Genomic DNA, 144,179 nt, shown 5'->3' with positions numbered 1-144,179 from the left:
TTCCTGAGTCTTTTTTTCCCCCCAAATTCTCAAAATTTTAATGTCATGTGATTTCCAATAGAAATTCGTCAACGTTGTGCTGACAAAGCAGAGTAAGACTCTAACTTCCTCTCACTTTCTGCAACACTACACATATGATGACATTTCAGAGGAAATAAGCATGTGTGTGTGTGTGTGTGTGTGTTTTTTGCAGGGCTTGCTTTGGCATGTGGCCATTTCTCCACTGCGTTACATCTCTGTGTTAATCAGGACGATCCGTCTTCTGTGGCCTTCTCCAAGTAAGTGTGCGTTTTCACCGTGACTTTCATTAAGACACACCGATCAGTGCCATATTCCAGAAATGACGTCTTACGTAAAGCATGCACAGAATAACTTATTTTGCCTTTCGTTTGTCTTCATGTTGCTGATATTTAATTAAAAGAGATAAATTAATATTATTTACATCATGGAAAAGTCACACACTTAATGCAAGACTCTTATTTCAGAAATCTGGAGCTTAGGGTTCAAGTGATACGGGATTTCTGGCACTGATACCAATAAAAAACAAGAAAGTCCCATTCCTTAACTAAAAAAAAAAAGACTACAACATGTTTCTTTCAGAGTGAAATGTCATGAAATATTATGAATAGTACAAATATAGTCAAGCAGGCCTAAATATATATATGAAAAAAAACAAACATTTTGAACTACACACTCACTGGCCACTTTATTAGGAACACCCATCCATCCACCTGCTGTTCTGTTTGATGCAGTTCTTGAATCAGCTGATCCCTCGAGAGCAGCACAATGCACAGATCATGCAGATACAAATCAAGAGCTTCGGTTAATGTTCACAGTGTTCAAACATCAGAATGGGAAAAATTGTGATCTCAAAGTGTGACTTTCTTTCACTGTGGCATGGGTGTTGGTTTGAGCCAGATGGACTGTTGTTGTTTTTTTTAAATTAATATTTCAGAAGCTGCTGATCTCCTGGGGTTTTCACACACAAGTCTCTAGAGTTTACACAGAATGGCGCGAAAAACAAAAAACATTGAGTGAGTGAGCGACAATTCTGTGGGTGGAAACAAATGCCGTGTTGATAAGAGAGGTCAGAGGAAAATGGCCAGATTGGTTCAAGCTTTTTTGCCAGGAAGGATATAGTAACTCATATAATCACTCTTTACAACCGTGGTGAGCAGGAAAGTATCTCAGCATGCAACAGAAAACAGAAGAACACATTGGGTTCCACTCCTGCAGCCAAGAACAGGGGTCTTACAATCAAGAACAAGTTCCTCTTAAAGTGGGAACTTGTGGCCGGTGAGAGTGTGTGTGTGTGTGTGTGTATATGGTATATATAACTATTCATCTGTAAACGCACATTTATTAGTTATGTGGTTTCAAGGTATAGCGTACTTAATGCATCTGATCCATCTTCATCACTCATATGTAGCATATAGAGAATTTTAATATAACCATGAAATACAACCCCGATTCCAAAAAAGTTGGGACAAAGTACAAATTGTAAATAAAAATGGAATGCAATGATGTGGAAGTTTCAAAATTCCATATTTTATTCAGAATAGAACATAGATGACATATCAAATGTTTAAACTGAGAAAATGTATCATTTAAAGAGAAAAATTAGGTGATTTTAAATTTCATGACAACAACACATCTCAAAAAAGTTGGGACAAGGCCATGTTTACCACTGTGAGACATCCCCTTTTCTCTTTACAACAGTCTGTAAACGTCTGGGGACTGAGGAGACAAGTTGCTCAAGTTTAGGGATAGGAATGTTAACCCATTCTTGTCTAATGTAGGATTCTAGTTGCTCAACTGTCTTAGGTCTTTTTTGTCGTATCTTCCGTTTTATGATGCGCCAAATGTTTTCTATGGGTGAAAGATCTGGACTGCAGGCTGGCCAGTTCAGTACCCGGACCCTTCTTCTACGCAGCCATGATGCTGTAATTGATGCAGTATGTGGTTTGGCATTGTCATGTTGGAAAATGCAAGGTCTTCCCTGAAAGAGACGTCGTCTGGATGGGAGCATATGTTGCTCTAGAACCTGGATATACCTTTCAGCATTGATGGTGTCTTTCCAGATGTGTAAGCTGCCCATGCCACACGCACTAATGCAACCCCATACCATCAGAGATGCAGGCTTCTGAACTGAGCGCTGATAACAACTCGGGTCGTCCTTCTCCTCTTTAGTCCGAATGACACGGCGTCCCTGATTTCCATAAAGAACTTCAAATTTTGATTCGTCTGACCACAGAACAGTTTTCCACTTTGCCACAGTCCATTTTAAATGAACCTTGGCCCAGAGAAGACGTCTGCACTTCTGGATCATGTTTCGATACGGCTTCTTCTTTGAACTATAGAGTTTTAGCTGGCAACGGCGGATGGTACGGTGAATTGTGTTCACAGATGATGTTCTCTGGAAATATTCCTGAGCCCATTTTGTGATTTCCAATACAGAAGCATGCCTGTATGTGATGCAGTGCCATCTAAGGGCCCGAAGATCACGGGCACCCAGTATGGTTTTCCGGCCTTGACCCTTACGCACAGAGATTCTTCCAGATTCTCTGAATCTTTTGATGATATTATGCACTGTAGATGATGATATGTTCAAACTCTTTGCAATTTTACACTGTCGAACTCCTTTCTGATATTGCTCCACTATTTGTCGGTGCAGAATTAGGGGGATTGGTGATCCTCTTCCCATCTTTACTTCTGAGAGCCGCTGCCACTCCAAGATGCTCTTTTTATACCCAGTCATGTTAATGACCTATTGCCAATTAACCTAATGAGTTGCAATTTGGTCCTCCAGCTGTTCCTTTTTTGTACCTTTAACTTTTCCAGCCTCTTATTGCCCCGTCCCAACTTTTTTGAGATGTGTTGCTGTCATGAAATTTCAAATGAGCCAATATTTGGCATGAAATTTCAAAATGTCTCCCTTTCGACATTTGATATGTTGTCTATGTTCTATTGTGAAAACAATATCAGGTTTTGAGATTTGTAAATTATTGCATTCCGTTTTTATTTACAATTTGTACTTTGTCCCAACTTTTTTGGAATCAGGGTTGTACTTTAGGATACTTTAATTTATTCATTTATTCCTATACGAGCTCTACAAACTGAAACTGACTTTATTTAAAATCGCTGACATCTGTTTGACACGCCTTTGCTGTTGCTACTCAGCTCGACTCTGCTTGGATCAGCTGATTGTTGTGATAAACACGTTGCCAACAGATGAGTCGCAGTGCCCCCTCTGGTGGGCAAACTATGCAATGACAACACTCATAACATGGTTAAAGGATCCATCTTCCATCTCTCTGTTCCTTTTAAAATGTCATTTACACCAATCAGCCGTAACATTATGACTACTAACCAGTGAAGTGAATAATGTTGATTGTCTCACTACTGAAAACATTAATTCTGGCTAAAACAGAAAGATGTCAGCATTAACATTTTCAGCAGTTTGTGCTCCAGTAGCTCTTCTGTTCTTTTCCATTGGACCATATGTGCTAGCCTTCGTGCCCTGTGCGAATCAATGAGCCTTCGACACCCATGGCCCTGTCTCCGGTTCAACGGTTGTCCTTCGGATCCTTGGACCACTTTTGTTCGGTACTAACCACTGCATACTGGGAACACCCCACAAGATGTGCCATTTTGGAGATGTTCAGACCCAGTCAACTCGCCATCACAATTTGGCCTTTGTCAAAGTCACTCAGATCCTTACGCTTGCCCATTTTTCCTGCTTCCAACACATCAACTTCGACAACTGACTGTTCTCTTGCTGCCGAATATATCCCACCCCTTGACAGGTGCCACTGTAATGAGATAACCGATGTTATTCACTTTTTCACCTGTCAGTGATCATTATGTTATGGCTGATTGGTGTATCAGCTGTTATAAATGCTGATACTGATTTATCAGCAGGTAGATCATATTGGCTGATAATACAGTGGCATGCAAAAGTTTGGGCACCCTTGCTGAAAATGTCTGTTACTGTGAATAGTTAAGTGAGCAGAAGATGAACTGATCACCAAAACGCGTAAGGGTAAAGATGACACATTTCTTTAATGTTTTCTGCAAGATTACATTTTTATTTCCATCATTTACAGGCGTAAAATGCCAAAAAATGAAAAGGACCTGAAGGAAAGGTATGGGCACCTGACGTGGTCAGTACTTAGTAACACCCCCTTTGGCAAGTATCACAGCTTGTAAGCGCTTTTTGTTGCCAGCTAATAATCTTTCAGTTCTTACCTGGGGGATTTTCACACATTCATCCTTGCAAAAGGCTTCCAGTTCTACAAGTTTCTTGGGCTGTCTTGAATGCACTGCTCTTTTGAGATCTATCCACAGATTTTCAATGATGTTTAGGTCAGGGGACTGTGAGGGCCAGGGCAAAACCTTCAGCTTGGGCCTCTTGAGGTATTCCATTGTAGATTTTGAGGTGTGTTTTGGATCATCGTCTTATTATAGGACCCGTCCTCTTTTTAACTTCAACTTTTTTACAGATGGTGTGATGTTTGCTTCCAGAGTTTACTGGTATTTATTCCAATCCATGCTTCCCTCGACCAATAAAATGTGCCCTGTGCCACTGGCTGCAACACAACCCCAAAGCATGATCGATCCACACCCATGCTTCAGAGTCAGAGAGGTGTTCTTTTCCTGGAATTTGGCACCATTTTTTCTCCAAACATACCTTTGCACATTGTGGCCAAAAAGTTCTATTTTGATTTCATCAGTCCACAGGACTTGTTTCCAAAATGCATCAGGCTTATTTAGATGTTCATTTGCAAACTTCAGATGCTGAATTTTGTGGCTAGGACGCAGGAAAGGTTTTCTTCTGATGATTCTCCCATGAAGGTCATATTTGTTCAGGTGTTGCTGCATAGTAGAACAGTGCACCACCACTCCAGGGTCTGCTCAATCTTTCTGAAGGTCTTTTGCAGTCAAACAGGGGTTTTTATTTGCCTTTCTAGCAATCAAATGAGCAGTTCTTTCAGAAAGTTTTCTTCATCTTCCAGACCTCACCTTGATCTCCACTGTTTCTGTTAACTGCCATTTCTTAATAACATTATAATCTGAGGAAACAGCTACCTGAAAACACTTTGCTATGTTCTTGTAGCCTTCTCCTGCTTTGTGAGCATCAATTATTTTATTATTCAGAATGCGACGGACAAATTTGAGAAGTCGGAGAATTTATACAGCTTTGAAATCTGCATCATCTGACCTTTCCTAGCGAAGAATTTGAACAAGCCACAGCTCAATAAGCTAATTAAGGTCTGGAAGCTTGGTAAAAGTTACCTGAGAACTCAAATGTATTGGGGTGCCCAAACTTTCGCATGGTGTTCCTTTTCTTTTTTCACTCTCCAGGTGTACAAAACAACAATAATACAAAAATCTTGCATAAAACGCTGAAAAGAAATGTGTCGTCTTTACCTTTATGCCTTTTGGTGATCAGTTCATCTTCTGCTCACTTAACTATTCACAGTAACAGACATTTTCAGTAAGGGTGCCCAAACTTTTGCATGCCACTGTATCTCCAAGCTGATTTATGGGTTCAGTCCTAAATACTATGGGAGTTTGGTGGAATGTGGACGATTTTTTATTTTTATTTTTTTAAAGAAAAGTGCTGCTGATGATATTTTTCTTGGTCACAGCGGAGCTTTAAAATTAAAATGTGTTGTTGCCATGTCGTGTTGATAATGCATTATAAAACAATGTTAGTGTCTCCAAAACCTGTCCCATAAAATCATGCAGTTCCAGTGAACGAGTTTATTCTTTGTTTGTTTGCATGTCACTCTATATTAAACTCTCTATCTCTCTCTTTTTTAACTGCCTCAGGATTTCTCTCAAGCTGTCAGATATAATGGATGCAGTGAAAGTAAGGACAAAGTCAATGGAACTGGAAAAATCATCATTCACAAATTATTGTGCTGGATTGTATTTTATATACAGTTGTGGTCAGAAGTTTACATCCAGCAACATGAATGTCATCTTGGATATGAACGTCATGGCAATATTTGGGCTTTCAGTCATTTCTTTGAACTGTTCTTTTTCTGTGGCAGAATGATTGTACAGCATACATCTTTAATTAAAAAAAAAAAACCCACTAGAATTTGGTGCACAAGTTTTAATTTTATTTGGTTTTTCTGAAATCAACACAGGGTCAAAATGAAACATCTCTCATCTCATTATCTCTAGCCGCTTTATCCTTCTACAGGGTCGCAGGCAAGCTGGAGCCTATCCCAGCTGACTACGGGCGAAATGCGGGGTACACCCTGGACAAGTCGCCAGGTCATCACAGGGCTGACACATAGACAACCATTCACACCTACGGTCAATTTAGAGTCACCAGTTAACCTAACCTGCATGTCTTTGGACTGTGGGGGAAACCGGAGCACCCGGAGGAAACCCACGCGGGCACGGGGAGAACATGCAAACTCCACACAGAAAGGCCCTCGCCGGCCCCGGGGCTCGAACCCAGGACCTTCTTGCTGTGAGGCGACAGCGCTAACCACTACACCACCGTGCCGCCCCAAAATGAAACATACAGGGTCAAAAATATACATACAACACACCTAATGTTTGGGTAAAATGTCTCTTCGGAAGATTCACCTTGACCAAACATTTTTTGTTTACCATGAACAAGCTTCTGGCAGAATTCTGGTTGGATATTTTATGACTCTTCATGGTAGAATTGGTAGAGTTCAATTAAATTTGTTGTTTTTATTCTTGGCATGGACTCGACTTATAAGTATGGTCCATATATTTTCAACAGGGTTGAAGTCAGGACTTGTTTTAAGCTTAATATTAGCCTGCTTTATCCTCCACAACCAGCTCTGATGCGTGTTTGGGTTCATTGTCCTGTTGTAACTCCCAAGTCATGATCAATATTCTGATGGTTTATGCTAAAGAATTCTGAGGTCATCCTCCTTCTTCATTATTCCATCCACTTTGTGCAATGAACCAGTTCCACTGGCAGTAAAACAGCCCCAGAGCATGATGAGCCTACCACCACCACCAGCTGGCACAATGTCCCTGTCAGGACTTGGGACTATCTGGGCCTCTAGAGGCCGCTACTTTACCCTTGTCTTGTTATGTTTATTTTGACAGCTAGAGGCCGCTATGGTTTCTGTGTTTTGTGTTTGTTTTTGACAGCCATGTGCTCCTTTGTTTTCATGTGCCTTTTTGCCCCATCTGTTCTTTATTTTCTGCCCCGCCTAGTTTCTTAATTACCTTGGGTATTTATACTTCCTCAGTTTGGTCTCTAGCTACTGAGTCTTTGTTCTGTTTATGGCTAGTCACCTCTGTTCCATGTACCTTTGCCTGTGTGTTTGTGTTTTTGGGATTTTGCTTTCTTGGGACTTTTTGGGACTGTTCATTTGCCATTTTGTATCTTCTGAGCGTTGGGATTTTTGCCTCTTCTTTTCTCATTTTGGATTCCTGGACTTTGAACTTTTGGATGTTTTTGTTTTTCCTTGTATCTCCTGTAAGTTTGGATTTTACTTTTGTGGATTTTTTTTTTTTTTTGGACTTCTCTGAGCGTTGGCAATAAACTTTTTTTTTTTTTTTTTTTTTTTTGTACTCTACTTTCGTCCCACTCCTCTGCACTTGAGTCATTCCCCTGGTGGCCTAGTGGGGGTTTGCTGGATTACCACACCAACAACCCGGGTTTGATTCCCAGCAAACCTAACAGTCCCTCTGTACATGGTGGTCATTGTGGCCAAACAACTCAATCTTTGTCTCATCTGACCACACAGCTATCCTCCAGAAGGCTTTTTTTTCTTTGTCCGTGTGGTCAGATTCAAACTTTAGTTAAGCTTGAAGGTGTCAGTTTTGGAGCAGGGGGTTATTTCTTGAATAGCAGCCTCTTAGTCCATGGTGATCTGAACTGTAGACAGTAATCCATCAGCTTCCAGTTCATGGCAGGGCTGTCCCATGGTGGTTCCCAGGTTGTTCCTGACCATCCAAACCAATTTCCTTTCAGCTAAGGGTGACAGTTTAGGTTTTCTTGAAGCAAAGTGACTACACTTCACAATAACTTGGATACAATTGTTTGAACTGATCCTGGAATTTGCAGTTGTTTAGAAATGGCTCCAAGAGACATTCTGGAGTTGTGTATATCTGCGATCCTCTTTCTCAGATCTGCACTGAGCTCCTTGGACCTTCCCATTTTACTGTGTGTTGGTGAGTCCAATGAATGCTGTAAACAAACCCTTTTTATGAAGGTACAGAGAAGCTACCAGCTGTAGTCAATCATGATCAATAACAGGAAGTTAATAGACCTCGGCCTTGGCAAGATAAGAGACATTTTGGAAGTTTCAGCACTTCTGAATTAATAATCTAAGTGAGTGCATGTAAAGTTTTGACCCTGTATGTATAATTTTAACCCTGTGTTGATTTCAGGAAACCCAAAGAAAATTAACTTGTGCACCAAATTCTCGTGGTTTTTTTTTTTTTTATTAAAGATGTCTGCTGTACAATCATTCTGCCACAGAAAAAGAACAGTTCAAAGAAATTACTGAAAGCTCAAATATTGCCATGACATTCATATCCAAGATGACGTTCATGTCACTGTATGTAAACTTCTGACCATAACTGTATTTATATATGTATATTTTTAATTTATTTTGTTTCCAGGGAAATCTTGACAAAATGTCTGAGAATGACGTGTACACCTTGGGGTTGGGTTTGGATCTCGAGTCTCGCTACCAGGAGGCAAAAAGAGTGTGTGTCCATCAACAAATATAATACATATTTTGTCCACATTCACTGGATATGAGCAGTCGCGTGCTCTGATTGGCTACTCTACTACAAGGCTATCAGCTCATATACCGTCAGTAGAGAAAAACAAAACAGCAGAGCGTGTTGCTGAACCAACTGAGGATGAAATAAAAATTCTACTTGAAAATAATCCTCCCCAAAATACAAAAAAAGCAGCAAAATATGGAATAAAAGTATTTGATGGTAAGAACCTATCTTTTTTTATTTTTCAAGAATTATTATAATTATATTTTTCACAAATTGCTCCTGTCATTTTGCTGGTTTGTTTACATTCTAGGCAGAAATGATTTTGTCAGATGTTTTATATAAAGTTTTTATTTATCGAATTTGCAAAAAATAAAAATGCTCTGTTTCTCAAAATCCAGTGAATGTGGATTGAATAAAACAGTTATTCCACTCAATCTCGTCATACATGGCTTATAGACAACTCTGTGCTACGCACCTCCTCGGCTATCAGCTCATGTACGACTTAGTTTCATGGAATAACTGTCATTTATATGTTTTATGTTGTGCGTCCACTATACGTCAATGATCTGTTACTATAGAAACCATCACTTTTAATATAAATCTGTTATAGAAAATGAATGAACACTTGTCGACCAATCAGAATGGAGAATTCAACAGCACTGTGCTCTCAGTGTTATCGACTAACCGTTCATGTAATACCATTTCAAGAGTGTTAGATTTGAAATTCTGAGAGATTTTGTGTTAGAGGTGTGCGATTTGGCAGCGTGTGAGAATTAAATGGTTTGCTAATTTTTTTTTCCCTCTTGTTTTCGCAGGAGATGTTGTTCAGAAGAACCTGTAAACTAGTGGAACTGGAAATCATCATGAAGAACGTGGAAAAAGCCAAACCCAATAAGAAAGCAGTTGTGAGTATAACAAACCGTACAATCTAGAAACATCTGTACACGTTATAAATGCCTGGATGTATATGCATAATATGGAAATCTGAAAACTCCCACATGACCTCCTGGAATCCGAAACAGCTAGCAGGCTCGCTAACTGCGAGTGAACTAGCTCATGTTTGTTTCAGGTGAACACAAGGTCTTAAATTTTGAATTAACATCCGGTAAACATGTTAAAAGATAATTTTACCAAAATTGTGCATTGCAAACATTACATAATAGCTGAACAAAGTAGCACATTGTCATGCAACTTGATTCTTTGCTAATTTGCATGTCTTACATCAGGGGTTTTCAAAGTGTGGGAGAGTCAGCCCCCCCCCCAGAGAGCAAATAAACAACAGCGCCCCCCCCACAATTTTTGTTGTTGCTATACTTAATGTTCCATTCGTATTTAAAAAAAAAATGGTTGTTGTACACAGTTTTATTTTTTTTTTTACACATTTTAAACATCTGTGCTTTTTCTTTTTAAAACATCTTGTTTTACACATTTTAAACATCTCATAGCATCGTTAGCTAGCACCTCTTGGCAGACAACACACTGTGGCAGTGGAGCATCTTCAGATCCAGTCCATGAAAATCCAAACTTTAAATAATCGTGGTCATACTTCCTTCTTTTTTCAGTCCCCCCAGGATTCCGCGGGCCTTTTTTGTGATTGTTGCGGGCTAAAATGTCTGATGTTGCGGGGTTTTTCCAAAAAATTGTGATGAAAGTTGCAGTGTTTTTTAGGTTTTTGTTGCGATTACATTGCGGGAGGAAGTGAAAGTTGCGAGAAATTGTTGCGATTTTCTCTTTTTGTGATTAAAATTGAGTGATATGTTAAATATTCAGTTATTACCGAAAAACTATTGATTAAAAAAAACAAAGGCACTGAGAAATGGTCCTATAAACAACTTTACCAATATAAAAGATTACCAGGACTACAAAAATGCAGAAAAATAGGCTTTACTTCTCCAAATGCACCTGTTGGTTCAAAAGTTAAAGTGCAGAGAACCTCACAGCACAACATGAAGTTACCTTAAAATATAATATAAATGCCTCAGCTTTCATGTAAGAAAAAAAAAACTATTAATACTAGTACTGTGTGCAGGCAGTCTCTCCTGAAGACTAAATTAAACAATAATTATAAACTAATAAAATAAATGGCTCAGGCTTCATAGAAGAAAAAAAACAATTTGAACAGAATCTCACAGTATGATGCTGAAGCTGCCTAAACAATGGAAAATAAAATACCATTTTGGCAAAAATGTTGGCATCCATTAATTTCTCGTATTAAGTAAAAAATAATGTAAAGTGCACACAGTCCTTCACTGTAAACATAACACACTTTCAGTAACAGAATTTAAGCCTATATAAACACTGACTCGCACATCATGCAATGTTGCCAGATAGTGCTGACGTTTTCCAGTCCAAAATATGTTCAAAACCCGCCAAAATGCACTTAAAACCGCCCAATCTGGCAACACTGCGCACATGCTGTTTCTCTTGAACGTATACACGGAAGTGAAGGCCTCTGCATGCTCTTGCGACAAGGCTTTCGCAGATAGCTTTTCGCAGACAGTTGTAATTTATCGTTGAGCGGGGAGAAATAGGCACGCGATGTTATTCACCGCCACAACGCAAGGGGGCGCGAAGTCGCGAAATCGCTAGGAGTAGTTGGTGGGTGTGGTTAGTGGAGTGTTTATCCTCCGGTTACTTATAATGACTAGAACTGGAGTCGTATAGATGTACGTACTTCCTCACTTCCTCGATCAACCGCTCTTCGTGCTGCTCCATCTTCGCTCGTGTTTTTAAAAATGGCGGTCGTGAAAACAAACCAAACCAGGAAAGTAGGGAAGCGGAAGTGCGTGTACAGCGGATGTAGAGTGGACCAATCAGAGCCCTCTTGTCTGCGACGCTGTCTGAGAGGCTGTCTGCGGTGGTCACAATTTTTGGGAGGTGCGCGCAGAGCGTCTGCGAAGGGGGGGGGCGTCGCAGACGCCATCTGCAACGCCATCTGCGAGGACTGGGTTGTCAGCATAAATTGGCCTTAAGGCGGAAGGTAGTTTGTCGACGTCACCTCAAGACGACGCCAACGATTGGTCAAATTTGCGGGAAGGTTGCGGTGATTGGATATAATTGCAACACCGCCCTGAATTCGCGGGGATTGGTTGAATTTGCATTGAAGTTGCAAATCGCAACATCGCAAAATCCTGGAGGGTCTGTTTTTTTGCTTGGCCCAGACTCTGTCTCCTCACTCACTGTAGCTTTAGGTACTAAAAATCGATCCATTTTGTCTCTGGCAAAGGCTAGCTGAAGTTCGCTAAATGTCTGCAATAGTAACTTATTCTGGTTTATGTTTCCTCACATTGCGCCCCCCCTGAAGAACTCTGGCGCCCCCCAGGGGAGGCGCGCCCCACACTTTGAAAAGCCCTGTCTTACATGATGGGTTGAAATTTGTTCAGCTTATCTGAAAATCTGAATTTACATTACTGGTTTTATTGGTAACATGACAAACTGGATTTTTTGTCTTACACTACCGTTCAAAAGTTTGGGGTCACTTTGAAATGTCCTTATTTTTGAAAGAAAAGCACTGTTCTTTTCAATGAAGATCACTTTAAACTAATCAGAAATCCACTCTATACATTGCTAATGTGGTAAATGACTATTCTAGCTGCAAATGTCTGGTTTTTGGTGCAATATCTCCATAGGTGTATAGAGGCCCATTTCCAGCAACTCTCACTCCAGTGTTCTAATGGTACAATGTGTTTGCTCATTGCCTCAGAAGGCTAATGGATGATTAGAAAACCCTTGTACAATCATGTTAGCACAGCTGAAAACAGTTTAAATGGCCAGAAAAATGTCTTGACTATATTTTCTATTCGTTTTACAACTTATGGTGGTAAATAAAAGTGTGACTTTTCATGGAAAACACAAAATTGTCTGGGTGACCCCAAACTTTTGAACGGTAGTGTATTAACTTTGAGAGAGAGAGCCTGGCGAGAGAGCGACAGTTTATAGCTGCAAACAAATAAAATTATAAACTAATAAAACATTATTTGGTGTTCTTTAATAAATAAAATATAGCAGTTGTTGGCAAACTGCTGTGGTATAAAATGAATAAAAATGCCTCAGGTTGTGCTGTTACAGGTAGCTAGCTAACTTAGCTAAATATTTGAGCCCATTTTTCTACGTCACAAAATGTAAATGTATTCAAAATACAGTGCTGTGCAAAAGTCTTAGGCACGTGTAAAGAAATGCTGTTGACCAAAAATGGCTTAAAAATAATGAAACGAAATGTTTCAACATTAAAAAAATACTATAAACAGTAATCAGTAAGCCATCATAAATGAAACAAAGTCAATATTTGGTGTGAGACTTCCCTTTAGGGGGCGGCACGGTGGTGTAGTGGTTAGCGCTGTCGCCTCACAGCAAGAAGGTCCGGGTTCGAGCCCCGTGACCGGCGAGGGCCTTTCTGTGCGGAGTTTGCATGTTCTCCCCGTGTCCGCGTGGGTTTCCTCCGGGTGCTCCGGTTTCCCCCACAGTCCAAAGACATGCAGGTTAGGTTAACTGGTGACTCTAAATTGACCGTAGGTGTGAATGTGAGTGTGAATGGTTGTCTGTGTCTATGTGTCAGCCCTGTGATGACCTGGCGACTTGTCCAGGGTGTACCCCACCTTTCACCCGTAGTCAGCTGGGATAGGCTCCAGCTTGCCTGCGACCCTGTAGAGCAGGATAAAGCAGCTAGAGATAATGAGATGAGATGAGACTTCCCTTTACTTTAAAAAATAAAATAAAAATAGTAGTCTCAGGTCCAGTGAGTGCACTTTTATGTGGAAATGAGCTGTAGGTTTTACTGAGCATCTTACAGAACCAGCCACAGTTCTTCTGGACACTTTGACTGTCGCACTCGCTTCTTCATTTTGCACCAAAACATTTGCACCAGTAGCCTTCATTATGTTTTCTTTTTTAACCCATTGACGCCGGATGCTGCGTCGCGCAACATTGCCCCTAGCGCCGGTTGTTGCATAACGCAACATTGCCCCAAATGCTGGTTGTTGCATAACACAGCATTGTTGATTTGTCATTATTTTCAAGACGCATGCCAGATTTTTTTTTTTTATAAAAATGTGTTAGTGTTAATGCTGAATGAGCATGATGCAATAAAAGCAGAGAATTTTATCTTTTAAATGCAACTTATTTCATGTCTTTATGTGCTTCAGAGGCTGAGATATTGAATTTTTCATAGGCGTTTTCAATTAATTATTTTTATTTCAGAAAACCCTCAGGCAGATGGGGACCTTTTCTAAAAACTGGCTTAGGCATTTGCAGACGTTTTTTTGCAGGCGTTTCAGGCGTCAATGGGTTAATCTGAAAAGTGCTCTCTTATGGAATATACCTCTCAGATACAAACAAATTTAATATTGTGCTGGAAAAAAGCGAACATTTGGAACTCTAAAATGTTTTTGTAATGTTTTGACTCGATAATGTAGAAGTCATAAAATAGAAATCTATAACAAAGTTTGTATGGAAAAGAAAAAGGGGGCCAAAGACTTTTGCACAGTACTGTATGTCAACAAACAAGTGGTTTTTCCCCCCCTAAACACCAAATTATAGAATTGAAACCAGTCGTCTAAGAGGAGTTATACGTTTAGACACATAAAAACAGGGTATGTTAATGTTTTCTGTGTGATATTATAGATGGACGGAATTCAAAAAATGACGCAGAAAGAGTTTAATCTCATCTCGTCAGTGGCGAAGGAAGAGGTAAGGAATTAATTTTGCCATCTAGATCTTTTGTTTTGCGTTTTATTCTTCACTGAATTGTTCTATGAGCACATAAATTAAAGCAAATCAGATAAAATCATCCCTTTCTTTACTTTTATATCATATTAATCACGATTACAGACAAGAATTTCAATAAGTTTCTGGGCTTTTTGTTTTCATTCAGTTTCCCAACAAACAACTAAATTCAACAAATCAGAAAGAGAATGTCAACCTTCCTCCTTATTGACTTTATATCGCTATGTTTAAAACAAATGCATGTCCCAGTGCTCTAACTACAGTGCAAGCTACTTGTTCATAATCCCACCACCTGCTGCACTACACACATCAGACCGAGACACAATCAGACTGTCTGTAGGACGGTTTTTATACGATAATGAAAATATACGCATATACTGTCCGTAACTCTCCATCTTACCTCTTGGTTAAACATAGCAAGAGAATATAAAGACGCTAAACTGACTCGAATATCTGTTACGCCAATTTGGTCAGCGATGTCCTGATGTTTTTGACAAGGTCGCAAATATGATGCGCTACATAAACTTATACTTTCAACATCAGGAGTTCAACCTCTGCCCTTCGACTCTTATTCTAAGTCAATCTGGGGTAAGTGTGAGCAGTTATGTAGTGATTTCTATTATACAGAAATGAGTGTTTTACTGGGAAATCTGGGCGGCCAACTCTCACGCAATGAGCGTGAGACACACGCATTTGATTGTCTTCACACGCTCACACGCCATACCTCCAATTTCTCACGCTAGAAAAAAAATCTAGTTTATCTATCTAATCTAGGCTACCCATTGCGTCGCGCCAACCACTTCCGATTGATCAATTACGCCTTACGCACGGCTAAACAGGCAGAGAGGTGTTCCCTTCTGTACACACTCCCCTATGGTAGGTGGCGCATCTAATGATGCTGCACTCGCCAGAAGTTGGATAATTGCCTACTGTCAGTTTAGAGGAAGAGGAGAGAGAAGAAGGTATCCGAGTTGAAGACGGGTGTCTCAGACAGGTTTGTACATATGCACGTTACTGGCGTAATTATGAACTTATATAAAGTTTCTTAATCGCTTTAGCCTATAAGTGTTGTGAGAATATTTAATGCCATATCGAGAGCTGTGTACTAGGCATGCTAAATCATTATAGGCCTACTGCCGTGCCACAGCCTCTATCTTCCCCAACAAGCAGCACGGGAGAGCACCTCCTTAGCACACGTTTATTAAGGTGCATTTTTAGTTTGTTTACTGTATGTTATCATACTTTATGACTTTATTTGAAGCCATACTGGAAATGTTGTAAAATAAAGCAAGTAAGAGATAATATTACAAATGCAAGAAGAGCCATTAGCCACCATGCCTATTGTTTATTTACAGGGTATTTATTTTTAATTATTTATGATGTATGTAATTGCTCAGTTAAAGTAAATAAAGCATGGTCACCTGTAATATCAAAGAACTTGAACTTGCGAATAATTAAAAAAAAAAGACAGAGAACAATATACTGAGGAGACAGGGTTTCAAGGAGGGCAAGACAGGTAGAGAATATTTGTCAGATAACAGGCCCTGACGAATGCTCTATTACTAATAAGAAACATAGATAAGAAATAAATTAATAAGAAATATATTAATATAGCTTATTTAAGTATGACCAAAATTTTTAAGTCCAACTTTGTGTGCACATTCCCACCTATGGCCAAGGTTCAGCTTTTTGTGTTTCAATACTGTTCAAACTTAATCATGTTAATGTTTCTTGTAGCACATGCACATTTTGCTTACTGTTTAAGCATTTTATTTGTTCTTTTGCTGTTGATATTTTTCCCCATGCCAATCTTCTGCTGAACCCAGTGGTGGGGAAAGCCCTTAAATGCATAATGAATAGTCAGTGAGGGACAATCTTATTTTTTGCAACAGTTATTAAAAACTTAACATTTAGTTTCAATTCAGAAGGTGTTTAGGCTTAGCTGATGAAATATTTTCAAACTTGAACTTGCCTTTAAATCTGAAACACAGGTCTATAGGGCTACAGGAACATTGGCAGTCATCTGTAGTTTTCTAGTGTGGGGGCTTTTAAGCCAAAACTTGGTGCTTTTGTTGGCCACAAGCTGAAGGCCTGGCAAGTCAGGGTGTGTAAGAATGTAGGTATGGCACAGCAGGCCACTCCAAAAATCCACCAGAATGCAGGAACATCTACTAAATCCAAAATATCAAACCCCCCCCCCCCCCCCATTGCCCATCTCCAGCTGGACGACCCACAAACAAAACACCAGAATGCAGGGGGACAAGTGAATATCAAACTGAACACAAAATTCCCACTTACCGCATGGTGTGTGGAAAAATTTTGCCGTCGACCCCCCCCCCCCCCCCAAAAAAAAAAAAAATCTCACTCCAAGGAATTTCGAAAAGTTGGCAGCCCTGGGGAAATACACCACTCGTATTCTTCATCCGAGCTTCATCTGGGACATGGAGAACCAAAACCGTGACACAAATCTCTATATGTCACTCATGAGGAAATCCATGAATTGTTTGGTAAATTTGGGGACTTTTTGTTTGTGAATGTGTCGATATAATAAAAAGAAAATCACATGTTGGCTTGAAGATATGAAGTTTATCTTGTCGTGTTGGAAAACTCACATTTTTCATACAAAATACATCACGGATCTGAGTGACATATTTTAAATAATATTGGCTGGCGTTGAGTGGTCAATCAGATACATTCCATTCAGCTAGCATGATTACTGAAGGAGTCAAAGATGAGTAGCTGAATGAAATATATCTGATATACCATGAAAAATCCCAGCCAATATTATTATTATTATTATTATACATACACATTCCTTTCGGGTGTTCAACGCATCTTTCTCTTTCAAAATTCTCTCAAAATCTTCCGTATTTAACGAATCAAACCTGGCGGCCATGTTTGCTTACAAATTGTCAGTCACTTGCTAGCTTGGAAGTTTTACATGTAATATGTATCACATCAGCTCCGATGTGTGACGTCATGTTGTCTTGACAACCATACAATATCGTAAACCATATTCAACGCTCATTCTCCGTTAGGTAGAGTGACGTAATACATATAGGATAAGCGATATGCGAACAATATTGCATGCTATCAAACCAAATGAATGAAAATCGCTAGAAGGGAATAGAACACATTTTTATTCCATCGAAAAAGTGTCCTGTATGTATAATAATTCCTGATATTTCACTCTGATGACATCACTCCCAGTGTTTTCCCTCTGACTAGATGCACGTTGTCAAAATGTTGAACCAGTTCAAAATTAAAATTCTTTAGATTAACTTGTATATATATATTTTTGTGGATGTGTCCATATACAGTTGTGGTTAGAAGTTTACATACAGTGACATGAATGTCATCTTGGATATGAATGTCATGGCAATATTTGGGCTTTCAGTCATTTCTTTGAACTGATCTTTTTCTGTGGCAGAATGATTGTACAGCATACATCTTTAATAAAAAAAAAAAAAACCCACTAGAATTTGGTGAACAAGTTTAAATTTTCTTTGAGTTTTCTGAAATCAACACAGGGTCAAAATTATACATACAGGGTCAAAAATATACATACAACACACCTAATATTTGGGTAAAATGTCTCTTCGGAAGATTCACCTTGACCAAACATTTTTGTTTACCATGAACAAGTTTCTGTCAGAATTCTGGTTGGATATTTCACGACTCTTCATGGTAGAATTGATAGAGTTCAATTAAATTTGTTGCTTTTATTCTTGGCATGGACTCGACTTATAAGTATGGTCCATATATTTTCAATAGGGTTGAAGTCAGGACTTGTTTTAAGCTTAATGTTCGCCTGCTATATCCTCCACAACCAGCTCTGATGCGTGTTTGGGTTCACTGTCCCTTTGTAACTCCCAATTCGTGTTCAAGATTCTGATGGTTTATGCTAAAGAATTTTGAAGTAGTCTTCCTTCTTCATTATTCCATCCACTTTGTGCAATGAACCAGTTCCACTGGCAGTAAAACAGCCCCAGAGCATGATGAGCCTACCACCACCACCAGCTGGTACAATGTCCCTCTGTACATGGTGGTCATTGTGGCCAAACAACTCAATCTTTGTCTCATCGGACCATACAGCTTTCCTCCAGAAGGCTTTTTTTTTGTCCACGTGGCCAGCTTCAAACCTTAGTTAAGCTTGAAGGTGTCAATTTTGGAGCAGGTGGTTATTTCTTGGACAGCAGCCTCTTAGTCCATGGTGGTCTGAACTGTAGACAGTGATCCATCAGCTTCCAGTTCATGGCAGGGCTGTGCCATGGTGGTTCCCAGGTTGTTCCTGACCATCCAAACAAATTTCTTTTCTGCTGAGGGTGACAGTTTGCGTTTTCTTCAAGCAAAGTGGCTTGGCAAAGTGACTACACTTCACAATAACTTGGATACAATTGTTTGAACTGATCTTGGAACTTGCAGTTGTTTAGAAATGGCTCCAAGAGATGTTCCGGAGTTGTGTATATCTGCGATCCTCTTTCCCAGATCTGCACTAAGCTCCTTGGACTTTACCATTTTACTGTGTGTTGGTCAATCCAGTGAGTGCTGTAAACAAGCCCTTTTTATGAAGGCACAGAGAAGCTACCAGCTGTAGTCAATCATGATCAACAACAGGAAGTTAAGAGACCTCGGCCGTGGCAAGATAAGAGACATTTTGGAAGTTTCAGCACCTCTGAATTAATAATCTAAGTGAGCGTATGTAAAGTTTTGACCCTGTATGTATAATTTTGTCCCTGTGCTTATTTCAGAAAACCCAAAGAAAATGAAAACTTGTGCACCAAATTCTAGTGTTTTTTATTTATTATTAAAGCTGTATGCTGTACAATCATTCTGCCACAGAAAAAGAACAGTTCAAAGAAATTACTGAAAGCCCGAATATTGCCATGACATTCATGTCACTGTATGTACATTTCCGACCGCATCTGTGAAATAAAGCACGTTACACGGTGGCGTGAAGATATTTAAGTTTATCTTCTCATGTTGAAAAATATTTTCACTTGTTTGCTTTGCTCACTCGTGATATATACATTCATCACTAGAATATAAACTTCAAATCTTTGCACCACCATGTAATATCCTCTATATATTTATCGAAATGATTCTTCGATCTCATTTTGTTTTAGATCGAATGGTACCATAAAGCTCGTGTGGCTGTGTTGCGAGACTTTCTGGTCCGCTGGTGTGAGAAGCAGCTGGACACAGCCAGGGAATCCGCCGCTCTCTTCTCTCAGCACCTGGAGGCTTGTAAAGGACTTTCTGTCTAATACGACATCTCTAAAACATTTACTGTGCTCTGATGAACATGTACAAGTCTGATAGAAATGCTTTTCCTACAGAATTGGGGAATCATTTGTCTGGGATATAACTGACTGAAGTATAGCTTTATGATTTGAAACAAGTGATTAATACTAAAAATAAGAAAAAAACATTTTGAACGATGTATGTATACTGTAGAATTACTTTAATTATTAGGTCTATATTCATTACTATTCATCTGGAAATGTGCACATTTATTGGTTGTGTGTTAAATTTAATCCATCTTCATCACTCAAATCTAGCATATATGAAATGCTAATATAACTCTGAAAGACTTCAGCATTCTTTGTTTGTTTATTTATCGGAATTGTACGAAAATTATTTCAGTTATAACTAAAAAACTTATATGCCATTAATTTACAAATTAATTCAAAATTGACTTTATTTAAAATAATGCCATCGCAACTCTGCTTGGGTCAGCTGATTGTTGTGACATTACACCAGAGTGCCCTCTGGTGGACAAGCTACGCAACGACAACACTCATAACATGCAACCGTTTTCCGTTTTTGCATTTTTTTAAAATTTGTCATTTATCACTAGCCTAGTAAACTAGACCCACCCGCCTAGCGGCCAAAAATATTTTTGCCTAGCGAGTGGTCTAGCCTCGCACCATATAAACAAAAACACCCCGGGCATCAAATTGTGCCCGCCAATCACAACGCAAGGTTTTTGTTTGGATTCTTTGGGCGGGCTTTTGCAGGAGTGACGACAAAGCTGCGCGACGCTGGAGAAAGCGCAGCAGGAAAGATGGCTACGGCTAGTGAACAGCGCGCGTTTGACTCCGCTTTGGAATCAGTTTTAGAAGAATTAGACTTGGAGTTTTCATTGAAACATGAGCAGGAAGAGGCTCTCCGCTCATTCCTTTTCAAGAAGGACGTTTTCGCTGTTTTGCCGACCAGCTATGGCAAAAGTCTGATCTACCAGCTGGCTCCGCTCGTAGCCAAAAGGATGGGGCTAGTTTGTGCAGTACGAAGAATTAATAACCAGCTTTGAAACATTACTTTTTGATTGTTTCTTATTTTCCCGTTATTTTAAATTTAAGGGAAATTATTTCACCAAACACCACTAAATAAAAACTCTCAAAAACAGTTTAAGCAAACCCTTGAAAAACACTTGGAAAAAAAATGAGTGCATGTGGTACAGACTCCAAACTTGTGGTCATTATCTCCAAACTTCTTAATGTCTAGAACCTGTTTATTAATTAATACGCATTTTGAAAAATTATTTATTTCAAGGCCTCCCCCACTGCTTTCTGTCGCTCTGACTACGTCACAGTCACTGTTGCGCTGATTGGTCAGAGCGTTGGCCTATACGCACAGAGACAGTTTGAAAGACAGCGGGTTGTTCCTCCTACACCCTTTGGAAATGTCTACGGATCGAGGCCAGACTAAATATTCACATTTAGTCTGGCTTGCCAGGCTAATTTATCACCACAGTCGTTATAATTGGTGATGCACGTTTATCAGCAATGAGATCATATTGGGCAATAATATCGGTACTCTGATTTATTTATCCATCCATCAGGCCCTACATCACACCACCCTGCTGTTGGTTGTTTTCCCATAATCCCCCAAGTGTTTTATTTAATAGAAATTCCCCTAAAAATGTCACCTTCTGATAGGAAAATGATCTGTCGTAGGGTTCCACAAGAGGGAAAACCAAAGAAGACTTTATAATATATATAAATACAGACTCTGTCTGGCAACGAAGCATAAATTTATTTATTGCAGACATGTTCTATCTGATTAGACAATCTGAGCCTTACTACAGCATACACACACACACACACACACTTCAACACTCTCATGGCTCTGCTTTGGCAGTTAAAGTCCTGGATACTAAGGTGAGTGATGTTATAGGGGGACTAATACACACCGAAGTGCTGCTGGTTTTAATAATTACATGGAAACAGATTAACATACATTTAAACAGCTTGTTCAGACAGATTTGGTGTCTTAAAATGTTAGTTAAGCCATTTTAGTTTTGGTTAAATGTTAAAAAAAGATGGTATTTTATATTAAACATAATACATTGATAAAACAAAATGATTAAGTAGGATTTTTATGGGCAGTAGCAACAACAGTAACGTAACACACACCCAGAACAGCACAACGACACACACACACACACACATCAAATTAATCCAAGTTTTTTGAAGCCTTTTTTTTTTTTTTGGCAAGAATCAGACTCCAGAGATATACTGAAACACATCTGAAACATCTTTCAGGATTTTACAGTCAACAGACAAACAGTAAATTGCTTAAAGTTGATTAACAATGAGTATAACACAGCAAGAACAAATTATCCTTTCGACCTCCATGTGACATTGACGCATTGACGCCATGTTGATGTTTGCCGCAGGGTTTACACAGCTAATGTGACTTTCAAGCTTTTTTTTTTTCCCCCAGCACTTAAATCTGAATAATTTTTCAGTATAGTGCAATGGAAAAAAGAAAAATCAACTTTTACAGAAGAATTGAAATGTTTTTTTTTAAAGTGTGTGTGGGGGAGGGGATAAAACATCATACTTTATATCATTGTCCTTTTTTTTTTTTTGCGTTTATATATTTTTTAAAATATCTGTATTTTAAACCACTACAGCATTGTAAAATTCCTGATTCTGATTGGTCCGAAGATGGATGTTACTACAGCAACAGCTCATTCGCAAGAGCTTGAACGGCAGACGTAATAATCCACATGATCTAAGATTAATAATAAACAGGAAGTCGTTGGTATGGTGATTGTTTTCTGTAAAGAGATGTTAGGTTTGTTTAATGTTTAGAGAAAGAGTCTCCAGTGTAAAGCTGTAACTTTTCTGACATCTTCAGGACGGAGGACTTTACGCGTTGCGGTTTCTCGGTAACATGACGAACTTTTTTTTTCGTCTTTATGAAAAAAGAAAGGGGGAGGGGCTGGGTGAAGGAACAACCGTTTATAGCTGCTATAATGTAAGTAATAACAGGAACTAATCTGTCTTTAATGGGTGCTCCAGAACATTAAATTTAACTATAAATAGGTAACGATTATGATGCGTAATTTGATAAAAGATACAGAATTGTAATCATTGGCAGATTGCTGTAGTATAAGAGGAATAAAAACACTTCACGCTGAGCTATGAGGAAAATAATCAACTTCTGTGCGGTAACAGTGATTCCTTGTCGTTGATTATTTTCCTGTAACAGCATTTCATTCATTGCTGAAATCAGTAAAATCAAAATAAAGCACACTTCAAACATCGTATTCAGACGTTATATTAGTAATCAAGCCTTGATCTGTACACACCCTGATGTACAACATCACACATGCTCCTTATGCGATTCTGCCTTCAAGTCCTCTTCGGAAGATCTGCGTAGGAGTTCGGAGGTCATGATTATGCCATGGTGTGTTTTCAAGTGGTGTGGGTTGGGAAGAAAATGGATGGCGTGAGAATCCTTTTTTTTTGTATCATCAGGAAAAAGATCTTTATTTTAACTTGGTGAAAGCAAATGAGGAGTTGAGCAGTTAAAGTTTGTTAATGAGATAATTCTAATTCAGAAAAGTCACGGCTCGTTGGGAAATAATAATAATAATAATAATGTTTTATTGATAAAGCGCCTTTCTCAAACCCAAGGTCGCTTTACATCAAGGTAATAGAACATTCCTTCAGTGACATGCACCAACTTAAAGAATCAGAAGAATCACAGTTCCTAATCCAAGTTCTCCAGGTGCAATCACAACATCGTGGTGGCGTTTGAGCACGCTCACTTTGCAATTACGTTTCCGACAGGACTTGAAGGCAACGTTATAATCAATCAGTCATTCATTGATCATTAAGTGGCTTGACATTCATGTAAAACAAAAGGTGACACCAGTTTTCATCCTGCAACCAGGTCACACCTGTTCCTCTATTACTATAAGTAAAATATGTATAGATATATATATATGTGCTCCACTGATCTGTTATTACACTATATACACAGAAATTTTACTAAAAATAAATCAATACACAGTTACACTTTGAGATCATTGGCTTAAAAATAGAAACTCATATTCTGTGTATATCTACATAAAGTGCGACTACAAATCAAGATCTGTTTTGTTGAGGTGAAAATTATTCATCAGACCTGAAAATTCGAACACAACTCGACGCTGAACTCTCCCTTTTTTATATAATACAAGTAAATATCAGACATGGGAAGGGCCACGCCTATAAAGGAGGAGGGGCCAAATGGGTTTAAGGTTTGTAAGGTTTCAGCAAAGTCTGTGACCCTGTCATGTGCTCAAATATGAAGCTTGAGAAGAGTCTGCTTTGATAATCTAATGGCTTAATCTGCACCATATTTGTAAAAAATCATGGATTCGTTCATGACAGGGTTGATCTGAGCTTTAAAGGGTAAAAAAAAAGCAAACAAGAAAAAAAACAGAGAGGCTAGAGTCTAAAAATATCCTGTACACATCAAGAAAGGGCACTCCATGATTTTTTTTTTTAAATTGTCTATCCAGAGCATCTGTAGACATGAATTTTGACACAGAAAAGTTGTTCATGAAGATAAAACACACTTCTAGTGGAAGTTCAAGTGCAGCAATACGATACAATCCAATGTATTCCATTTACATTGACCTCCACTGGAAGTGAGTTTGGCGCTAATTTTGTTCTTGTTTCCTCAGTAAAAGGAAATGTGTCCATACTCGTCTATAATAATCACACACTTGCACATATGCCACAGACACAGTGGAATGAGATTAGGTTGAAAGATGTTGGCGTGCTCCTTTAAATGGCTTTTAAAAACTTGGCTTGTGTGGCGTCTGATCTCTAAACCCTGAGGACTTTCTCTCAGTCTTTCATCAGTGCTTTAACAGATATAACAGTGTTTTAAGAGGCGTCTGGATGGAGGAAAAAGACATCAGTACCACCTCCTTAAAGGAAAACTCCACCCTGGAAGACTTGCATATCGATATTTAGAATTAACACATGATCCTTTAATAACGTCGCAGATTTATTCTGTAATGCAATTCAGAGTTTAAACACTTTGGTTAACGGTTTCCAATGTTCCCCATACTACCTGCTAGTGTTGTAGTCAAGACCACTTAAACCAAGACCAAGACAAGACCAAAACTTTGAGGAGTTGAGATCAAGTCAAGACCAAGACCAGGACTTTGAGGGGTTGAGATCAAATCAAGACCAAGACTTTGAGGGGTTGAGCTCAAGTCAAGACCAAGACTTTGAGGGGTTGAGCTCAAGTCAAGACCAAGACTTTGAGGGGTTGAGCTCAAGTCAAGACCAAGACTTTGAAGGGTTGAGATCAATCAAGACCAAGACTTTGAAGGGTTGAGATCAATCAAGACAAGACCAAGACTTTGAGGGTTTGAGATCAAGTCAAGACTAAGACCAGGACTTTGAGGGTCTGAGATCAAATCAAGACCAAAGACTTTGAGGGGTTGAGCTCAAGTCAAGACCAGGACTTTGAGGGGTTGAGCTCAAGTCAAGACCAAGACTTTGAAGGGTTGAGATCAATCAAGACAAGACCAAGACTTTGAGGGGTTGAGATCAAGTCAAGACCAAGACCAGGACTTTGAGGGGTTGAGCTCAAGTCAAGACCAAGACTTTGAAGGGTTGAGATCAATCAAGACAAAACCAAGACTTTGAGGGGTTGAGCTCAAGTCAAGACCAAGACTTTGAAGGGTTGAGATCAATCAAGACAAGACCAAGACTTTGAGAGGTTGAGATCAAGTCAAGACAAGACCAAGATTTTGTGGGGTTGAGATCAAGTTAAGATCAAGACTTTGACGGGTTAAGATCAAGTCAAGATCAAGACAGGGTGAGACCGAGTCAAGACCAGGACCAGAACAGTGGGTGTGAAGAGGGGAAGGGTGACAACCATTAACAGGAATAAAAATTTCAGTTTAGCAAATGAGTCACATTATTGGCCGCATTTGAAGCAGGAAATTTTACATCCAATCACAGTAACGATGTTAACAAATAAATCAGACAATATACAGGTGATTTAGTGAAATCCATACAGTTGTGGTCTTGACCAGTCTTGAAATAAAATCCTGAGTCCTCTATGTCCAAGACTGAGACAAGTCTGAGTAAAAATGCGGTCCGAGTCCGAGTAAAAAGATGAGACTGAGACCTTCACAAAGTGGTCTCGAGACCAAGACCAGTCTTGAGTATTACAACAATACTACTACCTGCTGTAGTACTCACGGGTGCAGTAGGATTTACCCCTTGCTTCAGCTCTAACTAAAGACTTTCTTAGCTCCTCATCTGCAATCTCTGCTCAAACAGTTCAGCTTTCAAAGCTTCAACTTTCCTGCCTTCACACTTGTCGTCTCGTAGAAGGCTAACTATTTGAGACGAGTCTCTGGTGTCCCTGCATTGCATTCTAGGACTTTCAGCATTCCAGCATTTTTGAACCAACCTCTACACTAGATATCTACGCTGCATTGCTCACATGGAAAATGGCGAGTGAGGAAAAAAAAAAATGTTGGTCTTTTGTTTTTAGGAGCTAACAGCGAAACCTGACTCACTTATGTATATCTGAGATTGTTGAGTCGTGTTTCTCTTATTAAACCTCATTTTAACTAGCAGATGTGACATCAGTGCGGTACACAGTTGCTAATTTCTGACAGGAATAACAACAGAAAATACAGCACCAACCAACAAATTAGCACCAGGATTGCTAAACATTTCAATATAAACGTTTAATGTGATTTCAGGGTGGAGTTTGCCTTTAAGGAAGTTGTATTCTTAATATCAGCAAAGCTAATGTTGACATTTAACCCATTCCTACCATGGTGGCCAACAACTGACCCTGACACCTTGAATGGAGGTTACCAGAATTTGGACGTATAAAAATTAAACCTCAGGGGTGTCGCGGCTCAGGTGGCTAAGGCGCCATACCATAAATCCGGGGACCCGGGTTCGATTCCGACCCGAGGTCATTTCCTGATCCCTCCCTGTCTCTCTCTCTCTCCCCCACTCATTTCCTGTCCTGTCGCTACACTGTCCTATCCAATAAAGGTGAAAAAAAGCCCAAAAAATATCTTTAAAAAAAATTAAACCTCATCATTTTTACTTGCATTTTTAAGTTTAAAAGAAAAGGTGTGAAGTGGGATATGAACACCGTGTATCTTTTTCGCCCAAACCCTTACACCAAGATAGCTAAAGACAAGAACGGTGTTATTGGAGTACTAGATGTGCGCACACAGTGGAAACTGCTGCTTTTTTGTATACATTTTATTTTTTTATTCTTACTCTTTCCTCAGAACCTTTTAAATTATTAAGTTATTATTCATTATTGTCTTTTATTGCTCGTTTTCACTGCTGTCCAACATAAAGCATTCACTCAAAACAGAGGCTTTTTATTCAGTGCGCTTATCATACTGTATTATTCTACTAGAATTAAAGGAATAGTCCAGTGTTTTACAACTGAATGTCTATCCAAACATCGTCCAGTGGATATGTTACTCTGTACATACTAAAAAAATTCCTGAAAGTCTAAGGGCAGATGTTGAATTCTTTAGAACTGCGTTACATTTTGATCCAGTTATAGTTGGGATGAGTTTGTGGCTTTGCTGGAGTTCAACATCTGTCCTTGGACTTCCATTCTAAGTGAGTTTGGAGTGAACAGGTTTTCCCTGTGCAGGAAACGTGAAGGAATTCTCATCTGGCGCAGTCACACACGACAGATCACAACCTGTCCAAACATTTATATCGACCTTTGTGACGCTCCAGCCCAGTAGGTGGTGATAGTATTTCATAAACTGTTAAGCCAAACACCATAGACATATAAACATAGACGCCGCCTTCTGCGTAGAATCATATGTCATCCTCGCCGCCATATTGGATGTGGCAAAGTGGAGATTCTTCAACCGGCTCTGGTATAGCGTCTAGACAGTAGCCGAGAATAAAGATGCCTCATTCATGTGCTGCGTTTAACTGTACCAACAGGTTTAGCGTCCAAACGAGATCACATGGGATTACCTTTCACAGGTGAGACTGGAAAAATACTTTTCATTGTATTTGGTCATTATAACGTAATTTTACGAACAGATTTTTCTGACTTTGTGGCTAATATGAAGTCTCGCGCATAATAGCCGCTCGGTGAAACCTGTCTCCAAACAATGAAGTATTTCTTTCGTAACTACGCTGATTGTTGTTAGTTGCTTAGCTAACTTTTCACATACTATGTAGGTTTCCCAAAAATAAAGCCATGAAAAAGCAGTGGGAGACAGCTGTGCGACGGGAAGGGTTTTCTGCTACTCCGTCATCCATGCTCTGCAGTGAACACTTCAGAACGGAGGATTCGGACAGAACAGGTCAGACAGTCAGGATCAGAGAGGGAGCTGTTCCTTCAGTTTCCCAACTCATCTCCACCGGGTAGGTGTAGAGTTATAAGCAGTGAGAATTAGATAATACAGTGCCACACTATGATGAACGTTTTTGAACGTATGATGAATGTTTTTAACCTTTCTGAATGTGAAGGAATCAGTGATGTATTTTGTTTTGGTATGACGTTAGAACCTGGCTGAACTCAGTTTGGCGGTCATTCAGCTCACTTTATTCAACGAGAGTAGGTCTGTGTGGTGGCTCAATAAATAAAACAGTAAATTTTTATTTTCATTCACTATTTCCATCATTTATCATATTCAGTCTTGTAGGTTGGTTATTGTGGCCTCAGGTTTTGGTAGCTTGCTACGGTATGCTGACTGATTAGCTTACCTGAGCTATCTATCGCGTATCTGTCGCTAGTTTGCAGTGTACAGGGTATTTCGCACACTATTTATAACCATCACATTAAAAGTTATACATGTTGTTTTGATGCCTGTATGTTTCCCAAATATATACGTGTGTGTCTTAATGGGTGAATAAAAGGCATCGAGTTAAATATTATTGTAGAAAGGGGCTTTATGAAGTTCAGTCCATTTACTTGCATTGGGTTACGGGGAAGATTTGCCACATCCAATATGGCGGACACTCTGACGTATCCCAGCAACGGGGCCACCAGCTCAATGCGGCGTCTATGTTTATATGTCTATGGCCAAACACCACATGAATAACAATAGCTGGGTTTCCATTGCAGTTTTATGCAAAATAAAAGCAATTTTAAAAAAATTGGACAAAACACGACTGAGAATGGTCCGAGTTTCTACCGAGTGATGTTATATGATTTTTCCGCTCCTCATGCGAGTGTAGATATTTGAGATTTTTTTTTTAGTTTGCAATTTTAAATTGCACATTAAGCAAGTTAATGGAAACCTGCCGAATAAGAGCTGTGTATTGAGCGTGTAAGGAGAAATTTCACCAACATGGTGAAAACAAACGCAAGGAGTCATACAGTACAAGTCAAAAGTTTGGACACACCTGATTCTAATTCAGTGTTTTTTCTTTATTTTTATTACTTAAAAGTCACTTCATGTCTTAAAGTAATGATGGATGCTGTTTCTATTTACTTAGTTGAGCACGGTGGTGTAGTGGTTAGCGCTGTCGCCTCACAGCAAGAAGGTCCTGGGTTCGAGCCCCGGGGCCGGCGAAGGCCTTTCTGTGCGGAGTTTGCATGTTCTCCCCGTGTCCGCGTGGGTTTCGTCCGGGTGCTCCGGTTTCCCCCACAGTCCAAAGACATGCAGGTTAGGTTAACTGGTGACTCTAAATTGAGCGTAGGTGTGAATGTGAGTGTGAATGGTTGTCTGTGTCTATGTGTCAGCCCTGTGATGACCTGGCGACTTGTCCAGGGTGTACCCCGCCTTTCGCCCGTAGTCAGCTGGGATAGGCTCCAGCTTGCCTGCGACCCTGTAGAAGGATAAAGCGGCTAGAGATAATGAGATGAGATATATATATGGATGGATGGATTATTACAGTTGTGGATGGAACAGGGCTATTTGCTGTATTTTTGGACCGTGAGTTAGCCGAGTGGTGAGCGTGTCCACCTCTCAACCGGGAAATCGCGAGTTCTACTTGTAGTTGGGTTATACCAAAGACCATCATAAAAATGGTACTTCCTGCCATATGGTGAGGAACGCTGCGATACAGATGTGAGCAGAGAGTCAAACCCTTGCAGTTACCAGAGGACCAGCCCCCCCACTGTAACCCTAGCTAGTATATAATAGACGAGAGGCCAAGGGCTATTGAAATGAAGATCGGCGCCATCCACTGCACTTTAAGGACCTGGTTAGTACTAAGACTGCTTAGGAAAACCAGGTTTCGGCACAGGAGGGACTTTGGCTTGACTTTATTTTTATTATTTACTGTTTGATCTCAAACGCATTAAGAAAGTAAGAAACTCGTCCACTAATTACCTTTTGACAAGACACAGCTGTTAATTGAAAAGCATTCCAGGTGACTACCTCATGAAGCTGGCTATGATAATGCCAATTGTCGTCAATGTAAACGCTGGATACTTAAAAGAATCGAAAATATGAAACGCGTTCTGTTTAACACTGTTTTCTGTTTAATGCATATGTTTCCATATGCTACATCATCACTTTAATGTCTTCAGTATTGTTCTAGAAAATACAGGAAAAAAACAAACAAACTATGAATGAGTAGAGTAGGGGTGTACAAACTTTTGACCGGTGTGTGGACTGATGCTGAGTCATTCCTAGGAACAAAATCACAAAGAAAATATCTATATACATCTAAACAGTGTCTGAAAACACCGGAATATCCCTTTACTCGCTTTTAACGCTGACTCTGAAACTTGTCTGGACAACGTGGATCACAGACACTTTCTGACCTCAAAAAAATAAAATAAAATAAAAAATAAATCACTCACTCAAATTCTTACATCTTCAAGACCTGTTACTCTTATTACTGAGGTTATTAATATTTTCAGCGACGCACATACAGTATAAAGGAGTAATGGTTTGCATTTAAAATCGTTACGCCTAAAATAAAACCGAGGCTTTGGGTGCAGTGACTGTGACGTTATAGACAGCGTTAAAGTGTCTCATGGCTATAAGGAGGATTAATGGTGGATTAATGGTACTGGATGGAGTGTGTATCTTTGACGAATTCACAGGTCCTGTGTGGCTCTTCACTGGCAATCCTGTAGACAGAAGATATCACACACACACACACACACACACACACATATATATATATATGAAAGAAGAAAAAGCACAACTGAGTGTCCAGTGAGTTAATATTTCTTCCTAGTACAAGCTAGTGAATTTCTGAATAGTTACAGCTAATTACAGAGTGAATAAAATATCCATCTTGATGCTAGCGCCTGAGTTTTCTAGCGAGCTAAGCTATGAAAATAACAAAATTATCAAGCAGCCAGCCTCGGATTTAATCATTACCTCGTCCGCAATGGAGTAATCATGGCAAGGTATTGTAATCAGTGCGGTTTGTTTGTGCGTCTGTCTGTTAACAATCGAGCGTCTAGACGGTTGCACCGATTGACTGACTTAAAATTTTCAGGGTAGTTGGCAACGGTCCGTAGATTACCTGATTAAATTTTGGGGGTAATCGGGTCAAGGTCACCGGAAAGGTCAACCTTTCGGTCAAAATAACATTTTCCATTATAACTCAAAACCGGTTGCCGATAGACAAAATGTTTATTATTATGAGCATATAGGAACTCCCATATGGCCTTTCATTTAGCACCATGATCTTTGACCTTGAGTGACCTTGAAAGGTCAAACTCAAGGTCATGGATTTTCAGAGGGCTGTAACTTGAAAACGGTTGATGGTAGACAGATGTTTACCATTATCAACTTATAGGACGTGCCATATGGGCTTTCATTTGGCACCATGACCTTTGACCTTGAATGACTTTGAAATGTCAAACTCAAGGTCATGGATTTTCATGCGACTATAACCTGACAGCTGATGATTGAGAAATATTACCATTATCAACATATAGGTATAAAATAAGTGCTGCCGGGCGAGGTTTGTTTTGCCTGGCAATACTTGCTTACAGTATTTCTTTGTTTAAATCTTTTTTGATTGCTGATTGTGGTCATATCTTCTTTCTTCTTTGCTAACATTACATTAAATTAGCATTTTTCGATGTATTGAGGTTTTTTTTCACCCACGTGACCAAGTCATGTGATGCATCGTTAGGCTGCCATTTTGGACGTCACGGCTCGAATCGGTTTGAATGCGAGGAAGGCGACAAACGAAAAACATAAAAGAAAAAGGAGCGAGATGCAGAAAACACCTTCACTATCCAGCGACGTAGGGCATTTACAGGGCGAGCAGAAGGAGAGGTATTTGCAAAAATTGAGGTTAGCAGGCTTAGAGAACGATGTTTACCTGCTTCCACCAGGATTGTTCACTGACGTACGGAAGTACACGAAGCCCTCGTCTTTACCTGACTTCGGCCCACGTGATCTGTATACCTATGTCGTTAAAAACCCATCACCATACACAGGTATTGATCTGAAAGCGTATAAGAGTTTGGATGCCTACAAATATTTTGTGTCAGGCTGGGTAACATGCCTACATCAGCGGGTCGTCCCTGGAGCCGGTGGTCGCCATCTTATTACAGCTAAGGTTTGTTCACATTTTCATTTACTTTCGGTCCTCAGGATAAACAAAATGTTATTAAATGCCATTGAAATAACTTCTTAGTCTGTTGAGACATGGCCCGTTATAAATTTGCTGTTACCAGGCAATGACCAAGAACTGTATTATTAGGGTCCGTGTCTGTGTTGTAGCAGTGTACTAGCAGCTAGCTGTTAGCACTAGCTAATGTCAACAACATAGTAGCTAGTATGTTACTGTAGCAATGTTTACGTTCAGTCATTTGGATGACTGTTAAAACCTTTCAGTCTCAAGTTTTTCCTTTACTGTATTTACTAGTTTACTGTAATTATGATCCGGCAGCTATTTACACCGGATCCAGTGTAAATAGCTGCTGGAGCGCGCTCCGGCTTGCTCCCCCTCAAATTAAGCAGCGCGCTCCGGCTTGCTCCCCCTCAAATTAAGCAGCACGCTCCGGCTTGCTCCCGGAGTGCTCCGGTCGAGGTTCCGGAGCGCGCTCCGGCTTGCTCCCCCTCAAATTAAGCAGCGCGCTCCGGCTTGCTCCCCCTCAAATTAAGCAGCATGCTCCGGCTTGCTCCCGGAGTGCTCCGGCCGAGGTTCCGGAGCGCGCTCCGGCTTGCTCCCCCTCAAATTAAGCAGCGCGCTCCGGCTTGCTCCTGGAGTGCGCTGCTTAATTTGAGGGGGAGCAAGCCGGAGCGCGCTCCGGCAGCTATTTACACTGGATCCGGTGTAAATAGCTGCCGGATCATAATTACAGTAAACTAGTAAATCCAGTAAAGGAAAAACTTGAGACTGAAAGGTTTTAACAGTCATCCAAATGACTGAACGTAAACATTGCTACAGTGGGGGCGTCGTGGCTCAGGTGGTTAAGGCGCCATACCATGAATGCGGGCGACCCGGGTTCGATTCCGGCCCGAGGTCATTTCCCGATCCCTTCCCGTCTCTCTCTCCCGCTCATTTCCTGTCTCTACGCTGTCCTATCCAATAAAGGTGCAAAAAGCCCAAAAAAATATCTTTAAAAAAAAAAACAAAAAAACATTGCTACAGTAACATACTAGCTACTATGTTGTTGACATTAGCTAGCTTGACCTTCAAAATGGCGGACACCGGGGCGTCACGTGACCCTGTGACGTCAGGTGAAATACCTCAATAGACACTTTACAGTACTTTAACGCTATTGTCGTAAGGCTGCTTTCATATTCAGTGGAGTTTTTTTTCCAATAAAAAGTGCTGGTCAGAGTGGTTTGTGTTGAAATGAAGAAAATAATAATAAATTAAAAAAAAAACCTGGCTCACATCACAGTGCTCTGACCATCTGAACTCATATCAACTCATTAGCTAGCCTAGCTGTCTAGATTTGATTTATTATTCTGCGTAATGCAGAAAAAAAATAAAGTTTGGTGATGAGGAGGTTCTTTGTCTTTGCTATTAAAAATAAATATAATACCAGTCAAAAGTTTGGACACTAATTTACTTTTTTTTTCTTTACTTTTATTATTTTCTACACTGTAGAATAATGCTGAAGGCATCAAAACTATGAAATAACACAAGTGGAATTATGTAGTAAACAAAGTGTAAACAAAGCAAAATGATTTATAATTATAAGATTCAACAACGTGGCAACGTTTTGCTTTGATGCACACTCTTGGTATTCTCTCAACCAGCTTCATGAGGTTGTCACCTGGAATGGGTTTCCAACAGTGTTGAAAGAGTTCTCATATACAGGATATTGAGCACTTCTTCCCTGCTTTTCCTTCATTCTGTGGTCCAATTCATCCCAAATCATCTCACTCGGGTTTAGATTGAGTGATTGTTGAGGCCAAGCCATCTGATGCAGCGCTCGTTCACACTCCTTCTTGGTTAAATCGCCCTTACAGAGCCTGAAGGTGTGTTTTGGGTTCATTGTTCTGTTGAAAAACAAATGATGGTTCCACTAAGCGTGAACCAGATGGGATGCCATGTCGCTGCAGAATGCTGTTGTAGTGATGCTGGTTAAGGTTGCCTTCAAATTTGAATAAATTTCTAACAGTGTCACCAACAAAGCACCTCCACACCATCACACCTCCTTCTCCACACTTCATGGTGTGAACCACACATGAAGATACCATCCATTCTCCTTTTCTCTATCTCACAAAGACATGGTGGTTGGAACCAAAAATCTAAAATTTGGACTCATCAGTAGTAGTAATAATAAGTTCAACTTGTATAGCACCTTTCTCACACCCCAGGTTGCTTTACAATTACAAAAAACAAAAAACAAAAGTCCACCAAAAGAGGGTCAGGATGTAATTCCAGTGGTGTAGCTGCATGAAGGTATGTCCCGCACAGCCACCGCAAGGCCACCAGGCAACATCGCTTGGAACACTGCGTCAAGCACAGAAGCACCACTACACAGAGCACTGGACAACCCCGATGCTAAAAAGAGCAATGAGCTCATTGCGGTCCATAGTGAGGAGCACAGGCATCACCCATGGCAGCCCAAGGCCTGAACGGAACTGACGCCCAAAACTGGGGCCAGAGCTACGCCACAACCAGTGGAAAACAACAACAAAAAAACATTCAAACAAAGAACAAACATCAAATCATACAATCACAAAAAGAAAAAAAAACAAAGGGAAAGATAGATAGATCGCTCGCTCGCTCCACTGAGAAGTAGCAGTCAAAATGCGCACAACGTACTCTCAACCGGAAACGGAAAAGTACAGATTTCCACTGGTCTAATGTTCATTCCTTGTGTTTCTTTTTAGCCCAAGCAATTATCTTATTATTATTATTATTAGTGTCTCTCAGTAGCAGTTTCTTTGCAGCAATTGCACCATGAAGGCCTGATTCACGCAGTCTCTTCTAAACAGTTGATGTTGAGATGTGTCTGCAACTTTAACTTTATGAAGCATTCATGCAGACTCGAATCTGAGTTGATGACTCTAATGAACTTATCCTCTGCAGCACAGGTAAGTCTTGGTCTTCCTTTTCTGGGATGGTCCTCTTTCATCATAGTGTTTGATGGAAGAACTTGAAGATACATTCAGAGTTCTTGTGGGTGGTAAAAGAGAGCAACTGGACTTGCTTGAAGATTCTTGAAGACGTTTCACCTCTCATCCGAAAGGCTTCTTCAGTTCTGTCTGACTAGTAGGGAGTATCAGGTATTTATCCTCTCATGGATGAAAAGCTCATCTAAGGTGTCGTTGATTCTCCATTTTCTCAGCATTCCATTGATCACCTTAACGGGCAATCCATTGATCACCCTAACGACTCTCGAGACCGTTCACACCCAGCCCCCAGTGACCCACATCAACAGGATGACTCAATGACACCTTAGGGCCTCTGCATGCTCTTGCGACAAGACTTTCGCAGATAGCTTTTCGCAGACAGTTGTAATTTATCGTTGAGTGGGGAGTAATAGGTGTGCGTGATGTTATTCACTGCCACAACGCAAGGGGGCGCGAAGTCGCGAAATCGCTAGGAGTAGTTGGTGGGTGTGGTTAGTGGAGTGTTTATCCTCCGGTTACTTATAATGACTAGAACTGGAGTCGTATAGATGTACGTACTTCCTCACTTCCTCGATCAACCGCTCTTCGTGCTGCTCCATCTTCGCTCATGTTTTTAAAAATGGCGGTCGTGAAAACAAACCAAACCGGGAAAGTAGGGAAGCGGAAGTGTGTGTACAGCGGATGTAGAGTGGACCAATCAGAGCCCTCTTGTCTGCGAGGCTTCTGCGGTGGTCACAATTTTTGGGAGGTGTGCGCAGAGCGTCTGCGAAGGTGGGGGGGCTATGCAGACGCCATCTGCGAGGACTGCGTTGTCAGCATAAATTGGCCTTTAGATGAGCTTTTCATCCATGAGAGGATAAATACCTGATACTCCCTACTAGTCAGACAGAACTGAAGAAGCCTTTCGGATGAGAGGTGAAACATCTTCAAGAATCTTCAAGCAAGTCTAGTTGCTCTCTTTTACCACCCACACTTACTATGACCTGGATGACTGAGAATCTTCACAGACATATTCAAAGTTCTTCCAATTTTCCAGGTTGGCTGACCTTCATGTCTTAAAGTAAAGATTACTACAGTTGTGGAATAAAGCTATTTACTGTTTGATTATCTCACACACATTTAGAAGGCAAGAAATTCCACTAATTAACCTTCAACGAGGCATACTTGTTAATTGAAAAGCATTCCAGGTGCCGGCCTCATGAAGCTGGTTAAGATATATTTGATTTCAACACATCATGAATCTCAATCACTAACAAAGCCAATGTATTATTTTTTATTAGCTCTCCTGTCATGCCAGCACTTCTTAAAAGTGGACACTTCTTGTAGGATTACAAATAAAACACTCGCTAAGGTGGAAAAAAAGTGTCAAAGCAGCCTTAGTCATGCCACTGCATTACAGGCTCAACACTATTTGATATCCAAATATCCATACGTTATAGATTTTAAGGACAGACTCTAAGTGCTAAGCTAGCTAGTTTATTAGCTTAGCCAAAGTAAGTTGTGGTTGTTTTGCTACCTTTTTGAGCCCTGTTGGACGGGGTGTGTCTTTGTGATTGGAGCTAAGAGACTTCCAGACTGTAGTTTTCGACATTTCATCTGAGATGTTGATGTCAGAGGGGTCAGTCCTACACGAGGAGAGGAGACAAGAGGAGAGGTTCAAGTTTAGAAATTGAGATCTTATTGAAAACTAAGCATGTTTTGGATAAATCATGGTTACTGTGGTGTGTCTGTCGTCATGACTAATAATACAGCTGACTGGACAGTTGGTGTTACTTGGGGTCTGGTGTTTTAGGAGACTGCAGTAGCTTGCTGTTCTCCATCGGGATTCGTACTGTATTTTTATCCTCTCCTCTGTCTAAGTCATCAACCAGCATCTCCTGTGTCTCCTGCTACACACAGACATGCACGCTCTCACTCTTCAAATCTCTGTATCAATAGCAGAACAGTTTGGATATTGTTTTGCCGGATGCTTGAAATCGTCGTTGGCACTACCTCCTCTGCCTTTTTAGATGCATCATCAAGTTTCTTCTTTTTGCTCTCAGGCATGAGGTCATCGAGGTAACTCAGCTCCCGTTTGCTGAAGCAGAAATCCAGCAGTTTACGGATGAAGACCAGCGCCAGCACCTGGTGATGCACAACACCATAATCAGTTTCTATGTTCCCTCATAACTGACCACAATTATATACATATACAACAGCCATAAATCACCCTCATAATCATCCTCAGTATAGCACATTTTATAAAAAGGTTCAAGTAAACTTAATGACACATTAGTTATTTTATGACTTAATAATTCAAATATTAAAAACTACATAATTGGATTTAAAAGTACATGCATTTTCAAATCAGTAATTAAAAAAAAGACATTGTAGAATAAACTGATTATTTAATCATGGAATTTGGTCACTATTTTTAGAGGATTTATTTATAACTAGCAGGTTTTGCAAAATTCTGGGTTGCCCCCAGACTTCCATGTTAAATTTGGTGAAGATCCATCAAGAAATTGTGATGTTAACCCAAGACAAACAAAAATCCAAACATCCACCACCCAGGGGCCCACCGGGGACCCCCTGGGGCCCAAATATGGAATTTCTGAGTTCTGCCAAATTGTAGCTACCTCGTGTACCTACATGCCAAGTTTAGTGAAGGTCTGTCGAGAGTTTGTGTTGATAAATGTAACATGAAAGGCATTGAGGGAGGGTGTGGGTGGATGGATGTTGTGCCCCCCAGGGACCTCCCTGGGGCTTGTACATGAATTTGGTTTATATCTGCAAAATTCCGGGTCATCCCCGGACCTACTTGCCAAATTTGGTGAAAATCCATTGAGAAATGGCGATGTTAGCTCAAGACAGACAGACAAACAAACTTTGCCGCTTATTATATAGATAATTATTATTTACAATTCAAAATAATGAATTTGAAGATGTTTTCAATTGGTTTAAATGTGGTGTACATTTGTATATTTTGTTTAAAAGTAGACTAACAAAATATACCCCATTAAATTTCATTATTTAAAAACTATTTGAACGTTAAAAATATTTATGTATTCAAAGACAAAAACTCCTGTGATCTGCTTTATCACCTCTCAAAATTACCCACTTCCTTAATGAGCTAAATGACCTCCATGCTTTATGTAATCTGAACTCATAATATCTCTCACACTGTTCTCTGTCTGAGGCTGAATGCACTGAAATACTACACCTTACTTCAAAGTAAGATGTATTGTTTAAAGTAATTTTAAGTAAGTTCGCTCTAAAATCCCTTCCGCATGCACATGCATATTGTTTTGGAACGTACCATCATAGGGAATACGATAGCCGCGGGGGACGTCTTGATGACCCACAGCAGGACGAGACAGGTGAGCTGTGTGATGGTGAAAAGGTGAACTTTCCTCAGAGGAACATGTCGAAGGTAGATGAAATCCGGCTGATGTTTTGCTGGCATGCCAAACAGCTTCAAACGGTCGAAGAACTGAAACGAAGACAGAGAAAGAGAACTGGGTCAGGAAATAAGTTAATGAGCCTGGAGATACGGTTTAGATAAATTAGTGAGAAGGCGATTTTCAGTACATTAACTGCCAAAGTAGAACAAGGAGAGTGTAAGTAAGGAGTGTTTGCGTGTGTGACTTGATGTGGACTGTGAAAGATGAACATTCCTACCTGAATTCCTTTGAGAGAGGAAGCTCCCATATAGAGGAACACTCCATACAGCACTGGCATGGGGATGAACTGAGGAAACGGAAGAGACATGATCGCTACTGAAGATGGAACCATATGCAAAATTCAGTATGTAATTTTTCAGTAAATTGCTGTTATTCATTTAAAAAGGGTTTGGAAAATTTATCTTTTCCGGGTTTTGCCGTCTTTGTAGCAGACATCTCTGGGGGGGTTGCCTGGGATGCTTGTGAAAACATTTATCTACGTGTTGCTTTAGTTTAGATGGCCAAAATGGTTTGGAGTCAGTTACCATGGTTTTAATCTTTTAAGATCTTTCAGGAAGTTATGTCTCTTTGGGCTTTTCCTGTAGTATTGGTAAAAAAGAGGGAAGGGTACACCTGATTCTGTGTTGACTACGGTATGCTGAATATCAAAAACACACCTTGATGGCTACCCTGTGCAGCAGGTGCAGGAGCTTCTCGAGGCACAGCATGGAGCCACTATATTCAGCACCTTTGATCTAATGAGTAGCTACAGGTAGTATAACTGAAGCCAAATAGCGGTCAAAGAACAGCTTTTGCCACTTCTTGAGTGCTATCTGAATTTACACTTCTGCCGTTTGGATTGCAAAATGCCACCTTCACTTTCTAAAAGCTACCAGAGGTTCTAGTCCTTGCAGATCTCAAAATAAAGAGTTGCTTCTCTGATGCATTTGCATGAGGAATCCTGAGAGAAGTGCAGCTACTATACATCTGAAAAAGAATTATTGGTTGCTGGGTGGACTGCTGAGAAAAGGTGGGTTTATTTAGAGGGACCCTTTCTGAAGGTGTATGCTGAAGGCGTATCCTCTTTTTGTGGTCCACAATAAAGTGAAAATGCAATGTTCTACTGAACACACACTCATACAGTCCATATAAACCAACTGAAAGCTTCCTGGCCTCTCTTTAAGCCACAGTCACACTCCAACTGTCGCTGACCTTTGTCTGGTGAGACATCAGGAATATTCAAGAAGCAGACTTTGTTTTGGAACCACTCAAGAAAAGAGACAAGCTCAAATCAACTTCACATATAAGAATGGTTGGTTTAAGTTCAGTCCCCAAAAACCACATAGACATATTTTACAGGTAGTTATTCCATCTTCCTATCAACAGGCCCTTTTACATTATTCCCATAACAGTTTCTTTAGGTCATCTGCATAGAATGAAGATCTTACTATCATTTTTGGACATCATGTACTGGCCAAACATAAAGAAGGATGTGTGGGTAAGGCATGTGATTAATGCTAGAAATAGAAGTCCAGAATCAGAAAGCCATCAGGTCTATCGCAATCCACTCTCAAGGCTGATTTATACTTGTGTGTAGGCTCTATGCAGAACCTAAGCTTTAGCCTATGCAAGTGGCCTATACCGTTGTGAGCCTTTGGTATATTTGCGTTGATCTGCAATTACATGTCTAAAACAGTAGTTGGAGGTGAGGTTTATATGGCATTGTGTTGAGTTTCTTTGTGTACTTCAAACAATGACAACTGAAACGGAGCAGATCATGTTGGAGTTGGAGCTAATAAATGTTCAACAGTTACTTTTACTGGAATTACTGCAAAGCAAAAAAAAAAAAAAAAAGGAGAGATGATGTCATAGGGGATGGTGTGTATGACCTCTCCTCAATTTGGCCATGTTCGTTCAACTCAATTCGAAAATGACAGAGAAGGAAGAGTAGCTGGAAATGCATAGGAGGAAATGATGCTACCAAGTGGATCAATCACATTTATTGTGGTCTGCATTGCCACACGTCAGATTACACCATAGGCTAGGGCATAGGGTATGCAGTTACGCTGTTCCTACCTTGTATCTATGGCATAGATTCACACAAAAATATAAACGGGTCTTAAGCCCGGCGCACACTGGTGATTTTCCGTCACTTGGTTGTGCAACTTTTTGACGCAGACAAGAAATTGCTTCGTGTGCAGATATTTGCGACGGTGACTTTTTGTTGCTTGTGACAGATTGCAGGTATCAAACATGCTTGATATTCTGTGACAAAAAGCCACCAGTCGCTGACTTGTTGCAGAGATATCGCTGCGTGTGCGTGGCTTTGTGATAATGAAGCGATCACCTCCAAAGGCTAAGCCAATCCCCGCCCAAGAAGTAGTCGCGTGATTTCCATGTGACTTGCATCCCCCTCCCCAAATCACCCACTGGTCACAGATAACACGCATACGCAGCTACTCAAGAGGGAAAACTTGCGTCCAAAAATCGCAATACGCTTGCGACGAGAAGTCGCCCATGTGCGCCGGGCTTTAAGCTGTACGAACAGGTTACATGTTCGATGTTCACCTTTCAGCTGCAGGTTCTTGACAAAATGAACATCTGTACTTATTGGGGTTTGCCTGCATACCTTGACTCAAGCTGTGGAGACAAGTTTCTATCATCTTGTGCACACAGTCTGAAGACAATGGAGTGTAATGCCACAACCTTAACAACATGTACCATCCAAAAAACAACCTCACAGAATTGATTAACCAACCTCTCCAAACCAGGATGACCGATAAACATCAGTGAATCTGGAATCAATGGATATCCATTGGCAAGAACTGTTTTAAAACAGCCCTTCATAAATACCCTTTGTAAGGAAGCCTAAAAGATTTTTTGGAGTAATTCTTGGCCATCCTCCACATCCAGACCATGATGTATGCCAGGTGATTCAGGGACAGAATGATCTCATCCAGCAGGTCTGGGAAAACATAAAGATGCAAGAAAAAGCAGACCAAATACTACAACCAAATAAAAAACAACCAGAGCTAGTTCACTGCCAAGCTAGCCGAATGGTGGATGGGGCCAAGTAAAGTGGTCGAGTGATGGAGCTGGGTTACCTGTTACATTGCTTTTTGGGATTAAAGTTTTAGTGGCTTTTCAAAAATAAAAAAAAGGTCTCTGTTCAGATGTAAGAACACTTGGTATTGGTGGTAAGACTATTATTCAGCTCTGCCTTTATGCAGTGCAAGATTAATTCTGAAATTGGTGTGGAATGTTTACACTGATTTATGTATTGTTTATTTGCTTAGACAAAAAGATCATCAGATAGCATCACGAACTTTGGACAGCTGTTCAAATGGAAATTGTGTGGAGTGTTGGGATTATTTGAGCACCTGAGGAAAATGTTTACAGGCTTTAAATCTAATTAACCAATCCTAATTAAAAGGATTAACTTCCAACAAAGTGGAGTGTTCTGCCAAGGCACAAATCTTCAAACATGTTAAGACCCACCTAAGTTTGCAAGACAGAGGAACTCTGGAGGAACTTAAGGCATAGACATACTGGTTTCATATACTTTCGCAAAAGAGAGGTTCCAACATTATATGCAAGTATAACAACATCAATATGGACACCATTGTGACCAGCAACACCCAGTTCCCCCATAAACCAAATGGCTGCTCTCCAGAGGCATGCAAAATGTGAGCCTGAACATTGTTGTGCTATTTTCTCACTCGAACACACAAGTGACGTGTAAACTCTACATAAGTCTGTTGAAATCACACAACTTCTATATTTCAAAACAGTAATGTCATGATTGTGCATGTGACCTGTAGTTTAAGAAAAATTTTTTCTTTCTTTCAGTATGATATCCAAGGATAACCAGGAAAAGATGCTGTTTATTCACTCTCTCATTGTCTCATCACATATTTTTATCGAGCTGTCTTGTAATTATGGCTTGTCCAACATTGTCTGTTCTCATCCCCCATGCTTTATTGATACTATTTTGCATTCAGTCATTACTTTTCCAGCTAAAAATGAAAGATGGACATGCTAGTAGATCATACATGTACATCTACTGAAATGTTCATGATGTACCTGTAAAGCACCAGTCATAAACACCGAGCAGCCCATGAGCAGGAAGATGAGCAGGCCGGTTAGTCTCTGCTCTCTGATGCCCAGGAATCGGGGCTGTTCTCCAGGGGCGGAGCTTTCTGACTCCAGTTTTAGACTGTTGACGTGGGAGATTGACAGTACGGTCGCCGCTACGAACCACGGCAAGCCCATTACTGAGCACACAGCCAGCATCACCCCCACCATCAGCAGGTCCAAGTGATAGCCACAACCCTTCTACAGAGCAAGAGGAACACACACACACACATATATACACATATAACAGGTGGCGCCACTGTCTTGACAACTTTTATACATACCAATCTGGGGAACATCCCGTATGAGTTTGATCACTCCTGTAGGAGGAGTAATGATTTTCATGAGATTGCATGTGACTTCTGTCGGCTCATCCATGGCAGGTGGCGCCACCTGGTGAACAACTCTTGTTGGAATATGTCTTTAGAGTCTTCTGGGTGAGGTTCAATAAAAACGTCCCAGCAGTTGATGAAGAGTAGCGTTTAACGTGACAAGTCACCCAAAAATTTCAGACACCCATAAAATCGTAAATATGACAGGTGGCGCCACCATCTTAACAACTTTTACACACTCCCACTTGGAGAACACTGTATGTGAGTTTGATTGAAATCAAATTAATCCTGTAGGAGGAGTAGCGATTTTTGGAAATTGTGGACGGATGACGACGACGGATGGTTGACAGATGGACGACACGTGATCAAATAAGCTCCTCCAGCCTGTCCTACAGCTGGATGAGGTAACCAGCTGTGAGCGCAAAGAAAATCTGTAATTGCGAAACCAAATTACCAATATTTTTTGTCAGATTTGGCTACGAAAAACATTTGTGCACAACTTTCCTACATTACTGATTAACGAGGTGCATTATTTTCCCAACTTCAAGTGAATGTACGCGATATAAATTGCCTCACATCAATACAAATAAGGAACCCATACAAATGCTAACTATGTACAGATGACTGAAATATTTTTCCAAGAACAAATAAAAACAAGCAACTCAGCTGTGCTGAGTAAATTTCTCGATATAAACTCTTTGTGCTAAAAGCTACACAAGAAGACAGACAACGCGCGCACACACATACACAGAACATCTCACCTTCAGTTTGTGTTCTTTGCGGTTGATGATGACGGCTGTGATTTGCTGGTCCATGAAGATGAGGATGGTGCAGAGCATGGATGGTATTGCTGCTGCCAGGACCGTCCACCACGGGTTCCGACCAATCGGGTTAATCAGCCAGCCACGGTCATCCCGTGTAGGCTAGAACAAAATCACCCGCGATGCATTTAGCAATAAAATGAGATATGAGATGAAATACCTTCCAAGCGGCCACTATGTGCAAGCAAACATGATGAAGTGCCTTCGAGGATATAGTGTGTCTTTCCAGAGGAGAATATGAGAGAATATACGCTGCCCTATCATTTGACCTTCTCGCGGAGAATATACAGTATGATTCACTGCCCTAGAAGGTGTCCTTCCAGTAGGGGATATGATATCCACTGCCCAATGCAGATCCTCGAGGGTGTGGAAACAGGAAGAAGTGCCCATCCAATGGGGAATACGTTATGCACTGCCCTATAGTCTGCCCTTCTAATGGACAATATACAAACAATGCATTGGCCTAAAGGATGCCCTTCTAGAGGAGAATACATGGTCCAATGGATTTCCTTTAAGTGCAAGGAAATATGATGAAATTCTCTACTAGGTGCCATTCCAGTGGAGGAAGTGAGATGCACTACCACATAGGCTTCCCTACATGCAAGAAAATAAGACAAAATGCCCTCTAGGTACTTCACATGTAAGAAAACCATGAATTAAAGCAAGACAGCCTTTTGATTTCATAAAATCGGTGAGATTTCGTTCCTTCTGAAATGTGGTCATTGTGATGTACATTTATTTCTGTAATATCTAAAAAATATCAGGCCATTCTGTGGCTGGGAAGTTATTTAATTTGAGGGGATTAAAGCAAATGTGCATGAAATCGCTCGCTTCACGCAGTCAAGCAGACAGAAGAAGTCTGTGTGCGCATGCGCAGGTTGACCTCCTTCTTCTTCTTTTGGGTTTTACGGCAGCTGGCATCCACAGTGTCGCATTGCTGCCATCTACAGGTTTACCTTTGAGCGTGCACTGACAGTTCCATCATTCTGTCGCTAAACGAACAGCTGATCACACCGAGGTGCTCGCTGAGCGCCGATATTTATTAGTTTGGTCCTGCGTTTCCTTTCCTTCGTATAGAACATAACGTCTTTTTTCCTTGCTTTCTTTCCGTTACCGTAGTCGGTCTTTCACGTTTCATTCGCACACTCACGTCCTCCATTTTTCTCTCCTGTTTCAAATTTGTATCCCACAATGCCTTGCGCGAACGGGGAAAGCCCACCACATGATACATGACGTAGTATCTTGAATTGGGTCAAGCCAAGTTTATTTGTATAGCACTTTTAACAATAAACATGTGTTTTTCCATGTTACTGGGCATGAAAAAATCATATATAATACTGATATTCCTCTTAGGGGTAACTTCAGGGGTCAGGTAGAGGTCATTGACCTTTGAAATTTGAAGTTTCTATGCATGACATTCTAGACGGGTGTATCTTAGGATCTAAATGTGATAGAAATGTGAAGTTAATGTGTATTTCCTTGTTTCTGACCATGAGAAACCCATTTTTAATACTGGTATTACTCTTACAGGTCATCTCTGGGGTCAGCTAGAGGTCACTGACCTCCAGCATAATGCATATCTATGGACGAAATTAGAAACGGGTGTATCTTAGGTTCTAAATGTGATAGAAATGTAAACTAAATGTGTATTTCCATGTTTCTGGCCATGATAAACTAATTTCTAATACTGATATCATTTTTATAAGTCACCTTTGAGGTCAGCTAGAGGTCACTGACCTCCACGATAATGCATTTCTAAGCATGAAATTAGAAACAATCTATCTTTGGATTAAAATGTGAAATACTGTAAATGTAAAGTAAATATATGATTCCATGTTTCTGGACATGACACAACTCATTTCTGATAAGTAAAACATCTCCAGTGGTCACAAACTATGTCAGAAGCTGAACACAGTTGCCCCATTTCCATTGATAATTTCAAAGTGAGTAATGTTTTGGAGCATTTGCTCTCATTTGCACTAGAGTTGAAGAATACAGTATATTGTAGTTTAATTTTCAGTCATTTTAATGTTGGACATTGATAGGGCAATTCTAAATTCACCGGAATAACTATGTCAGTCTAGCAGAGGTAGAGATTCAACGGAATTTTCATGTTCATGTTTTGTGTGTAGCCCATTATTTTCCCGCGGTTCAGAGTGGGGCAAGATCACTGGAAAACATCCCCCCTACACAAGATGCTTTGAGGCAACACATAAAAAGAGCAATGTACCAGGCTAATATATGGAACCTTGCTTTGGTTTCTCAACCATGTTTGCCCAGTCCATCAGACTGGGGATGGATTGACACCGATGCTGGATGGCAGCCACTTTGGACAACACTCCCTGAAGCTTCACAGGCTTGCTATGAACTTGTACACTGTGGTTGCAAAAAGGGTTGTACTGGGCACTGTAGATGTAAAAAGGCAGCCTTAAAGTGCACAGCACTGTGCACATGCTCTGGTGACTGCAGCGACTAAATCAGTGTTCTGTAGTTACAATTTGTAGGCCAACATTGTAATCCCCAAAGGTCAAGGCCCTTAGAATAAATGTAGATACTATAAGTGATTTTAAAATGTTCTTTATGGAACCTGTTCAACTGTTTACACTGCATTTAGAGTTTTGATTGTAGTTCAAGTTTTTGATTAGTTAAAGTTTATAATTTCTGACAAGTTGAAGTATATTTCTGTCATGTTCATATTCATATGGAATTGTTTCTTACAATCCAAAACACATGAGATTTTTATATAGATTTATCAAAATGTGGGATGTTTCCCAACCTTGCCTGTTCTCCATGATGTTGACCTCTCAGAATGATATCAGTATCAAAAATGGGTTTCTCATGTACAGAATCATAGAAATACAAATTTAGTTTACATTTCTATCACATTTAGAACCTGAGGTACACCTGTTTCTAATTTTATGCATAGAAATGCATTATGCTGGAGGTCAGTGACCTCTAGCTGACCCCAGAGATGACCTGTAAGAGTAATATCAGTATCAAAAATGGGTTTCTCATGGTCAGAAACAAGGAAATACACATTAACTTCACATTTCTATCACATTTAGATCCTAAGATACACCCGTCTAGAATTTCATGCATAGAAACTTCAAATTTCAAAGGTCAATGACCTCTACCTGACCCCTGAAGTTACACCTAAGAGGAATATCAGTATTATATGTGATTTTTTCATGTCCAGGCACATGGAAAAACACATTTATTTTACATTTACATCACATTTATATGTTAAGATACAGCCTTTTCTAATTTCATGCATAGAAATGTGATATCATGGAGGTCAATGACCTCTAGCTGACCCCAGAGGTCAAACTGAGAATGCCTCCACGTCTCAAATTAAAGCTTATGCCTTCAAGAACAAACCCTGAAAGTTTCATGCTTTTTTCATTTTGTGCACAATTGTTATGCTTAACAGGCCCACTAAAATAATTGGATGTCGGGGAAAATTTTTTTATGACCTACACTTGAAAAATCTGAAAGGCAGTCTAGCTTTAATGCCCTGCAGGTTCCCTTTTTGTCTGCTGTTAATACAGTCATCTTTCAGATTAGTAGAAATTGATCTAGAAGTTCTGGTCCCGTTTTTTTCTTTACCTTGAATTTGCTTGGCACTTGTAGCTTCTGAGATGGAACTCCGATGGCGAAGTCAATCAGCACCATGAGAACAATCGTCAGGAAGACGGCAAAATCACTGATCATAGACCGCACCTTTGAAAAGAAAAGTACATGACCCCAATGATATTTTTGCACACACGTGTATGTGTGTATCAAGTTAAAATGAAAGCAGGTTTTACCCGTGTCGGAAAATATCTGCTGGTCTTGAACTGCTTGAGGAAGGTGGACAGGAAGAAGGTGGAGAAAAACAAAATAGACGACCAGAAGAGAACATCGGGAGTGTAGGGGCCGTGATGACCACAAGCTGTCCCGACAAACTGGCCGTTCAGATCTAAACACTCCTACACACAGACACGCACTTTAGCAGATGAAGAAATTGGGACGAAGATGAGACAGTTCTTTTCTCACACTGATAACAGTGGGCGATCAGAACAAGTAAAGTATAACACACTCAGTGTCGTATTATAGGAAAATAATCAGTAACAGGGTGGTGTGGAAAAGTTGATCCCAAAGTGTTTTATTTGGCTTATTAACTGCCCTGCCCAAAAAAAAAAAAAAAGAAGTTGCACGCACTAATATTTGATCGCTCCACCTTTAACTTTGATTACAGCATGCATTCACCGTGGCATTGTTTCGATAAACTTATGCAATGTCTCAACATTTATTTCAGTCCACAGTTGTGTTAATTTTTCACCGAGCTCTTGTGCTGACGACGGAAGAGTCGAACTACTGTGTAAAGTCTTCTCCAGCACATCCCAAAGATTCTCAGTGGAGTTAAGGTCAGGACTCTGTGGTGTGTGAAAATTATTTCTCATGTTTCCTGAATGGGCGGAGTAGTGGTTAGCGCCGTCGCCTCACAGCAAGAAGGTCCGGGTTCGAGCCCCATGGCCAGCGAGGGCCTTTCTGTGTGGAGTTTGCATGTTCTCCCCGTGTCCGCGTGGGTTTCCTCCGGGTGCTCCGGTTTCCCCCAGAGTCCAAAGACATGCAGGTTAGGTTAACTGGTGACTCTAAATTGAGCGTAGGTGTGAATGTGAGTGTGAATGGTTGTCTGTGTCTATGTGTCAGCCCTGTGATGACCTGGCGACTTGTCCAGGGTGTACCCCGCCTTTCACCCGTAGTCAGCTGGGATAGGCTCCAGCTTGCCTGCGACCCTGTAGAAGGATAAAGCGGCTGGAGATAATGAGATGAGATGTTTCCTGAACCACTTTTTCACAACCTGAGCCCTAATTTTATTCCCGTACCATCAAGAAAGAAAAAAAAAATCCATTGATGTGATGATAATCTGGTCATTCTCTTTTTCTATCAGTCAGAACATCTTGTTGACATTCTATTATGCATTCATTGAAAGTGTTTTAGCTTTTTCTATATGCTGTTGGTATTACTCCATTACTGTACAGGATAGGAACTGCCTGCATAATATTGTCAAGGTGTGTTCTAAGATTATTGGATTTCCTGCTTGCCACCTGAATACTGTGTACGAGCAGCAGACTAGCGGCCTGGCTTGTCGAATTCTTAAGGACTCGACTCATGCTTTGTTCCCGGCGTTTGAGCAGCTGCCATCTGGTCGCAGGTTCCGCTGTCTGGCCTGTAAGACCCAGAGGAGGAGAGCAACCTTTGTTCCAAGTGTTATTCTCCTCCTGAACTCTAAGAAGTCTAAGACAGTTACAATAACTTGCAACCCCGATTCCAAAAAAGTTGGGACAAAGTACAAATTGTAAATAAAAACGGAATGCAATAATTTACAAATCTCAAAAACTGATAATGTATTCACAATAGAACATAGACAACATATCAAATGTCTTAAGTGAGACATTTTGAAATTTCATGCCAAATATTGGCTCATTTGTAATTTCAGGACAGCAACACATCTCAAAAAAGTTGGAACAGGGGCAATAAGAGGCTGGAAAAGTTAAAGGTACAAAAAAGGAACAGCTGGAGGACCAAACTGCAACTCATTAGGTCATTTGGCAATAGGTCATTAACATGACTGGGTATAAAAAGAGCATCTTGGAGTGGCAGCGGCTCTCAAAAGTAAAGATGGGAAGAGGATCACCAATCCCCCTAATTCTGCGCCGACAAATAGTGGAGCAATATCAGAAAGGAGTTCGACAGTGTAAAATTGCAAAGAGTTTGAACATATCATCATCTACAGTGCATAATATCATCAAAAGATTCAGAGAATCTGGAAGAATCTCTGTGCGTAAGGGTCAAGGCCGGAAAACCATACTGGGTGCCCGTGATCTTCGGGCCCTTAGACGGCACTGCATCACATACAGGCATGCTTCTGTATTGGAAATCACAAAATGGGCTCAGGAATATTTCCAGAGAACATTATCTGTGAACACAATTCACCGTGCCATCCGCCGTTGCCAGCTAAAACTCTATAGTTCAAAGAAGACGCCGTATCTAAACATGATCCAGAAGCGCAGACGTCTTCTCTGGGCCAAGGCTCATTTAAAATGGACTGTGGCAAAGTGGAAAACTGTTTTGTGGTCAGACGAATCAAAATTTGAAGTTCTTTATGGAAATCAGGGACGCTGTGTCATTCGAACTAAAGAGGAGAAGGACGCTGAGCGCTGTTATCAGCGCTCAGTTCAGAAGCCTGCATCTCTGATGGTATGGGGTTGCATTAGTGCGTGTGGCATGGGCAGCTTACACATCTGGAAAGACACCATCAGTGCTGAAAGGTATATCCAGGTTCTAGAGCAACATATGCTCCCATCCAGACGACGTCTCTTTCAGGGAAGACCTTGCATTTTCCAACATGACAATGCCAAACCACATACTGCATCAATTACAGCATCATGGCTGCGTAGAAGAAGGGTCCGGGTACTGAACTGGCCAGCCTGCAGTCCAGATCTTTCACCCATAGAAAACATTTGGCGCATCATAAAACGGAAGATACGACAAAAAAGCCCTAAGACAGTTGAGCAACTAGAATCCTACATTAGACAAGAACGGGTTAACATTCCTATCCCTAAACTTGAGCAACTTGTCTCCTCAGTCCCCAGACGTTTACAGACTGTTGTAAAGAGAAAAGGGGATGTCTCACAGTGGGAAACATGGCCTTGTCCCAACTTTTTTGAGATGTGTTGTTGTCATGAAATTTAAAATCACCTCATTTTTCTCTTTAAATGATACATTTTCTCAGTTTAAACATTTGATATGTCATCTATGTTCTATTCTGAATAAAATATGGAATTTTGAAACTTCCACATCATTGCATTCCGTTTTTATTTACAATTTGTACTTTGTCCCAACTTTTTTGGAATCGGGGTTGTATATCTTCTGTACAATACTCTAGTGCAATATCACATGTCCTGATGTGCAATATTACAATATCACCTTGTCACTTTAACTACAATGTCACTCTAATCATATTGTCATTTTAATTTTATCCACGCTTCATTTTATTTATTTGCCATATTTTATCTGCTGCCTTTTTTTTTTTTAAACTTTGTTACTGGCAACAGGCCTGCCATTGTACATTGTACATAATACGATGTTTTTTTTCCCCCACTCATTTTTGTGATTTTATTCTTTTTGTGATTTTATTTTCTTGCTCTTTTTTTTTTTAATGTACCGCTCTTCGCCCTTCTAATTGCCCTTCGGGGATAAATAAAGTTTTGTCTGATCTGATCAGTACATTCAAGTCGTCAGCTGACTTCATTTTATTGCCCCATAATGCTGCTGAGCCTCGATCTGACCCACTGAAGCAACCCCAGATCATCACACTGCATCCAGAGGTTTGCTCAGTGGCCACTATCTATGATGGGTGCATCGCTTCATGAGCTCCCCTAACACACCCATCTCTCAGGAACAGGGTCAATCTGGACTCATCAGACCACATGACCTTTTCCTATTGCTCCAGAGTCCAATCTTTATGCTCCCTAGCGAATTGAAGCCTTTTCTCCTGATTAATTTTACTAACAAGTGGCTTTCTTATGGACACACAGCTGTTTAGTCTCAATCCTGTGAGATCTCATCACATTGTGAGTGTGGAAATGCTCTTAATTTCAATATTAAACATAGCCGTGAGTTCTAATGTCAGGTTTTTTGTTTTATGATTTGACTTCACCAAGCATTTACAGTGGTGCTTGAAAGTTTGTGAACCCTTTAGAATTTTCTGTATTTCTGCATAAATGTGACCTAAAACATCATCAGATTTTCACACAAGTCCTAAAAGTTGATAAAGAGAACCCAGTTAAACAAATGAGACAAAAATATTATACCTGGTCATTTATTGATTGAGGAAAATGATCCAATATTACATATCTATGACTGGCAAAAGTATGTGAACCTTTGCTTTCAGTATCTGGTGTGACCCCCTTGTGCAGCAATAACTGCAACTAAATGTTTCCAGTAACTGTTGATCAGTCCTGCACACCAGCTTGGAGGAATTTTAGCCCATTCCTCCGTAAAAGAACAGCTTCAACTCTGGGATGTTAGTAAGTTTCCTTAGATTAACTGCTTGCTTCAGGTCCCTCCACAACATTTCGATTGGATTAAGGTCAGGACTTTGACTTGGCCATTCCAAAACATTAACTTTATTCTTCTTTAACCATTCTTTGTTAGAACGACTTGTGTGCTTAGGGTCGTTGTCTTGCTGCATGACCCACCTTCTCTTGAGATTCAGTTCATGGACAGATGTCCTGACATTTTCCTTTAGAATTTGCTGGTATAATTCAGAATTCATTGTTCCATCAATGATGGCAAGCCGTCCTGGCCCAGATGCAGCAAAACAGGCCCAAACCATGATACTACCACCGCCATGTTTCACAGATGGGATAAGGTTCTTATGCTGGAATGCAGTGTTTTCCTTTCTCCAAACATAACGCTTCTCATTTAAACCAGAAAGTTCTATTTTGGTCTCATCTGTCCACAAAACATTTTTCCAATAGCCTTCTGGTTTGTCTACATGATCTTTAGCAAACTGCAGATGAGCAGCAATGTTCTTTTTGGAGAGCAGTGGCTTTCTCCTTGCAACCCTGCCATGCACACCATTGTTGTTCAGTGTTCTCCAGATGGTGGACTCATGAACATTAACATTAGCTAATGTGAGAGAGGCCTTCGGTTGCTTAGAAGTTACCCTGGGGTCCTTTTTGACCTCACCGACTATTACACACCTTGCTCTTGGAGTGATCTTTGTTGGTCGACCACTCCTGGGGAGGGTAACAATGGTCTTGAATTTCCTCCATTTGTACACAATCTGTCTGACTGTGGATTGGTGGAGTCCAAACTCTTTAGAGATGGTTTTGTAACCTTTTCCAGCCTGATGAGCATCAACAACACCTTTTCTGAGGTCCTCAGAAATCTCCTTTGTTCGTGCTATGATACACTTCCACAAACATGTGTTGTGTAGATCAGACTTTGATAGATCCCTGTTCTTTAAATAAAACAGGGTGCCCACTCACACCTGATTGTCATCCCATTGATTTGAAAACACCTGACTCTAATTTCACCTTCAAATTAACTGCTAATCCTAGAGGTTCACATACTTTTGCCACTCACAGATATGTAATATTGGATCATTTTCCTCAATAAATAAATGACCAAGTATAATATTTTTGTCTGATTTGTTTAACTGGGTTCTCTTTATCTACTTTTAGGACTTGTGTGAAAATCTGATGATGTTTTAGGTCACATTTATGCAGAAATCTAGTAAATTCTAAAGGGTTCACAAACTTTCAAGCACCACTGTAAGTGATCTCTGATCATGGTCAGTCAGGATCTTTTTCCAACCACATTTCTTCCGTGAAGCTGATGGTTCATCACGATCCTTCCAGGTGTTAATAATGCACTGGACAGATCTTAACCCAATTCCAGTCATTTCAGCTCAAATCTCCTTAGTTGTTTTCTTTGCTTGATGCAGGACAATAATTTGACCTTCTCAAACACAGTAACATCTTTTCCATGAGCACAGGATACAGCTTCGGATATGTTTGTGTAAGAAATGAGAAGCTACTCACTGCATCAGTTCAGGTTAAAAGAATTGTTGCCAGCTAGAACATATTAATCACTGCACTAATTATCCAATCAAAGGCTCTTATGTACTGTATTTGCTTATTTCAGTCCAAATGGTGACTTTTTTTTTTTTTTTTTGTCCGGGCGGTGTACTACAGCAGTTTGTCAATGGTTAATTTTTGTGTTTGTTAAAGAATGACAACATCATACTTTTTATCCATTTGTAGTTCCATGTAATGTTGAAGAACGTCTGCAAAACAAATTAGTTCCTCTTATAATGTTTATAGCGTAATATCAGCTCTAAACAGTCGTTCCCTCACCAGCCTCTCATGTTTTTTCTCTCGTTTGAAGTTAATAAGAGAAAAAAAGCAGCTTGTCTTGTTAGAGAAAAACCACAAAATCGTCGTAAATTCGTCAATCCTGAAAACTTTCCCATGTCAGAAATATAGTATTATCTATCAATTATTCGTCTCAGTTATTATTCACCGATATTCACTTCACCTTCAGTGAATAATTGTTTTAGTATAAATACACAGGTTATTATTTAAAATAAAAAAAATTGTATCAAAAATTATTAATTTCAAACTTCAAAAGCGGCATACAAATGTACTGTAATAACGGTGCGGCGCAGACTTGTCACTTATCTACGCCGAGTCACATAAAATACTTTGTTTTGAAATTGATAAAATAAACCACAACTCCACCTTCCCTTTGAATAGTTTTAGACCAAACGTCGTAGCATCTTTAGTGCTTTTAGGAACAGCATTTTCCTTCATCATTTGTGATTCTTCCTCACTTACGGTGACGAAGCGATCGGCCGCCATTTTGCCGAGTCGCTCGAGGTGATTATCGAGAAATAGTCCGAATTTCTCAACTAATCAGCGCACGCAATTTTCTATAATCACCTGCATCTCATCTCTTATCCTGTTCTACAGGGTCGCAGGCAAGCTGGAGCCTATCCCAGCTGACTACGGGCGAAAGGCGGGGTACACCCTGGACAAGTCGCCAGGTCATCACAGGGCTGACACATAGACACAGACAACCATTCACACTCACATTCACACCTACGGTCAATTTAGAGTCACCAGTTAACCTAACCTGCATGTCTTTGGACTGTGGGGGAAACCGGAGCACCCGGAGGAAACCCACGCGGACACGGGGAGAACATGCAAACTCCGCACAGAAAGGCCCTCGCCGGCCACGGGGCTCGAACCCGGACCTTCTTGCTGTGAGGCGACAGCGCTAACCACTACACCACCGTGCCACCCTGTCCAAGCTGCTGTTACAGAAAATTATTCAACGATTTTCTGACCAATCAGAATCCAGTATTCAGCAGCACTGTGATATGAATGAATATCTCCGGTAATCACTAAAGCCTAGGTCACAACCAGACGTACGATTTTTTGGCCGTGCGATTTTTGGCGTTTCCCTAAATCGCTGCGTTTTTTTTGTTCGTGGAGAAAGACGCACGCTGGCCGTAAGTTTGTCTTGCAACCTGAAAAAAACGTAAGCACCCGTAGAGTTTGTTTGACATGACAAAGGACCTCTGCGACCGGTCTACGGCTCGAAAATCAGCACGTCATACGCGCGCCCTCCGTGCGTTTCTTGCGTTTTTTGCACGTAGACCGGCCGTAGGAGCACGTACGGCCGGTTGTGACCTAGGCTTAATGAATAATTACTGGGTAATTTCTGTTTTGTATTTTCAGGAAGTTTTTGAATTTGTTTTGTAGTTCATGCAGATGAACTTGACGTGAAATTAAACTTCACTGAAAGTAAACTGCTTTTTCAGCAACAAATTGAGTTTATTGTACAGCGTGTTTGGTTATTGGAAAAAAAAGTCAGCACATCTTTTTGTATTTGGATCATTTGTTCCTTTCAGCCTTTGACTATAAACACACTCACTAATTTGAACTTGCGATAAAAAGAGAATATTATTGACCATGCAATGTCAGTGATTAAAAAAAACCTTGCTCAATTACTATAACTGTACATGATGTCAAAGGGACATTAATTGTGCACATGCTGACGTTGCCTACACTGTGTGTACTCTGAGTGTTGGAAGTAGCTTTACCTTCACAGTGAGGTTGCTCCACGGCACTTCAGATGCTGTGATGTTCCTTTCGCTCCACAGCTTCAGAGTTTTATTACTGGGGTTGTCAGGCACTGCACATTTACAGCTGAGAATACACAACACAAGACAGTGTACAGATACAGCAGTGTGTGACACGTTTATCATCATGAGGTGTTCGTGAACAAAAATAACATTTGCAGGCGTTTGCGAATTTTAAACTTCCCACATATACGCCTAGATATTATGTTGAAATATATTTTCCCAAGTGAAAAGTCAAGTCTTGTGGTCGTTTATACTTTAGAAGTTAAATTCTTACATTAGCTCAGAGTTCACAAGTTGCAACACAAGATTTTACTCTTGCAACCCATCAAAGTTTAGCTAGCTGACAATGCTATCTATACATGTATATGAAGGATGAAACAGATACTGGATATGCTAGCTAGCTAAATCGTTAGCATGGCAAGTGTGTTGTAGGAGAAGTCATTCGTGTGAGATCATCTGAGCTAGCTCACAACCGAAGCTCATGATTTAGCTAGCTAGCACTTCATAATTAGCAGCTGGGGAAGCTGATACAGTAAAGTGTGCGCGCATGTGCGTGCATGCTCACTAGGCCAGTGTGAGTTTATCCAGGTCATTGTGTGAGTTGACAGGATAGAGTTCTCCCAGATGTATAAGTTTCTCTAAAGCCTCGTAGATGAAGATGAGGCAGATGAGGGCAGCGAAGGCTTCTTCTGTGAAGCGTGTGATGTAGCAGACCAGAGAGCTAGCATCCGTCGCAACCAGGATAAAACACAGGAAGGCCGTCCACAGGCCGATACAGGTGCGCAGAGACAGGTACGACAGATCATAATCTCTACAAACAGACAGACAGAGAGAGAGAGCAAAGCCACTCATTTCATTATTTCAGGAAAAACTAATGTCAAAGTTGAGCTTAGCATTAATTTATTCGTTATGTTTCTTCTATATCGTAAATATATCCATCCACTCATCTATCCACTGAACTATCCATCATCCAAACAGCCATCCATCCATTCCATCTATCTGTCTGTCCACACACATTTTTATCCATCCATCCACTTCTTGTCCATCCATCCAGCCACCCATTCCATCCACTCACCTTTTCATCCATCCCTCCATCCATCCAGCAACCATCCAGCCAGCCATTCCATCCACCTATCTATCCATCCATCCATCCATCCATCCATCCATCAGTTCACTTACTTATCTATCCATCTATCCATCCACTCATTCCATCCAACCACCTGTCCATCCAGTCAGTCATTCCATCCACTTACCTATCCATCCATCAATTCATCCAATTCCTCATTCATCCAGCCATTCCATCCACCCATCCATCCATCAGTTCATCCACTTCCACATCCATTCATCCATCCAGCTATTCCATCCATCAGTTCATCCACTTGCTCATCCATCCAGCCAGCCATTCCATCCACTTACCTATTCATCTATCCACCCATTCCATCTATCCATCCATCAGTCCAACCACCTATCCACCCATCCAATTACCTCTCCATCCATCAATCCTTCCAACCACCCAAAATCCATCCACCCACTTGTCCATCCATCTACCCACTCATTCACCAATCTATTATCCAGCCACCTATCCACTGATCATCTACTCCGATTTAATCTAAAAATCTCATTTTAATCAAATTCTTTACATTTTATATTATGACTCATTATGGCACTCTTGGTAAAGATGGGTAAAGACAAAGTTATGAAAAATGCCTTTGTCTTTAATTAGATTAATCTCACAGTGAATATATAAAAGAAATCCAACTTTTAACTGATGAACATTTAAAGACAATAAAAATCTTTATCAAAATTTTAACAATAAAAAACACCACGCCACAAATATAGATACCTCTACAGTTAGTACTTTGTTCAACTTCCTTTGCTGTAACCCACCGATATCATTTGTATATTTTATATAACAGCAACTGAAAGATTTCTTTATACATTTTTGTGACTTTTCTGTAAACAAAACGTTATGGTATAATATAGAACAGTGTAATGATATACAGTGCTGCCTAGTAGTATTGGCACCCTTGAAGTTTTTGTACTTAAAGTTAAGCATCTCCTGAACAAAAGTGATGTAGTGATGCAGAATTTTTCTACAGATAGCTCGTGGTTAATATAAAAGAGCAAAGTATCAACAAAATAAAAAAAAATAAACAATTAGAGTGAAAAAAAATGAAAAAGGTAACTCTTGCTGTATCACTAGTATTGGCACCCTTTGCTGTTAGTCCTAAAACCTAACCTAACTAAACCTAATTTGACTCACCTATGGTAAATTACAAATGGAAATCACCTGTGAAGACCTGTCTGTGCCCATGTGACATGAAATGGCCAATGAATGATGAGATTTGTGTTCTGAAAAACCAACTGTTTCACTCAGTCCCTTTTTCACAATGGTGAAGACAAAAGAGCTGTCTGAAGAAACAAGAAATGCAGTTGTTGACAAACACAAGCGCTCCAAAGGATATAAAGCCATCTCCAAAGAGCTTGGTATCCCTGTGTCAACAGTGCGTAATGTTATTAAGAAATATTTGAAGCATGGAACTGTCAAGAACCTCCCTGGGCGTGGAGGTAAGAGAAAAATCAATTATAGAAGTCGTCGAAGGTTGGTGCGACTGGTGGCAGAATCACCTCAGTTAACATCTACGGACCTGCAGGCCCACCTGGAACAGTCTGGGGTAACTGTTTCAAGAAGCACCATAAGGCGCACACTCAACACAGCAGGGCTACATGGGCGGAGGCCAAGGAAGACCCCATTATTGAAAAAAAGACACAAAAAGGAGCATCTGGAGTTTGCGAAAGAGAACCTGGACAAGCCACAATCCTTCTGGGAAAATGTCCTGTGGACAGATGAGACAAAAGTAGAGCTTTTTGGGAATTCTCACAGGCAGTATGTTTACAGGTGCTGCAATGAAGCATTCAAAGAAAAGAACACCCTACCAACAGTCAAGCATGGTGGAGGATCAATAATGCTGTGGGGCTGCTTTGCTGCATCTGGGACTGGAGGCCTTACCCATGTCATAGGTATTATGAAATCTGAAGATTATCAACAGATTTTGGAGCAAAATGTCCTGCCCAGTGTAAGAAAGCTTGGTTTGAGGTGAAGATCTTGGGTACTCCAGCAGGACAAAGACCCCAAACACACATCTAAAAGCACACAAAAATGGTTAGAAAAGAAAAAATGGACTGTTTTGAAATGGCCAGCAATGAGTCCTGACCTCAATCCAATTGAGAATCTTTGGGGGGAGTTGAAATCTGCCATTGGCAGAAGGAATCCTTCAAATATCCAAGACCTAGAGCGCATAGCGAAGGAAGAGTGGGAGAAAATACCATAAGACAAATGCAAGAAGCTCATTGATGGCTACAGGAAATGTTTGGAGGCTGTCATCGCTGCCAAAGGGTATGCAACCAAATACTAAGGAGGGGTGCCAATATTCCTGCACCTGCTGTATTTCTGTTTTTTGTTGTCTTAGAAATTAAAATGCCTATTTTGAACGAAAACAACTTTTCAGTTCCTTTGGACCTTCAATTAAAAGATCTTGGTATTGCAAATTGTGTCCATTTCCATTTATTTCTAGAGATATTACAAAAGTTGTGAATAAAATTAAGGGGTGCCAATACTGCTAGGTGGGGCTGTAAATGAAATATGTACTCATGTTAATAATGTTCTGTAAAACACACCTTTACTGTGTATAATTCGTATATAATTGTACTTGACTAATACAGTTACAAGTTACCAGATTTTCTCGAGCAGTACACAATGTTTTTTAGAAACAGGACATTTTCTCATGTATGATTTTTCTCTCTGTATATATACACACAGCAAATTTGTGTAATTAGTGTCTAATTAATGATTATAATTCAGTTGTACTGACTTGCAGAACTTGAAAAGGATTTTCTCAAACACCAGAACAGGTCCAGTGCTGCCGAGAATGGTGAGCGGTTGACCAGCGAACAGAGAGTATGCCACGCCCGTCATCGAGGCTCCTAACAAAGACTCGATAGCACTCTACCAGAGGAAAAAAAAAAATAGAGCGAGAGATGGATCCTCAATAAGTAAATCAAGCTGAGAGAGTGGTAGTTACAATTTAATTCCAGTGCAAGACTGAGGTATGTGTGGGTGTATGTGTGTGGGGGTGTGTGTTCTTACGATGCGTCCTTCTGTCGCCTCCCCTAGCAGCCCTCCGAAGGTAATGACGGGAGACATGCAGGCACAGTAGAGGAAGAGGAACGATGCTACACACTGCAAACTCAGCCCATCTTTAAAATCACTCAGGTAAAAGGGCGCTTTTCGTTTTAGGTCCAGAATCAAACCTCCAAACAACCTGCAGAGACAAACAAACACAGACATTTATTTAATGTAAATCAGTAAAGGACAAACTCTTACAGAGGATTTATCCTGTCGATAAAATCCACACACACACACACCTCCCAGTTCTCTGAAGTTCTGGTCCATGGTGTTCTCCGTGTGTTTCCACCTCAGCAGGAACAGTCGTCCCGTTGGGCACGCCAGGCATTTTCCTTTTCTCCTGCGCCAATTACAAACGCCATCACAATTTATCATCACTCAAACATATGGACACATCTCGAAACATAAACATGTGGATCTGAGCTATCATAAAAACTACAATCCTTAGTCAGACCATAAAATATCTCAAATATATGATACATTGCAGGACTTGTGCCAGCCAACTATGGACTATATAAAGCAGAGTGGGAAAAATGAATTAGATATCCCGATATCCAAAGATATTTAGGATGAGAGTATGGAGTACATCTACACGTTCCATTCATGCCCATCATTGTTGAATGCAATTTAAAATTCTACATAGATTACATTATTCTAAACTGAAATTACATAAGATATTTCCAGAGATATCACCTTGGATTAAGGTCAGGACTTAGTGGTGCTTGAAAGTTTGTGAATTTTCTATATTTCTGCATAAATATGACTGTAAGAGACCCTACGTGTGGGTGGAGCACAGAGGACGGCAGGACAGAGATCAGGTTTTATAAATGGCTTTATTGCCACACTTTTCAGTATAACAATGACATTCACAGACACACAACCGGCGTCTAGTTCAGAGCTGAGCTCCTTCTGCTCTCGCTCTCCCTCCTGATATAGGGCGCAGTCACTGGGAAGACACACAAACAGGTTAATTGCTCTCAGGTGACGTGATTCTGCCACTTACCTTCCCTGACTCCGCCCTCCTGTCACAGACCGGCGCTTGACCACGCCCCCGCTGCCACATACCCCCACCGCCCGACTCAGGCCGGGCGGCCGTCCGGCCTGCAGCCGACTCCCCCCCCCCCCCCCCCCTTGACGGGAGAGGAAGTCCGCCACGACCATCTGCGCCCCCGGCCTGTGGACCACCTTGAAATTAAAGGGTTGGAGCGCCAGATACCAACGGGTGATCCGCGCGTTGGCATCTTTCATGCGGTGGAGCCACTGGAGGGGCGCGTGGTCCGAACAGAGGGTGAAAGGGCGCCCCAGCAGGTAGTACCGGAGGGCAAGAACCGCCCACTTGATGGCCAGACACTCTTTCTCTATGGTGCTGTAGCGCCCCTCACGCACCGACAGCTTCCTGCTGATATACAGGACAGGGCGGTCCTCCCCCTCCACCTCCTGGGACAAAACCGCCCCCAGCCCTCTGTCCGACGCATCGGTCTGCAACATAAAAGGGAGAGAAAAGTCAGGGGAGTGTAGAAGTGGCCCCCCACACAGTGCAGCCTTTACCTCTGAGAAAGCCCGCTGGCACTGCTCCGTCCACTGGACCGGATCTGGTGCCCCCTTTTTAGTGAGATCAGTCAGCGGGCTGGTGACGTCCGAATAATTAGGTATAAACCTGCGATAATAGCCAGCCAGCCCCAGGAACTGTCTCACCCCCTTTTTGGTCTTGGGCCTCGGGCAGGCCGCAATTGCTGCCGTCTTATTAATTTGGGGACGCACCTGCCCGTTGCCCAAGTGGAAGCCCAGATACCATACTTCCACCCGCCCAATCGCACACTTCTTTGGGTTGGCTGTGAGCCCCGCTCGCCTCAGCGACCTAAGGACAGCCCTCAGATGTTCGAGGTGCCGCTGCCAGTCATTGCTATAGATGATTATGTCATCTAAATATGCTGCCGCATATGTGGCGTGAGGGCGGAGGACTCTGTCCATCAGCCGCTGAAACGTTGCGGGGGCCCCAAACAGCCCAAACGGAAGGGTGACGAATTGGTGTAAACCAAACGGTGTGGAAAAGGCCGTTTTTTCTCGGGATAGTGGAGTCAAGGGGATCTGCCAATATCCCTTCGTTAAATCCAGTGTCGAATAAAAGCGAGCAGTGCCGAGTCGATCGAGCAACTCATCAATACGAGGCATTGGGTACGCGTCGAATTTAGACACCGCGTTGACTTTTCTATAGTCCACAGAACCGGACCGACCCGTCGGCCTTGGGTACCAAGACCACCGGGCTGCTCCAGTCACTGTAGGACTCCTCGACGATGCCCATTTCGAGCATGGTCTGAAGTTCTTCCCGAACCACCTTTTTTTTGTGTTCAGGTAGCCTGTAAGGGCGGCTACGCACTACCACCCCCGGGGGCGTCTCTATGTGGTGCTCTATGAGGTTAGTGCGACCGGGCAGGGGCGAGAACACATCCGAAAACTCGGTCTGCAACTGGGCGACCTCCGTGAGTTGGGTCGGGGAGAGGTGGTCTCCACAGGGGACCGGAGAGGTATGTGATGCCAATGTCCCTTTTTGAACCTCCGGCCCCAGCTCCGCCTTCTCTGGAACTACCGACACCAACGCCACGGGGACCTCCTCGTTCCAGAGTTTAAGCAGGTTGAGGTGGTAAATCTGTAGCGCCCCACCCCTGTCCGTTCGCCTCACCTCATAGTCGACGTCCCCGACTCGCCGTGTGACCTCAAAGGGTCCTTGCCACTTGGCGATCAATTTGGAGCTCGACGTGGGCAACAGTACGAGTACCTTATCTCCCGGAGTGAACTCTCTAAGGCGCGTACCCTTGTTGTACAGGCGGGCTTGCCGTTCCTGGGCCTGCCGCAAATTCTCCTGAGTTAGGTGGGTGAGCGTGTGGAGTTTTGCGCGCAGGTCCATAACGTACTGAATTTCGTTCTTACTTTGTGAAGGTCCCTCCTCCCAATTTTCCCGCAGCACGTCCAGGATGCCGCGCGGCTTACGCCCATATAATAATTCAAACGGGGAGAACCCCGTGGAGGCTTGGGGGACCTCTCGCACTGAGAACAGCAAGGGTTCGAGCCACTTATCCCAGTTACGTGCGTCCTCACTTACGAATTTTTTAATAATATTTTTGAGGGTGCGGTTGAATCGTTCCACTAAACCGTCCGTTTGTGGGTGATACACGCTGGTGCGGATCGGCTTAATCCCCAATAACCCATACAGTTCGCGCAGTGTTCGTGACATAAACGTAGTGCCTTGATCAGTCAGAATCTCTTTCGGGATTCCAACTCGGGAGATGATGCGGAAGAGTGCCTCTGCAATACTGCGTGCTGAGATATTGCGCAGAGGCACTGCTTCCGGGTATCGCGTTGCATAGTCCACCAGAACTAATATAAAGCGGTACCCTCGTGCTGACCGATCTAATGGCCCGACGAGATCCATCCCAATTCTCTCAAACGGGGTCTCGATTAACGGTAGAGGGCGCAAAGGCGCTTTTGGAATGGCCGCTGGGTTTACTAACTGGCATTCGCGGCATGCCGTACACCACCTACGGACATCGCCGCGAATCCCCGGCCAATAGAAACGGGCCATTATTCGGGCTAGTGTTTTATCCTGCCCTAAGTGTCCAGCCATGGGATTAAAGTGAGCCGCCTGGAATACCAATTCCCGGCGGCTCTTCGGAATTAAAAGCTGCGTGACTCGCTCTTTCGTTTGAGTGTCCTGCGTCACTCGGTATAATCTATCCTTCATAATCATGAAGTAGGGGAAGGACGCGGTGGCGTTCGGCTGGAGCGTTTGACCATCGATTACTCTCACTTGGTCAAACGCATGCCGCAGAGTCTCGTCTCGCGACTGCTCTAATGGGAAATCCGCGAGGGATTCCCCAATAGAGAGAGGAGGAGCCGGCGGCTCCTCACTCTGACGCGGAGATGACGTAGACGGCTCTGTGACAGCTGCTCCCGCCAAAGCGACCCCGGGACCTCTCCCTGTCAAATGGCAGGACCCACTCTCGACTAGGCGTGTCATTAAACCCCGAAATCCCGGCCAATCAGTCCCCAAAATTAGAGAGTGGGTAAGGCGAGGATTAACCGCCGCCTTTACTATGAATTTTTCCCCTCTGAAAATAATGTGGACCGACACCAAAGGGTAGCTGTGAACATCCCCGTGCACACATAACACCTTCACCCCTTGTGCTCCCCCCAATGCCTCGTTTTGAACCAGGCTTTGGCGAATTGAGGTCTGATTACAACCAGAATCCACCAACGCCTGATATGTAGCCCCTTGGATACTCACCGGTATGCGATACGCTCCGGCCCGATCGAGGGCGGCCTCTGGCGCGTCGGGGATCCGAACCACCGCGCCCACTTCCATTGCCGTGCACTGCTGTTGAAGGTGGCCCGGTTCCCCGCAGCGCCAGCAAACCGGCCCGGGCTTTCCCTCTGCACCGGTGATCTGGGGTTCACTCACCTGAGGTGGGGGAGAGACAGACACAGAAGGGAGAAACGGGAGGGCACCGCGGGTGCGGCGGGCCGGCTGGGGGGGTGCCGGCCCCCGCCTCCGCGGAGGGGGAATGGGGCGAGGACAGGACACAGGAGGAGGGGGAGAGAGAGAGAGAGAAGAGGAGAGAAGAGATGCCATCTGCTGTCCTGCCGCCGGGACAGCCGCCAGATGATCCTCCGCCAGCTCGACTGCCTGATCCAGCGACGCCGGGCGGTGGCACTGGACCCACTCCGCGGTTCCGGCTGGTAAGCGGGCGATGAACTGTTCCAGTACCACCTGGTCGACGATTCCCTCGGCGTCGCGATCGTTGGCCCTCAGCCACCGCCAGCAGGCGTCCCGGAGCTGTTGGCCGAACGCGAACGGCCGGCCGACTTCCTCCAGTCGCAGCGCGCGGAAGCGCTGGCGCTGTTGCTCCGGTGTGCGCCCCACGCGCTGGAGGACGGCCCGGCGGAGGTCCGCGAAGGCCAGCCGGCGGTCGGCGGGGAGCTGTAGCGCGGCCAGCTGTGCCTCTCCCGTGAGCAGGGGGAGGAGGCGCGCCGCGCGCTGCTCCATCGGCCACCCCGAGGCTTCGGCGACCTGTTCAAACAACGTGATGAACGCCTCGGGGTCGTCCTGCGGGCCCATCTTGGTGACAATGAGGGGAGACGGGCCCGCGGCCGGAGCGCTGGTGGACCCCGCCGACGCGAGGAGATACCGGAACGCCTCGCGATCTTCCTGCTGGGCCAGCACCAGGGCTTCGAAGCGCTGCTCCTGCTCCTTTCGGAGCGTGACGAGTGCCTGGTGCTGGCTTTGCTGAGCCGTGGCGAGGGCGTGGACCAGATCGGCGAACGGGGAGGATTCCATGGGGCTGCTGGTTTGGTGCTCCACTGTCCCGGGTTTCGGCACCACTGTAAGAGACCCTACGTGTGGGTGGAGCACAGAGGACGGCAGGACAGAGATCAGGTTTTATAAATGGCTTTATTGCCACACTTTTCAGTATAACAATGACATTCACAGACACACAACCGGCGTCTGGTTCAGGGCTGAGCTCCTTCTGCTCTCGCTCTCCCTCCTGATATAGGGCGCAGTCACTGGGAAGACACACAAACAGGTTAATTGCTCTCAGGTGACGTGATTCTGCCACTTACCTTCCCTGACTCCGCCCTCCTGTCACAGACCGGCGCTTGACCACGCCCCCGCTGCCACAATGACCTAAAACATCATCAGATTTTCACACAAGTCCTAAAAGTAGATAAAGAGAACCCAGTTAAACAAATGAGACAAAAATATTATACCTGGTCATTTATTTATTGAGGAAAATGATCCAATATTACATATCTGTGAGTGGCAAAAGTATGTGAACCTTTGCTTTCAGTATCTGGTGTGACCCCCTTGTGCAGCAATAACTGCAACTAAACGTTTGCGGTAACTGTTGATCAGTCCTGCACACCAGCTTGGAGGAATTTTAGCCCATTCCTCCGTACAGAACAGCTTCAACTCTGGGATGTTGGTGGGTTTCCTCACATGAACTGCTCGCTTCAGGTCCTTCCACAACATTTCAATTGGATTAAGGTCAGGACTTTGACTTGGCCATTCCAAAACATTAACTTTATTCTTCTTTAACCATTCTTTGTTAGAACGACTTGTGTGCTTAGGGTCGTTGTCTTGCTGCATGACCCACCTTCTCTTGAGATTCAGTTCATGGACAGATGTCCTGACATTTTCCTTTAGAATTTGCTGGTATAATTCAGAATTCATTGTTCCATCAATGATGGCAAGCCGTCCTGGCCCAGATGCAGCAAAACAGGCCCGAACCATGATACTACCACCACCATGTTTCACAGATGGGATAAGGTTCTTATGCTGGAATGCAGTGTTTTCCTTTCTCCAAACATAACACTTCTCATTTAAACCAAAAAGTTCTATTTTGGTCTCATCCATCCACAAAACATTTTTCTAATAGCCTTCTGGCTTGTCCACGTGATCTTTAGCAAACTGCAGATGAGCAGCAATGTTCTTTTTGGAGAGCAGTGGCTTTCTCCTTGCAACCCTGCCATGCACACCATTGTTGTTCAGTGTTCTCCTGATGGTGGACTCACGAACATGAACATTAGCCAATGTGAGAGAGGCCTTCAGTTGCTTAGAAGTTACCCTGGGGTCCTTTGTGATCTCGCCGACTATTACACACCTTGCTCTTGGAGTGAGCTTTGTTGGTCGACCACTCCTGGGGAGGGTAACAATGGTCTTGAATTTCCTCCACTTGTACACAATCTGTCTGACTGTGGATTGGTGGAGTCCAAACTCTTTAGAGATGGTTTTGTAACCTTTTCCAGCCTGATGAGCATCAACAACGCTTTTTCTGAGGTCCTCAGAAATCTCCTTTGTTCGTGCCATGATACACTTCCACAAACATGTGTTGTGAAGATCAGACTTTGATAGATCCCTGTTCTTTAAATAAAACAGGGTGCCCACTCACACCTGATTGTCATCCCATTGATTGAAAACACCTGATTCTAATTTCACTTTCAAATTAACTGCTAATCCTAGAGGTTCACATACTTTTGCCACTCACAGATATGTAATATTGGATCATTTTCCTCAATAAATAAATGACCAAGTATAATATTTTTGTCTCATTTGTTTAACTGGGTTCTCTTTATCTACTTTTAGGACTTGTGTGAAAATCTGATGATGTTTTCGGTCATATTTATGCAGAAATATAGAAAATTCTCAAGGGTTCACAAACTTCCAAGCACCACTGTATACAAATGCGGGGTCAAGCGACATTCCATACAAAACAGTCACACGTACGCAACTCTGTTTTTCTGCTGCTTTAAGCGTTCTTTTAGCAATGCCATATCTTTGTGTTGTATATGGTTGTGTTCACAACAGTACTCATGACAGTGGCACGTTCCGATTTTTTAGAATTCCGTCCGTGATTCGGAAAGAGGGCAAAGAAACTCTGAGGCTTAGTACGGAGAGGAGACGAGCGCGGCTAAACGACATCGGCAGGGCTGATCTAACAGAGGCTAAAACCAAAACAGCTCATGTTTGCAGTGATCATTTTATCTCAGCTGAAATTGAAAACCTCTTTCGATAATATCATGGAAGAATTTTATTTCGTGTTGCTAGAATTTTACTATAAAATGAGTGTTCTCTTGTCATGGTTCACTCAGTCGTTGTTATAATTTTAACACGTGTATTACCATTTCGCTTCTAGGAGCGCCCGGAAAATTATACCTGAAATAAATTGAAATGTGATTTGTGAGCTATAAAGCTAGAGACGTCAAAATTTCACACTTCGTCTGTTGTTTACACATCGACGTAAACTAAACGCAAAAGAGGCCCTAACTTACTCTTGCAAGTACAACTGCTTTGTCATCGTTGACTGGTGTAATTAATAAGGTCTTTACCCATCCAGAAACGAAAAAGTTAGAAGCTTCCATGGACTTTTAAGTCTTGACTTGAGATTTGTCGACCCACGAAGTCAGCCAAACCAGATAGAACATGACATCTGGATACTCGATGGTCAGTAGAAACATCTTATCTTCAGAAAAGTCTGACTTTTTTAAATAATATGGGTCAAAACTCACACATATCTATCTTCTCTTTGTATCGAATCTTTGCTCGACTGTTCAAATCATGGTGATACTGAGAAAATTCAGCATTGTTTACAGACATGCTTTCAGCGGCTGCCATCCTGGTTGCTTTGTTTATCCACCATCATGGTGGACGCTCATGATGTAGCACATTTTGATCACACGGTTGCAAGTCATCTATTGAGATGCAATTAAGAATGGGGGGAGAATGGGGGAGAGGCGGGTCTGGTTAAGGGTACTGTAAATGGCCTTATATATGTCACTGATATTTCCTTGTATGTTCATACTTAAAGAAACATGTGAATGTCATGCAGAGTCACCTGATGAATGAGATGTTTCTCAATAAATATATGTGAAACATAAAAACTACAATCAATTGTTATGAAATTCCAAGAAGAAAACAGAAAGCATGTAAACTACGTCGACTTAGTTCAAACGCGTGCGTCTTAGCGACAGACAGTGACCTTGGTGACATTTTTTTATTTATTTACACGCCACAGGGCTTCCTATTCACTTTATCAGTAGTCTGACTACACACAGTGAGACAGTTACAAAGTACAAGCCCGATTCCAAAAAAGTTGGGACAAAGTACAAATTGTAAATAAAAACGGAATGCAATGATGTGGAAGTTTCAAAATTCCATATTTTATTCAGAATAGAACATAGATGACATATCAAATGTTTAAACTGAGAAAATGTATCATTTAAAGAGAAAAATTAGGTGATTTTAAATTTCATGACAACAACACATCTCAAAAAAGTTGGGACAAGGCCATGTTTCCCACTGTGAGACATCCCCTTTTCTCTTTACAACAGCCTGTAAACGTCTGGGGACTGAGGAGACAAGTTGCTCAAGTTTAGGGATAGGAATGTTAACCCATTCTTGTCTAATGTAGGATTCTAGTTGCTCAACTGTCTTAGGTCTTTTTTGTCGTATCTTCCGTTTTCTGATGCGCCAAATGTTTTCTATGGGTGAAAGATCTGGACTGCAGGCTGGCCAGTTCAGTACCCGGACCCTTCTTCTACGCAGCCATGATGCTGTAATTGATGCAGTATGTGGTTTGGCATTGTCATGTTGGAAAATGCAAGGTCTTCCCTGAAAGAGACATCGTCTGGATGGGAGCATATGTTGCTCTAGAACCTGGATATACCTTTCAGCATTGATGTTGTCTTTCCAGATGTGTAAGCTGCCCATGCCACACGCACTAATGCAACCCCATACCATCAGAGATGCAGGCTTCTGAACTGAGTGCTGACAACAACTCGGGTCGTCCTTCTCCTCTTTAGTCCGAATGACACGGCGTCCCTGATTTCCATAAAGAACTTCAAATTTTGATTCGTCTGACCACAGAACAGTTTTCCACTTTGCCACAGTCCATTTTAAATGAGCCTTGGCCCAGAGAAGACGTCTGCGCTTCTGGATCATGTTTAGATATGGCTTCTTCTTTGAACTATAGAGTTTTAGCTGGCAACAGCAGATGGCACGGTGAATTGTGTTCACAGATAATGTTCTCTGGAAATATTCCTGAGCCCATTTTGTGATTTCCAATACAGAAGCATGCCTGTATGTGATGCAGTGCCGTCTAAGGGCCCGAAGATCACGGGCACCCAGTATGGTTTTCCGGCCTTGACCCTTACGCACAGAGATTCTTCCAGATTCTCTGAATCTTTTGATGATATTATGCACTGTAGATGATGCTATGTTCAAACTCTTTGCAATTTTACACTGTCGAACTCCTTTCTGATACTGCTCCACTATTTGTCGGCGCAGAATTAGGGGGATTGGTGATCCTCTTCCCATCTTTACTTCTGAGAGCCGCTGCCACTCCAAGATGCTCTTTTTATACCCAGTCATGTTAATGACCTATTGCCAATTGACCTAATGAGTTGCAATTTGGTCCTCCAGCTGTTCCTTTTTTGTACCTTTAACTTTTCCAGCCTCGTATTGCCCCTGTCCTAACTTTTTTGAGATGTGTTGCTGTCATGAAATTTCAAATGAGCCAATATTTGGCATGAAATTTCAAAATGTCTCACTTTCGACATTTGATATGTTGTCTATGCTCTATTGTGAATACAATATCAGTTTTTGATATTTGTAAATTATTGCATTCCATTTTTATTTACAATTTGTACTTTGTCCCAACTTTTTTTTTTTGGAATCGGGGTTGTACTAAATGCATGGGGCGCCAATACTTTTGACATGCGGTTTTGTTAACAATAATTAAAAACATACAAAGTTTTTTTTGTTGTTGTTTTAATTACCTTAGAATAAGTGTACTTCAATGAAATGTTAGTTTCCCTCATATTAGCTTTTCGGCAATAATAAAAAAACAGTAAAAATGTGTATTCATTGATATGGTCAAATTTACATTTTCTTTAAGGAGACGTGATTTTATTTAACGTTTATGGGAGGAGTCCCTATAATTTACTGCTATAACGTAAGTGATACCAGGAAGTAAAATTTCCCAACATTAAATGTAACTACAAACAGAAAATAAAAATGACCCCTTGTCATTATTTAATAAGTAAATTAACCATTTGGAAACCTTGATTATTTTCCTATAACAGCATGACATAGGGTGGTTGTTCCTTATTCGTGTCAGGCCAAAGGAAGTCAATTTGTGAATTTCAAGCAGCATTTTATGAATCAAGCAGATGGTTAGATCTTGCATACCAGAACGTCAAGGATGGAGTAGCTCATCTGGCCTGCCATCGAAACAACCATGACGACCAAAACATCATACAGAACTGAAATGTGACGATGTGAGAGAGGACCAACCTCCGCGATAAATTGCTTCCAACAGGAAAATCAACAAAGGACTAAATTTTGTTCCCTGAGGGACGATCGACCCAAACCATCGATCAGAACTGAAATCGTAGTCAAAATTCATTATGTCTGATTATTATAACTATTCTTTAAGTTCGTTTCTTAAGACACGTATTTTTAAGGATGTTACCTCGCTTGTTGACAGTTTCGGCGAACACTTCCGCCTTCTTCAAAACAGTCACCAGATGTCGAGTGGTGACGTGCCTTATCAGCTGATGTTACTCTATGGAGGCGTGAACGTCCCGCCCAATTTGACAGGTAGTCCACGCCTCCTGCTGTCAGGTCGCTGCCCCAGGACTGCGCTCCAGGTGTGTGACAGCGCGCACGCTCCCTCATCCCGGTTCATCGTTCTCTGCGCACGCTTTCGTATCTCCACTGCCTCTAAAATCCAACGCTGATATCTATTCTCTTCAGCGCGAATGACTCTGGCCTCTTCCCAATTCATAATATGATTTTGTCGTTTACAGTGGTCTGAAATGGCTGATTTTAAGTTTTCTTGGTGTGCTTTTTCTTTTTTGGATCTTGTGAGTCTTTTTGTTGTTTCTTTTTCACATTCTATTTGGTGTTCTTTCCTGCGAGTGTGGAAGCATCTGCCCGTTTCACCAATATAGACTTTATTACATGAACGGCAAGGGATTTCATAGATGACATTGCATTTATTGTCCAGTTGTATTTTATCTTTGGGGTGAACTAGCAGCTGTTGGAGGTTCTTGTATGGTTTGACCGGGGTGTTGATGTGGTATTTCCTCATGGATCGTTGGATGCGTTCTGTAACTCCTTTTATGTATGATAATGTGACAAAGCCCCGGTTTGTTTTTTCTGTGTTTTTTCTTGTTTGTTTCCTTTTTTTGTGTCTGTGATTTTCCTTTTCGAATTGCCCACGGTGGATATTGGCAGTTTTTTAATGCCTGTTGGATGTGTTGTTCCTCCTCCTGTCTGTCTTTCTCCTCCGTGATGTTCTGTGTTCGGTCGTATAGTGTTCTGATTACTGACATTTTATGTGCTATGGGATGTTCAGATGTCCAGAGAAGATATTGGTCGGTATGTGTAGGTTTTCTGTATGTTGTAATTCTGATATTACCTTCTTCTGTGTGGTGTATTTTTAGGTCCAGAAATGCTATTGTCTTGTCCGTTTCCTCTTCGTGTGTGAATTTGATGTTGCCTGTTTTGTCTATGGAGTTTAAATGATCCGTGAGTTGTTGTGTGTGGCCTGTTTTGGTTATTTCAAGAATGTCATCAACGTATCTTTTCCAGAAGATAGGTTTGCAGTCATCCGGTGCTGTTTCTATGGCTCGGGTTTCCAGATCCTCCATAAAAAAGTTGCATAGAGTGGCAGATAGTGGGTCCCCCATTGCAAATCCCTCTTTTTGTCTGTAGATTGTACCTCTATATTGGAAATATGTGGACGTGGAAATGAAATGTAATAGTTTTGTTATGTCCTGTGCTGGGACGTTCACGCCTCCATAGAGTAACATCAGCTGATAAGGCACGTCACCACTCGACATCTGGTGACTGTTTTGAAGAAGGCGGAAGTGTTCGCCGAAACTGTCAACAAGCGAGGTAACATACTTAAAAATACGTGTCTTAAGAAACGAACTTAAAGAATAGAACTGAAATCGCATTGTAGGTACATCACAGTCTCTTTAAGAAACTACATTTCCCATCAGCCAACTTCCGCGTTGACCTACATCACGCGTGGGCGGGATCATCTACGTCACATCCTACAGGAAGGCATAAACCATCCCGGAACTCCTAGCTCCGCCTCTTTCGGCGCCGTGATTCCACACGGACACAGAGAGGAAGGCTCGCTCCGCGAGCCAACCAGATAAAGACGTCTTTTCTTTTTCTTTCTTTCTTGCAAGATCCATGATTCACCGCGATTTCTTTGTTTACCACTGGCCATGGTAAAAATCCAGAATCGCGCGATTTTAAACTCAGTGAGTTACAACCGGTTTCATTCATTAAGTACGTACGACTGCAGCTCAAAGCAATTAATTTATAATTAGGAGCGACCAGAATTCCTCCTGATTGAAGCGCTGTGCACATTGTTAATCAGAGTTTTTCTTCCCACGAGCCACGAGTCGTCGGATCAAGAAGTTCTCTGCTCAACGGAATCGATTCACGGAATCGACTCACGTGCTCCACAACGACGAACCTCTAAAGTCTCGGAAAATCTCTTCATGATCTTGCTATAAGCAAGATATTAAGTAAGACTGGCATTTATGGGCATAATTATAGCTAGTCTTAGAAACTTGCTTTTATTGAAAGTGTGAATTTAAACCCAGGTTGATTTTGTTACACTGTAGACACATAGCGTGTTGAATTGAATTGATCTGTTTTGTTTTAATCTCTCAATTTTTTAATAGATAGGCTGGGCATGCTTCTCTTTATTCTGTACTAACATACTTAATTTCCTTATACATCTTGACTGCATCAAGATTTCAGTGGATTCAGTATTGTTATAAGCTAGTGAAATTAGCCTACGGCTAATTCTTTGTTCCATTAGCCTCCAGGGCTAATTGTATTTGTCTCAAGGGATCACAAGGCCTCCACCACGTGGAGTTAGCTAAACACACGGCTAATTCCTTTGTCTACTTAGCAACACAAAGCTAATCAGGCCCCACCAGGCCTGATAAACCACACCTTTGGTTAGCTACACAGAGCTAGCCTTTTGTCTCCAACACGTGGCAGTCCTTCCCCCACACTCACACACACACCTTCCTTTGTTTTAACTCCACGAGGTAGGGTCCTTGGGCCTTAACTCCTCTCCCACAAACACACGTGGAGTTCGCTACAAGAGCCCATCCTTTTGTAAGCCACACCCAAGGTCTCTCTCTCTCTCTCTCTCACACACACACACATATACACACACACACACATCTACACACACACACACACACACACACACACACACACACACACCTCACTGTTTGTATATATTTCAATCTGCTATTATCCATTTTTTATCTTTGTTATAATAAATTCATTTATTATAGAAAACTGTGTCTTTATTTGCTGTCTAACAAAATCTTTGAAGTCCCCAATCTCCCAAAGAATTCAGAAAGGTGCATATAAGTTATGTAATGCGGTAAGTGATCATAATAATTTGAGTGATTCACTTTGAGTGATTCACTTGAATGATTCACTTGAATGATTCACTTGAAGTGATTCAATTTAGACGATTCAAATGAGACTGATTCAATTTATTTATTAACCTTCAAATTTAATATGAGACTGATTTAATGAGATTGATCACTCAATTACCCAAATGCACCCACAGCATGATAAATGAGAAAGGAGATACAATTCTAGTGAGAGGCCTGGAAAATACGTTAATTTGGCCTAATTATTAACTCATTAGTAAAAAATTTGACAATATAATGACCAAGTTTTGTGCGGAGTGAGGAGTTCTTTCAAACAAAACAATCAGAACAGAAATCCATGGAGAACTGACGGAGGAGATATGATTTAGCTGAAAATAAAGCTGTAAACAAATTGTTTACATCAGGAAAATCAACAAACCAATGACCAAGTTTTGTTCCCTGAGGGAAGATCGACCCAAAACATTGATCTGAACTGGAATCGGATGAGAAATGAGAGAGGAGATACAATTCTACTGAGAGGCCTGGAAAATTCATTAATGTGGCCTAATTATTAACTCATTAGCAAAAAAATGACAAAACAACAGCGAAGTTTTGTGCGGAGTGATGAGTTCTTTCAAACAAAACAATCGGAACGGAAATCCATGGAGAACTGATGGAGGAGATACGATTTAACTGAATTGTGGACAACGGACACCACGCCATGGCAACAGCTCATTGGCTTTATGGTCAGATGAGCTAACAAGCTTAGTTGACTCTACTACTCATTAACGAGTGTGTATGTGTGTGTATACGTACCTGCGAGGGGACACTCTTTGGGGGTTCGATGCGGATAGAAGGGTCCCACTCCCCAGGCGGCAAAACAGTCACCTGATCCAAAAACTCATCAATCCCAGCCAGCAGGTCGCTCCTGTTCTTAGCCTTATATGCTACATCATGAAAAATCTAACCACAAGCAGGAATAGGATGCGTGAACATTATGTAAAGATGCTCATATCACGTGCTGATGTCATCACTTCCTGGATTGTAAGCCTTTATCGTACCTCATCGGTCATAATAGTAGCCATGGATCGTCCAATCTCGTGATACTGCTGAGCTTTTCCATCCGGCCCGAGCAGAATGAACATGAACCTGTAAAGCAAACGATTCATCGAGTAAACGATCAGCAATTCCAGTTGGAAGATTGTTGTCTTAAAGCATACACACATACCTCGTTGGTATGGGGACTTCAGTGAGTCCTGTTAGCAATACCGCAGGTGAAAGTCGGATGAACGCTACGATGGGTCTCTCCAGGAAGTCCAGCTCTCCCACCAGCACGTTAGAGGCTTCAGCCCCGGTAGGGATCTTCTTCATGAAGTGTGTGTCCACCTGAGAAGACCAGACAGCTCATTAAATCTATGATGACGTCTGTTTCTGTAGGTTATAATGAACAACCTGTTTAAAAGGAATATTCCAGTGATTTTCAATCTGGACCAAGAACCGAACAGAATATGTTTCCCACTGAAGAGGTCTTGATTAGAGGTGTTGATTAATTTTCAAAAACAGCACCTCTGATAGTCATACAGCTACAAATTAACATGCTTGTTCAATTTAACGCATTGGTAACACTACAGAATGCATTTACACCAGAGGCGACTGCTCCAAGCGTCCTGTAAAATGGTCACACAAAACATTCATCTGTTAAATACGTATTTTAGATTAGATTAGATTAGATTCACTTTATTCATCCCACATCAGGGAAATTCACGTGTTACAGTAGCAAGAAAATGTCAAACAGATAACAAATAAAACTGAAATAAAAATTCGACAAAAGAAGGATTAAATACAGAGGGCTATTTGCATTATCTACCGTGAAAAGTATAGTATGCATAAAAATAGTTTAAGGCCTATATTATTGCACATAATTGCATCAATGAGAGATGGCAGAGGTAGTAGTGGTAAAGTAGTGCAAATTAAACGACAAACAGGTTATTGGTGCTACGTTACAAGTTGTGGGTGTTATACAGTCTGACAGCAGCAGGTATGAATGACCTGCGGTATCTCTCCTTCTTACACCGTGGGTGTAGCAGTCTACTAAATGAGCTGCTTAAAGCCCCCACAGCCTCATGTAGGGGGTGAGAGGGGTTATCCATGATTGATGTCAGCTTGGCTAACATCCTCCTCTCACCCACCACCTCAATGGAGTCCAGAGGACAGTCCAAGACTGAGCCAGCCCTTCTGACCAGTTTATTAAGTTTCTTCCTGTCCCTCTCTGAACTTCCACAGCCCCAAAAGACCACAGCGTAGAAAATCGCTGATGCTACCACAGAGTCATAAAAAGTCCTAAGCAGTGTCCTGCACGCACCAAAAGACCTCAGTCTTCTCAACAGGTGGAGACGACTTTGGCCCTTCTTGTACAGGACATCTGTGTTGTTAGTCCAGTCCAGTTTGTTGTTGAAGTGAACACCCAGGTATTTGTACTCCTCCACGATCTCGATGTCCAAACCCTGGATGTTCACTGGTGCAATTTGGGAAACTGTCCTTCTGAAATCGATCACCACCTCCTTTGTCTTGCTGGCGTTGATGCGCAGGTGGTTCAGTTCGCACCAGGTGACAAAGTTCGTGATGACCTCATTTACACAACTTAACTCTCTTTTATTCCATCCAAATCGATATTTTGTACCAGAAAGTTCTCAGCTTTATGGCGAGTTCATTCAGCAGTTATTTCTCGCTGGTCCTCATAATCTGATCACATGATTTTTCCCCATAAAAGCCTGTGGAAGCATGACCCATTCAAAACCCATTGATGCTCAGCGTATCTGTAGTTTAATGACACTACAGGACGGGCTTTGATCTTAGTGCAGCAAAGCCAGACATTTATTGGACAATATGCTTTTAAAATGTACGAAATTTCCGGATGCCTGGCTTCACTGGGGGTCTGTGGAGAGTCACTCACAGTAAGGCAGGACTGGACACTGGGCTTCTCTAGGATGATTGGAGGAACCCTCAAATCTCTTTTGTATGTCATGTGACTGACAGCGCTTTAAAATTATACGTCGCATCAATCAGAGGGACTCAAGCTCAGTCCATGCAGTGTGTTGGCAAGTGAAGTCGTGAGACTAGCTGCTGCTCATTGTCGTTCTTTTCCTACCAATATACAGTTCCTATTTCTAGGGAACTCTAGCCAGCTAGCTAGCTCGCTGTTAGCTGTGTGAAATGGCAAACGTTGCTAATGTTGTTGACCTGATCTTGATGCGCTTCCTTACAAGGAAAGGCTCAAAATTGAACAAAAGAGCAGATCAATGCCCAAGATTGATTTAATTCAAAAGTCAGCGAGACGCAAATTGTTCATTTCAGCTGTCTGGGTATGACATAGTAAACTGGTTAACTGGGAGGGCTTTGGCCAAGAGAATGTCCTGTTGGCCTTGTCTCTTAATGAGACCATCCCAGAGATGGATTACTGGGTCAAAACTGGGTTTTGGAGATTTGGCCAACTTTGACAGGGCATACAACAGGCATGAGAAAAGCAAGGAACCCTGAAGGTCATGTGCACACTTAAGTTTACTTGGCAGAGTCAGAGTTGAACATGGCAGAATTCACATATAAATAACAACAAATTGACAAATAATTGACTAATTATATTACGTAGACCTAAAATTGAGCTTCCCCTTTTCAAAGACCACCAGCTGCCACTGATTTACATCACCATTAAATGTACCTATAACTGGATGATAAGTTGGACACGTTCTTCTTTATCCGGTATATCGTCATTGGCATTGGTGAACTGCTATGGTATAAGGGGAATAAAACACCTCAGGGATGTGATGTTATAGATGTAAAGACTGGTGAGATTCTTGGGGATCATCCCAAGCTGCAGTAGCCACACCCACAATGACCATCTAAAACAAGATGTGCAGGCTATACATAATGGATAACACATACATAGTCATGTTCTGGTACCTTACTGAGGTCCACTTGGCCGTTATCCTGCCCTGCCCCGTTTTTCACTTCAGCAGTTAAAGGAGGAGGCTGAGATGATGTGACATGTCCTGTCAGAGAGAGACAAAAACACAGAGAGCGTGTCAGTCAGTCAGTGTGACATCCAGTGTGTCTGTATACACATATAGGCATGTACGAAGGTCTCACCGGTCTTGTCCAGGCAGTGGGGTTCGCTCTGCTTCCTGCCAGAGTCAGTCAGAGATTTGACCATGGGCAGCAGGTTGGATCTCCTCTTATCACTCTGGTGGTGATGCCTTTTCAGCAGAGCCTCTCGAACCTTCACTCTCACGCTGTCATCCAACTCATGAGCTGCCTCCTGATGGTCCAGCACCATGTCTATACACACACACACACACACACACACACACACACACCAATAATACATCTCATCCAGTGTCCAACATAAAGCAGGAGTGACTGGAGCAGTGATGGAGGTGCTAAAATTTTCAGCAGTGTACACGCAAAACGAACTAAATACTATCTGTAATAAAAAATGTTGATGATGCTGAACCGGTTGAAATAATCTCATTGACCATAAAACACATTGACAACCAGTTTTCAGAACAAGTGCAGTGATATAAACCTGTGCTTGGTAGGGCATTGCCATACCCTATGTAGCAAGTGTACAAGTGCATCTCAAAAAAATTACAATATTGTGAAAAAGTTCATTTCTTCTCGTAATTTAATTCAAAAAGGTCAACTTTCTTATTTTCTATATTCGTTCCACACAAAGTAAAATATTTCAGGCCTTTTTTTGTTTTAATTTTAATCATCTTTATGGCTTACAGCTCATGAAAATCAGAAATCCAGTATCTCAAATTATTAGAATATTTCCTAAGATCAATCAGAAAAGGATTTACAATACAGAAATGTCCAACTTCTGAAAAGTATGTCCATTTATACACTCAATATTTGGTTGAGGCTCCTTTACCACAAATTACTGCATCAGTGCGGTGTGGCATGGAGGCGATCAGCCTATGGCGCTGCTGAGATGTTATTGAAGCCCAGGTTGCTTTGATAGCGGCCTTCAGCTCGTCTGTATTTTTGGGTCAGGTGTTCCTCATCTTCCTTTTGACAATAGCCCATATATTCTCTCTGGGGTTGAGGTCAGGAGAGTTGGCTGACCAATCAAGCACAGTAATATCATGGTCAGCAAACCATTTGGTCGTAGTTTTGGCACTGTGGGCAGGTGCTAAGTCCTGCTGGAAAAGGAAATCAGCATGTCCATAAAGCTTGTCAGCAGAGGGAAGCATGAAGTGCTCTAAAATCTCCTGGTAGATATTGCGTTGACTTTGGACTTGATCAAACACAGTGGACCAACACCAGTAGATGACACAGCACCCCAAATCATGACAGAGTGCAGAAACTTCACACTGGACTTCAAACTCCTTGGATTCTGTGCCTCTCCACTCTTCCTCCAGACTCTTGGACCTTGATTTCCAAATAAAATGGAAAATTTACTTTCATCTGAAAAGAGGACTTTGGACCACTGAGCAACAGTCCAGTTCTTTCTCTCCTTAGCCCAGGTAAGACGCTTCTGACATTGTCTCTGGTTCATTGGCTTGATATTAAGAATGTGACAGTTGTAGCTCCTTTCCTGAAGCCATCTGTGCATGGTGGCTCTTGATGCACTGACACCAGCCTCATTCTGCTCCTTGTAAAGCTCTCCCAAGTTCTTGAATCGACTTTTCTTGACAATCCTATCAAGGCTGCGGTCATCCCTGTTGCTTGTGCACCTTTTCCAGCCAGCCTTTTCAGGAATGACCTTCTGTGGCTTACCCTCCTTGTGGAGGGTGTCGATGATCGTCTTCGGGACAACTATCAAGTCAGCAGTCTTCCCCATGATTGTGGTTGTGTGTACTCAACTCGACCAAGAGATACACGGTACACTCTCACTCTGACCAATTCACAACTTGATCCGCTCCAATTTGCATATCAAAGCCATAAAGGTGTCGACGATGACAAAGCCTTCATCATCGACACTATCCACAGACACCTGGAGCTTCCCAATACCTCCGCCAGACTCCTGTTTGCAGATTTCTCCTCGGCCTTTAATACCCTGCAACCGCATATTCTGGCAGAGAGACTCCACCGGAACTGCAACACGAGCAGCCAGCTCATCCTCTGGATCCTGGACTTTCTAACTAACCGAACCCAACGTGTCCAGATTAACAATAACCTGTCTGATCTCCTCACCACCTCCACTGGCTCCCCACAAGGCTGTGTGCTTTCTCCGCTGCTCTTCATTCTGTACACTGATGAGTGCAGATCAACGTACCCCAACTGTCACCTGGTTAAGTTTGCTGATGACACAGTTCTCCTGTCCCTCCTGTCCGGCCCTTCCCTCCATCATGGACCTACTCTTCAGCAGTTCGTAGAGTCGTGTGACTCTTCCTGCCTGGAGTTGAATGTTAGTAAAACTAAGGAGATGGTGGTGACCTTCTCCAGCAGCCAAAGGGAACTGGCTGCGGCTGTCACCACTATGGTCCACGATTTTCCGGTCGAGACAGTTGAGGAATATAAATACCTGGGAACCATTCTGGACTGCCAACTGAGGTTCTCTTCCAACATAGAAGGGATCCTGAGGAAGTGCCACCAGAGGATGTACCTACTAAGGAAACTGAACTCTTTTTCTGTCAGTCAGAACATCTTGTTGACATTCTATTATACATTCATTGAAAGTGTTTTAGCTTTTTCTATATGCTGTTGGTATTACTCCATTACTGTACAGCAGGGGTGCCCACAATATTTTGATTCGCGAGCTACTTTTAAAATGACCATGTTAATATGATCTACTCGGACTAGGTTGTTACCACTACTAGGCCTACTATGACTACTAGTACTGCTACTACTACTACTACTACTAATAATAATAATAATAATAACAATAATGACACTTGTTTTGATTTATAAACATTCATATGCAATTTGTTTAATAATATGCAAACATGCATACAAAAAGGTGACTGAAATTTACATTCAAATTATGTTAAATGCATAAGCTTTGTACTCCTAAACGTATTTTTGTTCAAATCACTTAACTTTTATAAACCGCAAACTACTAATAAGTAAACATGAAACAAGCCCACTGTAAAAAAAAAAAAGGGCTATGTTTAGAAAAAAAAAGTTAAATGCATCCAGACAGGCATTGTAAACCCCAAAGCATTTTTGTTCACATCAATTGACTTTTGTATAGCCTGCTAGACAGAGATTTGACATTTACAACAATTTTATATAAAAACATTTTTCCTTCTTTTATATATTTTTTTTATTATTTTTTTTAACCGTGGAACTTAGCAACAGCACAACATTAATACATAGCATACTGATGTAGGCCCTAAATCAGATCTTAATCCGATGATGATCGGCACTGGAGGGAGTCAGAGAGGGCTGCATAGTCCGGACAGTAGCTGCTGGTAGCGAGCCTCAAGCAGGCCTCGAGATGATCGTCGGACATACTGGAGCGGTATTTAGACTTAATGATCTTCATATGCGAAAAGGCCGACTCGCACAAATAAGTGGAGCCGAACAATGCGGTTAAGGAGGTGGCACATTGCCGCATGTTCGGGTACTTCGCCTCCGTGAGTAAATTCCAAAACGGCCCATGCGCCCTGGACTTCAACTCAATGTCAGACTGCAGCATCAGCATCTCGTCTTGCACGGCAGACGTGTTCAGCTGAAACAGTGCCGCAACTTTTGAGGCGAGGGAATCCACCTCTGTATCTTCCCTGAATGGGTGGCACATGAATGTAGCTGGTGGCTCGAGCAAAGCAAAGTCTTGAAATCACTTCTCAAACTCTGACTGGAGAATTTCAATCTGCTCAGTGTAGCGCGCACTGTTAAGTTGCGCAAACGCCCTCCCTTGCATCTCCAGCTCCGAGGCGAGGTTTCGGAAGTTTCCTAAATCACGGCGCTGCATCTTTGAAACCAGCAGTTTCATTTTATTGGTTGTCATGGTAACCTAATGTAACATTTTTTTTGACGCAGCGCTTGGCTGACATTTCGCTTCAGGGAAAAAGCGAATTTGTTTACATGTAAAAATGACCACGACGTTTTTTTTTTTTAATTTCATAACAAATATATTAATATTTACATATCAATCATGAGATCTACCATCCCTGCCTTCGAGATCGACCGGTCGATCGCGATCGACGTAGTGGGCACCCAGGCTGTACAGGATAGGAACCGCCTGCATAATATTGTCATGGTGTGTTCTAAGATTATTGGACTTCCTGCTTGCCACCTGAATACTGTGTACGAGCAGCAGGCTAGTGGCCTGGCTCGTCGAATTCTTAAAGGTCCCGTGGCATGAAATTTTCACTTTCTGAGGTTTTTTAACGTTAAAATGAGTTCCTCTGACCTTCTTAAGTCACCCCAGTGGCTAGAAATTTCATAATGTGTAAACCAAACTATGCCCAACATTTGAGAATGGCGCATCAAAACGGCTCGTTGACAAACTCTTCCCTTTACTACGTCAGCAAGGGAGATGATCCCCACGCCCCCCCTCTGGATTCCCACCCACTGTATGGATTGCCCGCCCAGTTGTAGTGAGGAGACCATAGAGGGAGGACACAACAACATGGCATCACCTAAGTGAGCGAAACATGGAAATTGCGCTGTACATGGATGTGACAACACAGAAGAGAGTCTGTTTTTACTGCCGACGGGAGAGCCCCTGAAGACGCAGTGGCTTAATTTTATTTACTCCAATAATACGCCGTCGAGTCTACCTAAGACGGTGTATGTTTGTCGGAAGCATTTTCCTGAGGAATGTTTCCACAACTTGGGACAGTACAGGGCAGGTTTTGCACATCAACTGTCACTGAAGCCTGGGTCCGTACCAAGCATCCCTGCCACATCAGCCACAAACACCGAACAAGTAAGTGTATAACTGTTAAGTCGTTTTGCCGTGTTTTAAAATCGGTGCCACGTTAGCCTTGCAATGGCTACATTAGCTGTGCAGCTAACCGCTTTCTGCAGTTAGCCAGGTACTCTGCGCTACAAAACCAAAAAGCATGCAGCATGCTCTGTTAAACTGAGTTTAGTCTGGAAATTGACTGTAACTTATGAGCTTATGTTTTGCCGTATTTTAAAATCGGTGCGTTAGCCTTGCAATGGCTACATTAGCTGTGCAGCTAACCGCTTCCTGCAGTTAGCCAGGTACTCTGCGCTACAAAACCAAAAAGCATGCAGCATGCTGTTATAATAGCCAATCAAAACAGTTTTTACAAAGACACCCACATTCTTTTTTTTAAGTCACTCGTTCATTTTATTTGTTTGTTTGTTCAGTAAAAACCCAAACATTTGTTGAATTTATTTTATTTCCTCACGTCGCACCTTAATGACGTCAGCGCGCGGTATTTTTCCCTTCGCGGTTTGTTCCTTCTCTCTCGCCATAGTAAGACACCCACATCCGCTTGTTCTGACCCACTGGAGGTAGCGTCACAGTGCTGTTAGCCAATCAGAGGTAACACGTTTACATGTCATGAATATTAATGACATGTTACACCCTCTACCCTTCCCCGCCTCCTGCTTCTCATTAGCAAAACGACGCACTGGGAAAAGCGCTGAAATGGGGCTTTCTCCCAGGAGGCTATATCTACGTGCCGAGGGTTCATTTCGAGAAAGGCTGCGGATATAACATCCGGAAACCTCCACGAGCCCGTTTAAAGCATCAACAAACCACCATGCCATGGGTCCTTTAAGGACTCGACTCATGCTTTGTTCCCGGCATTTGAGCAGCTGCCATCTGGTCGCAGGTTCCGCTGTCCGGCCTGTAAGACCCAGAGGAGGAGAGCAACCTTTGTTCCGAGTGTTATTCTCCTCCTGAACTCTAAGAAGTCAAAGACAGTTACAATAACTTAAGTCTTCTGTACAATACTCTAGTGCAATATCACATGTCCTGATGTGCAATATTACAATATCACCTTGTCACTTTAACTACTATGTCACTCTAATCATATTGTCATTTTAATTTTATCCACGCTTCATTTTATTTATTTGCCATATTTTATCTGCTGCCTTTTTTTCCCCCACCCATTTTTGTGATTTTATTCTTTTTGTGATTTTATTTTCTTGCTTTTTTTTTTAATGTACCGCTCTTCGCCCTTCTAATTGCCCTTCGGGGATAAATAAAGTTTTGTCTGATCTGATCTGTTTGAGGTTTCAGCTACAGTACGTGTTAAAAATCTTGGCTGTTTATATGGATTGTGTAAGAAATGTAAAATAGAGCTGAATATCTGTAACAAAAGAACATTAATGTGGATAAATAAAAAAAAAATCACAGGTATTAAAGCTTTATCATAACAGTATTAGTTTGCTTCCTAATTGTGACACTTTCAATGGAGTAAGTGTAGCTCTAAAGATAGTATTCACTCTGTTTATCAGCACAACATTATAGACTCAGGATAATCCAGATGTGTTTGTATTAAGACTTTTATGTAATTAAAATGCTTCCTGTGATTTTCTTTTTTTTTTTGGTCTTTTTTCATTCCTGCTCTTTGTATCTATAACAGGATGTTTTTAACACATCATACCATTTCTTGCATGTGTCTATCACGTAGGCGAATGCGTGTGAAGTGAGGCTGAGAATATTCTGAGTCCGCAGGAAGCCCACACACTCCTGTCTCTCACTTCAGCTTCCATCAGAATGAACCTGTCAGCTCCACTGCATGCACTCCTCTTCTGTACTAAAACCAGCTCCATTTGTGTGCCATTTTGGAACAAAGTGGCTTCGAAGAAACTGAACCCAGCCACATTTTGAATATTACATTCAAAACCCCCTTTGGCCCGTAGTCAGCTGGGATAGGCTCCAGCTTGCCTGCGACCCTGTAGAACAGGATAAAGCGTCTAGAGATGATAAGATGAGATGAGACATTCAAAACACTGAGTGCAGATGCTTTCAACTCTGACCACAAAACATCACCAGATGGATGTGAACTGGAAATAAAAAAAACCTGGTTTACACCCAACCACTGTTGTAGTCGAGTCACTAAACCTCAAGTCCAAGTCCAGTCTCGAGTTCCCAGTGTTCGTTAAAGAAAATTTCGAGTCGAGTCCGAGAACAAGGCTCCACCCGCACCATTTGACGGTGTCTGTTGCTGCCTTTGTGTGAAAGCGTCTCTGTTACTGTGTTGGACTAACGTTCCTGCTTGACTGCCCCGTTTTAGTTAACGGGCTCCAGATATACCCCTTTTCCACCAAATCAGTTCCAGGGCTGGTTCGGGGCCAGTGCTGGTGCTGGTTCACAACTCGTTCAACTTGCGAGCCAGCTGAGAACCAGTTTGCTTTTCCATAGCTCGCGGTGCTAAGGGAAGCCACGTCATTACGTCACTGTATACGTCAGTTACATCATTGTATACGTCAGTTACGTCGCTACGTTTGCATAAACCTTGGCACAAATATCGAAGCAAAAACAGCATGGAAGAAGCAGCAGCAACAGCAATAATAATAATAAATGACTTTGCGTTTGTACAGCTGCTGCTTCTCGTCGCTTTAAAATGGCGATCTTTCGTGGTCTTGTTATTGTTGTTGGTCTTAACAACTCCGCCCCCCCCGCTGACGTAAGCGGTTCTTTCCTCTGGCCCAGCAGAGAGTTGGTGCTAGCCTGGAACCGGTTTTTCTGGCCCCAGAGCCAGTTCTTTGTCAGTGGAAACAGAAAACCCAGTTCCAAACTAAGCACTGGCCCCGAACCAGCCCTGGAACTGATTTGGTGGAAAAGGGGCAATAGAAAGCTTGTTCATCGCTCAGCAAGCCCCGCCCACTATCAACAGGGCAAATAACATGAGAGAGGGTTAACACTAGCTAGTTCATCGCTCAGCCAGCAAGCCCCACCCACTATCAACAGAGCAATGAACATAGCGTGTCACTTCCTTCTCTGGGTGGAGTCTCGCCAAATGACGATTGAAGTTCGAGGTCGTCCCCGTCGTCTCCTCGATAGTTCTTCTACATATGGAACACACAGCAGTGCGTTCTCTCCAGGCATTTTAGCGCCATTAACGTTAGTTTGTTCCTGAACATGACGTATGGTATGGACAAGTGAATGTGCATTCTCTTGCATGAAATTAGTATTAAAATTAATGTAGATATAAATACCTTATGGCAAATTATTATGGCATGTTACAAAAAATAAAGAAAAATCCGAGTCCTCCTCTCCAATTTAAGAGTCCGATTGCAGTTAAAGCATGAGTCATCAGTGCTCAAGTCCAAGTCACGAGTCCTTAAAATTAGGGCATGAGTCAGATTCGAATACTACAAGCCTGCACCCAACCAAGTCAAGTCAAGTTTATTTTTATAGCGCTTTTAACAATAGACATTGTCGCAAAGCAGCTTTACAGAATGACTTTAAACATGAGCTAATTTAATCCCTAATCTATCCCCAGTGAGCAAGCCTGTGGCGAACGGTGGCAAGGAAAAACTCCCTCAGACGACATGAGGAAGAAACCTCGAGAGGAACCAGACTCAAAAGGGAACCCATCCTCATTTGGGTGATAACAGACAACGTGATAACATTTTTAACAGTTCTAACATGAAGTCAGTTTCGTTGATGCAACCACATTAGCAAGACAGTCACAGCAGCAAATTGTCTTTTTGCATCTTACACTGCATTCGATTAAAGACCGTAACTTGTCCTTCTTTTCATCACTGCTAACAGCATCAACAGTAAGCAAAGCAGCACTACTTAGCTTTAAATGTGTTATACTGTATATACGTATGAGTATTTACTTTCGATCAATACATACAGACACATTAGTTTGTTAAATCTGTAACACTGACTCCAAAGAGGGAGTTACTTGGTACAGTTAGCCGGCTAGCTTGTTGCTAACAAAAGACGACCGACCTTGGAGGCATCTCCCACTTTGTACCTCGAAGTCAAAAATGAAGTGGTTGGGTCACTAGGTAAGTCAAATACAGCATTCGTCTTTAAATTTCTTACTTAACCACAGGTCTGGTGTCAGACCTTTGACCTATGACCTGTAACCCTAGCGCTGAGGACTGACCGGCGATCTCCTCGATGCAGTTGGCTCTCATGTCCAGCAGGACGGTGCCGTTGATGATGCAGCTGCGCAACTCGAACAGGCTGTGCAGAGACAGAGTAGCTACGTAGGGTTTACTCCACCTCTCACCTCCATCCTCCACATCCTCCTCGAACTTTAGCCACCTGAAACACACAAATACACACTGACGCTTACAGGATGTACATTCATAAACAAAAATATCGTGATGATGGTTTGACATGGACTGGCGTCCAGGTTTAAAGAAGACCGAGTGACGGGGTGGTGTGATGAAGCGGGGTTACTCTTCTCAGCCTGAAAGTGAATATTTTCCTGTCACAGCACATCTATAAATGAAACATCACAGATTTTATCCACTTCTAATTACCCTTAAATGTTGTGGAACGTCCATGAACATCACTTTATGTGGAGCACGTGTCAAACACGTCCTTGAGTAAGTTGTTGCTATAGAAATGCTAACACATTAGACTGAGTACATTAATATAAACCTTCTTTCACTACTGACCAACCAGAATCAATCATCTGAGACTTGTGCAGTGAATAACGGTTTGCACAATGAGGGTTATGTAACACAGGTGGTGTAGTGGTTAGCGCTGTCGCCTCACAGCAAGAAGGTCCGGGTTCGAGCCCCGGGGCTGGCGAGGGCCTTTCTGTGTGGAGTTTGCATGTTCTCCCCGTGTCCGCGTGGGTTTCCTCCGGGTGCTCCGGTTTCCCCCACAGTCCAAAGACATGCAGGTTAGGTTAACTGGTGACTCTAAATTGACCGTAGGTGTGAATGTGAGTGTGAATGGTTGTCTGTGTCTATGTGTCAGCCCTGTGATGACCTGGCGACTTGTCCAGGGTGTACCCCGCCTTTCGCCCGTAGTCAGCTGGGATAGGCTCCAGCTTGCCTGCGACCCTGTAGAACAGGATAAAGCGGCTAGAGATAATGGAGGGATGGATGGATGGATGGGTTATGTAACACACACTGCAACCCTGCTATAAAAACTCCTTGGTGGACGTCCAAATAGTTCCTTCCACCAAAAAGTTTGTATTACTGAAATGGACCTACAGTGGTGCTTGAAAGTTTGTGAACCCTTTAGAATTTTCTATATTTCTGCATAAATATGACCTAAAACATCATCAGATTTTCACACAAGTCCTAAAAGTAAATCAAGAGAACCCAGTTAAACGAATGAGACAAAAATATTATACTTGGTCATTTATTTATTGAGGAAAATGATCCAATATTACATATCTGTGAGTGGCAAAAGTATGTGAACCTTTGCTTTCAGTATCTGGTGTGACCCCCTTGTGCAGCAATAACTGCAACTAAATGTTTGCGGTAACTGTTGATCAGTCCTGCACACCAGCTTGGAGGAATTTTAGCCCATTCCTCCGTACAGAACAGCTTCAACTCTGGGATGTTGGTGGGTTTCCTCACATGAACTGCTCGCTTCAGGTCCTTCCACAACATTTCCATTGGATTAAGGTCAGGACTTTGACTTGGCCATTCCAAAACATTAACTTTATTCTTCTTTAACCATTCTTTGGTAGAACGACTTGTGTGCTTAGGGTCGTTGTCTTGCTGCATGACCCACCTTCTCTTCAGATTCAGTTCATGGACAGATGTCCTGACATTTTCCTTTAGAATTCGCTGGTATAATTCAGAATTCATTGTTCCATCAATGATGGCAAGCTGTCCTGACCCAGATGCAGCAAAACAGGCCCAAACCATGATACTACCACCACCATGTTTCACAGACGGGATAAGGTTCTTATGCTGGAATGCAGTGTTTTCCTTTCTCCAAACATAACGCTTCTCATTTAAACCAAAAAGTTCTATTTTGGTCTCATCCGTCCAATTTTTTTTTCCAATAGCCTTCTGGCTTGTCCACATTATCTTTAGCAAACTGCAGATGAGTAGCAATGTTCTTTTTGGAGAGCAGTGGCTTTCTCCTTGCAACCCTGCCATGCACATCATTGTTGTTCAGTGTTCTCCTGATGCTGGACTCATGAATATTAACATTAGCCAATGTGAGAGAGGCCTTCAGTTGCTTAGAAGTTACCCTGGGGCCCTTTGTGACCTCGCCGACTATTACATGCCTTGCTCTTGGAGTGATCTTTGCTGGTCGACCACTCCTGGCGAGGGTAACAATGGTCTTGAATTTCCTCCATTTGTACACAATCTGTCTGACTGTGGATTGGTGGAGTCCAAACTCTTTAGAGATGGCTTTGTAACCTTTTCCAGCCTGATGAGCATCAACAATGCTTTTTCTGAGGTCCTCAGAAATCTCCTTTGTTCGTGCCATGATACACTTCCACAAACATGTGTTGTGAAGATCAGACTTTGATAGATCCCTGTTCTTTAAATAAAACAGGGTGCCCACTCACACCTGATTGTCATCCCATTGATTGAAAACACCTGACTCTAATTTCACCTTCAAATTAACTGCTAATCCTAGAGGTTCACATACTTTTGCCACTCACAGATATGTAATATTGGCTCATTTTCCTCAATAAATAAATGACCAAGTATAACATTTTTGTCTCATTTGTTTAACTGGGTTCTCTTTATCTACTTTTAGGACTTGTGTGAAAATCTGATGATGTTTTAGGTCATATTTATGCAGAAATATAGAAAATTCTAAAGGGTTCACAAACTTTCAAGCACCACTGTACTTGTCATACCAAACGTTCACATTATATGTAAAATTTTAGCCACATTCTCCTTATCACGAATTTCTCCTCCCGAGTCACTATCGCAGTTCACTGACTAAGTTAAAGGATCACAAACGGAGATGAAGATTTCTTCATCTGTTATGGAAATGACAGAGGTTACCAGTGTATCGTTGTCAATGTCCCACCCACTGACTCGCTATGTGTTCTAAATCTTCACCATTCAGTTCATTCATGTGTTGGAAATTACTGATGCCATTTATGTCGCACCATGGGGCTGGGCAGGGCAGGGAGTACAAAAACGCTGCCGGTACGCTTTAACAAGGTGTTAAGTTTAGAGCTATCAGCACTCATTTCGCCATTTATCGATCCTTTGATCAGCGTTGTCGATAATTGATAGTGATCGACACCTAAGCGAGGCTTGTTGAAGCTTTATTTATGGCGTTAACACGTATTGTTACCTCGACTGCGGACTTGATTACTTATTGTTTGTCTCTGGTGGCAAGAGGAGCGCATGGCTCAGTGCGTCATGTAAGCAGGTGAATGATGGATGTAATTACAGATGAGGAAGAGTGTTTATTTACAAACAGGCAGGCAAACAGGTCAAAAACTTAAGACAAAAGCAGGGTCGTGAAATGGGTAATGGTCACATGAGGCACAAACAAAATGGCAGCGGCAAAGATGAAAGGCAGAGTCTAAATACACAAAAAGTCCAAACCAGAAAAGCAATACACAGATACAAAGGCAGGTGGCATGGTGGTGTAGTGGTTAGCGCTGTCGCCTCACAGCAAGAAGGTCCGGGTTCGAGCCCCGTGGCCGGCGAGGGCCTTTCTGTGCGGAGTTTGCATGTTCTCCCCGTGTCCGCGTGGGTTTCCTCCGGGTGCTCCGGTTTCCCCCACAGTCCAAAGACATGCAGGTTAGGTTAACTGGTGACTCTAAATTGAGCGTAGGTGTGAATGTGAGTGTGAATGGTTGTCTGTGTCTATGTGTCAGCCCTGTGATGACCTGGCGACTTGTCCAGGGTGTACCCCGCCTTTTGCTCGTAGTCAGCTGGGATAGGCTCCAGCTTGCTTGCGACCCTGTAGAACAGGATAAAGCGGCTAGAGATAATGAGATGAGATGAGATACAAAGGCTTGGTAATGTGAGACACCAGGTATAGCGTGTACACTTCACTAAGTCTGTGTGTTTAGAGAGTCTTTATAAGCGTGCGCTGTGATTGCAATCTAATCTGGAACAGGTGCATGGTAATTAGTCCTAATGGTACTGCATGCTCTGAATGCTAACCTGCATGGACATGACACAGTGAATTTTTTTTTTCTTCTGATTCATTGTCACTAAAGGCAGGAGGATATGAACTTAGTTCACTATATGCGAACATTTGTAGTGAAATAGTTTGTTATAGTGCAGTTGCAGTGTTTATAGTGGGGAATCCGTGGCCTAATGGTTAGAGAAACAGCTTTGGGACCAAAAGGTCACTGGTTCAATTCCCTGGATCTGCAGGAATGGCGATGTGTCCTTAAGCAAGGTACCTAACCCCCATCTGCTCCCCAGGCTGGGATGCTCCCTATGTCTGGGTATGTTGTATCTGGATAAGAGCGTCTGCTAGATGCCTGTAATGTAATACAGCCTCTATCGTCACCTGGCTGTTTCCTTCCACTCAGCGTCTTTCCCGTCTTTAACACAGATCTCATCCAACTCAGTGAACAGTTCATGAGCCACGTGTTCCTCATCCTCCTCTGTGCCCAGAATAAACTGAACCCTCTGTGATGGAGTGTCTATCAGAGAGAGAAAGAGAGAGAGAGACACACATGAGGAGTCAGAGAAGTGGCAAAAAATATTCACGTGTGGTTTTAGATTCAGAATTTGTACACAATGAACACAGGTCTAATATTAGCTACAAATATACACCGTCATGGGAATAAATCCTTTGTTTTGATCTTCATGTCAATACTGTAATAAACTGTATCGCAGTATACTTTTTGGGGATATCATGGGTATCGTTTCTGTGATATTACATTGTATTTTAAAGGAGAACTGAAGGATTTTTTTTATCATCAAAATTCTATTTCTCATTTTATTAAATATCGGAATGCATTTTTGATCGCTATTTTGTCACTGCTATAGCAAGTTATGAGTGTTGGAAATACGCTCTGTAATATATCAGTCCATATGTCAAAGCGATGGCTATAAACGAGATTCGTTGAGACCTGTGCGAGACATCGTAGGATGGAACTAAAACATACAGCGGAAATCAAAGTGACCGACATCTGCCAACGTTCCCTGTGTCTGAAATCGCTCACTCGTTCACTACTCCCTACTCCCTATATAGGGGATTACTATAAAGAGGGCTATATAGTGAGCTCATTGGTAAAATGAAAAAACGCTTTCGGACACTAGTCCGTCACGCTGGTATTTACGTCATTACTGTCGCACAATTAAAACGTGCCGGATCAGTCGGCTGGTGGGTTTCAAAATAATAAATACACGCATGCGTTTTTGTGATAAATCCATATTATACTGAGCGCATTTCTCACATTAATCAATACAAAGTACCTGCAGCTTTCAGTTCTTTTAAATCAAGGCTGAATACTTTCTTCTTTGCTGCTGCCTTTTATTAAATCACATTTGAGACTTTTAATTTGATTTCTTTCAGCGCGACCACAATGCATGATGGGATATATTGCTTTGGTTAGTGACCATCATTGTACACTACTTTTCGTGATGCATTGTGGGATACTTTGAGAGCATTATATAGGGTGTAAATAATCCTCACTATGGTTTCAGACAGCGCTACAAAATGGCAGCCTCACTATATAGTGAGTAGGGAGCGATTTTGGACACAGGGGTTTTCAAAAGACGCGCGGGCCCTCTTTCGAATGCTGATGTGATCAAGTTGTGTTTGTTTTGATAGCAATCAGGAAAGTTTGAAAAAAGTCGGCAGTAATCGTCATTTAAACTTGTTTTTGTGCAATACTTCGTTTGGAAAACAGTTTTCAAAATGGCGGCACTGACACCTGGCTGACACTTCACGTTTCGAAGTCTCGCACAAGTCTCGTGAAGATCGCACGGATAAGCGACACCTGCCGTGGACCAAACGCACTAAATTCAACATGGCTACAAACCGAATAGGCTGATAAGTCTCATCTCATTATCTCTAGCCGCTTTATCCTGTTCTACAGGGTCGCAGGCAAGCTGGAGCCTATCCCAGCTGACTATGGGCGAAAGGCGGGGTACACCCTGGACAAGTCGCCAGGTCATCACAGGGCTGACACAGACACAGACAACCATTCACATTCACACCTACGGTCAATTTAGAGTCACCAGTTAACCTAACCTGCATGTCTTTGGACTGTGGGGGAAACCGGAGCACCCGGAGGAAACCCACGCGGACACAGGGAGAACATGCAAACTCCACACAGAAAGGCCCTCGTCGGCCACGGGGCCCGAACCCGGACCTTCTTGCTGTGAGGCGACAGCGCTAACCACTATACCACCGTGCCTCCCAGGCTGATAAGTATAATATTTAATTGCAATTAGTTGCCAATACGAGTCACGATATAAGGTTACTAAAACTGAAAACGTCATTGAATAACACGTTAATTAAGAAATAAAGCAAGTTTAAAAATGACTTCGGTTCCCCTTTAATTATAATCCACGACCAGCTCACTTGAAGTAGTTGATGTGATGTTAGCATTTTGTACAGAATCTAAATTTTGTTTTCACAGAATATATTATATGATAGTGTTGCATTACTATTCACAAAACTGCAATAACTGAGACTAGGATCTTCATCTGTTTATAGTTGTTTTTCTCCCCCAGCTGATCATTAGCTCTCCTCCCATAACAGGAATAGAGATGATGGACAGTGATGAGAAGTTTGTACTCTCGTTTAATGAGACCTTATGGGGGAAGGGGCTTTACAAACTACCCCTTTAAAACAAACTACCCCTTTCAAAAATTAATCCTACAAACACTTCCCACGTAGATATTTTTTGATGACACTGGCTTAGTTCCTGCACAGCAAAGTTCATCCTGTCACCGCTACGTTCACACTGCAAGGCTTAATGCTCAATTCCGATTTTTTTGTGAAATCCGATTTTTTTGTGAGGCCGTTCACATTAACAAATATATGCGACTTGTATGTGATCCTCAGTATGAACGAAAAGCGACCTAAAAGTGTTCCGCATGCGCATTGCAGGATACGACGACGTCACACGCAGTGAGCATGGCCAGTGTTTACGGAAGTAAAACCGCCCGGTTGCGGTATGACCCATCCAATCTAGCTTGAATAGCTGTATCCCCCCAAATGGAAATCAGCTCCCTAACCTCTGCGTCCTTCCATTGAGAAGATTCAGAACCTTCACAGCCCGAAGCGTCCCTCGCATTGATGTCATGCGCAGGGGCGCAGATACGTTTTTTGAACTGGGAGGGACAAAAAACTGGGGGGGACAAAGCTGCCAGCAAACCAACCCCAACCCCGATATGCCTGTCAAACTTGTTGTTAGTAACCATAGCAACCAAGCTCGAGCTCGCAACCTGTGCAGTCTGGGCAGCTCAACCAACCGAATATCAGTCTTTGTTTTGTTTTATGTGAGTTGTTGCAACTATGTATATACTGCTGTGCACCTCAGTAAACCGAATGGTAATTAGTCTTTTGATTTTTCCGTGAGGTTTGCCTTATGCAAAGAAAGACAGCATAGATGTTTTTTCCTCCCTATAAGTGGGGGGGACCGAACGAGGTGAATTTAAATATGACTCGTCCCACCCTCTATCTGCGCCCGTGATTATGCGCCATGTTGTTGTAACTTTTTTGAGAGACCCGCCGCCTACTTCAGTGCAGAATAGTGACGTTTGTGGCTTGTTGATGACGTGTAAGTCGGATGAATGCGACCTGGCGGTTCAGACTGAAGTCGCATATGAAAAGAGCGGATAGGAATCGGAATTAGGACCACATATCCAAACGGCCTGGGTCGGATTTGAAAAAATCGGATCTGTGTCGTTCATATTGTCAATAAAAGATCGGATACAGGTCACATATGGGCGAAAAGATCGGATTTGAGTCACTTCAGCCTGCAGTGTGAACGTAGCCGAGATCACGAGGTTGATTCCCGATGATGCCATATACATCCGTGACCAGGAGCAGGAGTGCTCTGTTGGTGGGAGGGACATACTCATACTTCCTTGTCAATCACAGGGACATGAGCCAGTCGTAAGTATCTGTGAGCTCGTGTAGGTGGAAGAGGGCTGATTTCCTCCAAATGCTGTTCCACTGCCCTGTGATGCAGCAGGAGCAGCAGTTTGAAAAGATGACTGGTAATTGGCAAAGAACAAATTAGGAATGAAACTGGAAGGAGGGGAAACATGCTAAATGTGTCATTTCAATCCAACTGTTTTCAATGATTCTTTTGTTTTAGTTTATTAATTTGCACTAGCAGCAGTGGCACAAATTGATACTCTCACTCTGCATCTTTCTACTTTATTCTTCTTCTTCTTGTTCTTCTAATGTTTTTAAGACGCCATTTCTCCCTCAGTTTTCAACCAATCATCACCAAATTTCACATGAAGGCTAAATGACGTTGCTATGACTTTTGGTGCTGATCTGGATCACTGAGCCAGAATGATCCATGAAAAATGGGCTTTTTTCCCCTCACTGTGTCATTCTCTATCTATTACCGTTCTGGATCTGTAGGGTACGGTGACCAGACATCCCGGTTTGTAACAGCTAGCGCAAATCACTGTGACTTTAGTCACAGTCTGTATCTATTATTATTATTATTATTATGGGCAGCACGGTGGTGTAGTGGTTAGCGCTGTCGCCTCACAGCAAGAAGGTCCGGGTTCGAGCCCCGTGGCCGGCGAGGGCCTTTCTGTGCGGAGTTTGCATGTTGTCCGCGTGGGTTTCCTCCGGGTGCTCCGGTTTCCCCCACAGTCCAAAGACATGCAGGTTAGGTTAACTGGTGACTCTAAATTGACCGTAGGTGTGAATGTGAGTGTGAATGGTTGTCTGTGTCTATGTGTCAGCCCTGTGATGACCTGGCGACTTGTCCAGGGTGTACCCCGCCTTTCACCCGTAGTCAGCTGGGATAGGCTCCAGCTTGCCTGCGACCCTGTAGAACAGGATAAAGCGGCTAGAGATGATGAGATGAGAATGAGATTATTATTATTATTATTATCCTAACTTTTCTTCATGGCTGTTATTTCTCCATCAGTTTTCAACCAATCATCATGAAATTTTCACATGAAGAATACCTCTGGGCTGAATTACGTTGCTATGACTTTTGGTGCTGATCTGGATCACTGATCCGGAATGACCCATGAAAAAACAGATTTTTTTCGATCACTTATAACTCTGTCAGTTTTCATGATTTTTTTCAGTTTTTTTAAAAAAATTTGTTCAGGGCAGCAGGGCGCAACGTTTCCTTGACCTTCAATTGACAAAGGTCAGCTAGCGCAAATTACTGTAACTTTAGTCACAGTCTCGATCTAGTTTTATTTTATTGTAGCATGGCTTATTTATTTGTGTTTTGATATTGAGTAGTCTCCTCTTGGGATTGACCTTCTCTCTCTTTCTCGCTCTCTCTCTCTCCCACGCTCGCGTGTGTGTGTTCTCACCGTGAGAGGTGCTGGCGCTGTCTGAAAGGTCAGTATCAGGTCCTAGGCTCCCCGTTCTCGACCTCTCTCTCCTGCGGTGTTTGGAACCATGAGCTCTGTGATGGCGGTGAGACTGACGGCCCAGAGGCATCCTCACTCCAACAAACAAAGTCCTGTGACCTGAGACAAAACACACACACACATTTTATATATATATATATATATATATATATATATATATATATATATATATATATATATATATATATATATATATAAATAAAAACACACACACAGGCTTCCATAGTGGACTTATTCCTGGTTAATTTTGGATTATTTTTGTTGTCTTCTATTAGGGAGGAGAGATATGTTGACCTCACAGCACTAAGAGCTTTTCTATACATCAGGAAGCTCTCCTTCCACGTTAATTTGAATGCTACCAATTTTGTTTGACGTCATTTACGTTCCAATTTTCGAGTGGTCTGTTTTAAAGGTCTCATTGCATCGTTTTTTCATTAATTGTGCGGTGGTCTCTAGTATGAATGAATGCCTTGTGAGCCGGTTTTGGTGAAAAAAATGCTGTGGTTCTCCTGTTTCAGGCTGTTCTAGTTTGGTGGAGGAGTGGGTGGCGGGAGAACGACAGGATTTCAGCTCTTACTCATTAATATTCATGACATGTAAACGTGTTACCTCTGATTGGCTAACAGCACTGTGACGCTACCTCCAGTGAGTCAGAACAAGCGGATGTGGGTGTCTTTGTAAAAATTGTTTTGATTGGCTATTATGGTCTCGACGTCGATGTTTTGACCAATAACAATGTAGATAACACGAATTTTACATCACATTCAACAAGATTTAAACGAGACTAAAGATGGCGACTTAGAAATAATGTGTAAACATCGTTGGAGTTAATAAAGCTTGAACAGCATGAAGGAACATACCCCAACCCCCCGAAATTAATAAAAAAAAAATTCTCAAAGGATTTGGCATAATATAAAAAGGTTGTTTTTTACTCAGAAAAAGCGGAAAACTCTCATCCCTGCCTAGCTTGTGACCATGTCATGCATGCTAACGTGGAGAATATGAACATGCTATTTTGTAACAAAAACCTTCGAACAAAAAGGTCATGTTTTACTTACAGCTTGTGAGCTGGTGGTCGATTGTCTTGACGGCACAGATCCAGGGATTAAAAACAACCTCGAAGCAAAACTACTACTGAAGGCACTGAAGTTTGAAAAGTCACTGTGGTTGAAATGATCAGAACACAGTACTAACGCTGCATTATACTTCGCTGGTGGTGTTCCAAAGATAAAGTCCAACCATTTCTTCTTCACCTCTTCTATCTTGGGCAAGAAATGCAACGTTGATGTGTTACTGCCACAAATAACACAGGCATGAACTTGTTCAGACATGTTTTCAACTTGCTGTTAGGTCCTCTTCGTTAGCTACTGACGAGATGGGCTCTGCCATCTCTCCTCGCGCTTAAATCCGAACTTTCTTCCCGTGGGCGGTTGCAAGCCAAGGTGGGCGAGGCCATGAATACTAATTTTCAAAGTGACATAAGTTCATAGGGCTTTTTCAGATTCGCTCGTTTTTCCGACTATTTTCTTTCATAAGCTAATACAGGGAATGGGAGTAGAATTACATTTTCACATGCAGCATGTATATGCAACTCGGAGTGAACTATGATATTTCAAAAAGAGCCAGTATTAAACGTTTTTGGTGGAAGGGCACCTTTAATATGCGAGTGTCATCATTATACCAGGGTGCTAATTTTTTTGTCTCAGACCATTTTCCTTTTAAGAGGAGCTACATTATCTAAAGTATGGCGGAACATTGACTAAGCATTCAGTTGCCTGATCAAGTTCTGCAGGGGCTGACAGTGACCCAATCAAAGTCGATAACTCTGGGAGATCATTTATAAAGCTCTGTGCAGTAGTTGACGTGAATGTACGTTTAATACAGTAGCGTGGTGAGGTGCATATATTATTACTCAGACATAGTTTGAATGAGATGAGATAATGATCTGAGATAACTTCAGACTGTGAAAGTGTGACTATATTTTCTACGTTTAACCCGAATGTTAGCATTAGATCGAGGGTGTGACCATAATTATGGGTCGGTCCTATGACATTCTGATTAATCCCGACTGAATCTAAAATGGACACAAACGCTGTTTTCAAAGGGTCTTCTGGGTTATCGAAGTGAATATTAAACTCTCCGACAACTAAAGCTTTGTCTAAGGAAATGACCAGGTCTGAAATGAAATCCACAAATTCAGAAAGAAACTCAGAATATGGCCCCGGGGGCCTGTAAATAATAAGTAACGGAATTAACTGGGTAGACTTATTTTTCGAGGCTACATACATTATATGAGTATGAAGAACTTCAAATGTATTAAATTTATAACCAGGTTTTTGTGTTACACCTAGATAATCATTATAAATAACCGCGACGCCTCCTCCTCTGCCAGTTAGATGAGGCTGGTGTATATAACTGTATCCAGGAGGACTCGCTTCATTTAATGCTATACTAGTGCATCTCAAAAAAATTAGAATATTGTGAAAAAGTTCAATATTTTCCATCAGTTATTTAAGAAAGTGAAAATGTTATATATTATAGACTCATTACACATAAACTAAAATGTTTCAAGCATTTTTCTATTTTAATTTTAATCAGTATGGCATACAGTACAAAAACAAAAAAAACCCATCTCAAAATATTAGAATATTTCATTTCGAGTTTGAGTAAAATAGTATGAACACAGTGTATCTCTCGGTCTAGTTCAGTACACACAACCACAATCATGGGGAAGACTGCTGACTTGACTGTTGTCCAGAAGATGATCACTGATGCCCTCCACAAGGAGGGTAAGCCACAAAAGGTCATTGCTGAAAAGGGTGGCTGGAAAAGGTGCACAAGCAACAGGGATGGCTGCAGTCTTGAGAGGATTGTCAAGAAAAGTTGATTCAAGAACTTGGGAGAGCTTCACAAGGAGTGGACTGAGGCTGGTGTCAGTGTATCAAGACCCATCATGAACAGACATCTTCAAGAAACGGGATACAACTTTCGCATTCCTAATATCAAGCTACTCCTGAGCCAGAGACAATGTCAGAAGTGTCTTATCTGGGCTAAGGAGAGAAAGAAATGGACTGTTGCTCAGTGGTCCAAAGTCCTCTTTTCAGATGAAAGTACATTTTGCATTTAATTTGGAAATCACGGTTCTAGAGTCTGGAGGAAGAGTGGAGAGGCACAGAATCCAAGGTGTTTGAAGCCCAGTGTGAAGTTTCCACAGTCTGTGATGATTTGGGGTGCCATGTCATCTGCTGGTGTTGGTCCACTGTATTTTATCAAGTCCAAAGTCAACACAGCCATCTACCAGGAGATTTTAGAGCACTTCATGCTTCCATCTGCTGACGAGCTTTTTGGAGATGCTGATTTCCTTTTCCAGCAGGACTTAGCACCTACCCACAGTGCCAAAACTACTACCAAATGGTTTGCTGACCATGATATTACTGTGTTTGATTGGCCAGCCAACTTGCCTGACCTGAACCCCATAGAGAATCTTTGGGGTATTGTCAAGAGGAAGATGAGAAACACCCGACCCAAAAATACAGATACGCTGAAGGCCACTATTAAAGCAACCTGGGCTTCAATAACACCTCAGCAGTGCCACAGACTGATCACCTCCATGCCACACCGCACTGATACAGTAATTCATGGTAAAGGAGCCCAAACCAAGTATTGAGTGTATAAATGAATATACTTTTCAGAAGTTGGACATTTCTGTATTGTAAATCCTTTTTTTGATTGATCTTAGGGAATATTCTAATAATTTGAGATACTGGATTTCTGATTTTCATGAGCTATAAGCCATAATCATCAAAATTAAAACAAAAAAGGCTTTAAATATTTCACTTTACATGTAATGAATATAGAATATATGAAAGTTTACCTTTTTGAATTAAATGATGAAAAAAAGGAACTTTTTCATGGTATTCTAATTTTTTGAGATGCACTAGTATATTCATTTGGCTTAATCCATGTTTCAGTTAAATAAAGTACATTAAACTCCTGATCAGTAATGAGTTCATTAACCATTAGCGCTTTAGATGTAAGAGATCTAATATTTAATAGCCCCACCTTTAGATCAAAGGTGCTGGCAGCGGCTGTACAGTCAGTATGATCTAATTTTATATTGATTAGGTTACTGGAGCAAACTGAGTATTTCTACTTTTTTGTTGAGCTCGGGGAACAGACACAGTCTCGATGTAGTGGGCCCTGAGTGACGACTCTGTGCAGCTAGCAGACAGTCGGTTTAGCCTGTTCGTCTGCTCCCTGGCCTTGGCTCTGGATTGTCAGAAATTAACTAGGCCTGTTCTGAGACTATGACCTCTGCTGCAGGAAATGAGAGCAGCACCTTCCCGAGTGGGATGGATACCGTCCCGCCCTAACAGGCCAGCAGTGCCCTCAAAATTAGCCCAATTATCTATAAGGCCCACACTGTTTTCAGAGTGTTATCAGGGGGCAGAGCCTTTTCTCACAAAGCCCCACAGTTATGGAACAGCCTTCCAAGTAGTGCTTGGGACTCAGACACAGTCTCAGTGTTTAAGTCTAGGCTGAAAACATATCTGTTTAGTCAAGCCTTGTGTTAATGGTGTTTATGAGGTAAAGGTGTAGATCTGGAGGATCCTCAGACAGAGTGTTTTGGTAAACTGGGATGTATGGATGCTGTCAGTCCCCACTCGCTTGCTCACTCGAGTTTGTTGATGGTGTAGTGGCTGCTGCTTTATGTCCCAGGGCTCCCTCATGCCTGTGTTACCTTCTGGCTGTCCCCTTTTAGTTATGTTGTCATAGTTAGTTTTGCCGGAGTCCCTGCTTGTACTCAGCGCAATATGTATACTAGGGCTGTGCGATGTCCCCTTAATTGGCATCGACGATGTTTACAGTGCAAACATCGTGATGGACGATGATATCGGGGGGGGGGGGGGGGGATTTTAATACCACGTTATTAAATATATTATTATTATTATTATTATTATTAAAAGTATTAGATACTCATCCGAGGCTTTGGCACGTAAAGGAAAAAAAAAAAAGCGCTAGGTGATGTGGAATATTTGGTCTTGACAACGGATATGTGGTCCAGCTGCAACATGATGCCCTATATGTCAGCTACCGTACATTATGTGGACCGAGAGTGGGCAATGCAGTCCAAATGCCTGCAGACGAGTTTCATGCCAGAGACACATTCAGCGGACAATTTAGAAAACGCATTGCGCGAGACACTTGCCGAATGGAAAATAGAGGAGAAAAAGATAGCCTGTATAACAACGGGGCGAATATTGTCACAGCCATCAGGCAATTGAAATGGCCGTGGTTAGGTTGTTTTGGGCACAATTTGAACCTGGCCATAACCAACTCTCTTGCGCAACAGAGGGCCAGTACAGACCGAGCGTTTGGAGTTTGCCGAGCAGTCAACACTGCGTTTGCGCACAGCTGGCTTCGGAGAAATGAGCTGCGCAAAGCGCAGGTGGAAATGAACCTCCCCGAGCACTCACTGATCACGGCAAGATATTAATCTGCTCTAACAATGAAAGACTAGTATTCAAACTATGAGAAGAAACTACACTTAAGCTATTACTCATTGTTTATTTACACCATATCAATTGAAGATGCGTTTCGGCCTTTAGTGCGCACTTGAACGCGCTAATTTTTCCAAATTTATTAGTGTTTGAATTATTGCACCAGCTTTTAAAATCATGATTTAATATAATTATTTTTTTTTTTACTGTCTACATTTATCAGAATCACCTTCATTCTTCCATTTGGTTTGACATTATGGCTTAGAGTGGACCATTTTGTGTCTGAAAGTAGGCCTATTTACCAGATTAAAGTCATTTGACTTCTGCCGAAGTCCGCGCTTCACTGCCGTTTGATAAGGTGCAATATTTCCCGACTGAAGTCGTTAATAGTGGCTATTTGTTTGAACAACATGACAAATTTTACATTAAAAGTATAGTGTAGGCTAAAAAATGAAGTCGAAATTTATTATTCGTAGCATACTGTATTTGTGTAATTCCATGTTATGTTCACTAGCACGTCCCTGCACCATAGCCTACGTGAACAAGCGGTAATAGGATATTACTTTATAATGATTTTTATAATTATATATATATATATATATATATATATATATATATATATATATATATATATATATATATGTGTGTGTGTTATATAATTATTTATATATTAAACAAAACTAACTAAACTAACAAAAAACTAACTTTTTAGGTTAAATAGGCCCAGATGATACCGTATATGCATGTTTATGACAGGAGGGGGCGTGGTATCACGATGGTGGCTCTCCATCGTGATGGATGACCACCATTGTCGATGGACGATGGCATCGTCTATCGGCACAGCCCTAATGTATACTGTTCCTACTTATTCAGGTGACATTGGGCATACCTAACAACCTGTGTTTTCTCCACCAGCCCCAAATCTGTCCCTCTGAGTTACGTCAATCCTGGGATCGAGATGCTGACCTCTTCTGCTCCTCGGACCTGCCTGATCCATCCTGATGCCCTACGTCTAGTTGGAGTCTCATCGCATCGCTCCTGTGGAGGACGGCCCCATATGGACAGTTGAAAGTCATACCTAGAGGACGCTCTGGACTCTTACAGTAGTGCTTTTATGGCTGAGGACTACAGTTGACTTGCTAACTTTAGGACTGCGGTTGTCATGAACAGTTTTGCACTCAAGTTTCCATCAATGAAGAGTTATAACATCAACGAAACTGACTTCATGTTAAAACTGTTAATATTATAGTCAGGCTGTCTGTTGTTGCCCAAATGAGGATGGGTTCCCTTTTGAGTCTGGTTCCTCTCGAGGTTTCTTCCTCATGTCGTCTGAGGGAGTTTTTCCTTGCCACCGTCGCCACAGGCTTCTCATTGGGGATAGATTAGGGATAAAATTAGCTCATGTTTTAAGTCGTTCAAATTCTGTAAAGCTGCTTTGCGACAATGTCTATTGTTAAAAGCGCGATACAAATAAACTTGACTTGACATTCAGTGTGTGTGTGTGTTCATGCGTGTCCTTGTGTCTAGCAAACAAAGTCATGAGAACTGAGACAACACACACATGCTCAGAAATAGTCCACCATTCAGTGTGTGTGTGCTTTCTGTTGGTGTTTGTTTGTGTCCCTGTTGTGTACTGTATGCGCATGTCCTATGGGCTGAGACAACAAACACACACTCAAAAATAGTCTTTCAATCACTGTGTGTGTGTGTGTGAGAGACAGAGACAGAGAGAGAGCGCCAAGGAAAGCAATAAAATATCAGAGGAGCAGGTGCTTGATCTTGACTTGTTTGTGTGTGTGTGTGTGTGTGTGTGTGTGTGTGTGTGTGAGAGACAGAGAGATATCTAATTGTGTTTGTAATGTGTCCTCATTGTGTCCCCATTGTGTGTTGTGTGTGTCCCCGCCAAGTGAAACAACAAAGCATTAAAGGGTGAGGTGCTTGATCTTGACTTCTTACTTGATGTGTGTGTCCCCTCATTGTGTCTCCATTGTGTGTGTGTGTGTGTGTGCCAAGAGAAATAGTAAAGCATGAGAGGACTAGGTGGTTGATCTTGATGTCTTTGTCTCTCTCTGTGTGTGTTATACACTCACTCTCCAGCTCTTCTTTCTCATAGTGGATGTTGAAGACTGAACTTGTGCCGCCTTGATCCACAACAACCTCCTCACCAGGTCTCTGAATCAGGAAACACACACACACACACACACACACACACACACACACACATATTCAGAGTCACTACATATTAAAAGAATAATCCAGCAGTTTTGACTAATCTGTAGATTACATCCTTTTTCAGATGGATGACGGTGTAATTGTGTGTCTCTGATGGCGTGATGTTCCCCATAAACCCTCCAGGGAAGTGACGCACCAACCAGGACTGTTTTTTATTTCTGTTTTGCTCCAGCATTGGAAATTTGGATCAGTGTCCATATGAACAGTTTTGTGAAGTCTTTCTTTCATTCAGTTCCAGTGTAATACATAGTTTTACATTCACAATTTATCGCCACACGTTTTAATTGGAGGAATTTAATTAACAACTAAAATCTAACCTTTATCTGGAATTAGATCATAGAGAAAAAAAATATCATACTGCAAAACTTTTAGACATCTTTGTTACATGCTACATACGTGTCCTGATTATATTTTATATAATAAAATTCCGGGGCGGCACGGTGGTGTAGTGGTTAGCGCTGTCGCCTCACAGCAAGAAGGTCCTGGGTTCGAGCCCCGTGGCCGGCGAGGGCCTTTCTGTGTGGAGTTTGCATGTTCTCCCCGTGTCCGCGTGGGTTTCCTCCGGGTGCTCTGGTTTCCCCCACAGTCCAAAGACATGCAGGTTAGGTTAACTGGTGACTCTAAATTGACCGTAGGTGTGAGTGTGAATGGTTGTCTATGTGTCAGCCCTGTGATGACCTGGCGACTTGTCCAGGGTGTACCCCGCCTTTCGCCCGTAGTCAGCTGGGATAGGCTCCGGCTTGCCTGCGACCCTGTAGAACAGGATAAAGCGGCTAGAGATAATGAGATGAGATGAGATAATTAAATTCCCAAAAAAACCAAAACAAAAAGCCATTTAAATAAATATAATATCGGCACATCCTACATGTCTTAATCGGAAAATGCAAAATTCGGAATATCTGAATGCAATATGCTGTTCACACGAGTCATATCCAATTCTGAATATTGTCATATTCTCATTTCCTTTCAGATATACACTCACCAGCCACTTTATTAGGAACACCCCTACATCTACCTGCTGTTTTATGCGGTTCTCTAATCAGCCGATCCCTTGAGAGCAGCACAGTGCATCAAATCATGCTTCAAATCAAACATCAGAATGGAGAAAATTGTGATCTCAAAGTGTGACTTTCACTGTGGCATGGGCAGTGCTGTCATCGAGTCACTAAACCTCGGGTTTGAGTCCAGTTTCGAGTTCCCAGTGTTCAAGTCCAAGTCATTCAAAAATTTTTGCGTCGAGTCCGAAACCAAACAAGGAAATAAGGCTCGGTAATGTGTCAGCAACGCAACTCAATACTTCACAAAATAAGTGTGTTTTCACAGTTTTTATATCGGCGCGCTGATTGTGCCTTAATCCTGTGCAGGTGTGAGTCATTTACGGCATGCATGAGAGTCCGCTTGGTGTGTGTGCTGTCCGGAGCGCGCCCGAGAGTCTATCTGATACACACGCCAAGGTATGCAGGTGTGACACTCTTGCACGAAATTAGTACAAAAATTAATTTAGATATAAAACACATCTCATTATCTCTAGCCGCTTTATCCTGTCCTACAGGGTCGCAGGCAAGCTGGAGCCTATCCCAGCTGACTACGGGCGAAAGGTGGGGTACACCCTGGACAAGTCACCAGGTCATCACAGGGCTGACACACAGACACAGACAACCATTCACATTCACACCTACGGTCAATTTAGAGTCACCAGTTAACCTAACCTGCATGTCTTTGGACTGTGGGGGAAACCGGAGCACCCGGAGGAAACCCACGCGGACACGGGGACAACATGCAAACTCCACACAGAAAGGCCCTCGCCGGCCACGGGGCTCGAACCCGGACCTTCTTGCTGTGAGGCGACAGCGCTAACCACTATACCACCATGCCGCCTTAGATATAAATATCTTATGCCAAATTATTATGGCATGTTCCAAAAAATAAAGAAAAAATCCGAATCCTTGTTTTCAATTTACGAGTCTGAATGCAGTTAATGCACGAGTCCGAGCCATCAGTGCTCAAGTCCAAGTCGAGTCATGAGTCCTTAAAGTGCCATTCCACCATTGGATGTATTCTTTGGCATAAAATACAATATATTTTATGACAACATGACTAGACAGAGAAATCTTTTAGCTTCAAAATGATATATCAAACATAATTTTTTGACAACGACAAGTATATTAGGGCGGCACGGTGGTGTAGTGGTTAGCGCTGTCGCCTCACAGCAAGAAGGTCCTGGGTTCGAGCCCCGGGGCCGGCGAGGGCCTTTCTGTGTGGAGTTTGCATGTTCTCCCCGTGTCCGCATGGGTTTCCTCCAGGTGCTCCGGTTTCCCCCACAGTCCAAAGACATGAAGGTTAGGCTAACTGGTGACTCTAAATTGACCGTAGGTGTGAATGTGAGTGTGAATGGTTGTCTGTGTCTATGTGTCAGCCCTGTGATGACCTGGCGACTTGTCCAGGGTGTACCCCGCCTTTCACCCGTAGTCAGCTGGGATAGGCTCCAGCTTGCCTGCGACCCTGTAGAACAGGATAAAGCGGCTAGAGATAATGAGATGAGATGAGACAAGTATATTAATTTTGCGACCAAAGTCACCTACCCTTTTAATTTCCGCGCGGTAGTGAAACGTGATGTCATCGGCAGGTTCCCCTTCTTGTGTACCACGTGTCGGTCTATTTTTAGACCAGGAAACCCCCAAAGTGAAAGAGTCATTTCTCCTCGTATATGGGGGCCAAAAAAATTGCGAAAAATTTGGAGTTAATCTTTCAGTTAGCTAGATTTATTGGTATTAGCTAGATTTATTGGTATTATTTTTATCGCGTTCTATCCGATAACTGATAATATGTGCCACGTCACACGTCACGTGGTACACAAGAAGGGGAACCTGCCGATGACATCACGTGTGGAAATTAAAAGGGTAGGTGACTTTGGTCGCAAAATTAATATACTTGTCGTTGTCAAAAAATTATGTTTGATATATCATTTTGAAGCTAAAAGATTTCTCTGTCTAGTGATACCGTTTATATATGTTGTCAAAATATATTGTATTTTATGCCAAAGAATACATCCAATGGTGGAATGGCACTTTAAAATTAGGGCACGAGTCGGACTCGAGTCTGAGTCTTGGACTCGAGTACTACAAGCCTGGGCATGGGTGTTGGTTTGAGCCAGATGGATTGGTTTGAGTGTTTCATAAACTGCTGATCCCTGGGGTTTTCACACACAACAGTCTCTAGACTTTACACAGACAGAATGGTGCAAAAAAACAAAAAAAAAAAAAATCACAGAGTGAGCGACAGTTCTGTGGGTGGAAACAAAAGCCTTGTTGATAAGAGAGGAAAATGGCCAGATTGGTTTGAGCTTTTTTGCCAGGAAGGATATCATAACTCATATAAATCACTCTTTACAACCGTGGTGAGCAGAAAAGCATCTCAGCATGCAACAGAAAACAGAGGAATACATTTGGGTTCCACTCCTGCAACCAAGAACAGGGATCTTAGAATCAAGAACAAGTTCCTATTAAAGTGGCCAGTGAGTGTATGTGTACTACTCTGGCTCGATGTGTGAAAAGCTTTGCTTGGAGTTATCTCATCTCATCTCATTATCTCTAGCCGCTTTATCCTTCTACAGGGTCGCAGGCAAGCTGGAGCCTATCCCAGCTGACTACGGGCGAAAGGCGGGGTACACCCTGGATAAGTCGCCAGGTCATCACAGGGCTGACACATAGACACAGACAACCATTCACACTCACATTCACACCTACGCTCAATTTAGAGTCACCAGTTAACCTAACCTGCATGTCTTTGGACTGTGGGGGAAACCGGAGCACCCGGAGGAAACCCACGCGGACACGGGGAGAACATGCAAACTCCGCACAGAAAGGCCCTCGCCGGCCACGGGGCTCGAACCCAGGACCTTCTTGCTGTGAGGCGACAGCGCTAACCACTACACCACCGTGCCGCCTGCTTGGAGTTATAGTGCAATATTAGTCTGGCTAACGCGACTGCAAAGCTCTGCGAGCATTTGGTCTGGCCAAGATATTCAGCCCAACCGTTTCCCAGAGCCCGTGGTTGACCCGCCTCCCTGAAATGCCTCAGTTTGCTACTGGTCGAAGCCAGAAAAGGCTGTGACGAAGCTTAAACCAATCACATCACTCTTTCCTCTGACATATGTGACGCGACGGGGCTAACTGGTAGATTAAACTCTTACCGAAGCCGGTCGGGAGCAAGGCGAAAACGTCCTTCCTTTCAATAAATACCTCCAGGGCTGCTCTTTGCTCCGTTTTCAATGAGAACTTGCTCCATGTTCGTAATGTTTCTAGTGAATGAAGCGCTTCCGGCATAGATTCTGTAAACAATCTATGGCTTCCGGTCGCAGTTCTACTACGTCACTGCCTTGAACACGCCTCTACCCAGGGCCGTTGGAGATGCTCAAAGTTGATTGGTTCCCGATTTTTCGGGAGCTTGGAAGAGCTGGAGATAGCTTGCCTGGCCAGACTAAGCTCGCAACAGGCCCTCGTGTTGCGTCACGCTTAGGATGGGCGGGCCCAGGCTAGTGCAATATTTACTTGTGCATGATTTATTAAAGCGCTCAAGCACAAGCAGGCACATCAGGCTAAATTTACAGCATATGTTCAATACCTCTGCACTACCAGAGAGAGCTTCAAAGCCTCAGATCTCTCAATCGAACAGCAGATTTAATACGAGTCCATGTCCACAAAGAGAATAAGCCGTGAGGATGGTGAGGGACGTGCAGAGGGTTTATCTGTGCACTTCCACCCCCAGTTAAACACATCGGCAGGGAATAATACTCTGGCTTTGAAAGTTTGTGAGGTGGATATGATTTATTAATGGGGGAAAGCACTGACAGAGAAAACACTTAATCCTATTTGCAGTCTCTGCTTCTGCTCACTGAGCAAAACGTTTTAGCGTTTCAGATTAATCCAGTAAAGAACAGGGAAAGGGCAAGGCCATGATGCTCGCTGCAGCGTAATATTTATTTAAGGAGGGGTTTTTAATGTGTGGAAGTGAACAGAATATAAGACATGATGTAGAAATATTACGAAAAGAGTTTGTTTGTTTTGTTGTTGTTTTTAGTCGTAGCATATTCACAGCACAGCATTTGAGTTTCAACTTTTGTAAATGGCCGAGCAAACACTCGACAGGATCTCGTCTCATTATCTCTAGCCGCTTTATCCTGTTCTACAGGGTCGCAGGCGAGCTGGAGCCTATCCCAGCTGACTACGGGCGAAAGGCGGGGTACACCCTGGACAAGTCGCCAGGTCATCACAGGGCTGACACATAGACACAGACAACCATTCACACTCACATTCACACCTACGGTCAATTTAGAGTCACCAGTTAACCTAACCTGCATGTCTTTGGACTGTGGGGGAAACCGGAGGAAACCCACGCGGACACGGGGAGAACATGCAAACTCCGCACAGAAAGGCCCTCGCCGGCCCCGGGGCTCGGACCCGGTGTTCTGATAAACGGTCCTACATCCACGAAGCGTCCTACGGTAGGAGGGGATGTCAGACATGTCTGTCGAGCAGTCCTACATTGCAGGAAATCCTACAGTGTGATTCAACTTTAACTTTTAGTCATTCTCACAACTCATATGACCCCATCAGAATATGCTTCTACATTAATAAATGAATAAATGAGATATTTCAGATGTATTGCAAGACTCATGCAATGGTTAGAAATCAGCATTATGTTAGATTAAGTAGTAAAGATTGAATGCACGCCGTTAATCTGCACCGTTTATTCTGCACCGTTTATAGCACAGCTGATGTAGGACAAAAATCTGTTCAAATGCCAAGAAATGACGTTTTGTGCTCCGCGCATGCGCAGTGGGGCTTTGTAGGACGCATTGACGTGTAGGACAGTTTATCAGAACACCGGACCTTCTTGCTATGAGGCGACAGCGCTAACCACTACACCACCGTGCCGCCCTCCACTCGACAGGATATGAACTTTAATTATAATAACTATTTAAATATTAATCATATTGAACTTTAAATATTAATTAGGATCTTATAATGGAGCGCCATACTGAAAAGAATATGGGCTAAGCCATGGCCTAAAGGTTAGAGAAGCAGCTTTGGGACCAAAAGGTTGCTGGTTTGATTCCCTGGACCTGCAGGAATGGCTTGAGCAAGGCACCTAACCCCCCACCGTTTGCCAGGCTGCTCTGGGAATGTTGGATGTCGATCTGGATAAGAGCATCTGCTAAATGCCTTTAATGCAATGTGTCGACCTGATTTTTGATGGTTTTTGTGACCTTATGATGTCCATACATATGAACGATGTACATGTACCACCACAGGGAACCCAATCAAGTGCAAGGCAACGTATCTCATAAACACTTGACCACCTGACAACAAAATCTGTATGTTTATTTACATAAGATAGATGGGTTTTTACCCAGCACTTATTTTTAATTTGCTTTTTAAAAAAATAACATGGGATTATTTACTAACGCCGTAACAGCCCTTGGCATTTAGAACAGCAGCAGAGTTTCTGACGGGTGCAGATGTGTTTTATTCCTCTTGAACATGAGTATAGCATCGAACATCATCCGAGCACCGTGTAAACTAAACAAAACTAAAATAACATAACACGGTTGGAAACAAGTGCACAATTTTACAGAGTAATGTTTACACACTACACTCTGAACGTTAAGGCCCGGTCCCACTGGCCGATGGACACAAAACGTATGCAAAAAGGACACAGCGGACGAGCAAAATTTCGGGTGTGGCTTTATCCGTTTTCATCCGCTCCAGAAATGGACAAAATTGGCGAAAATTTGCGAAAACAGAACGGAAAAGAACGGACGTGGGTAGTATATAGCGGGGATGTTAAACGCATGTTCATAGGAAGCCTAGCGGATGAAAGCGGATGGAAGTGGGGATGTTAAACGCATGTTCATAGGAAGCCTAGCGGATGAAAGCGGATGGAAGTGGATGACAGCTCCGAAGGGGTTACCGGTGATAACTGAGAAGCGGACGCATAGCAGAAAGAGCGGATGCATAGCGGATGAAGGGGATGCATCACGTACGCCTAACGGAAACAAAGGGGATGTTGCGCGGATGTATATCGGATGCAGACCGTTCACTGCGCATGCGGGGGGTATGAATTGCGTCTGCTCCGCGGAAATAAAGGGATGCAGCATGCACGCCGTCAGCATAAAGCGGAAAGACGTGCTGGCGGCTACATCAATACATCTCTACTACTAGATGATTTTCTCCCCCTTTTTATACAAAATATCGATTGTCCGCTAGGTGTCCTTCTACATACTCTAGACATACTCCAGACATCCTAAATATACGAGATACATCCCAGATATAAACGCTTTGTCCGTTTTGAATACTTTATATACGAGATGCATACGCTTACATCCTTTCTATTTCCGTGCTACTAACGATGAATAGACGTTTCATGTACCTTATCTTTCCTCCCTCTTTCCGTTTTCAGCTGCAGCGGATGCAAGTTGCGAGGATGCCCAGAGGATGCAGAGAGGATACAGCAGACGTTTAACGGATGATAACGGACATAGAACGTTTGTTGCTCGTATATGTCGCGGATTTACATCGTACACGGCGGAAAGTTCATCCGTTCTAAAAGTTTTGTGCAGCTCAAAACTTTTTGCGCGGATGAAATCACAGTGGACGGATGCTCGATGGATAGAGCGTATGAAGCACGTATGCAATGAGTACACAACGGATGCATAGCGTTTTCCAACGGATGGCAAAGATTTTTTTACGTTTTACATCCTCTTTGCATCCGTAAGTGCAGTGGGACCGGGCCTTTACACACCTCACTCCACTCAACCAAGGACCAACCAAACCTCTCCAAGTTCACCAAATGCACCCCATTAGCCTCTGCGCTCAAAGTCTCGTGCTAAACCACAGTTCAACCAATGCACGGAACACAAACAAAACACACTCAAACGTTACATTGTGCAAAACTTTGGGCTGATGGCTCCGCCCAGAACATGAATAATGAGTGACAGCTCTGGCCGCCCCTTACGCACACATTTTACACTCATCGGGAGCTCCGCTTTTAGACAGTACCTGAATATAAATATAATTAGCTGGCTCATATACCAGGGTTAATATACAGTGCTGAGCGTAAATGAGTACACCCCCTTTGAAAAGTAACATTTTAAACAATCTCTCAATGGACACAATTTCCAAAATGTTGACAAGACAAAGTTTAATATAACATCTGTTTAACTTATAACAGGAAAGTAGGGTTAATAATATAACTTAGATTACACATTTTTCAGTTTTACTCAAATTAGGGTGGTGCAAAAATGAGTGCACCCCACAACAAAAACTACTCCATCTAGTACTTTGTTTGGCCTCCATGATTTTTAATGACAGCACCAAGTCTTCTAGTCATGGAATGAACAAGTTGGCGACATTTTGCAGCATCAATCTTTTTCCATTCTTCAACAATGACCTCTTTTAGTGACTGGATGCTGGATGGAGAGTGATGCTCAACTTGGCTCTTCAGAATTCCCCATAGGTGTTCGATTGGGTTCAGATCAGGAGACATACTTGGTCACTGAATCACTTTCACCCTGTTCTTCTTCAGAAATCCAACAGTGGCCTTAGATGTGTGTTTAGTCATGTTGGAAAAGCGCACGACGACCAAGGGCAGGGAGTGATGGTAGCGTCTTCTCTTTCAGTATAGAGCAATACATCTGTGAATTCATGATGCCATCAATGAAATGCAGCTCCCCGACACCAGCAGCACTCATGCAGCTCCACATAAGGACACTGCTACCACCATGTTTCACTGTAGGCACCATGCAGTTTTCTTTGTATTCCTCACCTTTGCGATGCCATAAAGTTTTGAAGCCATCAGTCCCAAAAATGTTTATCTTGGTCTCATCACTCCAGAGTATAGAGTCCCAGTAGTCTTCATCTTTGTCAGCATGGGCCCTGGCAAACTCTAGGCGGGCTTTTTTGTGTCTGGGCTTTAGGAGAGGCTTCTTTCGTGGACGGCATCCATGCATGCCATTCCTCTGCAGTGTACGCCGTATTGTGTCATGGGAAATAGTCACCCCAGTTTGGCTTTCTACTTCTTTAGATAACTGCAGTGAACTTGCATGCCGATTTTCTTCAACCCTTCTCATCAGAAGACGCTCCTGTCGAGGTGTTAACTTCCGTGGACGACCTGGACGTCTCTGTGAGATGGTTGCAGTTCCATCTTTCTTAAATTTTTGTACCACTTTTGCTACAGTATTCTGACTGATAAGTAAAGCTTGGCTGATCTTCTTGTAGCCTTCACCTTTGTGGTGTCAAGAAATTATTTTCTTTGGGGAATTCTGAAGAGACAAGTTGAGCATCACTCTCCATCCAGCATCCAGTCACTAAAAGAGGTCGTTGTTGAAGAATGGAAAAAGATTGATGTTGCAAAATGTCACCAACTTGTTCATTCCATGACTAGAAGACTTGGTGCTGTCATTAAAAATCATGGAGGCCATACAAAGTACTAGATGGAGTAGTTTTTGTTGTGGGGTGTACTCATTTTTGCACCACCCGAATTTGAGTAAAACTGAAAAATGTGTAATCTAAGTTATATTATTAACCTTACTTTCCCTGTTATAAGTTAAACAGATGTTATATTAAACTTTGTCTTGTCAACATTTTGGAAATTGTTTGTGTTCATTGAGAGATTGTTTAAAATGTTACTTTTCAAAGGGGGTGTACTTATTTACGCTGAGCACTGTATTTAACAAAAATTAAGACGAAAACTAGCAGTGAAAAAATAATTCTGTTAACGGAAATAAAAATTAGTCTTTTTTAAAAATGAAAATTAATTCAAAACTACAATGAACAATACAACACAAACTAAAACGAAAAGTGCGGGGAAAGTTAGCTCCGTCTGAGTTTTCATTTCATTTTCCTCTTGCGACAGTAACAGATGAGTTCCAGTAGGTGGCAGTAATGTAATGAGGGCTGGTGTAAAACTCCAAAGAAGAAGATGCTTGCTGTGTAATACTTCAAAAACTAACTAAACCTAAAGCTCATCAGTTCCTCGAAATACAACTAAAACTAATTATGTACTTGTAAAACTAACTAAAACTAAACCGAAATAAAAAAAAAAAAACTGAATCAGCTTGGCTAATTGAATTTTTTTCTCTCTCTTTTTTAAGCAGTTATATATTTTTCATGTTTGTCCAGAAAGTTATCAGTGTATGACTTAGAAGTATTCTGAATATTAAAATTATACTGTCTTTTTTTTTATAGGAAAATAATCAACACAAACAGGGTGGTGCGTTGAAGTTGAAATTGATTATGTTCCAATAACAGCAAGTGGTTTTTTTTTTAAATTCTTGTTAAACCACTTATAATTTGTGATTTAAAAATTTTATTTATTGAACAAAGACAGGGCGGCACGGTGGTGTAGTGGTTAGCGCTGTCGCCTCACAGCAAGAAGGTCCTGGGTTCGAGCCCTGGGGCCGGCGAGGGCCTTTCTGTGTGGAGTTTGCATGTTCTCCCCGTGTCCGCGTGGGTTTCCTCCGGGTGCTCCGGTTTCCCCCACAGTCCAAAGACATGCAGGTTAGGTTAACTGGTGACTCTAAATTGAGCGTAGGTGTGAATGTGAGTGTGAATGGTTGTCTGTGTCTATGTGTCAGCCCTGTGATGACCTGGCGACTTGTCCAGGGTGTACCCCGCCTTTCGCCCGTAGTCAGCTGGGATAGGCTCCAGCTTGCCTGCGACCCTGTAGAAGGATAAAGCGGCTTGAGATAATGAGATGAGATGAACAAAGACATGTTGGACATTTTATCCGTTTATAGTTACATTTAATCTGATGCAACATCTGGTATCATTTCCGTTAACGCAGCTGTAATCGGTTGTTTCTTCACTAGACTCTTTTTTTTTCTTTTTTTTTAATGAGAACTGGAGACTCCTTACAAAAAATGTTGTCAGCGTTTTTTTTTTAACAGAACTCTTCACTGTATCAACAATTAGTTATGTTTTTAATGTTTATAAAGAGTCTGCACTGTACAAGTCCCAAAGAATGAGCTGTTACTATAGAAACCATAACGTATTAGAACAAGTGCATTAATATCCATGGTTTAAAGCAAACAATCAATGTTAAAGTTTAATAATACAGTGGGTCAGTGTGTCCTACTCCACTGGATAAAACCACCTGAAAAAATCTTAACTATGGTATTATATTAAGAGTCACATTTCCACTGCCTGCTTTTGCATGAGAAAAATCACCCTGAAGGCTTCAGTGCGGGTCATACGACTTGGTTTCACTCACGCGCCGTATGATGCTCATGCATATTCATGTAATTTACACATGAGCAAAAGGTTCAAGGGCACATTTCACCGTTCCATAACGACATAAAATTGTAGGTTTGTTCATTAACCAGGAAGCAGATGTGCCTGCTGTGGAAATGAACATGGAATGATTTTACAGGGATCTGTAACCTGTACATTTTAAAGTGTCGTGTTTGAGGAAAATTAATCATTTACAGTAAAAAAATGTTGTACTTTTATGACTTTGAGTCGATTCTCTGTGCTTACATGGTGCTCCATTATTCTCCTGCTTCTGTTTGTCAGCCAGGAGAACTGTAATTAAAAACCAACATGGAGCACTCGAGCTAGCCGGACTGCTCCTGTGTCACCTAGCTACCAGAAACGATCTGGCTAACATAGCTGTGCTTCAAAAATGGAGAGAACTTGGCTGTCTGGAAGTCAGAAAAGAAAGAGAAATCAAGAAGAACATTAGAGTGCACACCTCCACCAAGCCACATATCAGAATATCCACAAAAAAAAAGAGAGATCTGCATACATATTTGGATCAAGAGTTAATCAATTGTTCCGTGGCCCATGGCTCACGTTTCCTCCAAATTTCATCAAAATCTGTTCACTACTTTTTGAAATATACGGAGCCGTAGAGGGGACATGGTGAATAAAAAAATAAAGCGTGGGAATGACTTATAAGGCGTGTGCACGAGATATTAATGTGCGCGCACGAGTTATAACCCGTGCGCACGCTTTGCGTTAAGGCATGCGCAAAAAAAAAAAAAATCCTAGCTCTGCATACATATCTGGATCCTGGATTCACATACATATGTGGATTTGGATCAAAATCTAATCAATTGTGGTCCCTGTACATTCTTCTTTTTGCTGCAATTTTGAATTATTAATAAAAAGACCTTGTTAAAAAAACCCTAATCAGTTGTTCCTTGGCCCATGGCTCACCTTTCTACCAATTTAAAAAAAAAAAAGACTAACGGGGCAAAAACATAACCTCCTCCAACAAAGTACGTGGAGGTAAAAACCCTGGATCTGCATACATACCTGGATCCTGGATCCATGTACATATTTAGATTTGGATCAAAATCTAAGCAATTGTTCCTTTGCCCATGGCTCACCTTTCTACCAAATTTCATCAAAATCTGTTCACTACTTTTTTGAGATACGTTGGAAAGAGGCAAAAAAAAAAAAATCCTGGCTCTGCATACATATCTGGATCCTGGATTCACATACATATGTGGATTTGGATCAAAACTTAATCAATTGTGGTCCCTGTACATTATTCTTTTTGCTGCAATTTTGAATTATTAATAAAAAGACCTTGTTAAAAAAAACCCCTAATCAGTTGTTCCTTGGCCCATGGCTCACCTTTCTACCAAATTAAAAAAAAAAAAGACAAACAAGACAAACAGGGGCAAAAACATAACCTCCTCCAACAAAGTACGCGGAGGTAAAAACCCTGGCTCTGCATACATACCTGGATCCTGGATCCATGTACATATTTAGATTTGGATCAAAATCTAATCAATTGTTCCTTGGCCCATGGCTCACCTTTCTACCAAATTTCATCAAAATCTGTTCACTACTTTTTTGAGATACGTTGGAAAGAGGCAAAAAAAAAAAATCCTGGCTCTGCATACATATCTGGACCCTGGATTCACATACATATCTGGATTTGGATCAAAATCTAATAAAATTCTTCCGTGGCCCATGGCTCACCTTTCTATCAAATTTCATCAAAATCTGTTCACTACTTTTTGAAATATGTTGGGAAGAGGCAAAAAAAAAAAAAATCCTAGCTCTGCATACATATCTGGATCCTGGATTCACATACATATGTGGATTTGGATCAAAATCTAATCACTTACGGTCCCTGTACATTCTTCTTTTTACTGCAATTTTGAATTATTAATAAAAAGATCTTGTTAAAAAAAACCTAATCAGTTGTTCCTTGGCCCATGGCTCACCTTTCTACCAAATTTAAAAAAAGACAAGACAAACAAGACAAACAGGGGCAAAAACATAACCTCCTCCAACAAAGTACGCGGAAGTAAAAACCCTGGCTCTGCATACATACCTGGATCCTGGATTCACATACATATCTGGATTTGGATCAAAATCAAAATCAATTGTTCCTTGGCCCATGGCTCACCTTTCCACCAAATTTCATCAAAATCTGTTCACTACTTTTTTGAGATACGTTGGAAAGAGGCAAAAAAAAAAAAAAAATCCTAGCTCTGCATACATATCTGGATCCTGGATTCACATACATATCTAGATTTGGATCAAAATCTACTCAATGTAACTTTTGGAGTTACATTGGGAACAGTCAAACAAACGGAGGCGAAAACATAACCTCCTCCAAAGGTGACAGAGGTAATAAAGACAGGAAGCAGAATAGTGGTTTATGGGCCCATGGCTCACCTTTCTACCAAATTTAAAAAAAGACAAGACAAACAAGACAAACAGGGGCAAAAACATAACCTCCTCCAACAAAGTACGCGGAAGTAAAAACCCTGGCTCTGCATACATACCTGGATCCTGGATTCACATACATATCTGGATTTGGATCAAAATCAAAATCAATTGTTCCTTGGCCCATGGCTCACCTTTCCACCAAATTTCATCAAAATCTGTTCACTACTTTTTTGAGATACGTTGGAAAGAGGCAAAAAAAAAAAAAAATCCTGGCTCTGCATACATATCTGGATCCTGGATTCACATACATATCTAGATTTGGATCAAAATCTACTCAATGTAACTTTTGGAGTTACATTGGGAACAGTCAAACAAACGGAGGCGAAAACATAACCTCCTCCAAAGGTGACAGAGGTAATAAAGACAGGAAGCAGAATAGTGGTTTATGCAGGAAAGAGAAGCCAATATTTTCAGATGACAAGCTATTAAGTAGCTAATGTAACTCTGGAAAGCAAGCAGGATCTGGTATGCTAATGATAATTATTTAGATTTCATGGTACAGTTTTGCTCAAATCATCCTGACAGCTTGGTCTTTCAAAGTGTATATACTTTAAGCACTTTATCAAAGGCGTTCTGGTGTTACTTTCGTAATGTAACGATGGTTTATCTAATTGGGAAGCTTGAGCTACGATTGCAACCAGCACGCTGAATATAATGCTAATGCAACACTTTCACACCGATAGATTTTTCATCACATTGAAGCATAATATAAACCAGGAGAGCCTCAAATTGCCTCTGGTCCAAATTATAGTAGATTATATTGTCTTGTACTTTTCCTTGATGCATAACATATTGTCAATTTTAGAACGAAGGTCTTTGTCGAGCCTGTAATAAGTTTATCCGTCTGAAAATGAACAGAATTAAAAGATCCCATGAAGGGATTGAAAGAATCCAGAATTTGCTGATCAAGCTACAAGCTTGAAAAGTTTGATATTGTAAAGTTACATAAAATGATCTTTTATGTAAAAAAGGAGCTGTATAGTGTAAAGCTTCATCCATGTTTTAAGTATAGCATCTGAAGAGATAACGTAAACGTATTATAATTCAGACTTAGGGTTAGGGTTTGTGTGTAAAATATTATCTGTTAGTTGAAGCACTTCCCAAATAGATTTCCATAATCCTGATGAAGGGTTCATATGCTGTATGCCTAACTAATAAGGAATAAAAGACTATTTTTATATAATAGCACAAAACAATCAATGTTACAACACCAAAGGTAATAATATTCCGATAACAGAACGTCCTGAAGTGTATTATCCCTGAAGTATACCATGGTAATTTGCTTACGATTACAGTTAGTTATTAACTAAAGAATGACATGTCATAATTTCTTTCTAATTTATAGTTATACTTATGCTTATTCTTGTGGAACGTCTTGAAAAACAACTTGGTTCCTGTTAGCACTGAGAGAAACATTCATCCCTTCGTATTCTTTTGAAGTTAATAAAACAATAAGAAAAATTCAGGGGTGGTGTAGTGGTTAGCGCTGTCGCCTCACAGCAAGAAGGTCCGGGTTCGAGCCCCGTGGCCGGCGAGGGCCTTTCTGTGCAGAGTTTGCATGTTCTCCCCGTGTCCGCGTGGGTTTCCTCCGGGTGCTCCGGTTTCCCCCACAGTCCAAAGACATGCAGGTTAGGTTAACTGGTGACTCTAAATTGACCGTAGGTGTGAATGTGAGTGTGAATGGTTGTCTGTGTCTATGTGTCAGCCCTGTGATGACCTGGCGACTTGTCCAGGCTGTACCCCGCCTTTCACCCGTAGTCAGCTGGGATAGGCTCCAGCTTGCCTGCGACCCTGTAGAACAGGATAAAGCGGCTAGAGATAATAATGAGATGAGATGAGGAAAAATTCAGCTTTTTACCAAGAAACCATAGTGGAACCAGCTCTCCCTGAAGACTTTCTCATTGCTTTGCTCTGTAACAACACACTTAATTTCTTAGCCAAGACTCTGTGAACGAGCTGTCACTGTAGAAATTATAACGTATTGTTACAGAAAATTAATCAACACCTTCTTACCAATCACTATCAAGAATTCAATGGCTCGCTGGGAAAATAAATTAATAATAATAAAAAAAAACCCTAAAGCTAAAACTATTTTATATTATTTATTTATTTATTTTTAACAGTTATTCCATGAAATCGAGTCGGACATGAGCTGATAGCCGATGAGGCGCGTAGCACCGAGTCGTCTAGAATCCATGTATGACAAGATTGAGTAGAATAACTGTTTTATTCTATCAACATTCACTGGATTTTGAGAAACAGAGCATCATTATTTTTATTTTCTGCAAATTCGATAAATAAAATCATTTCTGCTTAGAATGTAAACAAACCAGCGAAATTACAGGAGAAATTTGTGAAAAATGCTATACTAATAATTCTTGAAAAATAAAAAAAAATATGTTCTTACCATCGAATACTTTCATTCCATAATCTGTTGCTTTTTTTTATTTTTTATTTTTTGGGTTTTGTTTTCGAGGAGAGTTTTTATTCCGTCCTCGGTTGGTTCAGCAACACACCCTGCCATTTTGTTTTTCTTCTTTTTTTTGGTGGCTAGCAAATGGACGTAAAGGTGCATTACTGCCACCAGTTGGGCTGGAGTGTGGAACAGAAGATGGGTGGGGGACTATATTCTTTTTGATTCATTGATTGATTGATTGCTTTATTCGGAACAGTAAAGAAGAAAGATTAAAAAAAAGGAAAATAAAAAATGCAATAATCAAAACATCGTCATAAACAAACAGAATAGCATAGCCACAAGGCAGTAACATAATAATTCTTTTATTTAGCTATTTCTCTTTCTTTTAAATACTTGATAACAATGTGATATATCTGGCTTGATGCACTCTGCCATTCTGTTTTTCTCTACTCACAGTATATGAGCTGATATCCTAGTAGTTGAGTAGCCAATCAGAACGCACGATTGCTCATATCCAGTGAATGTGGATAGAATAAATATACACACACACACCGATCAGCCCTAACATTAAAACCACTGACAGGTGAAGAAGTGACTTAACATTGATGATCTCATTACAGTGGCACCTGTCATGGGGTGGGATATATTAGTATTAGGCAGCAAGAGAACAGTCAGTTCTCAAAGTTGACGTGTTGGAGGCAGGAAAAACGGGCAAGTGAGTGACTTGGACAAGGGCCAAATTGTGATGGTGAGATGACCGGGTCTGAGCATCTCCAAAATAGCCCATCTTGTGGGGTGTTCACGGTATGCAGTGATTAGTACCGAACAAAAGTGGTCCAAGGATCCGAAGGACAACTGGTGAATCGGCGACAGGGTCATGGGCACGAAGGCTAACCCATATGGTCCGATCCCACAAAGAGCAACTGTAGAACAAACTGCTGAAAAAGTTAATGCTGCCTCCTTTCTGAAGATAGTCACTTCACCTGCCAGTGGTCATATGTTATGGCTGATCAGTGTATATACACTATATTGCCAAAAGTATTTGCTCACCCATCCAAATTATCGGAATCAGGTGTTCCAATCACTTCCATGGCCACAGGTGTATAAAATCAAGCACCTAGGCATGCAGACTGTTTTTACAGTTTGGAGCTGGCCCCTTCCTCTTCCAACATGACTGTGCATAAAGCAAGGTCCATAAAGACATGGAAGACAGAGTCTGGTGTGGATGAACTTGACTGGTCTGCACAGAGTCCTGACCTCAACCCGATAGAACACCTTTGGGATGAATTAGAGCGGAGACTGAGAGCCAGGCCTTCTCGTCCAACATCAGTGTGTGACCTCACAAATGCGCTTCTGGAAGAATGGTCAAAAATTCCAATAAACACACTCCTAAACCTTGTGGACAGCCTTCCCAGAAGAGTTGAAGCTGTTCTAGCTGCAAAGGGTGAACCGACGTCATATTGAACCCTATGGATTAGGAATGGGATGTCACTTAAAGGTCCCATGGCATGGTGGTTTGTTGATGCTTTAAACGGGCTCGTGGAGGCTTCTGGATGTTATATCCGCAGCCTTTCTCGAAATGAACCCTCGGCACGTAGATATAGCCTCCTGGGAGAAAGCCCCATTTCAGCGCTTTTCCCAGTGTGTCGTTTTGCTAATGAGAAGCAGGAGGCGGGGAAGGGTAGAGGGTGGGGGCGGGTCTTATCATTAATATTCATGACATGTAAACGTGTTACCTCTGATTGGCTAACAGCACTGTGACGCTACCTCCAGTGGGTCAGAACAAGCGGATGTGGGTGTCTTACTATGGCGAGAGAGAAGGAACAAACCGCGAAGGGAAAAATACCGTGCGCTGACGTCATTAAGGTGCGACGCGAGGAAATAAAATAAATTCAACAAATGTTTGGGTTTTTACTGAACAAACAAACAAATAAAATGAACGAGTGACTTAAAAAAAAGAATGTGGGTGTCTTTGTAAAAACTGTTTTGATTGGCTATTATAACAGAGCATGCTGCATGCTTTTTGGTTTTGTAGCGCAGAGTACCTGGCTAACTGCAGGAAGCGGTTAGCTGCACAGCTAATGTAGCCATTGCAAGGCTAACGTGGCACCGATTTTAAAACACGGCAAAACGACTTAACAGTTATACACTTACTTGTTCGGTGTTTGTGGCTGATGCGGCAGGGATGCTTGGTACGGACCCAGGCTTCAGTGACAGTTGATGTGCAAAACCTGCCCTGTACTGTCCCAAGTTGTGGAAACATTCCTCAGGAAAATGCTTCCGACAAACATACACCGTCTTAGGTAGACTCGACGGCGTATTATTGAAGTAAATAAAATTAAGCCACTGCGTCTTCAGGGGCTCTCCCATCGGCAGTAAAAACAGACTCCTTTCTGTGTTGTCACATCCATGTACAGCGCAACTTCCATGTTTGGTGGCAACTTTTGAGCTGGGCGGGCAATCCATACAGTGGGTGGGAATCCAGAGGGGGGGCGTGGGGATCATCTCCCTTGCTGACGTAGTAAAGGGAAGAGTTTATCAACGCGCCGTTTTGACGCGCCATTCTCAAATGTTGGGCATAGTTTGGTTTACACATTATGAAATTTCTAGCCACTGGGGTGACTTAAGAAGGTCAGAGGAACTCATTTTAACGTTAAAAAACCTCAGAAAGTGAAAATTTAATGCCATGGGACCTTTAAGCTCATATGTGAGTCAAGGCAGGTGAGCGAATACTTTTGGCAATATAGTGTATGTATATATATAACTGAATGAATTGATTCAGAGCTGCTTTTTTATGGCAAGCTCACCTGTCAATCAATTTAAGTGGGTGGGATTAAACTGGAGCAGTACCCTGTAAGGTACTTATTTGTACCCTTTATATATTGCTTGGGAACATTATATGGACCTTTTTTTGGCCCTAAAAAATGTACACATTGTTACCTTGAGGTCCAATAATGAACTCTGGGGGGGTAACATGAGTGTAGATTGTATCTTGTGGGACAGAAATGGACTCTTACTGTACCCCTATTTCTGACCGTGCATAAGCCTGATGCAGTATTGTTAGCTAGTTTTACCTCTTCAGGATTCAGTACAAAGTCCCTGAAATAAAGATGCTAGCTGAGCAGCATGTTAGCATTGTGTTAATCATATACTGTATATATGGGGAGTAGCATGGTATTTATCTGGCATCTTTATAAAGATCTCATCTCATCTCATTATCTCTAGCCGCTTTATCCTTCTACAGGGTCGCAGGCAAGCTGGAGCCTATCCCAGCTGACTACGGGCGAAAGGCGGGGTACACCCTGGACAAGTCGCCAGGTCATCACAGGGCTGACACATAGACACAGACAACCATTCACACTCACATTCACACCTACGGTCAATTTAGAGTCACCAGTTAACCTAACCTGCATGTCTTTGGGGGAAACCGGAGCACCCGGAGGAAACCCACACGGACACGGGGAGAACATGCAAACTCCACACAGAAAGGCCCTCGCCGGCCCCGGGGCTCGAACTCAGGACCTTCTTGCTGTGAGGCGACAGCGCTAACCACTACACCACCGTGCCGCCCTTTATAAAGATGGTTAACTATATTAGGAAGCAGTTTCGAGCTAATCACACTGCACATATAGCCTACTGTATCCTGTTACCCTGAACAGGGTTAAAGACTTTCTGATTTGGACTCGTGACCCGTGAGCTCAGTGATGGTCCGCTGCTCTAACAAGGTCAATGACGGAGAGGCTGTTTTAACCCCACAACTGATTAACTTATTAGCTGATGAATTAATTCGCTCTTTAGTTGTGACACTGAAAGATGAAGGTAAATAAATCAGGTCCATGAAGTACAACCATCAAGGACAATAACACTGGCAATGAAAAGGTAGCAGAAATGTGTACAGAAATACTCATCCCAGGAATATTTATTTAAACGAGTCACATTCAGGGCGGCACGGTGGTGTAGTGGTTAGCGCTGTTGCCTCACAGCAAGAAGGTCCGGGTTTGAGCCCTGTGGCCGGCGAGGGCCTTTCTGTGCGGAGTTTGCATGTTCTCCCCAGGTTAGGTTAACTGGTGACTCTAAATTGACTGTAGGTGTGAATGTGAATGGTTGTCTGTGTCTATGTGTCAGCCCTGTAATGACCTGGCGACTTGTCCAGGGTGTACCCCACCTTTCGCCCGTAGTCAGCTGGGATAGGCTCCAGCTTGCCTGCGACCCTGTAGAACAGGATAAAGCGGCTAGAGATGATGAGATGAGATGAGATATTGAAAACATAATATTACCTTTATTTCAGGCGGCACGGTGGTGTAGTGGTTAGCGCTGTCGCCTCACAGCAAGAAGGTCCTGGGTTCGAGCCCCGGGGCCGGCGAGGGCCTTTCTGTGTGGAGTTTGCATGTTCTCCCCGTGTCCGCGTGGGTTTCCTCCGGGTGCTCCGGTTTCCCCCACAGTCCAAAGACATGCAGGTTAGGTTAACTGGTGACTCTAAATTGACCGTAGGTGTGAATGTGAGTGTGAATGGTTGTCTGTGTCTATGTGTCAGCCCTGTGATGACCTGGCGACTTGTCCAGGGTGTACCCCGCCTTTCGCCCGTAGTCAGCTGGGATAGGCTCCAGCTTGCCTGCGACCCTGTAGAAGGATAAAGCGGCTAGAGATAATGAGATGAGATGAGACCTTTATTTCATCAGTTAAATCATTATTTTATAATACCTGGGTCCATTTAAAAGTAGAAATCTTTTCGAATCTTCCAAGGAACATTTTTTTACCCGTCCATTTTGATTGGTTGAGATTTTGACACGTTGTTGTATTTTCATTTCAATATTATTCCTTGGTACTTTTTCTACCTTTATTATATAGAAAAATATTGTAAAGTAATATACATATAGCGGGCGGCACGGTGGTGTAGTGGTTAGCGCTGTCGCCTCACAGCAAGAAGGTCCGGGTTCGAGCCCCGTAGCCGGCGAGGGCCTTTCTGTGTGGAGTTTGCATGTTGTGTCCGCGTGGGTTTCCTCCGGGTGCTCCGGTTTCCCCCACAGTCCAAAGACATGCAGGTTAGGTTAACTGGTGACTCTAAATTGAGCGTAGGTGTGAATGTGAGTGTGAATGGTTGTCTGTGTCTATGTGTCAGCCCTGTGATGACCTGGCGACTTGTCCAGGGTGTACCCCGCCTTTCGCCCATAGTCAGCTGGGATAGGCTCCAGCTTGCCTGCGACCCTGTAGAACAGGATAAAGCGGCTAGAGATAATGAGATGAGATGAGAATATACATATAGCATTTTCTGAGCCTAAAAAATAAAAATACACAATACATGGTTCAGTTTTGTGAGTGCACTTTTCATAAAATAATAATGCCAATAAGTCACAGCTGGTCTGGAATTCATACAGAGAGAGAGAGAGAGAGAGAGAGTAGGGGATTATTTCCATGCTGTCCTCTCGGAGCAGTGTATAGCCGAGGGCCCTTTTCTCTCTCCTTCGCTCTCTGGAACACATTGCTTTGACAGTTGTATTTGACAATCGTATTTCAGATCCTGACTCATGTCACTGCCTGTCACTTTCAGATCCTGCAGCCTGCCTGAAGACACCAGTCTCTCACACCCACCCACCCACCCACACACACACATACACACAAGCAGTATTTATTTAAATTCTCACAACCATTCTCAAACATTTCCTTTTACTGCTCAATGTGCAGTCCAAGTTTCCTGCTCCTCCACATACTCGCTACAACAATCTCAGCTGCATGAAAGTGACTGAAAGTAAATAACAGCGTGTTTTGGCCAGCTAGCTTTCCTGAGCAGTCGGAAACATCTGTGTCCGTATTTGACATTTAATGTTGCATTGTCCGTGATGATAAAACTCCTGCTGAGTTTTATTTGTGTGTTCAGGTCCAAAGCAAACTCTAAGCAGCTTAAATACACCATATCTCCAAAAGTATGTGGACACCTGACTGTCACGCCTAATGTTACGACAAAGTCAGAAGCACGCTATTGTAGAGAATGTCTTTGCGTGCTGTAGCTTTACAATTTCCCTTCACTGGAACCTGTTTCAGCACGACAATGCTCCTGTGCATAAAGCTCATAGAGCTCCAGGAAGACATGGTGTGTTAAGTTTGGAGTGGAGGAACTCGAACTGGAGCCTCCTCAACATCCCAGCATCACTGCCTGATCTCACTAATGCTCTTGTGGAATGCTTGAATAAACACAAATCCCCAAAGCCACACCCCAAAATCTGGTGGAAATCCTTCCCGGAAGAGTGGAGATGATTATGACAGGAAAGCAGGACTCCATCTGGAATGGAATGTTCAACAAGGACATATGGGTGTGATGGTCGGGTGTCCACATACTTTTGAATGTAGTGTGTCTGGACTGTATCATATCAGAAATTTAATTGATCAGTCTGTATTGGTCATAAAAACATGTACCTCAAATGTTTATTTAGATTGACTGAGGTTTACATCCCACGCCAATTCCATTTTCTATTTATTTCCGTAATTCTCAGAAGTCTATCTAATTTTGACCTTTTTTGAAACTTTGATTAGAAACACCTCCATTTCAAACAGCCGTGATGGTTAATATCATCAGCACAAAGTGCTTGATGATGGACACAGACTCATGATCGGTGTACAGACTGAAAAGACAGTGTGGCTGAATTCTCGATTCTGATTGGTCAGAAGATGTGTGTGACAGTATCTTTGTCTAAAGTGCTCATTCTAATACAGCCAGAAACTAAGACAAGTATATAATCCTTAATGTGATGATGTTCGGAGATGTTTCTGTAACATTTAAGGAAGGAGTCTCAGGTGTCAGAGCTTTGTAACAGTGATGGTGCTTTGTAACGTTTCCTGGCACAAAAGGTCCTCAGAACAGAACAGTTTACACTTTACAGTAAAGTGAGAGAGACAATAAGATGTTAGTGAGGAAACGACTCTTGTCTACTCATTTCTCAGACATAGGGCTAATCGAATTTTATTTTCAATCACGAGTTTACGTTCGAACAATTTTGAAAACAAGCTAATCATGATAACATGTTTAATTGTGCTCTCATTTTGTCGTGTTGTACATTTTTCCTTTACAACGGTGCCCTTTCGCACTTCCTTTAGCGCTCCTCACCTTCAGCAGTAGGTTAAAGGCCCGGTCCCACTGGCCGATGGACACAAAACGTGTGCAAAAAGGACACAGCGGACGAGCAAAATTTCAGGGGTGGCTCTATCCGTTTTCATCCGCTCCAGAAATGGACAAAATTGGGAAAAATTTGCGAAAACAGAACGGAAAAGAACGGACGTGGGTAGTATATAGCAGGGATGTTAAACGCATGTTCATAGGAAGCTTAGCGGATGAAAGTGGATGGAAGTGGATGACAGCTCCGAAGGGGTTACCGGTGGTAACTGAGAAGTGGACGCATAGCAGAAAGAGCGGATGCATAGCGGATGAAAGGGATGCATCACGTACGCCTAACGGAAACAAAGGGGATGTTGCGCGGATGCATATCGGATGCAGACCGTTCACTGCACATGTGGGGGGTATGAATTGCGTCTGCTCCGCGGATATAAAGGGATGCAGCACGCACGCCGTCAGCATAAAGCGGAAAGACGTGCTGGCGGCTACATCGATACATCTCTACTACTAGATGATTTTCTCCCCCTTTTTATACAAAATATCGATTGTCCGCTAGGTGTCCTTCTACATACTCTAGACATCCTAAATATACGAGATACATCCCAGATATAAACGCTTTGTCCGTTTTGAATACTTTATATACGAGATGCATACGCTTACATCCTTTCTATTTCCGTGCTACTAACGATGAATAGACGTTTCATGTACCTTATCTTTCCTCCCTCTTTCCGTTTTCAGCTGCAGCGGATGTGAGTTGCGAGGATGCCCAGAGGATGCAGAGAGGATACAGCAGACGTTTAACGGATGATAACGGACATAGAACGTTTGTTGCTCGTATATGTCGTGGATTTACATCGTACACGGCGGAAAGTTCATCCGTTCTAAAAGTTTTGTGCAGCTCAAAACTTTTTGCGTGGATGAAATCACAGTGGACGGATGCTCGATGGATAGAGCGTATGAAGCACGTATGCAATGAGTACACAACGGATGCATAGCGTTTTCCAACGGATGGCAAAGTTTTTTTACGTTTTACATCCTCTTTGCATCCGTAAGTGCAGTGGGACCGGGCCTTTACTTCGCTTTAACTCCAAACTAATCAATAATAAATCTGACTTTTGTTCCAGACAGAACATAGCAGTGAATCCTCAGGCACGTCATTTACCTGCATGTGCATTACTAAAGCACTGATTTATACTAATGATGCTAAGTTACATACGCTACACTGTGCTGCACTGAGCTAGCATGCTAAGTCATTGATTTAATTCAGTTTTAGAGATTTCACATTTTCTCAATTAAACACCATTATTATAATTATTATTATTTCATCCGGTTGGCAGGTGATGAGTTTATCCCATCGTGTGTTGTCCATTGTCCATCAGGCGTAGTACATATTTCACAAAAATTGCTTCTTCTCTCTCAGTTCTTCACCGATTTTTATTCTTTCTGGCAGGAAGGCCGGTTTGCCTGGGGTACATATAGATAGCTTCTACCCAAATTTGCTTAATTGCAATTAATAATGAAGATATGGAGTAATTAATCAATCCCTAACGAGCAGTTTCCACACAAATCGCTTCTTCTCCTTCAATTCTTTACTGATTTTGATTCTTTCTATCATGAAGGTAGGGGTACCTAGGGTGCATAGAACTTCTACCCAGATTTGCTTCATTACAATTATTAATGAAGTTATGGACTAATTAAGCCTTAATGAGCAGTTCGACAAAAATCGCTTCTTTTCAGTCAATTTCTTGCCATTTTGGATTCTTTCTGGTAAATAGGTCGGTATTCCTAGGGTGGCTATTGTTTCTATATATAGCTTGGATATAGTGTAGATACAGTTAGGTCCATATATATTTGGACACTGACACAAATTTTGTTTTTTTACCTGTTTACTGAAACATATTAAAGTTATAGTTATATAATGGACATGGACATAAAGTCCAGACTTTCAGCTTTCATTTGAGGGTATCCACATTAAAATTGGATCTTCATCCAGTTCGGTTTAGGAGTTTCAGCTCCTTAACATGTGCCACCCTGTTTTTAAAGGGACCAAAAGTAATTGGACAATTGACTCAAAGGCTATTTCATGGGCAGGTGTGGGCAATTCCTTCGTTATGTCATTCTCAATTAAGCAGGTAAAAGGCCTGGAGTTGATTTGAGGTGTGGTGCTTGCATTTGGAAGATTTTGCTGTGAAGAAAACATGCGGTCAAAGGAGCTCTCCATGCAGGTGAAACAAGCCATCCTTAAGCTGCGAAAACAGAAAAAACCCATCCGAGAAATTGCTACAATATTAGGAGTGGCAAAATCTACAGTTTGGTACATCCTGAGAAAGAAAGAAAGCACTGGTGAACTCATCAATGCAAAAAGACCTGGACGCCCACAGAATACAACAGTGGTGGATGATCGCAGAATAATTTCCATGGTGAAGAGAAACCCCTTCACAACAGCCAACCAAATGAACAACACTCTCCAGGAGGTAGGCGTATCAATATCCAAATCTACCATAAAGAGAAGACTGCATGAAAGTAAATACAGAGGGTTCACTGCACGGTGCAAGCCACTCATAAGCCTCAAGAATAAAAAGGCTAGATTGGACTTTGCTAAAAAAACATCTAAAAAAGGGAGCACAGTTCTGGAAGAACATTCTTTGGACAGATGAAACCAAGATCAACCTCGACCAGAATGATGGAAAGAAAAAAGTATGGCGAAGGCGTGGTACAGCTCATGATCCAAAGCATACCACATCATCTGTAAAACACGGCGGAGGCAGTGTGATGGCTTGGGCATGCATGGCTGCCAGTGGCACTGGGTCACTAATGTTTATTGATGATGTGACACAGGACAGAAGCAGCCGGATGAATTCTGAGGTATTCAGAGACATACTGTGTGCTCAAATCCAGCCAAATGCAGCCAAACTGATTGGTCGGCGTTTCATAATACAGATGGACAATGACCCAAAACATAAAGCCAAAGCAACCCAGGAGTTTATTAAAGCAAAGAAGTGGAATATTCTTGAATGGCCAAGTCAGTCCCCTGATCTCAACCCAATTGAGCATGCATTTCACTTGTTAAAGACTAAACTTCAGACAGAAAGGCCCACAAACAAACAGCAACTGAAAACCGCTGCAGTAAAGGCCTGGCAGAGCATTAAAAAGGAGGAAACACAGCGTCTGGTGATGTCCATGAGTTCAAGACTTCAGGCAGTCATTGCCAACAAAGGGTTTTCAACCAAGTATTAGAAATGAACATTTTATTTACAATTATTTAATTTGTCCAATTACTTTTGAGCCCCTGAAATTAAGGGATTGTGTTTAAAAAATGCTTTAGTTCCTCACATTTTTATGCAATCATTTTGCTCAACCCACTGAATTAAAGCTGAAAGTCTGAACTTCAACTGCATCTGAATTGTTTTGTTCAAAATTCATTGTGGTAATGTACAGAACCAAAATGAGAAAAATGTTGCCTCTGTCCAAATATTTATGGACCTAACTGTAGCTTGCAACATTTATTGCACAAGCTGGCCCACTTTAGATCGTTCCTTCTGGACTAGATGGAGCTGGAGTGAGCTACGCTGTCATTGATGGTCTCATATTTAACATTATTGTTAAAATAATCAGCTTTAAAATGTCAGACATGAATATTAACAGGTCTATGGGGTGTCCTCATGGCTGTCTGAGGATATTTACTATTACTACTACTGCTGCTACTACCATCACCAATAAATGCATGATGTTTTCAAAGTTAATGTGCAATCGTGTCAAAGGGGAACTGAAGGCAAATTTTTTATTATCAAAATTCTGTTTATCTCATTTTATTAAATATAGGAATGCATTTTTGATTGCTATTCTGTCACTGCTATAGCAAGTTATGAGTGTTTGAAATACGCTCTGTAATATATCAGTCCATATGTCAAAGCGATGGCTGTAAACAAGATTTGTTGAGACCTGTGCGAGACATCGTAGGACGGAAGTAAAACATACAGTGGAAATCAAAGCGACCAACATCTGCCAACGTCGTCAAAAGACGCGCGCGCCCTCTTTCGAATGCTGATGTAATCAAGCTGGAAGTTTTGTTTATTTTGATAGCAATCAGGAAAGTTTGAAAAAAGTCGTCAGTAATCGTCATTTAAACTTGTGTTTGTGCAATACTTCGTTTGGAAAACAGTTTTCAAAATGGCGGCACTGACACCTGGCTGACACTTCATGTTTCGAAGTCTCGCACAAGTCTCGTGAAGATCGCGCGGATAAGCGACGCCTGCCGTGGACCAAACGCACTAAATTCAACATGGCTACAAACCGAATGGGCCGATAAGTATAATATTTAATTGCAATTAGTTGCCAATACGAGTCATGATATAAGGTTACTAAAACCGAAAACGTAATTGAATAACACGTTAATTAAGAAATAAAGCAAGTTTAAAAATGACTTCAGTTCTCCTTTAAATAATCATGATCTCAAAATTGACAAAAAATAACTGTGGTTATGATTTCTGCCATAATCAAGCAGCCCTACTCAGATGTTTAACAACATTAAACCCATTAAAATATGCGGCATGCCATTCATGAACAAATTTAGACGTAATCAATGAAAAGTCAATGCGATATAAGTGGAATAACGCACTCCAGATCGTGCGCTTATATAAAAATGCAGTATTCCACTTCCAAGCATGTATTATTTTCATATACCACACTTGACCTTTATCTTTAAATATAGTTCAGTCTTGGATCAAATTGTAAAATATTACACTACACCATGCACCAGGCTTCTGTTATTAGTACAATATTTATTCACCATTCAAAATCAATCAATTATACTTTTTTTACTTTATGTATAGATCCTAAGTTACATTTTATTCGTTTCTTATTTTCACTCGTTAACTTATATTTTGTTATCTGCAACTGACATTGTTTATATTTATTTCAGTTATGATACCTGTTACACTTTAATGTATAATGATGTTACCAATTATTATATTATTATTATTTGTTATTATTTACTATTGTTAATATAGTTATTATTGGGCGGCACGGTGGTGTAGTGGTTAGCGCTGTCGCCTCACAGCAAGAAGGTCCGGGTTCGAGCCCCGTGGCCGGCGAGGGCCTTTCTGTGTGGAGTTTGCATGTTCTCCCCATGTCCGTGTGGGTTTCCTCCGGGTGCTCCGGTTTCCCCCACAGTCCAAAGACATGCAGGTTAGGTTAACTGGTGACTCTAAATTGAGCGTAGGTGTGAATGTGAGTGTGAATGGTTGTCTGTGTCTATGTGTCAGCCCTGTGATGACCTGGCGACTTGTCCAGGGTGTACCCCGCCTTTCGCCCATAGTCAGCTGGGATAGGCTCCAGCTTGCCTGCGACCCTGTAGAACAGGATAAAGCGGCTAGAGATAATGAGATGAGATGAGACTTAGAACGAGCCATTGTGCTTTTTTCTTCCCCCAGCACGTTTTCTGTTTCTGTTCCATTTATGTTTTCTTGTAAATCTCTTTTATCATGTGCAAATAAAAAAAAAATAGCTACACAATCTATCGTGTGTTATTTCTTACAAATTGAACATTTACAGTGCGCTGGTTTACATGATCATCTGCTCTTATTCTTGTAGAATATTGGAGATGAAAAGTGAAATATTTGACAGTTGAAACTAGCAGTGAGAAGATGGAGAAGATGATTTCACACACACGAGAATAAAAAAATATCGTTGTTTTTTTCAGGGTCTGTGGAACAGACTTGCAGCTATGAGACTTATGAGTTACAGCGTAAGTTACAGCGAGTGCTGCAGTGTTCCTCCTGCTCCTGGTAGAATGACTCATTCACCATTCAGTGCCATACATCATCTCTCTCTCTCTCTCTCTCTCTCTCTCTCCCTCTCAGCGCAGTCTGTGACCAGATCAATTTCTGAAATTGTGCTATACTGCATCCTACAGTGCAACACGGTCATGTGTCTTTCTATCATTCTGTCTGACTATCATGTTGCCTGATTATCTAATGTTTCAGTCCATACTATACGATGACTGTTATGACCGGCCATCTATATATACAGATCATAATGGTCTATTCGCTGTAGAATGTCTGTGGTGTTTTGTTGTGTTCTTTTCTGCGTCTTTGGGATCTTTTCTATTCTGTTCTGTCATTCCCTCCTTTTCTCTTGTAATGTATTCTACTGTATTGTCCTAATTGTCTGTCCTATTCTACATTATTTTGTCATGTTCTCTTCTGTTCTGTGACCATTCTATTCTCTATGTTCTGTCTTCATGTACACTACAGTATCTTGTCATATTCTATTCTACTAGTGCATCTCAAAAAATTAGAATATTGTGAAAAAGTTCAATATTTTCCATCAGTTATTTAAGAAAGTGAAAATGTTATATATTATAGACTCATTACACATAAACTAAAATGTTTCAAGCATTTTTCTATTTTAATTTTAATCAGTATGGCATACAGTACAAAAACATAAAAAAACCCATCTCAAAATATTAGAATATTTCATTTCGAGTTTGAGTAAAACAGTATGAACACAGTGTATCTCTCGGTCTAGTTCAGTACACACAACCACAATCATGGGGAAGACTGCTGACTTGACTGTTGTCCAGAAGATGATCACTGATGCCCTCCACAAGGAGGGTAAGCCACAAAAGGTCATTGCTGAAAAGGGTGGCTGGAAAAGGTGCACAAGCAACAGGGATGGCCGCAGTCTTGAGAGGATTGTCAAGAAAAGTTGATTCAAGAACTTGGGAGAGCTTCAGAAGGAGTGGACTGAGGCTGGTGTCAGTGTATCAAGACCCATCACAAACAGACATCTTCAAGAAAGGGGATACAACTTTCGCATTCCTAATATCAAGCTACTCCTGAGCCAGAGACAATGTCAGAAGTGTCTTATCTGGGCTAAGGAGAGAAAGAAATGGACTGTTGCTCAGTGGTCCAAAGTCCTCTTTTCAGATGAAAGTACATTTTGCATTTAATTTGGAAATCACGGTTCTAGAGTCTGGAGGAAGAGTGGAGAGGCACAGAATCCAAGGTGTTTGAAGCCCAGTGTGAAGTTTCCACAGTCTGTGATGATTTGGGGTGCCATGTCATCTGCTGGTGTTGGTCCACTGTATTTTATCAAGTCCAAAGTCAACACAGCCATCTACCAGGAGATTTTAGAGCACTTCATGCTTCCATCTGCTGACGAGCTTTTTGGAGATGCTGATTTCCTTTTCCAGCAGGACTTAGCACCTACCCACAGTGGCAAAACTACTACCAAATGGTTTGCTGACCATGATATTGCTGTGTTTGATTGGCCAGCCAACTTGCCTGACCTGAACCCCATAGAGAATCTATGGGGTATTGTCAAGAGGAAGATGAGAAACACCCGACCCAAAAATACAGATATGCTGAAGGCCACTATCAAAGCAACCTGGGCTTCAATAACACCTCAGCAGTGCCACAGACTGATCACCTCCATGCCACACCGCATTGATACAGTAATTCATGGTAAAGGAGTGTATAAATGAATATACTTTTCAGAAGTTGGACATTTCTGTATTGTAAATCCTTTTTTTGATTGATCTTAAGGAATATTCTAATAATTTGAGATACTGGATTTCTGATTTTCATGAGCTATAAGCTATAATCATCAAAATTAAAACAAAAAAGGCTTTAAATATTTCAATTTACATGTAATGAATATAGAATATATGAAAGTTTACCTTTTTGAATTAATTAATGAAAAAAGGGAACTTTTTCATGGTATTCTAATTTTTTGAGATGCACTAGTATTCTCTCCTAAGTTATCCGATTCTATTCTTTTAGTCCTGGGTATGACTTGAAACTGCAACTGGTGGTGAGTCTCAGGTCCGGGAGGACTTGAGTATTGGGAAAAGTGGAGTTAACCTTGAATCACCATTGCTCCCAGGTCCGCTCTGACCCGGAGTGGGAGCACCTGCCTGGGTTCCAGCTATGGGTTAAATAATACATCACCAATAAGGCACTGGCAGCAGGGTGCTTTTCAGTGCAGTGTAGCAGATAAACCCAACAGGGTCAATGGTATACCATCAGATGGCATGTGGAAGAGCCACTGAAATGGCCAATGGATAGCATCACTCGGCAAGTCAATTGTCACTGTGGGGAAACTTCCATACCCGTCAGGTCTTTAGCACTTTTGTGCACCACTTGGCATCAGGTCTGGAGGTCCAGAAAGACAATACGATGGGGGGACAACACCATTTGTCTTACCTTACTGTGCAAAGTGCTTCATTAGGAGAGGAGAATAGTATGCGAGAGCTCATGAGGCCAGATGGTCCATGGTGGTTCGGCTGGGCCTTTCGTGCTGCCGGTGCGGGCGACTCTGTTGCTTTGGTGCAAGCCTCGTGGCCCATTTGCATTTCTGTGCATCCTAATGAAGCAGTCATCATCACTAGTGATGGACAGCCGCCGCCAACTATATGGCCAAAAGTTTGTTTCTTCTCTAAACTGTTTGTTTAGACAAACAATGTCGTGCTCCCATCATGTTGTCTTTCTGGACCTCCAGACCTGATGCCAAGTGGTGCACAAAAGTGCCACAGACCTGACAGGTATGGAAGTTGCCCCACAGTGACAACTGACTTGCTGAGTGATGCCAGCCGGTAGCCATTTAAGTGGCTCTTCCACATGCCATCTGCTACTGTACCATTGACCCTGCTGGGTTCATCTATCTTTGTGTGCAGTAGCTTAACAATTTCCCTTCACTGGATGTGTTTCTTCCCTAAACTGTTTGTTTAGACAAATGATGTCGTGCTCCCATCATGTTGTCTTACTGGACCTCCAGACCTGATGCCAAGTGGTGCACAAAAGTGCCACAGACCTGACAGGTATGGAAGTTGCCCTGCAGTGACAACTGACTTGCCAAGTGATGCCATCTGTTAGCCATTTGAATGGCTCTTCCATATGCCATCTGGTAGTGTACCATTGACCCTGTTGGGTTCATCTGTCTTTGTGTGCAGTAGCTTAACAATTTCCCTTCACTGGATGTGTTTCTTCCCTAAACTGTTTGTTTAGACAAATGATGTCGTGCTCCCATCATGTTGTCTCTCTGGACCTCCAGACCTGATGCCAAGTGGTGCACAAAAGTGCCACAGACCTGACAGGTATAGAAGTTGCCCCGCAGTGACAACTGACTTGCCGAGTGATGCCATCCATTAGCCATTTGAGTTGCTCTTCCACATGCCATCTGGTAGTGTACCATTGACCCTGTTGGGTTCATCTGTCTTTGTGTGAAGTAGCTTAGCAATTTCCCTTCACTGGAACTTGTTCCTGCATGACAACACTCCTGTGCACAAAGCACATCAAGCTCTATGAAGACATGGTGTGTTAAGATTGGAGTGGAGGAACTCGAATGTCCTGCACAGACCCCCTGACTGAACTCAACCCCACTGAACACCTTTGGGATGAACTGGAACTGGAGCCTCCTCAGTATCCCAACATCACTGTCTGATCTCACTAATGCTCTTGTGGAATGTGTGAATGAACACAAATCCCTAAAGCCACGCCCTAAAATCAAGTGGAAAGCCTTCTCAGAAGAGTGACGGTCATTATGACAGGAAAGCAGGACTCAATCTGGAATGGAATATTCAACCAGGACATATGGGTGTGATGGTTGGATGTCCACATACTTTTGGCCATATAATCTACGGTATCTATCTATCTATCTATCTATCTATCTATCTATCTATCTATCTATCTATCTATCTATCTATCTATCTGTCTGTCTGTCTGTCTGTCTGTCTGTCTGTCTGTCTGTCTGTTTCCTGATACTCAACGAAACTGACTTGATGTTAAAACTGTTAATGTTATAGTCATGTTGTCTGTTGTTGTCCAGGTGAGGATGGGTTCCCTTTTGGGTCTGGTTTCTCTCGAGGTTTCTTCCTTGTGTCGTCTGGGGGAGTTTTTCCTTGCCCCCATCATCACGGGCTTACTCACTGGGGATAGATTAGGGATAAAATTGTCTCATGTCTTGGGTCATTCAGGTTCTGTAAAGCTGCTTTGGGACAATGTCTATTGTTAAAAGTGCTGTAGAAACAAACTTGACTTGACTTGATACTCCTTTGTCATGCTGACTGTTCTTGTAGTGTCTAAGTGCTCTCTGAAATACAGGATCACATTACATTCAGATCCATTAGTGAGTAATTGCGAGCAGCAGAATCTCAGCTTACTGACCGCCCTCAGCGACTCGTCCACTCCACATCATTGCCATGACAACACACACAATAACTCATCAAGGCTTCAGAAACCGTGCTTTCATTAGGTGACCGTTGCTAAACAGCCCTTTTATAATGCTCTAGTAAAGCAAAACTCTGCTTGATAGAGATCAAAGAGGAATAGAGCAGGGGTGAGGGAGAGGAGGCTAGAGAACAGCCGAGTGTGTCACGTCGGAACATCAGAACAGTCCGAGAGCAGCACAGACCCCACAAAACCAGTGAGGAACATGTGAGAGGGACAATCAGAACAACCCAAGTGTGCTCGATGTTACAGTAAACATGTACACACGTGGACAGGATCGATCCTGGCAGGACCGGACAGCTCCATTTTCTCAGCTGAGTTTTGTGTGTGTGTGTGTGTGTGTGTGTGTGTGTGTGTGTGTGTGTGTGTGTGTGTGTGTGTGTGTGTGTGAGATTATCACAGGCAACAATTCTAAGTCAAGCTTTTGAAAGAAGCTTTTGAACTCAGTCAGTAAACATCACTTTCTGGAGAATGCTTTCATGCATTGTTCAGTCAAATCTATTAGCAAATAAAGCTCTGTGTAAGGAATAAAGCACTTAGTGTCATGCTGTTAAAGGTAAATAATCAATGACGGGGAGGTGCGATGAAGCAGCGTTACTGTTCCTGTACCATCCAGACTTGATTAGTTTCCTATAACAGCACATCTCAAAGTGGTTTTTTTTCCGTATTATTCTTATACTGGAATGTTTTTAAAAAAAATGTATTATTATTTGTTAAGGAAGGGGCAGCACGGTGGTGTAGTGGTTAGCGCTGTTGCCTCACAATAAGAAGGTCCGGGTTCGAGCCCCGTGGCCGGTGAGGGTCTTTCTGTGCGGAGTTTGCATGTTCTCCCCGTGTCCGCGTGGGTTTCCTCCGGGTGCTCCGGTTTCCCCCACAGTCCAAAGACATTCAGGTTAGGTTAACTGGTGACTCTAAATTGAGCGTAGGTGTGAATGTGAGTGTGAATGGTTGTCTGTGTCTATGTGTCAGCCCTGTGATGACCTGGCGACTTGTCCAGGGTGTACCCCGCCTTTCGCCCGTAGTCAGCTGGGATAGGCTCCAGCTTGCCTGCGACCCTGTAGAAGGATAAAGCGGCTAGAGATAATGAGATGAGATTGTTAAGGAACAATATATGATACTTTTTATCTGTTTATAGTTACATTTAATGTTGTGGATGTTAACGTCCATGAAACAGTTTCCTGCTCTCACTTATGTTACAGCAGCTATAAATAGTTTCTCTTGTAGTTAATGGGCGAAATGGAAGAAGGAAGAAGCATGTGGTCCATGACCTTGGAGCATTTTGATAAAAAGAGCTAGATTTCCCTCCATCAAGACGGTGATCGAACGCCACCAACTGCGCTGGCTTGGCCATGTCCAAAGTATGCCAAACGAATTCCCCAAGCAAGTCCTCGACTCTGAAGTTACTGAAGGCCACAGAAAGAGAGGGGCACCCAAAAAGCGCTTCAAGGACTGCATCAAAAGATCTCTGATAGCGTTTAGCATCGACCCGAAGAACTGAGTTGCAGAAAATCAAAAGCTTTGGAGAACGTCCGGTCTGTCTGGCTCCATCAAGGCTGAAAACAATAAGAGACATCATGCCGATGAAAAACACCGCTTTCAAAAGCTCCGAGAACAACAGAGAGCAGCTGGCATTGGACCGCCTCCTACTAACCCTTTCCCTTATTGTCCTCGACTGTTTCACTCACATCTTGGACTCTCAAGTCATCTCCACTTCAAGCACCCTGCGCCTTGATCTTGGAAAGGATACTTGACCTTGAGCTATGCCAACGATAATGAATTTGGGAAAGGTTCATTTGTGAAAAAAATCGAAAAACACATTTGCGTGAACTTTCATACATTCTCCTCATCTCTGTGTGGGTTTCATCTGCTTTCCTCTGACCTCCCAAAAACAAGCCACTGGCTACAATAAATTGTACTTAAAGGTCGGTTTATACACTGCAACTTTGCTATAACAAACTCTTTTACTACAAACTTACGCATATAACGAATTAAGTTCAGGTCCCCCGCCTTTTATGACAATGAATTGGAGTCTTCCAAAAAAAAAATCACTGTGTCATGCCCACACGCAATGGCGCTCAGAGTACACAGCACCATTAGGACTAATTACCATGCCCCTGTTCCAGGTTAGAGCGCAATCACAGCATGCGCTTATAAGCACTCTCTAAACACACAGACTTGGTGAAGTATACGTGCTGTACCTGGTGTCTCACATTACCAGCCCTTTGTATCTGTGTGTTGCTGTTCTGGTTTGGACTTTGTTTTATGTATTTGGACTCTGCCTTTTGTCTTTGCCTCCGTCATTCTGTTTGGGCCTCGCATGACCTTTGTCCGTTTCATGACCCTGCCTCTGTCTTAGGTTTTTGACCTGTTTGCCTGCCTGTTTATAAATAAACACTCTTCCTGGAATTACATCCGTTATTCACCTGCTTATGACGCACTGAGCCATGCGCTTCTCTTCCCACCAGAGACAAACAATAAGTAATCAATTCCGCAGTCGAGGTAACAATACGTGTTAACACCATAAATCAAAGGCTTAACAAGCCTCACTTAGGTGTTGATCACTAACAATTATCAAGAACGGTGATCAAAGGATCAATAAAAGGATGAAATGAGTGCTGATAGTGCTAAACTTAACACCTAGTTAAAGTGCACCAGTGGCATTTTTATACCCCCCACCCAGTGTGACATAAATGACATCTTTGGTGAATTGCAACACATGAATGAACTGAATGGTGAAGATTTAGAAAACTGAGCGAGTCAGTGGGTGGGACATTGACAACAATGCACCGGTAACCTCCATAATTTCCGTAACAGATGAAGAAATCATCGCCTCCATTCGTGATCCTTTAACTCAGTCAGTGAACTGCGATATTGACTCGGAAGGAGAAATTCAGGATCAGAGGAATGTGACTAAAATTTCGTATATAACATGAGTGGTGTAACAAGTGGGTCCATTTCAGTCTTACAAACTTTTCAGTAGAACGAACAATTAGACGTCCACCAAGTAAGGAGTTTGTTGTAGCGGGGTTGCAATGTACTTCTGCATAGAATCTACAGCGTAGGTACGTAACTACATGTCACGCCAACACAGACCACAACAACTGCGTTTTGGCATTTCCGGCTGCTCCTTCATTTCCGCCATTTTGTAACTGAGCTGAACATCAGTTGATTGAACATGGACCAAATCAATCATCCTCATTGTCATGATTTCCCTCACAGTGTGTGATCAGCCTTGGGATGCATTTATCTTGGAAACTGCTGTTCCAACAAATGCATGTAGTCCTTGTTATTCATCATCGTCTTTCTCTCCTGCTGCTGCTCAACCCCTAGTAGCTCCTCCACTCTCTTCCAGGTCTTTGTTGATGTTCTTTTATCTTTTATCAACGCTTTTGTAGCGTTTTCCATACGGCAAACAGAAAACGTACAGTACCATATACTTCAAGCATTGGACATGACAAACATTTCAGGTGCAATGAGACAGAGTTATTCATCGTAGCTGCTCATTTGAGAATTTAAAGGCCCAGTTGAGCTGTCCTTCAACTTGTGATTCTGGATCAACATCCTTTCTTTGTCTACTGCGCTGGAGGGTCATTCTTTCAGCCGTACCCTCCAGTTACCATTTTTTCTCAACGAACCATTGCATATCACTTCAACCTTGTGCAGTTCTGCAGCTGACAATTCACAGGACAGGTTAAAGTTCAAATGTATTCTTTTTGTGCTTCAGCGGTTCAATGGTCGTACACACCATCTCCTCCGACATCTTCTCTCTCTCAGAGTAACTGTTGTTCGACTTTTATAGTATCAATTCCAACGCCGCTCGGTTTCAGAAACCGTTGTTTGAACATATATTTACTGTATATTCCTTTAGAAACTTGAGTATTTTGGCGGTGTAATCGTAGAGTGAAGCAGCCACACCAGCGTACAAGTATAAAAGGTCACAGTGGCGTGTGGATGGATGGAGCCCTGGAGTCTGATCCAGGATCTCAGAGATCCACCGTGACTCTGATCACGAGTCCATTAATCAGATGTATTTCTAATGCTTGTCCTTGTGATCTGAATGAACCTGGGGATATCGTTTATTGTCGTGCTCTGCTCATCCTGCTTTATTATTTAGAAGAAGAAGACCAGGTTCCTGCGCTTCTGGGATGCCTTGTTCACGCGCATGAACATCCAGCAGCATCCAAAATTTGTGATCATGATCGCTTCAAGGTCATATGAGGGGAACCCGACCTACACAGCTGTGTGTTTTTTTGATTATCACCATACAGTCGTGATAAATCCTTGCCAAATCTCTACAGTGAGCCCCAGGTCTATAGCTAAATTCATGCACATCACATACTGTTCTGTAATAACGCTCTACATCCTGTCTCTGTTGCTTAGAAACGCTTTTTTTTTTGGTTCTGTTAAACTAAAATGACCTGAAACCACACACACACACACACACACACACACACACACCATGCCCTTTTCATTAATGTGCTGTTTGGCTTCTATCTATTATGCAGGTGAGATGAGCGGATGGTGCGCACCGCACGCGCACTGAACAATAAAAACATCAGCATTGCGCGTGTGCGCGCACATCTGCACAATGCATAATAATGATGATGATAGAAATGACGCAAATGTCACACGCCCGTGTGTTTCTGCAGGGATAATCGCCTGTGTGTTTATCAATGAGACATGAAGTGTGTGTCAGCACAGAGAGGAGAGTGCTGAGCGCGCACGCACACGCGTATTGATCCGGTCCAGATGTGATGTGATGTGATGTGATGTGCTGTGCTTGTTCTGCATAATAGGAGCTGTATGCATTAGTGCATGCATGCAAATTATTTATAAACCCATGATGCAGGATGAATATCACCATATCTCTCTATATAAACTGTTTGAATAGAAATGGAAATTCCCAGATGATCAGGGAATCAGGAAGGAGTAGTACCTGGTAGCTCAGCATGCTCTCCTGGTCGCTGTTTTCTGCAGGCATTTTAAATTCCACAGGCGAGGCAGCTCGAGGAGACTCTGGGATGCAGCACGGAAAGTCTTCCTGTCAGTTCCCTACAGCATGGAACAGCAGCTCATCCCGGACCGCCATCATGGAAAAAAAAAAAAAATCCCCAGTGAAGCTATAAGGATCAGTAATAATAATAATTATAATAATAATAAGAGAATCACAAAGGTGTGGAACCCTGCTCTTGCTCAGTGAGGGCTTGTTCACTTTGAGATGAGGTGAGATGCGCTTGGCAAGAGTTAAAGGTGTGTGACGTCATTAATCCAGCCCATCCAATCCGATTGGCTCAAAAGGCGACGCTGATACTCAAGCAAGGTCACATCAATCATTGCTCTACAACATGTCCTTTCTTCAAGTGTATGAAGAAGAAACTTACATATACTGTATGTACACGCAGTGGTGCTTGAAAGTTTGTGAACCCTTTAGAATTTTCTATATTTCTGCATAAATATGACCGAAAGCATCATCAGATTTTCACACAAGTGCTAAAAGTAGATAAAGAGAGCCCAGTTAAACAAATGAGACAAAAATATTATACTTGCTCATTTATTTATTGAGGAAAATGATACAATATTACATAGTATGTGAACCTTTGCTTTCAGTATCTGGTGTGACCCTGTTGTGCAGCAATAACTGCAACTAAACGTTTCCGGTAACTCTGGGATGTTGGTGGGTTTCCTCACATGAACTGCTCGCTTTAGGTCCTTCCACAACATTTTGATTGGATTAAGGTCAGGACTTTGACTTGGCCATTCCAAAACATTAACTTTATTCTTCTTTAACCATTCTTTGTTAGAACGACTTGTGTGCTTAGGGTTGTTGTCTTGCTGCATGACCTACCTTCTCTTGAGATTCAGTTCATGGACAGATGTCCTGATATTTTCCTTAAGAATTCGCTGGTATAATTCAGAATTCATTGTTCCATCAATGATGGCAAGCCGTCCTGGCCCAGATGCAGCAAAACAGGCCCAAACCGTGATACTGCCACCACCATGTTTCACAGATGGGATAAGGTTCTTAGGCTGTAATGCAGTGTTTTCCTTTCTCCAAACATAACGCTTCCCATTTAAACCAAAAAGTTCTATTTTGGTCTCATCCGTCCACAAAACATTTTTCCAATAGCCTTCTGGCTTGTCCACATGATCTTTAGCAAACTGCAGACAAGCAGCAATGCTCTTTTTGGAGAGCAGTGACTTTCTCCTTGCAACCCTGCCGTGCACACCATTGTTGTTCAGTGTTCTCCTGATGGTGGACTCATGAACATTAACATTAGCCAATGTGAGAGAGGCCTTCAGTTGCTTAGAAGTTACCCTGGGGTCCTTTATGACCTCACTGACTATTACACGCCTTGCTCTTGGAGTGATCTTTGTTGGTTGACCACTCCTGGGGAGGGTAACAATGGTCTTGAATTTCCTCCATTTGTACACAATCTGTCTGACTGTGGATTGGTGGAGTCCAAACTCTTTCGAGATGGTTTTATAACCTTTTCCAGCCTGATGAGCATCAACAACACTTTTTCTGAGGTCCTCAGAAATCTCCTTTGTTCGTGCCATGATACACTTCCACAAACATGTGTTGTGTAGATCAGACTTTGATAGATCCCTGTTCTTTAAATAAAACAGGGTGCCCACTCCCACCTAATTGTCATCCCATTGATTGAAAACACCTGACTCTAATTTCACCTTTAAATTTACTGCTAATCCTAGAGGTTCACGTACTTTTGCCAGTCAGAGTTATGTAATATTGGATCATTTTCCTCAATAAATAAATGACCA

At 42.0% G+C, this 144,179-nt stretch overlaps 2 protein-coding genes across 3 annotated transcripts in view; one reads left to right on the top strand and one right to left on the bottom strand.

Annotated features, from left to right (window-relative positions):
- si:dkey-28n18.9 (sorting nexin-6) overlaps nt 1-19,994 on the top strand; it is a 50,353-nt gene extending 30,359 nt beyond the window's left edge. For both annotated transcript variants that reach the window (XM_060918399.1, XM_060918400.1), the window contains 7 exons: nt 62-92; nt 194-278; nt 5,836-5,875; nt 8,635-8,721; nt 9,561-9,650; nt 14,365-14,430; nt 19,593-19,994. In XM_060918399.1, the coding sequence (XP_060774382.1) occupies nt 62-92; nt 194-278; nt 5,836-5,875; nt 8,635-8,721; nt 9,561-9,650; nt 14,365-14,430; nt 19,593-19,733 (540 nt within the window). In that variant the 3' untranslated portion in view covers nt 19,734-19,994. The remainder of the gene's footprint in view (nt 1-61; nt 93-193; nt 279-5,835; nt 5,876-8,634; nt 8,722-9,560; nt 9,651-14,364; nt 14,431-19,592) is intronic.
- Nucleotides 19,995-30,652: 10,658 nt separating this feature from the next.
- On the bottom strand, nt 30,653-142,472 carry slc4a8 (solute carrier family 4 member 8). The gene is made up of 25 exons (XM_060920120.1): nt 142,336-142,472; nt 103,757-103,838; nt 96,106-96,264; nt 91,133-91,268; nt 86,820-86,980; nt 77,968-78,156; nt 77,782-77,870; nt 75,053-75,210; nt 74,886-74,973; nt 74,641-74,787; nt 60,087-60,187; nt 59,809-59,983; nt 59,534-59,667; nt 56,227-56,472; nt 55,620-55,725; nt 47,764-47,925; nt 47,564-47,677; nt 43,898-44,059; nt 42,754-43,005; nt 38,909-38,977; nt 38,547-38,720; nt 37,241-37,372; nt 37,022-37,137; nt 36,765-36,873; nt 30,653-30,813 (listed from the first exon to the last, which is right to left on the bottom strand). Exons 1-25 carry the CDS (start codon nt 142,378-142,380, stop codon nt 30,802-30,804), a joined length of 3,318 nt encoding a protein of 1,105 aa, XP_060776103.1. The 5' UTR covers nt 142,381-142,472; the 3' UTR covers nt 30,653-30,801.
- Nucleotides 142,473-144,179: the final 1,707 nt, after the last annotated feature.

This window comes from Neoarius graeffei, chromosome 4 (assembly GCF_027579695.1).
Source record: "Neoarius graeffei isolate fNeoGra1 chromosome 4, fNeoGra1.pri, whole genome shotgun sequence".
Taxonomy (NCBI): Eukaryota; Metazoa; Chordata; class Actinopteri; order Siluriformes; family Ariidae; genus Neoarius; species Neoarius graeffei.
This window is presented reverse-complemented; position numbering and strand designations above follow the sequence as displayed.

Coding starts and splice junctions, on each gene's coding strand:
- slc4a8 (XM_060920120.1), bottom strand. CDS start 142,380: ATGCCTGCAGAAAACAGCGACCAGGAGAGCATGCTGAGCTACCAG. Junction 37,138..37,240: donor CATCTAAAAAGGCAGAGGAG/GTAGTGCCAACG, acceptor GTCTGTGTGTAG/CAGGAGACACAGGAGATGCT. Junction 36,874..37,021: donor CCTAAAACACCAGACCCCAA/GTAACACCAACT, acceptor CTCCTCGTGTAG/GACTGACCCCTCTGACATCA.